Raw genomic sequence first — 144,179 nt, forward strand, 5'->3', positions numbered from 1 at the left:
GGGAGGATAGAAGATTGGGAAGCATTTAAAAGCCAGCAAACAATAACTAAAAGATTAATTAAGAAAGGGAAGATAGATTATGAAAGTAAACTAGCAAAAAATATAAAAGCAGATAGCAAGAGTTTCTACAGCTATATAAAAAGAAAAAGGGTGGCTAAAGTGAACATTGGTCCCTTAGAGGATGGGACTGGGAAACTAGTGGTGGGGAACATGGAGATGGCAAAGACGCTGAACAAATATTTTGTATCAGTCTTTACAGTAGAGGACACTAAAAATATCCCAACACTGGACAAACAGGGGGCAATGGGGGGGGGGAGGAGCTAAACACAATTAAAATCACTAAGGAGATGGTACTCAGTAAAATAATGGGACTTAAGGCGGATAAATCCCCTGGACCTGATGGCCTACATCCTAGGGTCTTGAGAGAAGTGGCGGTAGGGATTGTGGATGCATTGGTGATCATTTTCCAGAACTCCCTGGACTCAGGAAAGGTCCCGGCAGATTGGAAAACTGTTAATGTAACACCCTTATTTAAGAAGGGAAGTAGGCAAAAAGCTGGAAACTGTAGACCAGTTAGCCTAACATCTGTGGTTGGCAAAATGTTGGAGTCCATTATTAAGGAAACAGTAACAGAGCATTTGGATAAACATAATTTAATAGGACAGAGTCAGCATGGTTTTACGAAGGGGAAGTCATGTTTGACAAATTTGCTTGAATTCTTTGAGGATGTAACATACAGGGTGGATAAAGGGGAACCAGTGGATGTAGTGTATTTGGACTTCCAAAAGGCATTTGACAAGGTTCCACACAAAAGATTACCGATCAAGATAAAAAAATCACGGGATTGGGGATAATATACTGGCATGGGTGGAAGAGTGGCTATCTAACAGAATACAAAGAGTTGGGATAAATGGTTCGTTCTCGGGCTGGCAATCAGTAACTAGTGGTGTTCCGCAGGGGTCAGTGCTGGGACCCCAACTCTTTACAATCTATATTAACGATTTGGAGGAAGGGACCGAGTGCAACATATCCAAGTTTGCCGACGATACAAAGATGGGAGGGAAAGTAGTGAGTGAGGAGGACATAAAAAACCTGCAAAAGGACATAGACAGGCTAAGTGAGTGGGCAGAGATTTGGCAGATGCAATATAATGTTGGAAAGTGTGAGGTTATGCACTTTGGCAGAAAAAATCAAAGAGCAAGTTATTATCTAAATGGAGAGAAACTGCAAAGTGCTACAGTACAAAGGGATCTTGGGGTCCTGGTGCATGAAACACAAAAAGTTAGTATGCAGGTGCAGCAGGTGATCAGGAAGGCCAATGGAATCTTGGCTTTTATTGCAAGGGGGATGGAGTATAAAAACAGGGAAGTTTTGCTGCAGTTATACAGAGTATTGGTGAGGCCACACCTGGAATACTGCGTGCAGTTTTGGTTTCCATATTTAAGAAAAGATATACTTGCTCTCGAGGCGGTTCAGAGAAGGTTCACTCGGTTGATTCCAGAGATGAGGGGGTTGACGTATGAGGAAAGGTTGAGTAGGTTGGGACTCTACTCATTGGAGTTCAGAAGAATGAGAGGCGATCTTATCGAAACATATAAGATTGTGAGGGGGCTTGATCGGGTGGATGCGGTGAGGATGTTTCCACTGATGGGTGAGATTAGAACTAGGGGGCATAATCTTAGAATAAGGGGCTGTCCTTTCAAAACTGAGAGGAGGAGAAACTTCTTCACTCAGAGGGTAGTAAATCTATGGAATTTGCTACCCCAGAGAGCTGTAGAAGCTGCAACATTAAATAAATTTAAAATGGAGATCGACATTTTCCTAGCAGATAAGGGAATTAGGGGTTACAGGGAGAGGGCAGGGAAGTGGGCGTGAGTCTAGATTCAGATCAGCCATGATCCTATTGAATGGCGGAGCAGGTCCGAGGGGCCGTATGGCCTACTCCTGCTCCTATTTCTTATATTCTTATGTTCTTATGTCTCTACGAAGTAGGATCTTGGAGTATCAGCTTTTCCAATGACCTTGGCTGGATTCCAGGTTTTCAACACCGGGTCTTGCACATGCACTGATTCCCCATTCAGCAATTCTGGTAGCATCTTTGCATGTTTGTCGTAATGTTTGCTCCCTACGACTTGTGCTTCTGCCAGCTTCTGTCTGAAGTCCTCCTGGTCCTGGGGAGGATGTATTTTTGCTGGTAGGGTAGTCTTAAACTTCCTCCCATTCAGCAATTCCGCAGGTGATTTCAAGTCTGCTTTCAGTGGTGTTGATCTGAGTGATAGGAGGGCAAGGTTTTGGTCTTCCCCCATCTCACTGCTTTTGATGAGAGTTCTCTTGACAGTCTGGATCTGTCTTTCGATGAACCCGTGTCCCCTTGGGAAATGTGGGGATGAGGTTACTATTTTGAACCCATACTTTTCTGCCAGAGCTCTGAATTCACTCGATGTGAACTGGGTTCCATTGTCACAGATTATCTTTTCCGGGATTCCTTGTTCAGTAAACAAACTCTTGGCAATTCTGGTGGTAGTTGTGGCTCTCAGATCTTTCATCCTTCTCACAAAAGGGAACTTGGAATAGTAATCTGTCACACTGAGATACCATTCTTGATTGCACATGAAGAGATCTGCCCCAACAGTGTGCCATGGTCTTGACGGTATTTCACTAGGCATCATCTCCTCTTTCTGTTGTGCATTTCTGTATTTCTGGCATATACCACATGCAGAAACCATCTGTTCGATATTTTTGTACATGCCTATCCAGTATACAGCTGATCTGGCTCTCAGCTTGCATTTCTCCATTCCCATGTGGCCTTCGTGTATTAGATGGAGAAGTTCTGTCTGCATCGTCTTTGGCACGATGATCCTCGATCCAGCAAGGAGAATACCATCTTCTATTGCGATGTCGTCTCTAATCATCCAGTATTGACGAATTGTCACCTGTACCTGCTGGATTCTCTCCGGCCACCCCTGTATCACTTGTTGTGTGAATAGTTGCAATTCCTCATCTTTGCTAGACTCATCTCTGATTTGACTGAGCTTTGTAGGGGTAACACTCACTAGGTGGTGGATTTTTACTGTTAGACCCTCCACCTCGTGTTTCTCATATGGTGACAATCGAGACAACGCATCTGCTAGCACCATTTCCTTTTTGGCTTATATTTAAGTGTGAAGTCGTAGCTTTGGAGCCTTAGAAGTAGTCTTTGCAGTCTTGTAGGTGCTTTGCACAGATTCTTGTAGATCTGTTCTAGTGGACGATGGTCACTCTCTATTGTAAACTGCCTTCCATACAGGTATGTATAGAATTTCTCGCATCCATACACTACTTCTAATAGTTCTCTTTCTATGTTGGCGTATCTCGTCTCGGCTGACGTCAAGGCCTTTGATGCGAAAGCTATTGGCTTTCCTTCCTGCACAAGAGCTGCCCCTAGTCCTATGGTAGAAGTGTCTACTTATAGAGTGACTGGTTTTCTTCTGTCATAATATGACAGACTTGTTTCTTTGTACAACAATTCTTTAAGTTGTTTGAAATTCCTTTCATGTGATTCAGACCACTGGTATTCGGCGTCTTCTTTCATTAGCTCTCTGAGATTTGTTGTATGTTCCGACATGTTTGGGATGAAAGAACTCATGTATTGGACCAAGCCGAGGTAACTCCTCAGCTCTTTCTTATCTTTGGGTGGTTTCATTTCAGCAATCGCCGCAATCTTCTCAGGACTTGGCTTGACTCCCTCTGGTGTGTAAATCATACCGAAGAATTGGCATTCCTTGACTTTAACTATGCACTTATCGGCATTTAACTTGATGCCAGCCTTCCTGGTACACTCCATGGCCTCATGTAGGTGCATATCATGGTCTCTTTCATCTGCTCCATAGATCTGAATATCATCAGCTATTCCTATAGCTCCTCCACAGCCTCTGTATGTCTCATCTACTTTCTGTTGAAAGATATCTTGACTGACCTTTAACCCGAATGGTAACTGCAGGAATTTGTAACGCCCAAATGGTGTGTTGAATGTTGTCAGTGTTGTTGATTCCTCATCCAACTTCACGTTCCAATATCCATTTCTGGCATCTAGTTTTGAGAAAACCTTGGCTCCTGCCAGTGATGGCGTAATCTCCTCTAGTGTTGGGGTGGGATAGTGGTCCCTCTTTATCGCCTGGTTTAGATCTTTGGGGTCCAAACATATTCTGAGACGCCCGTTTAGCTTTTCTTGTACCACAATTGAGTTTACCCAGTCTGTGGGTTCAGTGACCTTTACAATCACTCCCTTTTCTTCCATCTCCTTTAGCTCTCTTTCAAGCTTTGTCTTCAGCTCGATGGGTACTTTTCATGGAGCATGGATAACGGGCTTTACCTCTGGATCGATGGTGATGTGGTATTGGAAATCTCCGAAACATCCCACTGTATCATCGAAACATTCCGGATACATGTCTATCAAGTCTTTTTTACTCTTGATTTGTGGGCGATTCTCCAGCGGGGTGTTGCTGTCTATCCTCAGTGATGTTTCCGTCAGCTCGTGATTCACTGAGATCAATCTCAACTTCTCGCAGCTGTTTAATCCCAGGATCGCTGGCCCCTCAGTGTCGGTGACATAGAACATGCAGTTGATGTTCTTTCTTATGTGTCCCTTTGACAAAGGTTATTCCGAGTTGTTTAATCTCACTCCCCCCGTATGCTGTCAGCGTGACATTACTTGCCTTTAAACAACCCTTTTTCGGGTAGCCATCTTCTCTCAAGTTTTCGGGAAAGATCTGCTGGTACAGTCTCAATGGGAGAATGTTGCTCTGAGCCCCTGTGTCCAGCTTCAACTTTAAGTTGATGGTTGTGGGCTGACCTTTGACCCTCTTTTCGATTTGGATGATGGTGTGCAATTCTCTCTTCGGAGTATTTTCCGCTCTGGACATCTCGTGAAGCTGTACCTTTATGGTTTCGATGTTTAGTGTATTGTCATGACCATAATCATCATCATCCTGTTCATCCATGGCATGGATATTGTGTTTCTTTCTCTGGTTCTGCTGTCCGCCTTTGTTTTTGATGTATGTTCCTTCTTTCTTCGTTCTACACCTCTTTTCCCAGTGGTTTAGTTTGCCACATGCATTGCAGCTTGTTCCATATGCTGGACATTTCCTCATGTCTGTATAATCGTGCGGTCTTCCACAGTTTCTGCATATGTTTCTCCCGTTGTCATGTGCATGTCTTTGTGTGTTGTACTTTTCTCTCACTGTATCCACTCTGTTGTCCATCTCAGAAGCCGTCCGTATGTCAGCCGTTTGAGAAATCAGCGTTCTCATTTGCTGCTTCATGGCTTCATGAACTCTCGCAGTATCTATAGCCTCTGTTATTTCGAGCATTTCTTTCCCTATCAGGGCTTTTTGTACCTCTGCATGCGCTGATCCCCATATCAGCTGGTCCACAAATATTGCCTCCATTTCCTTAAATGCACACTTGCTGGCTTCATTTCTCAGCCTTGTCAGGAAATTGTCAGCTGTTTCACTGGATTCCTGTCTTAGACTCTGAAATTTGTATCTGTGTATACGGTGATTGGATTTAGGCTCTAGATGGTTGCTGAATTTCTCAAAGATTGTCGCAGGGTTTTCCTTTTCCTCTTCAGTCAAACTCCAGCTATTATACAAATCTAGACCTTTTTCTCCTGTCCACAACAGAATGTAACTAACCTTTTCTTCGTTGGCAGTACCCTTCAGGAAGCTTTTGAATGTAAGGTCACATTTCTGTTTGAACTTGCGGAATGCCTCTACTATATCGTCGGCTTCCCAGTTCATGAGGGGTTGCATTTGCGCAGTCAGTGTAGCGGCAGCCGCCATCTTAGTTGCCCATACGATTCACGTTCAATCACCACAGACACTGGCACTCACGATCAGCTCATATATTCACTTTTCGTCTTATTCGTAGTTCGTATGGCACAAGTTGTACTCACTTATACCGCTGCCACCATGTTGTGTCTCCTTGTGTTCTTATTACTATGTAATACAGACACTTTTAACTCACTTAGTTTACGACTCTCACTCAGTTGTATTCTTGCTTTTATGATGTTGCTGCCGCATGGTGCGGAGTGATACAAGATGTCCGACCTTGCACCGCGCACTGCCTTTCAGTGTGCCACATAGCAATATAAATACACTAACCAAAGTAGTTCCATATAACGATGTAACAAGTAGCATACAAAGTTCATTAATATGTGAAGTTCAGTAATATGCAAAATACAGTATACATAGTTCATTCATATGTGAAGTTCAGTAATATACCTATATTTAAGAAGGGGGATAGAACATGTCCAGTGAATTATAGACCAGTGAGCTTAACATCGGTGGTAGGAAAAATAATGGAATCCCTATTAAAGGAGAAAATAAAAGAACATCTAGAAACCAAAAACATAGTTATGAATAGTCAGCATGGATTCCAAAAGGGAAAGTCTTGCTTGACCAACCTTATTGAATTTTTGAAGAGGTAACAGAGAGAGTAGACAAGGGTAATGCAGTAGATGTAATTTATCTGGATTTTCAAAAGGCCTTTGATAAGGTGCCCATAATAGACTGATGAACAAGGTCAGAGAATGCGGAGTCAAGGGACAAGTAGCAGAATGGATTGCTGGCTGGCTTCAAGACAGAAAGCAGAGAGTGGGAGTAAAGGGTAGCTATTCACAGTGGCAGAAAGTGGGTAGTGGTGTTCCACAAGGATCAGTGCTGGGACCACTGTTGTTCACAATTTATATTAACGATTTAGACTTAGGAATCAAAATCACAATTTCTAAATTTGTGGATGACACCAAATTGGGGGGGGGGGGTAGTCAATACTGAGGAGGACTGCAACAAATTACAGGAGGATATTAATAAACTTGCAGAATGGGCATATAATTGGCAAATGAAGTTCAACAGAGATAAATATGAGGTATTACATTTTGGTAGGAAGAATAGGGAGGTCACTTATTACTTGGAGGGTGCGAGTCTGGGTCGGGTAGAGGAGCAAAGGGATATCGGAGTACAAATACACAAATCACTAAAAGTTGCGACACAAGTTAACAAGGCCATTAAAAAAAAGCAAACCAAGCACTAGGGTTTATTTCTAGAAGTATAGAATTGAAAAGTAGGGAAGTTATGCTAAACCTGTATCGAACCTTGGTTAGACCACACTTAGAGCACTGCGTACAATTCTGGTCGCCATTTTATAAAAAGGATATAGAGGATATTTACAAGGATGATACCAGAAATGCGAGGGTATACATATCGGGAAAGGATGAACAGGCTGGGCCTCTTTTCTCTTGAATAAAGGCTGAGGGGTGACCTAATAGAGGTCTTTAAAATTATGAAAGATTTTGATAGTGGATACAGAGAGAATGTTTCCACTTGTGGGGAAGAGCAAAACTAGAGGCCGTCAATATAAGATAGTCACCAAGAAATCCAATAGGGAATTCAGAAGAAACTTCTTTACCCAGAGAATGGTAAGAATGTGGAACTCGCAGAGGTCTTTAAAATTATGAAAGATTTTGATAGTGGATACAGAGAGAATGTTTCCACTTGTGGGGAAGAGCATAACTAGAGGCCGTCAATATAAGATAGTCACCAAGAAATCCAATAGGGAATTCAGAAGAAACTTCTTTACCCAGGGAATGGTAAGAATGTGGAACTTGCTACCACAGGGAGTAGTTGAAGCGAATAGTATAGATGCATTTAAGGGGAGGTTAGACAAGCATATGAGGGAGAAGGGAATAGAGGGTTATGCTGATAGATTTAGATGAGGAAAGACAGGAGAAGGCTTGAGTGGAGCATAAACACTGGCATGGACTGGTTGGGCCGAATGGCTTGTTTCTGTGCCGTATATCCTATGTAATCCTATACATAGTTCATTAATATGTGAAGTTCAGTAATATACATCGTTCATTAATATGCAAAATTCTTAATATGCAACGATCAGTAGTATACAAAGTTAATTAATACGCAAAGTTCATTAATATGCAAAATGCAGTATCTTCTTCTTAGGCAGTCCCTCGGAACCGAGGATGACTTGCTTCCACATTAAAAATGAGTTTGCAGGTGACTGATGAGTCCAATGCGGGACCTACAGTCTCTGTCACAGGTCGGGCAGACGGTGGTTGAACGGGCGGGTGGGTGGGGTGCTTGGGTTGACGTGCGCTCCTTGCGCTTGCTCCCGGCGAAGAGACTCGAGGTGTTCGGCGCCTTCCCGGATGCTTCTCGTCCACTTTGTGTGGTCTTGGGCCAGGGATTCCCAGGTGTCTGTGGGGATGTTACACTTTTTCAAGGAGGCTTTGGGGGTGTCCTTGAAGCGTTTCCTCTGCCCACCTGGGGCTCTCTTGCCGTGCCGGAGCTCCAAGTAGAGCATTTGTTTTGGGAGTCTCGTATTGGGTATGCGGACGATGTGGCCCATCCATCGGAGCTGATCGAGCGTGGTCAAAGCTTCGATGCTGGCCTGAGCAAGAACATGGCCGTTGGTGCGCCTATCCTGCCAATGGATTTGCAGGACCTTGTGGAGGCAACGTTGGTGGTACCTCTCCAGTGCTTTGAGGTGCCTGCTGTACATGGTCCATGTCTCTGAGACATACAGCAGGGCGGGTATCACTGCTGCCCTGTAGACCATGAGCTTAGTGCCGGGTTTGAGGTCCTGGTCTTCATACACTCTCTTCCTCAGGCGACCGAAGGCTGCACTGGCACACTGAAGGCGGTGTTGGACTTCGTCGTCGACGTCTGCCCTTGTTGACAGCAGGCTCCCGAGGTATGGAAAGTTTTCCACGTTGTCCAAGGCCTTGTCGTGGATTTTGATAATCGGGGGGCTGTACGGTGTGGCGGGGGCAGGTTGGTAGAGGACCTTTGTCTTACAGATGTTTAGTGTAAGGCCTATGCTCTCATATGCTTCGGTGAAGGTGTTGACGATGGTTTAGAGTTCAACCTCCGAGTGAGCGCAGACGCAAGCGTCGTCTGCATACTGTAATTCGATGACAGAGGATGGGACGACCTTGGATCTGGACTGGAGGCGACAGAGGTTGAACAGTTTCCCATTTGTTCTGTAAATTAGCTCCACATAGTTCATTAATATGCAAATTTCAGTAATATACATAGTTCATTAATATTCAGTTCATTAATTTGCAAAATGCAGTAGTATATAGTTCATTAATATGCAAGGTCCAGTAGCATCCATAGTTCATTAATATGTGAAGTCCATTAATATGCAAACTTCAGTAGTATACATAGTTAATTAATATGCAAAGTTCAGTAGTATAGTCCATTAATATGCAAAGTTCATTAATATACAAAGTTCAGTAGTATACATAGTTCATTAAATGCAAATCCAGTAGTATACATAGATCATTAATATGTGAAGTTCATTAATATGCAACATTCAGTAGCGTGCATAGTTCATTAATATGCAAAGTCCATTAATATACATAGTTCATTAATATGTGAAGTTCATTAATATGCAAAGTTCAGTAATATACATAATTCATTAGTATACATAGTTCATTGTCGAGGTGCTTCAAATTGTCTATTTATTGTTTAAAGATTTTTTGGAAACAATTTGATTTCCAACAAAATTGTGAATTGCTCTCCCTGCCCTGGAAGCTTTTTGATGAAACCGCACCTGTCAACAGCACTTACTTACAGTCTGTTATTTTGACTTATAAGTTTAATATTTTTCTTAATCACAATGTGTATTTTTAACTGAGCATCGATTTGCTTATGGTAAAATCCCACTTCCTGATGTGTCACATATAGTTATAGAACATTACTGGTCGAATTAAGGAATGTTATTCAGGTAGTGAGGATTCCTTGACCATCCAGCAAGCCACAGTCGTCGCACACAGGCTATTGCAGTTTAGTCTTTTCCCAAATGCTTGTGCGTTGGGTTCCTGTTCTTGGCAAAAAGGCAGTCTGAGTCTCCTGTGAATCTTATGCGTGTTTTTTTATGGGTTAATGTGCCCAAATTTAACAGTCCCTAATCACAAAATATTGTTCAGTAGCCATTGTTTGTGATGGCTTATCACATTTCACTTACTCTTAAATATAGTGGAAAATACCACATCAACAGACCAATGCTAAAACTACTTGGTCAGATTTATCTACAAGTTTAAAAAAAACACAGAAGCCAAACGATACAGCAAAATACTAAATCGGCACAATACTTAAAAACAAAATAAAGACTAGAGTCAGTCCACAAGGGGTTAATACACCCTTTTAAATTCTTTAAAAAAGATTCTCAGGATGTGGGCTGAAGTAATTAAAATTTATAATTAATATCATTAAGTGTTAGACATAGGACCTTGTTAAGGAAGAATATGTATTCAAAGTAACTTGAGCTTGTTACGAAAACAGGAACTGTTATCTTAAGAAAACACGTTACTGAACAAATCATCTGGCCAGAGACAAAGGGCAGTTGTTGCAGCAATAAGACTAAGCCAAGGCTGCAGTCACAGGTCCTGGAACCGACTGATAACAGAAATGTGATTAATCAGGAATGTAAATGTTATGCTTTATATTTGCCATTCAGACGTTGATAGCTTTGCATCCGCCCCTAGGGCAGGGTATGATTTTTGTGCATAATTGTGAACGTCGCTAGGGTATCGGTGGCGTCGAATCTGAGAAGGGTCTCAGAAGGTTCTCCCCAGGCCTGTGAAAATTAAAGGATCATTTTGAACCATCACTCGAAGTCTGTCATCTGTACCCAACTAAGCGTCAACCTTGTATATTACTTGGTCCACTTTTGCTTACATCTACAGGAAACTTTCGATTAACCGGCCCCTAAATAACCGGAAATGTCGGTTAACCGGCAAAATTCAGGAGTCGGTTTCAGCTAACTTTTATTACTTGCACAGCAACAAATTGAAGAAGGCAAGGGTTTGGCTGCAGCTGTTGCTAAGCTACAGAGACACTTGCAACTTGTGGACGTTGTTCTGAAGCTGTTGCTAAGCAACAGGGTTTGTTGCTTCATACAGAGCTCTAAGGTCCGTATCTTTCACTATAGCGTTCGGTTATCCGGAATTGTTGCTGAACCGGCACCACGTCGGTCCCGTCCGTGCCGGATACCAGAAAGTTTCCTGTATTACACTTAATGATATTAATTATACATTTTAATTACTTCATGGGCAATGCTGGCAAGGTCATAATTATTGCCCACAACTGTTTGCCCTGAGAAGGCAGTGGTAGGCCATCTTCTCGAACCGCGGCAGTCCTTGTGATGATGGTGCATCCACAATGGTGTTAATTAGGGAATTCCAGGATATTGACCCAGTGGCGATGAAGGGACGACACATAGCAGGAAAGAACTTGCATTTCTAGTGCCTTTCACTATCCCAGGATGTCCCAAATTGCTTTACAGCCAATGAAGTACTTTGGAAGTGCAGTCACTGTTGTAATGTAGGAAACACGGCAACCAATTTGCGCACAGCAAGCTCCCACAAACAGTAATGTGATCATGGCCAGATAATCTGTTTTAGTGAAGTTGGTTGAGGGATAAATATTAGCCAGGACACCGAGGATAACTCCCGTCCTTCTTCAAAGAATGGCATGAGATCTTTTACATCCACCTGAGGGGGCAGATGTCTCATCCAAAAGACAGCCGTGTTCAAGTCAAGATGGTGTGTCAGGACTGGTGGCAAGGGGAAGCAACTGCATGGAATTGGGGTTACTTTCTTTCCTCACTCCTTCAGGTTGTCTCAGCCAGCTCCAAGGGATGATTGTCTCTTCCCAAAATTAATGGTTGACTGGAGAATCTTTGTTGACATGGTCACTGTGTATTGCCAAAGCAGGATGCATTGCTTTTCCTGCAAGTGACAAAAAATATGCTACCCTACATGCACAGTGGACCTTATTATACCCCTCTCTCCAAATGTAAGAAGTCACAACACCAGGTTATAGTCCAACAGTTTTATTTGAAATCACAAGCTTTCGGAGCGCTGCTCCTTCGTCAGGTGAAGTGCTCCGAAAGCTTGTGATTTTAAATAAAACTGTTGGACTATAACCTGGTGTTGCGTGACTTCTTACATTTGTCCACCCCAGTCCAACACCGGCATCTCCACACCCTCTCTCCAATTCCTGGAGAGGAGGCTGATTAGACATTGGGTTGGCTCCTTGGACTACAAGGTCTAATGTAACCTTCAGGATATCTATCCAGAAGGGCTGAAGGTCTACCCCCAGCCCAGGCCAAGCACACAGCCCTTGCAACATTAATCTATAAGAGGGAGAAGTGGTGAAGCTCAATATGGCAAAATTCAGTATGTAAACCATCAGGTAAATGACTCAAAATGTATACGCACATCCAAAAACCTGATAGGAGTCACAATCTATTCAGGGGTTTATTTTGAACAGGCTGACCTATATTTTGTATGCCAAGGTTGCATGAACATCTCCCTATCTGCTTCCATTCCTTTCCTCTAAGCTACACGCCCAGCAGCCGTGTTCACTGAGGAGAATTTTGTGCAGAAAGTGGGGCTGTATCTGTAGCTCCTGTTGAGGTTGGGAAGTGTTCTGTTAGAGTTTATGTTCAGCTTCCAGAGAGAGTAGTGGATTTGGAGGTAGTTGAATGTGTGTGATTGGCTGAGCTGGTATTCGTCGACTCCTGAAAGATTATAGGCTGTTGTGTGTGTAATAGCTGATCAACTTCTATGAATTCTCTCAGCCAAGTTTTGAACTCGTTGAGGCTAGTGGTAACAATTCATCAGAGTTAGATGGGATTAGGATGGGTATACCCTGGGGCATTTAACCAATTGCAGGTGCCCCTCCAGCATGCAAGGGTAACTGCCACTCAGGGGTGCTTTGGACTTACTTCTGGATGTCATTGAAGGCCAAGTTGTGCAAGAGTCTCCCCCTGCCCCTCATGAAAGTTATATTTTCACAGCAGATAGGGAGAAGGGACAGCGAGCAAAAGGTCAAATAGATTTATGTGCTAGATGTAATTAACAGCTGGTTACCTTTTGATGCAAAATAACTCATTTATTCCTTTGTATATTTAACAGTTTGGGCAATTCTCCATTGTATAATCTCTGACTTAAATACATTAATATGCACATGAATTAATTGTGAGTATTTATTGAGCATTGTCACCATTGTCTATACTTCAAAATAATTATACAGAAGGTTGGAATGTTTGCTAGAATGCAGTGGGGTGGAGAGCCTCATCAACATCTATTAACAGGTACTAGTGGATTTCTCATTGTTTGTTCACAGGTAGTCTGTGACCCGGAACACAGTTTCAGATGATTACCATGGTAATACATTTTTGTATCACTTAGGTATTCCTTATACAGCAGCCTAAATATAACGAGAGAGCTCTCCATAAAGTCAACGGTAATCACGAAAAAGGACATCCTAAAAACTGAACAATATGAAATGGAGCAATTAGATAACATTGCTTACTAGGATAGTTTAATTATATCAGATGACTGAAGCAACAAAGAAGTTAAACAAAAACTAAGAATTGCAAGAGATATTTAACCGCATCAACGAGTTTCTGTACAACTGTAATTAGAAATTTGAAGTGATCTGCGTTATGAAAACTGGACCTCAAATATTGATACAAGATAAGTGAGGGAGTTTGAGTTATGGGCAGTAAATGAATGTCAAAAATTAATTTGAGTAATGACTAATGAGAGGGTACTTGAACCAGTACCAAAAAACGTGGCGAGGCTGATTAACATGAGAAAAATGATATACTGTGGACATATTATTCTGGAGCCACATGCAAGGTTGTTACTGTGTGGAAAAGTTAATGATGAAATGAGCTAACAGCAGAGGAAAGACTGACCTTGGACCTCCCTAAGGAAAAGGCTTTTTACCGTCATTACATATCCCGTGTTTTAATAAAAACCTAATCTATATGAGAAAGCTGATTTACAGTCTAGGCAGCATTTTCTAGAAATAAAAACGTTCGATACAAGGCAAATATTTACTTCAGTATTGGATTAGTATACTTCACATAACTCTCAACAGCACTGAACATTGCTATATAAACTAGACATGTGGACCATTGGTGAACCAAAGTCAAACAGTTCAATTAGACACACATACAACTACTTTGGATAAGGAAAATCAAATTTTAGCATATTTGAAGAAAATCATTAAGTGTAAATATTTTTCAATTATATAAAAAGTAGTTATTGCTTTATAATTTGTACAATAAAATCATTCACTATCACTTTATACTTGGATTCAAATTATGATGAATAGTAGTTTCCAATACAGATTTTGTTTGTATTCGTGGGGAAAAAATTCTACCCGCTTGCTTTTGCTGTGATTCACGTGATATTTCAAGCTTTTAAAATGCTAACTTTTATTTATATTATCGTGTCTTTGTATGACAAATTATGATTGAATGTCAGATTATGTTGTCTTTCTCAGCCGTCGCAGGCACATACATGCCTTTATCATTTGGCATTTGCGCCATTTCTAGGGACCCAATAATCTAAGAAATTCAGGAACAAGGTAGTTGTGTTTCACTGATGCTTTCACAGCAAAATGGGTTTGTGCTTATTTCAGATTAGCAGCAGAACATAGATGAAATTCTCAGAATACCATACTCATTACCAGCAGAACATGAATTTTTTTTAAATTTTTTTTTTAAAAAACTGCCCAGACAACTGAAAACCAATGGTAAGAACTTGCATTTATAGAACACCTATCAAATCCTCAAGATGTCCCGAAGGGCTTCACAGCCCATGAATTATTTGACTGCTGTGTTGTAGAAAAGAATGGCAATTCGCACAGCAAGATCTCACAAACAGCAATGAGAAGAATGACCAATTAACCTTTTTTGGTGGTGTTGGCTGAACGAGGAATGTTGGCGAGCGCACTGGCTGAACTCTCAGCTCTTCTTCAAAGAAATGCCATGGGATCTTTCATATCCATCTGAACAGATAGCCCGAACCTCTGCTTAACGTTGCATCCAAAGGGCACCACTTCCAACAATGCAGCACTACCTCAGTACTGCACTGAAATGTCAGCCGAGATTGGTGTGTTCAAGCCTTGGAGTGGTGCTTGAACCCACAACCTTCTGACTCAGAGATAAGTAATATAATGGCAAACACAGATTACTGGGGTGTTGTAAAGGTTGCCAAATATTACATGGGAATAATTTGTACTCTTATGTCCCCCAAATTAATTTCACAGCTAATTTTCAACCCTGTCCAACTTAAAAAAATGAAACTGAAGTTTCAAAATATTCTATGAAAGCAAACATATACCACAAACCTAATTTTAGCATAATATTGGAGGCTAAAATTATAATATGATGTAATGTTTACATGACTCGGGAGCCAAAAACTAAATGTTATGAACAGAAACGGAAACATTTATACAATAGCACTTTGGTGAAAATGGTAGAGAACAACGTATTTTTAAAACTCCACTATTTGGAAGAAGGCAGAGGGTAATAAAGTTAAATTCCAGTGCAATTTATTTCAACAGTCATCAGACACAAGGGCACCATTAATGTTTTGCAGATTACATTGTTATTTATATTGAAGTCGCAGTCAAATACATTCTGAATGTCAGCAACATAAATATTTGTATCATATAGCAAGAAAACCCTCCAAAATATAACTGATTTCTCATGATAAAATTAGTGTCTTTCCTTTCTATGAAATTTCACACCATTCTCTTTTCCTTCTATTCTCCCATTTCTGCCCATCTTTCTTCCTTAGTTTCATTGTATTACAGTATGTTGTTCACAAGTCTGTGCATCGTGTCTGGTTTGGCACATTCTCCTTTCTTACTTTCAGTTCCGTTTTGATTCTGTGTTCCTGAATATGACCATGTCAGACAGCATCAGAAGACTTCTCACAACCTATGGTTCTTATGTGGACACTCGAAGTTGAAGAATACACTGTACATAATTAGAATTAAATCAACACGTCGAATAAAATCCTGATTTAAACGGAGTTAAAGGGGATATCCGGCTGTGACAATGGACTGGAAACCCCTTGAAGATCTTAAGGCTGAACAATTTTGGATCTACATAATGGCTATATGAGCAGCATATTATCTCTTTAGCATAATGGCTGCATAAGGGGTAACGTTATTCCATCTTTGTAAAATTAGAGTAATTGGAAATCACAGTGCTTTAAAATGCAGGGCACTATTAATCATGTTATTACATATCATGGTGACCAAACATGAAAATGTAATTTTAGAAGAGTAACTAGTGACATTATTTGTGAAATGTAGCAGGAAATCAGAAACTAGAATAAAGCTAGTTTGCTACTTAAATCAAGTGTTGCCCATTTTAAGCAACATTCAAATACACTGGATGATAAATAAGTGTTGCAATGAATGTGGCATTTGCTTCAGCCTCGACATGCAATTCTCGGCTAGGAGTAGAAGGTCAGCACATTCTTTTGATTTCCTCTAATCATTATGACAGGAGGTAGGTTTCTAGAAAGAATCTCCAACCAAGCCATATACAGGTAACTTGATACAGCTTCCTTCCTTGCGATTGGCAAACTCCTAGTTTGTGAAAGAAAATGAAATATTAATATCAAGTTTAAAAAATAGTTGGATAATATGAGCTACTGTATTGCTGGAGTGCAGGAGTAGGATTTACAACAATCACTTTCCCAATGTATGGACTTAACTGAAAACACTTTACAGATTCGGGACTTTATTTTCTTCCATTCACTACTTTAGCGAAAGAGTAGACTTGAGTATAAAGCAACGTTTACAATCATATCTACTTTCTCCACTAAAAATAGCAGAGGAAAATATAGTTTTGGATCTGTCATGTTACATTATCTAAAACACCACCGTACTACTTCCCGTCATATTCAGTGCCTAATTAGTTGATTTATGTGAAATATCCATAAGGTTTACGTACACGACAATGATATTGGCAGCTCGGGAGTTCTCCTGCAGAAGTTCATTGAGTCTGACTTGCCGGTAAGTCTTTAATTAAAAAAAAGTCACTGTAACGTGTACATTTATGTTGACCTTGTGAAAACAAAATAATTCAGACATAATTTACATTTTGAGTGTATTTTCTGCTCACCTTGTCTTTAAATCTCTCCAGCTCAGCATCAGTAATTTTCCATGGATACTCTTCCTGCAGTACCTCTGCAGTTGCAGTGTCCTTGGAACTCTCGTGCAGTTGGTATGGTTCAATCAATTCCTCAAATGTTTTCCAGCTGAAATTAGTTATTACAATTAGCAATCAAGGAAGGTGAAAAATTATTCCATAACTAATGATAGTCTTCCATGTTTGTTCAGTAAAATGTTGCACTTATGTAAAGAACAATTTGATCATATCCAATAGTCTTCCAATTGTCTAAGTGCTGTACTTTCAACTTTGAAGATATCTTAAACACTGGAGGGTACCTTCAAGACAATTTACATTTCACACTGTAGATACTAATCTTAGTAATAGAGTCAAATCTTTAGTCTTCTCAGCTATAGATGGTTCCCTCAAAATGCTTGTGTATGTACTTGAATAAGAGTTTAATCTTATTCTTAGCGGTACTTTCTCAGAACAGAATCCAAGTACTGTAATTTTTAAAAATTGTAAGATTCTGCAAGCTAGACATCAGAGTTTATAGTTTCCATTCTCCTCCCATCCTTCACACCTGTGCACTATTCCTGAAAGGGAGTGGGCGGGGGGTCAGGTATCCTCTTTCTAAGCCTCTGACATTACCATTCGAGGCAGCCATTTGGTACTGCTTCTCGATAGTTTGGTTGAGCTTGGGAATTGCTGCAAGTTAATACACAGGTGCAAATCCACACTCTACCATTCTGTACTTGCACAACCAGGCTGCAGAACATTTACTAAAAGCATTTATTTCACATTATGAACATGTTGAGCTGACCACAAAATCTGTTGCTGAGGTGGAGCTGTATTTAAGTTACCCTGTTCCTTTCAGGCCACAGTTTAATTGCTTAATTAAGCATAAGCCCAAGGTCAATTACAGTTTCATTACCAGTGATGAGGGAAGTTTACAGATTAAGTTCTTGTAATTTGTTTGGTTCCAGTTTGCAAGAACCTAGCATGCAATGACTGACTTTCTTCCTGTTTTGCATCTGCAACAAAATATGACATCTGGAGTGAGATGAATGTGCAGTGGACACAAGACATTACACTCAGCAATAATGGGAATGCCTTTTTTCCCTCAGACAACACTTTCCTTCTTCCCCAGCTTTGTTCTCCTTTTGTAGCATCAATCACCGCGAACAGAGCATAACCTATTCTAGATTCCACAAAGAACACTCTTGGAACACGCCACTAGTTGGCTGAGTTTAACAGTAACAACTTGTATTTATATAGCACCTTTAACGTAGTAAAACATCCCAAGGCGCTTCACAAGAGCAGTAAAGAAAATTTGACACCAAGCCACATAAGGAGATATTAGGGCAGATGACCAAAAGCTCAATCAGAGGTAGGTTTTAAGGAGCATCTTAAAAGGAGGAAAGAGAGTTGGAGAGGCGGAGGATTTAGGGAGGGAATTCCAGAGCTTAGGGCCTTGGCAGCTGAAGGCATAGCCACCAATAGTGGAGCGACTGAAGTCGGGATGCTCGAGGCATTAGAGGAGTGCAGATATTTTGGAATTACAGAGATAGGGAGAAGCAAGACCATGGAGGGATTTGAAAACATGGCTAAGAATTGTAAAATCGAGGCGTTGTTTAACCTGGATCCAATGTAGGTCAGTGAGCACAGGGGTGATAGATGAACAGGACTTGGTGCAAGTTAGCACACGGGCAGCAGAGTTTTGGATGACCTCAAGTTTACAGAGGTGATATCAGCAGTGGCAGTACTTAAAACAGCAGGAGATCAGGCAGCGCAGACCTAACTGGAGGTGGTATCAGCAGCAGCGGAACCTTCAACAGTTTCCAAAAAACAAGGAATGACATCACAGGACAGCAGGTAGGTGATTGATTGTTTGGTGAGTATTAAGCTTTTTTCCCCTCTCTTTTCTCTCTAACCTAGGACAGTGGTTTAAACTAGGTGCAGGAAACTACAAAGTACTGTACAGGCAGAACGTCCCGAATCCGGCAACCTCGGGACCGAGGCTGAGCCGGTTTTCTTCGGACTTCGGAACGTGTTTCTGTTGTCTGAAGTCCGGAAACGCCCGAGCCCAGGTTGCGATATTTCCGGACTTTGAACATCAGAAACACGTGCAGAGTCCAGAAATGCCTGGGCCCAGGTTCCGGTTTTTGGTAAGCCTCCCTCGGTGTCTGGATTCTGGAAAATTTTACGGATTCTGGGCCCCTGCCACCAATCGTCCCAGATTCCGGAACTCCGGATTTGGGACACTCAACCTGTATTAAATTTATAGCTTAACCAGTTAAACTAATTAATATAACTATAAATAATCATTGAATAAAGACTTTAAATAAATAAATAAAATAAGGCTAGACTAAGATATGGCAGGGCAGGTTAGGTTGTGTGTCTGGACTGCAGTGTGTGGGAGTTTGTGAACAGCGAGACTGTCCTGAGCGAACATGTCTGCAGGAGATGTTTCCATCTCAAATCTCTCTGGCTCAGAGTCATTGAGCTGGAGTGCGAGTTGGAGGCACTCCAACACATAAGGGAGGGGGGAGGAATTTCTGGATGGTTTTATCCAGAATGCAGTCACACCCCAGAGGAAAGCACAGGGTCAGGAAGGGGAAAGTGTGACTGTTAGGGAGCCGGGTAGCAGGGATTTAGGAGAGGTTGAGAAGGAGGTCCCGCAGACACTGTCCAACAGGTACAAAGTACTCAATATCTGTGAGGACAAGGAGAAAAGACTGCAGGGAGGACAGCCACATTGCAGACCAGGGCACCCTGGCTCAGAAGGCTGTCCTGGGGGTGAGAGGAGGCGAGGTGAGGGTGAGGGGAGAGCAGAATAGGAATGTGGTAGTGATAGGGGACTGTATAATTAGGGGGATAGATAGTGTCCTCTGCAGCCAAGAATGACAATCCCAAAAGGTGTGTTGCCAGGGTAAGGGATATCTCACGGCAGCTGGAGAGGAACTTGGAAAGGGAGGTGGTAAATCCAGTTGGCGTGGTCCATGTTGGAACAAATTACATAAGCAGGAACAGGGAGGAGGTCCTGCTGAAAGAGTATCAGGAGTTAGGCTCTAAATTAAAAAGCAGGAGCTCGAGGGTAATAATCTCTGGATTATTGCCCGAGCCACGTGCAAATCGGTATAAAAGCAGACAGATCAGGAGAATTAACACTTGGCTAAAGGGCTGGTGTGGGAAAGAGGGGTTCCTTTTCATGGGACACTGGCACCAGTTCTGGGACAGGAAGGAGCTGTACCGATGGGATGGGCTCCACTTGAACCGGGATGGGACCCGTACCCTAGCAGAAAGGGTAAACAGGGAGGTGGCAAAGGCTTTAAACTAGTAAGATTTGCAGGCGGGCGGGGGATCTACAAGAAACGTAACCAGCCTAAACAAAACGGGAAAAGAGAGCACAGGAAAGAATAAAGTAAGGGATGACATTGATGGCCAGGGAATAAAGAGTGTTATAGCACAGGAGTCTAAAAAGTTGGTTAAACATAAAGTGAGAGGAAATCCTATTAAAAATGAGTTAAACTGTCTGTACAGCAATGCACAATGTCCGTAATAAAACAGGGGAGCTGGAGGCAATCATGCGTTACAAGGAACCAAGACATAGTAGGGATTACTGAGACATGGCTACAGAAAAATCAGGACTGGTAATTAAACATTGCAGGGCATAACATATTTAGAAAAGATAGAGAGGGAAAAAGGGGAGGTGGAGTAGCTGTACTTATTAGGGATAACAATAGCAGTAGAAAAAAGTGACACAGCTACCAGCAAGACAGAAACAGAATCCATATGGATAGAGATAAAAGATAATAAAGGATCAATCACACCAATAGGTGTAGTCTACAGACCACCTAATAGTGGAAGGGAGGTGGAGGAAGAAATATGCAGACAAATTAGGGAAATGAGTAAAAAACAAATAATAATCATGGGGGATTTCAACTACCACGATATTAATTGGACAGAAGAGGTAGGTAAAAGGGATAACGGAATGGAGTTCCTACAATGTGTAGAGGACTCCTTTCTAATCAAATATGTAAAAATCCCAAGGGAGGATTCGCTATTGGATCTAGTAATGGGGAATGAACCAGAGCAGATGAGAAGTAAAAGTAGGGGACCATCTAGGCAATAGTGACCATAATATAATACGCTTTAAGATGATAATTGAGAAGGTTGTAAGTATGATGCAAACCAGGGTAATAGATTGGAGAAAAGCTGATTTTGAGGGGCTGAGAATAGAACTTAGGAAAATAAAATGAACAACAGTATTGGCAAACAACGATTTAGAGTGGTAATGGAAAACAATTAAAATGGTGTACAGCGTGCAGGAACAATATATTCTGCTAAAAGGAAAGAACTAAACACTAACGAGACTCCATGGATGAATAAAGCCATAAGGAAACAATTGAGCATAAGGAAGTACATAGACAGCAGGGCAGTGCATGATGAGGCAGAATTCGAAGAAATTAGGAGAGAAGTCAAAAAAAACAATTAGAAAGGCAAAGAACTATGAAATTAAATTATCATCAAGGAACATAAAAAATAGTAAAATATTTTACAGGCACATCAATAAAAAAGATTGGGATGGGAATAGGGCCATTAAGGGATAGATAATACCACAGGCAGTGATAGAGATGGCAGAAATATAAAATAATTATTTTGCTTCAGTATTTACCAGGGAGATAGAACAGGTGGACATGACACTGCCCACTCACTTAGCCTGTCTATAACCTGCAAAAGGACATAGACAGGCTAAGTGAGTGGGCAGAGATTTGGCAGATGCAATATAATGTTGGAAAGTGTGAGGTTATGCACTTTGGCAGAAAAAAAATCAAAGAGCAAGTTATTATCTAAAATGGAGAGAAACTGCAAAGTGCTACAGTACAAAGGGATCTGGGGGGTCCTGGTGCATGAAACACAAAGTTAGTATGCAGGTGATCAGGAAGGCCAATGGAATCTTGGCTTTTATTGCAAGGGGGATGGAGTATGAAAACAGGGAAGTCTTGCTGCAGTTATACAGGGTATTGGTGAGGCCACACCTGGAATACTGCGTGCAGTTTTGGTTTCCATATTTAAGAAAAGATATACTTGCTCTCGAGGCAGTTCAGAGAAGGTTCACTCGGTTGATTCCAGAGATGAGGGGGTTGACGTATGAGGAAAGGTTGAGTAGGTTGGGACTCTACTCATTGGAGTTCAGAAGAATGAGAGGCGATCTTATCGAAACATAAAAGATTGTGAGGGGGCTTGATCGGGTGGATGCGGTGAGGATGTTTCCACTGATGGGTGAGACTAGAACTAGGGGGCATAATCTTAGAATAACGGGCTGCCCTTTCAAAACTGAGATGAGGAGAAACTTCTTCACTCAGAGGGTAGTAAGTCTATGGAATTTGCTACCCCAGAGAGCTGTGGCAGCTGCAACATTAAATACATTTAAAATGGAGAGACATTTTCCTAGCAGATAAGGGAATTAGGGGTTACGGGGAGAGGGCAGGGAAGTGGACGTGAGTCTAGATTCAGATCAGCCATGATCCTATTGAATGGCGGAGCAGGCCCGAGGGGCCGTATGGCCTACTCCTGCTCCTATTTCTTATGTTCTTGTGATGAGATTAGTAATGGGATAAGTGCATTTAAAATAAAAAAGGGGATATATTAAATAAACTAATCAAACTCAGGATAAAACCCCTGGTCTGGATGGATTGCATCCACACATTTTAAAAGAATCTAGGGAAGAGATAGCAGAGGCATTGCTACACATATTTAATAATTAATTAGTTAGAAATAAGTGTAGTGCCAGAGGACCTGGCGGATAGCTAACGTAAAACCTATATTTAAGGAGGATAGAACATGTCCAGGGAATTATAGACTAGTCAGCTTAACATCGATGTTGGGAAAAATAATGGAATCCCTACTAAAGGAGAAAGTAGAAGAACATCTCGAAACCAAAAACATAGTAATGAATAGTCAGCATGGATTTCAAAAGGGAACGTCTTGCCTGATCAACCTCATTGAATTTTTGAAGAGGTAACAGAGAGAGTAGACAATGGTAATGCAGTAGATGTAATTTATCTAGATTTTCAAAAGGCCTTCAATAAGGTGCCCATAATACTGATGAACAAGGTCAGAGAATGCGGAGTCAGGGGACAAGTAGCAGAATGGATTGCTGGCTGGCTTCAAGACAGAAAGCAGAGAGTAGGGTAAAAGGTAGCTATTCACAGTGGCAGGTGGTGGGTAGTGGTGTTCTACAAGGATCAGTGCTGGGACCCCTGTTGTTCACAATATATATTAACAATTTAGACTTTGGGATCACAAACAATTTCTAAATTTTCAGATGACACCAAATTGTGTGTGTGTGGGGGGGGGGGGGGGTAGTCAATACTGAGGAGGACTGCAACAAATTACAGGAGGACATTAATAAACTTGCATAATGGGCATATAATTAGCAAATGAAGTTCAGAGATAAATGTGAGGTATTACATTTTGGTAGGAAGAATAGGGAGGTCACTTATTACTTGGAGGGTGCGAGTCTGGGTGGGGTAGAGGAACAAAGGGATCTCGGAGTACAAATACACAAATCACTAAAAGTTGCGACACAAGTTGGCAAGGCCATTAAAAAAAAGCAAACCAAGCACTAGGGTTTATTTCTAGAGGTATAGAATTGAAAAGTAGGGAAGTTATGCTAAACCTGTATCGAACCTTGGTTAGACCACACTTAGGGAGTACTGCGTACAATTCTGTTTGCCATTTTATAAAAAGGATATAGAAGCACTGGAGAGTGTACAGAGAAGATTTACAAGGATGATATCAGAAATGCGAGGATATGCATATCTGGAAAGGATGAACAGTCTGGGTCTCTTCTCTCTTGAAAAAAGGCTGAGGGGTGACCTACTAGAGGCCTTTAAAATTATGAAAGGTTTTGATAGAGTGGATACAAACAGAATGTTTCTATTTGTGGGAAGAGCATAACTAGAGGCCATCAACATAAGATAGTCACCAAGAAATCCCATAGGGAATTCAGAAGAAACTTCTTTACCCAAAAAGTGGTAAGAATGTGGAACTCGCTACCACAGGGAGTGGTTGAAGCGAAAAGTATTGATGCATTTAAGTGTAGGCTAGACAAGCATATGAGGGAGGAGGGAGTAGAGGGTTATGCTGATCAGAGTTAAATGAGGAAAGACGGGAGGAGGCTTGAATGGAGCATAAATGCCGACATGGGCTGTTTGGGCCGAATGGCCTGTTTTTGTGCCGTATATCCTATGTACGGAGTCGGTGTCTGGGGGATTTCTGACAAGAAACCACATACCACCCATCCATGATTTGCATACATCGACACTCGAATATGCTGTGCTGCTGCAGGCTGTCTGCAACACAGAAATATCCATTTTATAGTTACAGGTTATTAAGAAACCACTCAGACTCTGTATACCTCTCTTTGCTTGGTTTCATGTTAATGTCTCCGATGACCTTGATATCAGCGCACTGAATCCTGAATTTACCTAGAAGTGCAGCCATTCTGTACAGAAGTAAGAGGAATGAAACATGATTAAATGGTTACTGCTTTTAAACATCGCCACATTTATCTTACATAGAAATTACAACAGAGACTGTCCAACCCAACCACTCAATTTTGGTGTTTATCCTCCACATGAGCAGTAATCCTAATCCCATGTACCCACTAGTGAATCTGTGCTATACGTTCGCTATTGGCTCAACAATTTCCTAGTGTGGGGCTCAAAATTGCATTGTACCCCAACTGTGGTCTTATTATGGGTTTACATAGATTTGCCATTTTATCTCTGTGGTAAACCACTGTTTGTATTCCTGTTTGTATTCCACTGTGTACATGCCTGGACATGCCTCGGCTGACTCCTCCCACAGGTCCTAGTATAAAGGTGACTGCTCCCCAGCCCTTGTATCCTGGACCGGTCGACCACTCGAGGCAGACCTCCATTCTGTTGTTAATAAAAGCCTTTAGTTACTCTTCTAACTCTCAGTCTTTTATGAGTAATTGATAGCGCATCAATCTCCACTTTTATGTTCTATATCCATAAAAGGAAGTATTCCATTAACTTTTCTTATGGCGCTGTTTTTAATATCTTGTGAACCTGAACCCCCAAATCCCTTTGCACTTCCACATCACCCAAAGTATAATTACTGTATTACTTTTTTTTAAAAAACAAAATGTGCCACCTCAAATTTACTAACATTGAATTCCATCTCTGACTTTGTAGCCAATTCCACCATCTTACCAATCTCCCTTTGGTCCTCAGAATTATTTACTATGTCTGCTGTTTTAGTATCATATGCAAAAGTTGACATCACCCCCTCCGGCCCTATATCCAAATCATTGACGTACACAGTGAACAGAAGAGGCCCCCGAACTGAAGCCTGTGGGACACTGCTACCCACTTCCAACTACACTTGAGAAACTTTCCTTGACCAACTACACAAAAAACTTTTCTTGACTTCTACTCTATTTCCTCCCTTCGACCCAGTTTTTAAACCAGATTTGCTACCTTCTCCCTAATTTCATACCCCTCCACTCTCAATACAACCCTGAAATATCATTTCTAGGGCCTCTTGATATCTCTTCCCTCATTTCCGTCAGAATCCTTAGACCTATCCCATCAGGTGCCTCCTGTGAAAATTCCCCACAACCCCACTGCCAATCCCTCATTTATCTGACGATATGAATTGACTGTAAACTTTAATGCAAAGAAGATTAAAAAGAACCAGTGAGTAAAGACAAGCATGTGGGAGTTGCTGGCAAAGTGACAGGAAACCTTGTATACATTATAGTATCTGGTAAAGAGGGCAACAGTCAAACAATTTACTAAAATTTTGCTGATCCATAAAATGTTGTTTACAACAGATCACTGCACATTTTTAATCAAAACATCTGGAGATTTCCCTGAGGTAGCTTATTTTGTGAACTGAGGAATTATGGAAATGGGATCAACGTGCACAGATAAGAAAGATACCATCAATGAGCATTAACACGAAAGTTCGGATTTGTAAATTAGCACAGGAGTGCTCATTTATAGAAGATTAAACCACATGAATTTTGTTGTACTTACAAGTGGTGAAAATAAAGCCGTTTTCTCACTTTGTTGATGTAAAGATTATTTACTGATTACCAACCCTGTAAACTGGCAAATACACGAGAGCATGCATCACCAGAGTTCCCGGATTACACATCTAGGTCCCAAGCTGATATTGGTCAATCTGCCAAGAATCCCTCATCCACTAAGGAACTGATGGATGAAAAGCAATATCCACATATATATGCCTAACCTAGTGCTCCGTTTCATAAGGCACATATTTTAAGGAGTGGTCAAGCATGTGTTGTTTGGCAGCACAATTATCCATCTTTGAACAGTAACAAATTGACTCTTCCAAGTCCCATTCCCTCACTTATTCCACCCTCACCGCCAAAACGTAAGAGTTCATAAAGATTGACATCATCCACACAGCTGCCTCCAGTGCTTCTATCCAAGCACTATCTCTCAGCGTTTCAAAACCACAATCAAAAAGCTCATCTTTAACCTATCCATCGCCTCTACTGCTGCCCAATGTCTAAACTCCTCTTGCCTGTCTTGCAGGTCATTGCCTCCTAGATGCGTGCTCACCTATTGACACCCTGTTTGAATCCCTTGGCTGCGATTTTATGCTTTGAGGCGGTTTGGGAGTGGGTCAGCTGCCTTCCGAGTTCCAGTCCCGCCCCTAACTACATCCGGCCCACAGACGCAATTTTACGTCAATTGGCCTCGTTAAGCCCGCCCTGCCGACCAGTTAAGAGGAAGCTGGTATCAGATGATGTCATTTGATGACGCGTCATCTGCCGGTTTTCTTTATATAAAAAAAAAATTGTGCTTGGTCCCTTTTGTGGTAAGCCACTGTTGTTAGTATTGTTGTTCACCACTGTTGTTAGTACTGTTGTTCACTGTTAGTACTGTTGTTCACTCTTGCATATTGTTGTACTTGTCTGTGCATGCCTCAACTGACTCCGCCCCTGGCTCCACCCTCATGGCTGGGTATAAAGGTCGCTGCTCGGCAGCCCCCGGCCCTTTTGGATACCAGGCAACCACAAGAGGCATGCTCTGTTCTTTGGTAATAAAAGCCTGTTTATTACTTTCTTAACTTCCAGTCTTTTGTAGCAATTGATAGTGCATCACCTTTAACAGTTGATTTTTCTGTGTTTGACAGCATGGAGGTGCTGCAAACACAATCACTTCACAGGTGAGCTCTTGCACCCAGGCTCTCCAGTGACTCCCTCCTTAGGCTAGAACAGATGGCAGCTGAGGTTACAGAAGTGTTCTGTCACTGGTGAGAGAGGTTCTCCCAATGAGGTGGGACGACACATACAATTCAAAACTTGTTAAAAGTCTAAATGCATTAAAAATGAATTTCCCAACATTTTCTTACCTCTGAAACTCACCAGTGCACCACTGGATCCTTCACACCACTTCTGCAGCTGTCATCAATGCAGAAACATTACAGCAGACTCACAACATGCCACACTTACCCTGGCGGGGTGTCTGGACGTCAGGAAGCCCGCAGGAGAAGTGTCAAAATTGGTAAAAGCCTGTTAACAAGCAGTTAAGTGGCTATAATCCTCTTCCCGCCGCTATGCGTCGGATCCATGCGCAGATCAGGGACTCGACACTTGGGAAGATTGATTTGAGGCGGGTTGACAGCGGGTTTCCGACCTGCCGTCAATCTCTGCGATTGTGCTGGGTGTCCCGCCTCCAAACCCACCCCGAGCACCAGCCAAATTCCAGCCCTTCTGTCTGCCCAGAGTACTGAAACCACATTGTTTTAAGTCACTAATGATATCTGCAGTCACTGCAACCCTGATACTTCATCCCTCCTTGACCTCTCTGCAGAGCCCGACATGGTCAATCAGAGCCATCCTTCCCAATGATCCATCTCAGTGGGACTGCCCTTACATGGGTCCACTCCTACAATGCAGTAAGCACATTTCCAGCAATGGCTTCTCTTCCAGCTCTTACCGCTGCAGTTCCCAGGGACCCATTCTTGGCTCCCTTCAATTCATTTTTAAACACGTTAACTTCCATATGGTTTCTCTACTTTTCCACCGCACTTCCCTTGACCTCAGAACTATCTCCATGCAACCAGACTGCCTGATATTAAGTTATGGATAAGCCAGAATTTTCTACAACTGAACATCAGGAAGACCAAAGCCATTGTTTTTGATTCCTGCTAAAAATTCTATCCTTGCTTTCTACTGCACCCACCCTTTAGCCGCTTACTCAGGATGAACAAGACTGCATGTAACCTCAGCTTTCTGCTTAACCCAGAGTGGAGCTTCAAACCCCATATTCTATCTACTATCTGGAATACTTACTTCAAACTGTGCAATGTTGCACACTTCGGTCCCTACCTTAACCCCACCACCGTCGGACCCCATTATCCATACTTTCGTCACTTCCAGACTTGAATTCTCCGATAGTGCTCTTGTTGCCTCCAATCTCCTAACTTTACCTCAGACAAAACTATTGTCACCTGCATCCTATCCTACACTGAGCCCCACTTGCCCATTCAGCCCAATCATCATTGACCTACAGTGGATCAAATTTAAAATCCTTCAGGGCATTGCCCCCTCTTTCATCTACAACCTTCTCCAGCCTGAAGTCCCCTCATGTCCTCGGACTCTAGCCTCCCATGCATTTTCCCCTCGCTCTGCTCCACCTTTGCTGGTAGAGCCTTTGATGCCTCAGCCCTACTCTTTGGAGCTCCTTCCTGAAACCTTTCCATCTCTCTAACTTGCTCCCCTCCTTTAAACAAGCTTTCTCAAGCTACATCTCTGATCAAGCATTTGTTCACCTAGAGTAACCCTCCCATAAAGGTTCCTTTTCTCCTATGTAAAGTGCTTTGAAGCAGTCTTCCAAATTGAAGGTGCTATGAGTACTAGTTGTTAAAGTTTCATGTGTTTGACCATAGGTTTTCAAACTAGGATCTGCAAGGAGATCCCAGTGGTCAGATTTCTGTATATCTCAGCTTAGGGCTACCTTATGTCGCAAGAATCCTGTATTCTATATTTTTGTGATTTTTCTGCATTTGTTGATTTACCAATATACTACTTCCATTCTGTACTTTTAGCAACAAAGACATTCTCTGCCTTGACAGTAGTAGTTTCCTTCAGGCAACTGAAATTTGTCTTTCAGAAGTTAGGATAGGGGTTCTCAATCGTGTCTCATTTGTTTGCAGGTTGGTCCTTAAGAGTGTAAGCAATGCGTTCTCTATGCTGAAAAGCTTGAAAACCAACGGGTTAAGCAAAACACACTAACAAATAATGCCAGAGTGATAAAACAATTGAAATGTTGATTATTCTGTGGACATCATACTTTAACACAGCAGAGTTTGTTGGTAAATGCCACATGCCTTGACAAGCTAGCCTTAGAGACATTATTAGTATCTAAGGTCAGCTACATCTAGGCCTAACCTATTCAAGAAAGTTGTAGCTAATTTGAAGCTTGACCTTCAAATCTCTATTTTACAGTTGAAACAAAAGTAACATGGCTCTCTTTCTCCTAAAACATTGTTTTGAAGATCTATGCATCATCCAAACAAAACAAAGTCAAATTGCAAAGTCTCAAATAACACCTGATGCTGCCTTGCTGGCATTCTGCAGCTCACCTGTGTTAAGCAAAATGCCCAAGGGAATGCCACATCATAAGGGTAATTATCATTTGCCTATGTGAATGGATAAATACTGGTGTATGTGTAGACATCATACACCAGTAGTTTTTTTCTCATTAACTTTCTTCTCTCCTCAGAGCTTTGACTTCATGCTGGGCGCCCTCCAGTACCACACTCATGCTTATTATTCACATGTGACCCTTGACAGTGAGTATTAATTAGGAGGCTTATTGATTCTGGCACATATCACAACCAAGTTGGTTCCCATCCTTAACTAATATCTGCACTTCCAACAGGTGTAACTGGAGACTGGAGGCAGAAACCCTGGCAGATTTTCTCCTCGATAACCCAAGGCTAATTATATTAGTCTTACTGCTGAGATCAGCTAACATGGGACAGATCAGGGATCATTCATGGAACCGTCCCGATTTCTTAGTTAAGTTACCAACTCGCTGAGTCACTAGGGCACTCATTCTCGAACGGAGTTTCTTGAAATTCCATAGAAAGTTGGCCAAAAAAGTGCGACAAGTATGCTAAATCTCTTGTAACCAGGCACTTCTCTCTTAGCCAATGCCTTTGTAAGTGCGTCAGATATGCTGGATTATATCCCTGGCAACAAGAAGCCGGAGAGGGGTGGAGGCCAGTGACAGGGTCGCAAAGAAAAATGCCATGTGGAGGCTTACTGCAGGCATAGAGGTGGAGCAGCAAAACCACTCATCGGGGTTTGTTTGGGCTGCAGGCAATAAAGAGGGGAGAGGCCGAGACATAGGGGCCTAGAAATTGCTTTTTTGCAAGATGGCGCAAACTAGGCGCAAAGATTGATCCCTGCGCCGAATGGGTAGGCCTGAGGCCCACCTAATATTGGGCCTCATTTACATCAAACTGGAACTGTGGACACCGGCTGGACGTCCGTCCCTAGGCAGCTCACTGGCGAATAACATTTAAATTTGGGGCCGCGAGGTACTTCTGCACCTTCTGGCTCCACTTTCAGGTGAGCATTAAAAAAAAAATGCACTTTTCTGCTGGCGGCATCCAGCGGTCCCTTAAGGATGGCTGGTTAGGCTGCATGTAGGCCTGGTTTTTCTGAACATCAGCTGCATTCAGAGAAAACCAGTTTGGTTTGGCCTAATGCCCGTTTCAGGCATGGGCCCTGGACGCCTCAATACCTATACCAAAATGGAGGAAGGTGTACTTCCGGCTCAGAATGCCACCTGCCATATTGGACACTTTGGCACCCGTTTTATGCCTGTAAAATGGGCAGTGTCATCAAATTTCTAGGCTGGGAAATTTCAGTACTCCACAAGGTGGACCTCTGGGAGCAGTGGGTTGTGCGGAGGTCGAAGAGTATTCAGGGGCATTACCCAGGGAGATGTGGGAACACTAAAGGAGGCACAATATGGGGTTTGGGTGCACTGGTGGGGTCTAGCAGAATCGGAACATGTGGCATCGGTAGTACTTGGTGGGGGACGGGATATGAGGTTGGAAATGATGGAGCTGGGGTAGGTCTGGTCAGAATGTCACAGGGGAGAAAGTTGCTGCAGTTTTGCTGCAAATTCAGTAGAGCTGCATTACAAAACACTATAAATTTCACCAGCACTGAAAGCTGATTTACTATTTCACTGATCAAAATCCCATAATTGCATGCAAGTTACAAGAAGCAATTCTGGACAACTATTTCAAAAGCAACCAACTAAAACAATGGGGGTAATTTGAACCTAATCTACCCAGCGAGTAACCCACAGGATCAGATCTTCCACCTGTTTTACACCCCGCCCGATTTTACTTTGCATTGAAGTCTATCGGGCTGATCTGATCCCGTCAGTTTCCTGCTGGGTTAAAATGACCCCTAATGCAAGGCAGAGAGTACAAAAGAAAGGAAGTTATGTTAAATCTTTATAAATCACTGGTTAGGCCTCAGCTGGAGTAGTGTGTCCAATTCTGGGCACCACACTTTAGGAACAATGTCAAAATCTTGGAGGGTGTAGAGCAGATTTACTAGAATGGTACCACGAATGAGCGACTTAACAACAACTTGCATTTATATAGTGCCTTTAACGTAGTAAAACATCCCAAGGTGCTTCGCAGAAGCGTTAACAGAATTTGAATACAAGCCACATAAGGAGATTTTACTAAAAGCTTGGTCAAAGAGGTAGGTTTTAAAGAGCATCTTAAAGGAGGAGATAGAGGTGGAGGTAGAGGTGTTTAGGGAGGGAATTCCAGGGCTTGGGGCCTAGGCAACTGAAGGCACAGCCACCAATGGTGGAGCGATTAAAATTGGGGATGCGCAAGAGGCCAGAATTGGAGGAGCACAGATATCTTGGAGGAGGTTAGAGATTGAGGCGTTGCCAGACTGGGGGCCAATGTATGTCAGCGAGCACAGGGGTGATGAATGAACGGGACTTACTGAGAGTTAAGATACGGCCAGCAGAGTTTTGGACAAGCTCAAATTTATGTATGGTGGAAGATAGGTGGTCGGCCAGGAAAGCATTGGAAATATGGTCAAGTCTAGAGTGAACAAAGGCATGGATGAGGGTTTCAGCAGCAGCTAAGCGGAGGCTCATCTTGATGGAGCAGATATGTGGTCGGCAGCTCATCTCGGGGTTGTAAACGGTCTGGTTCAGCCTCAGACAGTTGCAGTCGGTCGCTAGGAAACAGAGTATGTCGGGGGGATCGAAGACCACTGCTTCGATCTTCCCAATATTTAGTTGGAGGAAATTTCTGCTCATCCAGTGCTGCAAGTCAGACAAGCAGTGTGACAAATCAGAGACAGTGGAGGGTCAAGAGAGGTGGTGTTTAGTTATGTGGAGAGACTAGAGAAGCTGGGATTGTTCTCCTTAGAGCAGAGAAGGTTAAGGGGAGATTTAATAGAAGTGTTCCAAATTATGAAGGGTTTTGATAGAGTAAATAAAGATAAATTGTTTCCACTGGCAGGAGGGTCAGTAACCAGAGGACACAGATTTAAGGTAAAAGAACCAGAGAGATGAGATGAGAATTTTTTTATATATATATATATATATATATATATATATATATATATATATATATTTTTTTTTTTTTTTTTTTTAAAACGCAGCGAATTATGGTGATCTGGAACACACTGCCTGAAAGGGTGGAAGCAGATTCAATAGTAACTTTCAAAAAGGAATTGGATACATACTTGAAAAGGAAAAGAATGTCCAGGGCTATGGGGATAAGAGCAGAGTGGGACTAACTGGATAGCTCGTTCAAAAGGCCGAAAGGCTTTCTTCTGTGTTACTTCAAATTTGATACGACAGAGAGAAACTCTAAAAGCGTCCCTTTAGTGCCAATGTGCGCACCCAAATGCATCTATGCAAATATACACATACGTACGTATACAAGATGTACACTACCATAAAGGACTCTGGTGCACTTGTTGCTGGGGAGTTCAGTGGTTTTAGTGATGAATCTCTGCCTCATCCTTTCCAGTTCCAAAAACAACTTTCAAACAGTTCCGATAAAGTTTTGTGATTAGCACTTTACCAGTATTCATGAACATTCACCACAAGAATTTAGTTTGCAAGTTTGCTGAAAAGGAGTGAAAGTGCAAATGTCCCATCATTGACAGTGTTAATATCCAAAGGATTTAAATGTGCAAAAGATCATCGTTTTAAACAAAACTTACGCTCGTTTCTCCTCATCAATACTGTCCAACTTCCCTCCAATAAAGATCCGCAATTTACAGCCACACCATTTTTTTCGTGTAGTTAACAGATAGGGAATGAGAATAGTCAAACCTATTAAAAAATATGATATTGGGATTAATACCTATTAAAAGTGATAATAAATTGAGATTATTTACATCACTATTCACTTAACACTACAAGTTTTCTTTTTGTAAATGGAGATTGAAATTGTTTTAGATTTCTATAGGTAATATTAAAATTACACGTGGGACCCAACAGCCACTGCTGATACCCAAAAGGCTATCAGGATTTCTTTCAACCTTTATATACCCAAATATCCCTGACTATTTATGATCTTCTTCAAACTTCTAGAAATCGCAACTTGGAAATATTTAGATACTGAACATGATTCACAAAATAAGTACTTTTTGAGCTTTGGTTCAGAGTAAGCATTCTCGCCTCAGTCAGAAGGTCATGGGTTTAAGCCCCACTCCAGAGGCCCGAGCACATGAACTAGGTTAGTACTCGGAGTGTTGCACTGTCAAAGTTGCCGTCTTTCAGATGAGACATTAAAATCGAGGTCCCGTCTGCCCTCTCGGGCGAACATAAAAGATCCCGTGGCACTATTCAAAGAAAAGCAGGGGAATTCAGTGTATCCTGGTCAATATTTCTCCCCTAACCAACATCTAAAACAAATGATATGGTCATTTATTTCATTCCTGTATGTGGGAGCTTGCCGTGTGTAAATTGGCTGCCGCGTTTCCTACATTACAACAGTGACTATAACCAATAAAATAGTTTAAGTGTAAAGTGCTTTGGGACATCCTGAGGCCATGAAAGGTGCTATATTAATGCAAGTTTTTATTTTACAATCAATATACAATATCAATTTTTCAAACAATGAATACCTTATAAAATGTTACAAATTAGATTCACATGTATTAAAATTACTTTTTTGGAAAATAATATGCTTCATACCTCCATCATCAAACAGCCACCACACATCTATTGTGCCTTTCCCCTGGCTCTTTTGGAACTGAGTACTAGCATCCAGTAGGCGTTGATTGAAATCTGCAGCATAACCAGTACTGATTTTATAGCCTGAATATTAAAAAAAGTTGTTATTGTATTTGTGCAGCCAAAATAATTAGTTCCCAAGGAACAGTGTAAAAATTCAATGACCTAAACTACTGACAACTGCAACAAAGTCTGTATGATGCTTCTCGAGCATGAAGTGCCACCAGAAATATACTAGGGCAGAACTTCCGTCCACCCATTAGTTCTCACCATAACACTGTCTGAAATCTCAAGACACGGGGTCATTTAAATATTAGGGCTGTCATTGTATCAAAGCTTGTGGTGCTTGTACATGTCCTACTTGTTTAACTTCAGTAAATAAATCTAATGAGTTCATTCAGGACTTGAGTCCATCTCAAACATGCTCTGTTGATAACATTGCTGCCAAAGTGATTTGGAGAGAAATAAAGTGCAATTGCACACTGATGACCTAGGATTATACGAGTCCTACAGGCTACAGTGTCTCTGCAGGGGCAGAAAAATGCTGGGCTACAGATTCTGGCTTATAGGAGACGTCCACTTATGGGAAATGTGACAAGACGGTTGCATGAGGGAAACTGTTCACTAAAATAAAAAAATTACATCACATTAGTGGCAGAAAGCTAAAAGATACCTATACCATCACAAGCCTAAAAAAGGACAAGGGGGACTTAGTGGTGAACAAGACTCCAACTAGCAGGATGGATGTGCAGACTTGCACAGCGTTCACTCTCCCAACCCAAGACAATAGTGTTAAATGATGGACAGCCAAGAAGTAGTCATAAAATGAATCAAACGACACCACCCCCCCATGTTGGAAATGCTGGCTTTTCTCTAGAGATTTTTGGAGTCCTTTTCACAGGATCAAATGCCACTTGATCTCATCCTGAATGAATGCCTGTAGTCAAGATAAATACAGAAGAGAAAGGCCACTTGGCCAATCGCGGCTCATCTGTCCTGAAAGAAAAACCTACCATTCTCCTCAGCATCTGACCAGCTCGCTTACTATTCCCAGACGTATATTCCAAGTGTTGATTACTCTGTGAAGACATTCTTCCCAACATCAAATTTGCACTTTTGGGGGGGAAAAATTTGGTTGGTTAGCGCCTCCGGGGGACACTAGGAACTTAGCGCCCGAGCGCGGTGATTTTAGCGCCGCTCACGAAATTGACCAGTCATTTTGCGGCGGCGCTAAACACTACCGCCACGATCTCCTGCGCCCGCAGATCGTGACGTCAGTTAAGCGTACAATGCCCTGGACCGGATACGGAGTCGCGCCCCCTGCCTTAGCACCTGCTGCTAGGAACGACAGGTAGAGGGGGAACGTTTTCAAGTCAGGAAGAGGCAGGGGGAGCGCTATTTTAAAAGGCGGGCGCTTCCTGCCTTTTCTTGTCGGCAAAATTTTTGGTTTTAATGCTGTCCTAAGGAGTTTTGGCCCTCAGCACTACTTTTGTGGTTCCCAAGCGCCGAGCTCTTTCCCTGGGCCTATCCATTAGTACTTTCAACACAATTGCTTTTGAGGTCTCTCCAGGCCGAGATTCAAGGCTGCAATGAGCAGGGTGTGGCTGGTCAGCAAGATGGCCCCTCCCCTTTAAGAACTGGACAGCACCAGTCTGTCTGGCTTCCATGGGCAACGGACATCGCCCGAGCTTCGGTAGCGTTCTGAGGTAGCGCCTCGCTCCCTGACGTTTGCGCCTTGAGATGTGTAGCGACTGATTTAGCGTTCAAATCACTTCCAGGGGCAATACAGGTGAATGTTGCAGTCGGAGGTGTAATTAGTGCCGGGTGCTAAACTTTGCGCCTGGCTGATATTAGCACCCCAAAATGGGCGATACCCAATTTTTCCCCCTCAATCTCTTGTACTACTGTCACTGTTTACCTTGTACCGATACCCATTTAAGTTTCCTATATCATGTTATTTTATATATTTTTTACAAGATCCTCTACATTCACCTTCCTTCAGGCTAAATATTTCTAGCTTCCCTAGTTGTGATGCTGGGGATCTTTCTGGGTCCAAGCCAAAAAGCTGAAACAGAGCTGACATACACTGGTGTCATGCTTCAACAGAACACATCGCATACATCAATTGTTTGCACTCAAAATCACAGTCACACTTCAGGCACTGCCTGAATCCTGATTTTGAAGGCAACCTCGGTAGATTTATAATAAAATCAAAATAGGAAACCAAATAAGCACTACTAAAAAAAAAACAAGTACTGTATGTTGATTTTAAGTTTTGGTCTGTTGCCACCTGGCCACAAAGAGGCCGCCACGATTTTGAAACCCCGACTTCTTTGAATTTCATAGAATCATAGAAAGTTACAGCACGGAAGGAGGCCATTTCTGCCCATCGTGTCCGCGCCGGCCAACAAAGAGCTCTCCAGCCTAATCCCACTTCCCAGTTCTTGGTCCGTAGCCCTGCAGGTTTCAGCATCCCAAGTGCACATCCAAGTACTTTTTAAAATGAGGTTAGAGTTTCTGCCTCTACCACCCTTTCAAGCAGTGAGTTCCAGACCCCCCCCCCCCCCCACACAACCCTCTGGGTGAAGACATTTCCCCTCAAATCCTCCCACCAATTACTTTAAATCTGTGCCCCCTGGTTTTTGACCCCTCTGCTAAGGGAGATAGGTCCTTTCTATCCACTTTATCTATGCCCCTCAATTATATACACCTCAATACGGTCTCCCCTCAGCCGCCTCTATTCCAAGGAAAACAGACACAGCCTATCCAGTCTTTCCTCATAGCTAAGCTTCTCTACTTCTGGCAACCTCCCTGTAAATCTCCTCTGTACCCTCTCTAGTGCAAGCACATCTTTCCTGTAATGTGGTGACCAGAACTGCACGCAGCACTCTAGCTGAGGCTTAACTAGTGTTTTATACAGTTGAAGCATAACACCCCCCCACCCCTGTATTATGCGCCACGGCTAATAAAGGCAAGCATTCCGTATGCCTTCTTAACCACCTTATCTACTTGGCCTGCTACCTTCAGGGATCTGTGGACATGCACTCCAAGGTCCCTTTGTTTCTCTACACTACTCAGTGTCCTACCATTTAATGTGTATTCCCTTTCCTTGTTAGCCCTCTCCAAATGCATTACCTCACACTTCTCCGGATTGAATTCCATTTGCCACTGTTCTACCCACTTGACCAATTTATTGATATCTTCCTGCAGTCTACAGCTTCCTTCTTCAGCATCAACCACACAGTCGATTTTAGTATCATCTGCGAACTTCTTAATCATAGCCCCTATATTCAAGTTGATAATATACCACAAAAAGTAAGGAACCTAGTAATGAGCCCTGAGGAACCCCACTGGAAATAGCCTTCCTGTCACAAAAACACCCATCAACCATTACCCTCTGCTTCCTGTCTCCGAGCCAGTTTTGAATCCAACTTGATACTTTGCCCTGGATCCCATGGGCTTTTAACTTCGTGACCAGTCTGCCATGTGGAACTTTAGCAAAAGCCTTGCTAAAGTCCATATACACTGCATGATTAATATTCCTTACGTGATTTATGGGTTTACTGATCCCAAATGTTCTTAGATGGTCTTCACTCTCCTTCAACCCTCACCTGTTCTCACAAACCACTCATTCCAAGTGCCCATACATTACACTCTTGTAGCACTTCAAGTCATTCATTGTACGTGAAGTGTTTTGGGATGTCCTGAGGGTATGATAAGGCGTTACATAAATGCAAGTTCTTTCTACCCTTTCTCAAAAGCTGCCATTTATGGCACTAATGGCCGAGGTAAGGGGTCATAGGATAAGTTAGCATAGCAGTGGATTGATGCTAATTGGCTTAAAACAAGAAACATCGATTCTTCTTTTAAGCCTATTATCTATACAGTGCCATACTGGATAGATAATGGGCTCCAGGAATATCCTCATCCTCAATGATGGCGGAGTTCAGCACGCGAGTGCAAAAGACAATGCTGAAGCGTTTGCACCCATCTTCAGTCAGAAGTGTCGAGTGGATGATCCATGTCGGCCTCCTCTTGAGGTCCCCACCATCACAGAAGCTGGTCTTCAGCCAATTCTATTCACTCCACGTGATATCAAGAAATGGCTGAGCGCACAGGATACAGCAAAGGCTATGGGGCCCCTACAACATCCCGGCTATTGTGTTGAAAACTTGTGCTCCAGAACTAGCCGTGCCTCTAGCTAAGCTGTACCAGTATAGCTACAACACTGACATCTACCCGACAATGTGGAAAACTGCCCAGGTATGTCCTGTCCACAAAAAGCAGGTCAAATCCAATCCAGCCAATTACCGCCCCATCAGTCTACTCTCAATCATCAGCAAAGTGATGGAAGGTGTCGTCAACAGTGCTATCAAGTGGCACTTACTCACCAATAACCTGCTCACCGATGCTCAGTTTGGGTTCCGCAAGGACTACTTGGCTCCAGACCTCATTACAGCCTTGGTCCAAACATGGACAAAAGAGCTGAATTCCAGAGGGGAGAGTGACTGCCCTTGATATCAAGGCAGCATTTGACAAGAGTGTGGCATCAAGGGGCAATAGTAAAATTAAAGTCAATGGGAATCGGGGGAAAACTCTCCACTGGCTGGAGTCATACCTAGCACAAAGGAAGATGGTTGTGCTTGTTAGAGGTCAATCATCTCAGCCCCAGGACATCACTGAAGAAATTCCTCAGGGCAGTGTCGTAGGTCCAGCTACTTCATCAATGACCTTCCCTCCATCATAAGGTCAGAAGTGGGGAGGTTCGCTGATGACTGCAGTGTTCAGTTCCATTTGCAACTTCCCAGATAATGAAGCAATCCATGCCCACATGCAACAAGACATGGACAACATTCAGGCTTGGACTGATAAGTGGCAAGTAACATTAGAGCCACACAAGTGCCAGGCAATGACTATCTCCAACAAGAGTCTAACCACTGCTCCTTGACATTCAATGGCATTATCATCGGCGATTAATTAATAGCGCAGATAGAAATGAACAGGTTTGATCTAATAGCCATAACGGAGACGTGGTTGCAAAGTGGCCAAGGTTGGGAACTAAATATTCCAGGATACATAACTTTTAGAAGGGATAGCCCTGATAATAAAGGATGGGATAAAGACAGTAGAGAGAAAGGATCTTAGCTCTGAAAATCAAGAAGTAGAATCAGTTTGGGTAGAGCTAAGAAACAGCAAGGGGCAGAAAACATCGGTGGGAGTTGTTTATAGGCTCCCCAAACAGTAGTTGTAATGTAGGGCAGAGTATAAATCAGGAAATTAGAGGCGCATGTAACAAGGGTAATACATTAATCATGGAGGACTTTAATCTACATATAGACTGGGGAAACCAAATTTGCAGTAATAGTGTGGAGGACAAATTCATGGAATGTATGCAAAATAGTTTTCTAGATCAGTATGTTGAGGAACCAACTAGGGAACAGGCTATTTTAGATCTAGTATTGTGCAACGAGAAAGGGTTCATTAATAATCTTGTAGTAAAGGGCCTTTGGGGAAGAGTGACCATAATATGATAGTTTTATATTGAGTTTGAAAGTGACTTCGTTAAATCCGAAACTAGGGTCTTAAATCTAAACAAAGCAAACTTCGTAGGTATGAGGGGCGAGTTGGCCAAGGTAGATTGGGAAACTACATTAAAAGTTATGACAGTGGACGAGCAATGGCTAGCATTTAAAGAATTAATACATCATTTACAACAAATATACATTCCTTTAAGGCACAAAAACCCCATTGGAAAAGTGTTCTAACCGTGGCTAACAAGAGAAGTTAGAGATAGTATTAGATCAAAGGAAGAGGCTTATAATGCTCCCAAAAAGACTAGCAAGCTTGAGGATTGGGAGGATTTTAGAATTCAGCAAAGGAGAACCCAGAAATTGATAAAGAAAGGGAAAATAGGAGAGTAAACTGGCGAGAGACAAAAACAGACTGTAAAAGCTTCTATAGGTATGTAAAAAAGAAAAGATTAGCGAAAGTAAATGTAGGTCCCTTACAGGCCGAGACAGGATAAATTATAATGGGGAATAAGGATATGGCAGAGAGATCAAACACATACTTTGTGTCTGTCTTCACGGAAAAAGATGCAAAAAACTTGCCGGAAATAGTGGAGAATCAAGGGTCTAGCAAGAATGAGGAACTGAAAGAAATTATTAGTAAAAAAGTACTGGAGAAATAATGGGACTGAAAGCCGATAAATCCCCTGGACCTGATGGCCTACATCCTAGGGTTTTGAAAGAGTTGGCTATAGAGATAGTGGATGCATTGTTGTCATTTTCCAAAATTCCATAGATTCTAGGACGGTTCCTGCGGATTGGAAGATAGCAAATGTAACCCCATTATTTAAGAGAGGGAGAGAGAAAATGGGGAACTACAGACCAGTTAGCCTGACAGCAGTAGTAGGGAAAATGCTAGAATCTATTAAGGATTGGTAACAGGGCACTTAGAAAATAATAATAGGATTGGGCAGAGTCAAGATAGATTTATGAAAGGGAAAGTGTGTTTGACAAATCTATTAGAGTTTTTTGAGGTTGTAACTAGCAGAATAGATAAGGGGGTACCAGTGGATGTGGTGTATTTGGATTTTCAAAAGGCATTCGATAAGTTGCCACACAAGAGGTTATTAAACAAAATTAGGGCTCATGGGATTGAGGGTAATGTATTAGCATGGATTGAGGATTGGTTAACAGACAGAAAACACAGTAGGAATAAACGGGTCATTTTCGGGTTGGCAGGCTGTAACTAGTGGTGTACCGCAAGGATCAGTGCTTGGGCCTCTGCTAGTCACAATCTACATCAATGATTTGGATGAGGGGACCAAATGTAATATATCCAAGTTTGCTGATGATACAAAGCTGGGTGGGAATGTAAGTTGTGAGGAGGATGCAAGGAGGCTTCAAGGGGATAAAGACAGGCTAAGTGAGTGGGCAAGAACATGGCAAATGGAATATAATGTGGAGAAGTGTGAAGTTATCCATTTTGGTAGGAAAAAACAGAAAATCAGAGTATTTTTTTTTTTAAATGGTGAGAGATTGGGAAATGTTAGTGTGCAGAGGGACCTGGGTGGCCTTGTACACAAATCCCTGAAAGTTAACATGCAGGTACAGCAAGCAATTAAGAAAGCAAATGGTATGTTGGCCTTTATTACAAGAGGATTTGAGTATAAGAGTAAAGATGTCTTACTGCAATTATATAGGGCCCTGGTGAGACCACACCTGGAGTATGGTGTACAGTTTTGGTCTCCTTACCTAAGGAAGGATATACTTGCCATAGAGGGAGTGCAACGAAGGTTCACTAGATTGGTTCCTGGGATGGGGGGGATTGTCCTATGAAGACAGACTAGGCCTATATTCTCTAGAGTTTAGAAGAATGAGAGGTGATCTCATTGAAACATACAAAATTCTTACAGGGCTTGACAGGGTAGATAGAGAGAGGATGTTTCCCCTGGGTGGGGAGTCTAGAACCAGGGATCACAGTCTCAGAATAAGGGGTCAGCCATTTAGGACTGAGATGAGGAGAAATTTCTTCACTGAGAGGGTGGTGAATCTTTGGAATTCTCTACTCCCAGAGGGCTGTGGAGGCTCCATTGTTGAGTATATTCAAGACAGAGATCGATTGATTGCCTTAATATTCAAAAATCTAAGGATACGGGGATAGTGCAGGAAAGTGGAGATGAGGTAAAGATCATCCATGATCTTACTGAATGGCGGAACAGGCTCGAAGGGCCAAATGGCCTACTTCTGCTCCTATTGATTATGTTCTTATGAATCCCCACTGTCAACATCCTGGGGGTCACCATTGACCAGAAACTTAAACTGGACCAGCCACATAAATACTGTGGCTCCAAGGGCAGATCAGAGGCTGGGTATTCTGCAGTGAGTGTCTCACCTCCTGACTCCCCAAAGCCTTTCCACCATCGACAAGGCACATCAGGAGTGTGATGGAATACTCTCCACTTGCCTGGATGAGTGCAGCGCCAACAACACAAGAAGCTCAACACCATCCAGGACAAAGAAGCCCGCTAGATTGGCATGAAATCCACCACCTTAAAAACATTCACTCCCTTCACCATCGGTGCACCGTGGCTGCAGTGTGTACCATCTACAAGATGCAATGCAGCACCTCGCAAACCCGCACCCTCTACCACTTAGAAGGACAGGGGCATCAGGCGCATGGGAACGCCATCACCTGCAAGTTCCCTTCCAAGTCACACACCATCCTGACTTGGAAATATATCGCCGTTCCTTCATAGTCACTGGGTCAAAATCCTGGAACTCATTCCCTAACAGCACTGTGGGAGTACCTTCACAAGGACTGCAGCGGTTCAAGAAGGAGGTTCACCACCACCTTCGAGAGGGCAATTAGAGATGGGCAATAAATGCTGGAGTTGCCAGCAATGCCCACATCCCAGGAACAAATTTTTAAAAAACTATGACTCCTTTACTTAGCCATAAGTGCCTTCTGTGGAACCTTGTCACGATCTTTCTGAAAACCCAATTACAATATATAATATTCAACCAAGTTTATCTGGCAAAGTAATTTGTTATGATGCAGTACACATTTAGGTTCTCCCTGGATCAGTAAGCTGATGTATATTTCTACAGATTCATTGAGCACATAAACTAAAACATTTCTGATTGCATTTACTGAATGGCCAGCTCAGTCTGAATATCTGACTGGTGACAAAAGTAGAAAGTTTACCATTCTTGCAGCATTGCTATCCCTCGCTATCGTATGCACAAACATTCATAAATATACAAAAATGAACCAGTTTTAAACTCCCCTGCAATAGAACATCACAATTGGATCTCTTTCTTCCAATTACTACTGTCTTATATTTAAATAAGACAGGCTGGTAGTACTACATTCATTGCTTATTGTAGATCTGGTGGAAAGAATGGGGTTTCTTTGCACGTAGCAGCTAAAAACAGATTTCATAACATAATCCATTATCTAATCTTTTAAGGAGCCTTGCAGCTAGTAAATATAGTAGCTCCATTACCATTACCACTTTTGAAAGGCGTAATATTTGGTGCCAAAACGGTCCTCGAAATATACCTTTTCCATTTCTACTTAACAGATTTGAGAGATGGAGAGTCAGTCAAATCCAAAGAGGAGAGACCATTTATTTATATGTAATGCAAAGATTTAAAACCGGTTTCTACTTGTAAAAGTCATTTAAAGTTATATATTGTGAATAGGGTTGCGAAGGGGTGGAAAGTTTCCGGTAAATTTCCGGAAATTTTCCACGGGAAGTTTAGAGTGGGAATTTTGCCCAAAAAAGCATATGCTAGCAAAATATTTTTTTTTGTATTTCTTTCATTTTTTCCCCCCACAGATCCTCTCAAAATTACTAACAGATGGAATCTTAATTATTAAAGAATTTCTTAATCAATATATGTTTATCTTCTTACTTGGCTTGTTTTAATAATTACAAGTTTTGTGTGTGACTGAGTGGATGAGCGATTAGCCAATGTGTACTGTAAGAGATTTTTCAATGTTATTCACCCTGCATACTGTCCTCCCACCAGACATGCTTTGTCTACTTATTTGCTGGAGGTTGAGTATAACAGAGTCCAAGGAAAGCTCAAAGAAACGATAGAGATGGCAGACTGTGTTGCAGTTATCTCAGATGGGTGGTCAAATGTACGAGGGGAAGGCATCATAAACTACATCGTCTCCACTCCTCTCCCAGTGTTCTTCAAGAGCACAGACACAAAGGACAACAGACACAAAGGCACATACATTGCTGATGAGCTGAAAGCAGTCATCAACGATTTTGGATCACAAAAGGTCTTTGCAGTAGTTACTTACAATGCTGTGAATATGAAGGCTGCTTGGGCTCAAGTGGAGGAGGCCTACCCTCATATTACATCTATTGGGTGCGCAGCTCATGGGCTCAACCTGCTCCTCAAGGACATCATGGGTTTGAGAACCATAGAAACACTGTACAAGAGAGCCAAGCAAGTTGTTAAGTATGTCAGGGGAGAACAGGTAGTTGCAGCAACCTATAACTCCAAGCAAATGACAAAGAACAAGAACACCACACTGAAGCTGCCCAACAACACTAGATGGGGTGGTGTTATCATAATGTACAACAGCCTTCTGGAGGGTAAGGAGTCACTGCAAGAAATGGCAATATCCCAGTCTGGGGATATGGAAACCACCATCAAGAAAATACTGCTGGATGATGTGTTTTGGGAGTGGTTAGCAGCCTTAAACTACTCTCACCAGTAGCATCTGCAATTGCTCAGATTGAAGGAGATGACGCTGTCTTGTCATATGTTCTCAGGCTTTTTGCCGATTTAAAAGAACAAATCAGCATTGCCCTACCCACATCCCTGCTGCTCAAAGCAGAGGAGAAGGCAATTGTTCAATTCATACAGACGCATCAAGAATTTTGTGTCAAGCCGATTCATGCTGCAGCATACATGCTGGACCCAAAGCATGTTGGGAGACCAATACTTTCTGGAGAACAGATCAACAGCGCTTAGTGTGATTTCTACCCTCTCACACCATCTCAATCTGGACGTGGGCAAAGTTCTGGGAAGTCTGGCAAAGTTCTCTACCAAGCAAGGTCTTTGGAATGGGGACGGGTTATGGGGATCATGCAAGCATATCAGTGCACATACCTGGTGGAAGGGACTTTGTGCATCTGAGGCCGTCACCCATTGCATCGGTGATACTCCAAATCCCACTTTCATCAGCGGCTTCTGAACGAAACTGGTCACTTTTTGGGAATGCGCATACAAAGGTGCGCAACAGGCTGACTAACAAGAGAGTGGAGAAACTGGTGGCTATCCGGGCGAACCTACAACTTATTGAGCCAGATACAGAAGTGTCCACCACACAGCTAGACAGTGACACAGAGGAGGAAATGGACACGTCAGAGCCAGAGAATCAGGAGGAGGAATGATGAGTAGAAGACTCAAAGGGACAAAATAAGAACAAATTATGGGCTAAATAAGCTGACGCTCTTTTTATTTTATTTTAAATGGGTCTTTTTTGTGGGGATTCAATAATGTTCAAAATTATAACCTAAATAAAGTTTTGAAAGCCTGTTTTTATTTGTATGGAACAGTATGTCTATTTTGATGACAAAGATAATATAAGGGTCAGAGACAAAAACCATCAGTGTGCAAAAAAACTCAAAATTCCCATGGAAAGTTTCCTTTTTTAAAAAAAATTATCGGAATTTTGCAACCCTAATTTTGAATGAGGCATCATAACAGCTGCTGTAGAACTGAACAGCACAATTGAAAACAATGAAATATTCAGATAATTCTACTCACAATGAGGAATTGCAGTATTACTTAGTTACTCATGAATTGTTAGACCTATTCACTCAACATTTATTATTAAAAGGCATGGACAGCAAACAATATACTGAACTGCAGCAGAATTTTGGGGCCAAGGACTCAAGTCAGTAGGGTCGGTTGCAGGGGATCTGCACTTGGGGGTGAAACCCAGATCGTTCGGTGAAAAGATTTCCCCCCCTACATCAAAACACTGCTTTTGGGGGGGGGGGGGGGGGGAAAGAAAAGGAGGAGCTTCTGAACTACCATTGTAATTCTCGCTAGTAAGTCGCCAATAGGCCAAGCAGGACTTATGCCGAGAACTAATTTAGGCCCCATACTAGACCTTACTAATGCCCCCCCAAAAAGTTTGCCAGCAATGGTAATCGATTCCCCCATAAAATCAATGGCCATGTTATGAAGAAAACATTTTGGTCATTTTCCTTGGCGCTAAAGGGTCTTACACTCTGCCATTAGTGGCATACCAATTTTATGCCTGGCAGTTGGACTAAGCGTCTCTTTTGCCCTCCCAACAAAGACAAATAAATGTGCATCAAAATGCAGACAAAGGTACATTAAAAGACGATTCACCTCCCAAGAAAGTGTTTAAAAAAAAAAATATACCTTCTCTCTTTAGGACATCTGCTTGAGCAAGTGAACTCTCATACACCTAAGTGCACCCAGTTTTTAAAAAAAAAAAATCAGTGGAGCCTCACCTAAAGTTGTAAAATTAAAGCCCAGGCAATTCAGAGGTGTAGATATTTTGACAAGGCTACCCATGCCTCATTTTTTGGCTACAAATCAGCAAGTGCCATTGTTGCAAGGCCCCGCCGGCAGCACGGAGCCTCAAAATTTACCCCGTTTTCCCTAATCTGCATTTTTTGCTTGTTTATATATTCCTACTAATTTATCTTTCCAATGTCAGACATATATAGCTAGGGACGCTTTACTTTTGAGATCACTCGCCCATGGCTGATTGCCAATAGCAGTTTTACTGCTGCTCATCCTGATGTAAAGTTAACCATTTTTCTTCAAAAATGTCGGGGTGTGGAAAAACGTATCTGGCATAATGTACACCAACAGTCACACGTGTTTGGCACGCCTTGCTGGTTTGGGGTTTGTTTTGCATTCATATACGTACCGTCAAATGCATACCCATCAAAACAGACGTGGGACTGCATGCCTGATTTATTCTAAACTCTTATCTATAGTGTATTAAAAATCTTACACCTGCATGCATTTCCATTATAATTTCTTATGCCCACATTTAGAATTAAAACTGCCGATGTAAACTTGTCACACTATAATTACACCTCATGTCAGTGGTGGCACTGCAGTCCTTTAATTTTGCATCTCCCAGCTCCTCAGACTATACTGCAGAGAAATATTAATGCATCAACCCTGTAGGAATACAGGAACGGGAGTAGGCCATTTAACCCCTCGAGCCTGTTCTGCCATTCAATGAGATCATGGCTGATCTGTACCTCAACCCCATTTACATTCCTTTACCCATATCCCTTGATACCTTTACCCAACCAAAAAAAAATCTATCGTTCTCAATCTTGAAAGCATCAATTGACCCAGCATCCAAAGCCTTTTAGGGAGAAGTAGATGTGTATATAAGTTTATTTTTTCTACTACCGTGTGTGAAGAAGTGCTTCCTAATTTCACCCCAGAATGGCCAGGTTCTAAAATGTTATTATGTCCTCTTGTTCTGGATTCCCCCACCAGAAGAAATAGATCATCTTTATCTACCCTACTGAATCCTTTCATCAGTTTACTTCTACTTCTTAAATTGCTGTTCTATTTAACTATCAATAATATAAAATCAAGCAGTGGAGAATGAATTAAATCTGCACACCTTAGTTGAATTATATCTCACCTGACGACTCACTGTGCACCAGCACAAAAGATCAACTCGTTCATCATTAGTTTAAAAAAAATAAAGCTTCTGAAATTCAGCGGGGATTCTCCAGCCTTTCACAGTAACTCCAGCAAGTGACTGATGGAACACTCAGAGAAACGGCGTAAATACCCGTTTTCAGCCATTTATTTGGGGATTCCACTGGTCTCCTGCTGGAGTTATGGCGGGAGATCAGGCAATCCCCAGTGAAATTTCATGGCCTAGATGTTAGTGTGTACAGGTAGACTATCCTTTATCCGCACTTCCGAAAACCGAAAACCTCTAAAAACTGAACGTTTTCTCGTGGAGCGTAAGTCGTGCGCACGACATGACCCGAGTGGCGCCAAACATGACAGGAGTGGTCCGGGAGCTCTGCCTTTCCCTGTGAGCAGGGCAGAGGGTCACAGAGTTCCCTCCTGGGTAGGAGATTGCAGGCCGAGCCAGGCAGTGTGAAGGAGGTACCGGGAGAGTGAACACAACAATACAGCGGCCCATCCGATAGCTGCAGCGGCCTGTCCAATGGTCTTTTCCCCCCCCCCCCCCCCCCCCAGGACCTGATTTGCGGGCCAGCTTAGTGTAGGAGTCAGCCGATATCCAGCTTTCCCACAAATGGCAGCGGCAGTCGAGCCCCAGACCCCCACTAAGTCAAGGAATTCAGATACGGAGCAGGGGGAGCCAGAAACCTCGATCTAACGGCAGAAATCAGCCGCCATTTTGTTAGGTTTTTCTTCCCCTAGCAGGTTTTTCTTCCCCTAGCATTTTTTTAAACAGTCAGGCTGTGGAAAGAGTCTCTGTAGCTTAGCAACAGCTTCAGAGACGCTTCCAAGGCAGGGCCCGAGTGTTTACAAGCTGTTGCTAAGCAACAGTGTTTGTTGTCAAAACCTTCTGAAATCCGTAAAATTCCAAAAACCGAAACACAGCTGGTCCCAAGGTTTTCGGATAAAGGACAGTCTACCTGTATTAGCTACTTTTAGTGTACATGGATATGTTTTACCTTTCTGTGCATTCACTGCTAGTGCACTATTAGTACTATATTTGACAGCTTTGTTCAAGAATTTCAGTGAACGGATTCCTTGTTTTCCATCCTCTTGTTCATCTCTCTTAGCAGCTTCCAATGCTAGTTCTTCTTGCTCCTTCCTCTGCAATTCTTCTATGAAACAAATGAAAATGACTACTTTCACCACCTGCACACTCAAAAATTATGAACAAACATTTAAGTTTAGAAGCAGTGCATTTATGTTCAGCCAAAACATTGAACACTTCATACCAGGCATTTAAACTGTTGCAAACATGTTCTCTACTGTTAAACATTCAAGCAACAAGTAATAAATATAAAGTTTCACAAGACTTCTGAAGTTTAATTTTTCCCAGCACAGGAAGGTCTTCGCATGGCAGACAGAAAATGATGTAAAGTTACTCAGAGATTTTATTAATGTTCTGGCAACCTAGTTGTGTCACTCTCTGTTTTTGCCAGGAGGTGCAGAAGAGCAGTTTTGAGCAACTTCAGTGCTTTGCCCTTCCCCTCTCCCCAAGGGGTAGCAGCTGGCCTCCATATGGACATTTCTCAATAATGACCTGGAACTTTGCCTCACTGAGAATCACAAGTCCAACTCCACATCCTACATTTATCATACTGGACAGCCAGTACACTGCAGCACTGTGCTAGAATTCTCCTTACCAGTTTATGCACTGCACTTTTTTTGTAATGCTTTACATGTTGAGCAAAATATTTGCCAATGTACTTATGGTACACAAGGCTGTATTTTATGACTCGCAGGGGAAGTCTGGAACGGTGAAGAAATGGCAACATTAGAAGCCATGTAATACCTATGTTGGAGCCAGTTGTCTGACTGTATTGACATACAATTTTTTTTTGGCTGGCAAGCTTGTCTTATAATGATGGACAGAGAGCCTGTACTGCGAGTAAAAGCAACTAAATTACACCACAAGTTTTAGTTTTTTCCTACAGCTTCCTTCTTGATGAATTACCTGTTCTCCTTACAGTAATCGCAGGAACTCACTGTGCCAAACCTTAGTGATTCAAACAAGGGGAAAATACCTCACTAAGTTACGTGAGGCCAGAGGCTGGCCTGAAATTGGGCCCTGGACCTCATTATTATTATTATTTGGGCAATTTGCCAGTGCCTTTCGGACCTCCAGAGGCAGCTTGCCAAATTTTAAAAAGATGAATGTCTGGTTGCTTGCCTCACCGGCAGCAATCCAAGAGCATCTCTCAGGAGAGGGGGTGGACTGGCAATAGGGGAGGTTCACATACACCTTTCTTTTGGCAACAATGATAGTCACTGAAATGCAGCCTATGTAATGACTCTGCCAAAGCAACCTGTATAAAAGTTCTCCCTAGTCTCAGGGGTGGGAGAGGTTGGTGCATTGCTGCATCTTCATCATTCCTATGAATGGAATGTGGTTATATCAGATATAGGTTTCTAAAATGTTCTTGTGGATTCCTTTCAAAAAAGGCTGAATGACAAAAAAAAACAAATTAAGTGACACCATATATGCCTGCCCTGCAGTGGTAGAATTTAAATTGCCTCAGAATGGAGCAGAGACTGTACAGACTTTACCAAAGTATTACTAACATCTAATTAAAAGGCAAGTAGGAAAGGAAGATTACCTACATGTAGGCTCCATTCAAATCAAAGTATCCCCCATACAATACTAGAATAGGCCAGTATTAATATAGTTTTACCTGGACAGCATCACAATAGGGCAACTTTCCCACTCGCACACTGTTTAGAAGAATAGTGCCTGCAAGACATCAGTTTACTTTTGAACCAAAAGGATCCTGTGTGTGGGCTTGAGTGGTTGGATGGATAGGAATATGGATGCTACCTTTCTTCTTCTTAGGCAGTCCCTCGGAACCGAGGATGACTTGCTTCCACATGTTCGCAGGTGACTGATGAGTCCAATGCGAGACCTACAGTCTCTGTCACAGGTGGGGCAGACGGTGGTTGAAGGGGCGGGTGGGTGGGGTGCTTGGGTTGACGCGCGCTCCTTGCGCTTGGCTTCCACTTGCTCCCGGCGAAGAGACTCGAGGTGTTCGGCGCCTTCCCGGATGCTTCTCCTCCACTTTGTGCAGTCTTGGGCCAGGGATTCCCAGGTGGGAATGTTACACTTTTTCCAAGGAGGCTTTGAGGGTGTCCTTGAAGCATTTCCTCTGCCCACCTGGGGCTCTCTTGCCGTGCCGGAGCTCCGAATAGAGCGCTTGTTTTGGGAGTCTCATATCGGGCATGCAGACAATGTGACCCGTCCATCGGAGCTGATTGAGCGTGGTCAGAGCTTCGATGCTGGGGATGTTGGCCTGAGCAAGAACACAGACGTTGGTGCGCCTATCCTGCCAATGGATTTGCAGGATCTTGCGGAGGCAGCGTTGGTGGTACCTCTCCAGTGCTTTGAGGTGCCTGCTGTACATGGTCCATGTTTCTGAGGCATACAGCAGGGCAGGTATCACTGCTGCCCTGTAGACCATGAGCTTAGTGCCGGGTTTGAGGTCCTGGTCTTCAAACACACTCTTCCTCAGGCGACCGAAGGCGGCACTGGCACACTGAAGGTGGTGTTGGACTTCATCGTCGACGTCTGCCCTTGTTGACAGTAGGCTCCCGAGGTACGGAAAGTGGTCCACGTTGTCCAAGGCCTTGTCGTGGATTTTGATAATCGGGGGGCAGCACTGTGTGGCGGGGCAGGTTGGTAGAGGACCTTTGTCTTACGGATGTTTAGTGTAAGGCCTATGCTCTCGTATGCTTCGGCTGCCCTCAAAAGTTTGTCACTATCCTCCGCCTGCTTCACGACGACATGCAAGCCGTGATCCTGACCAACGGTTCCACCACAGACCCAATTCACGTACAAACCGGGGTCAAGCAAGGCTGTGTCATCGCACCAACGTTCTTCTCAATCTTCCTTGCTGCAATGCTCCATCTCACCCTCAGTAAGCTCCCCACTGGAGTGGAGCTAATTTACAGAACGGGAAATTGTTCAACCTCCGTCGCTTCCAGTCGATCCAAGGTCGTCCCATCCTTTGTCATCGAATTACAGTATGCAGATGATGCTTGCGTCTGCGCTCACTCGGAAGTCGAACTCCAAACCATTGTAAACACCTTCACCGAAGCATGCTATCTTTAATGCTAAGAATGCAGTTGACCCTAGGTAATCTATCTTTCTTCATTCATATTCTCCATGCACCACTAGAGACTGACCAAGCAGTGACATTAAGAAAAGACCACCTGACCAAGCAGTGACATTAAGAAAAGACCGCCTTGTGGGGGAGCAGAAACTCCAGCATGCAGGACAGATCTACGGAAGCATACATTTTTCTAGATTGCAGATTTATAGATAACTAGCTGAAGTGCCCGGCGGTGCCGAGGCTTTTGAGAGGGCATGTTGTTGTTGGGAGAGAGAGAGAGAGAGAGAGAGAGAGAGAGAGAGAGAGAGAGAGAGCGACTGGGGGGGAAGAGAGAGCGCGCGACTGGGGGGAAGAGAGGGAGGGGAGGGGTGGGGGGAGGGAGGGGAGGGGAAGGGAGGGCAGGGGGGAGGGGAGGGGGAGGGAGGGCGGGGGGGAGGAAGGGAGGGCGGGGGGGGGGGGAAGGGCGGGGGAGGGGAGGGGGGGATGGAGGGCGGAGGGCGCCCCCCCCCCCCCCCCGAGGTGAAGACCGCCGATTGCGCCCGTTGCCAGGGTAACGCTGGACGCTCAGCAAGCCCCGGCAGAGAGAGACGTCTCAGCTCCTGCTGCGCGCGCACCCTAGCGGCGCTGGGCTGAGGCTCGGCCCGAGAGGTGCCTAGCTCGGGCGTGGGTGCGGAGGAGACGCCGAGGCTTCTAGGCCTACCTGGAAAAACGGGGAAAGGTAGGAAAATTAATGAGATTAGATAAGTTAATTACTTTCTAAATCATTTTTTTTTAAAACAATATGTGTTTTAAAAGCAACATTATTTTTTAAGACGCAGAAAGCGGGAAAAAGAAAGGAAAAGTTTGGAATCAAGATGGCGGCGACTCACCTCGGTTCAGAACGATAAAGCCCGGCCACACGCGCACCGATTGGCCCGGCGGCACACGCCAGCAACCCGGCGTACGATTGGTCGAGCTCGAGGTCACTCTGTCGCTAATGAGCGGATAATGAGATGCTAATGAGCAGAATGTTGAAGGTTTTTGGGATACCGCGGGCGCAATTTTAGCCCGGCCGAAACGTAAATACGCTTAAAACCGTCTCGGAAGCGTAAGCTTTCTTTGGAGGTAACGCGCGCGTAGGTACGCCCTGTAACTTTCGAGTGCATACCCGCAACGCACACGCGATGACAGACAGATAGACAGAATGACAGAAGTACCGATTTATATTATAGATAATTTGAATGTGCACTTGTTTCAAGGGTGCCTATATAAAAAAAAACTGTGGATTGACTTGAATGATCCTTAAGTAAGCCAGTTTTTCCTATTGGTGACGTGATAGCAGTGGAGAATGTTTTACCTGTGATACCAAAGTCTGTGTACAAACAGTTGGGAAGAGATTTTGTGTAATCTGCATAGAAGGCTAAGGTTCTACAGCTATCCACATAGTGGAATTGATATTTCAGTTCTGACTAGCAAGGAGGTAGGTAGAACAAAGGAAGTGGAAAATTGATCATACTGTTCATCACATATTGATCATCATGGGCTTTATTTTCCTTAATCCACCCCTACAGGGTCAGAGAAGGACTTCAGCCACGACCCTACCACAGTTTCCTGGGTCGTGGGGTATTATGCAATCATAGTGGGCTCTTGGAGGGATCCACGCCAGCAAGTGGATCAGGCAGGACCACCAGAAGAGAGGGAAGGAAATATTAAACAAGCACAGGGCCCCAAAGACTGGAACCTCTTCCTAAGAGCGGAGAAGATTTGATAGAGGTGTTCAAAACCATGAGGGGTCTAGACAGAATAGATAAACGGTTCCCATTGGCGAAGGATCGAGAACCATAGGACACAGATTTAAGGTGATTGGCAGAAGCTCCAAAAGCGACATGAGGAAAAACTTTTTTACACAGCGAGTGGTTATGATCTGCAATGCACTACCTGAAAGGGTGGTGGAGGCAGATTCAATAGCGGTTTTCAAAAGGGAATCGGCTATGTACCTGAAGGAAAAAAATTGCAGGGCTACGAGGAAAGGGCAGGCGAGTGGAACTAGTTGAATTGCTCTTGCAAGAGAGCCAGCACGGGCTCGACGGGCCAAATGGCCTCCTACTGTGTTGTAACAATGCTATGATAGCTTTGGTTAAGACCCAGGCCTTCAGCAGGTAAAGGATCAGAGGAAGAGGAGGCTTCTACTTGGCCACCTCCCTCCATTTACATTTGGGACCAGTACTGCTACTATCTGGGGCCTAATGCCACCTTTCACCAGGCAATCCTTGGTAACTATGGTAATAGGGGAGGGCAGAAGAGAAATAAACAGAAGCTGGGCCCCAGACCTGTCGGCATTTGCATGCAGCAGGCTAGAAGCGGCAGCCAGCGGTGGTCCTGGCTGGGGCTGAAAACCAAGGTCTGTTTGGGCAGTAGGCCTTGCCACCTGATTTTTTCCTGGTCTCTTGCCCAATTTGGGGTTGGATAGTGCAGTAAAATCCAGGCCTATTTTTCCCCATTGTGTCTGTGTTGGTGCTAGATCCATTTCAGCTGTCTAATCCTATTTCCCTGTATTCATCAATACATTTTTCATTCAAATGTTTAACTAAATCTCTGTAAATGTCATGATTAACTCAGCTTTATTATTTGCCTAGGCTAATGCTTTCCATACTCAAACACCTCTGTGAAAGAAATCTTCTAACCTTTTCCCTAATGTTTCTAATACTCATTTTAAATTTATGCACTAGTTATTAATTCATTGACCAGCGTAATTATTTTTCCACTAATTATGCTCTCAAAGTCAGATTTTAAAAAATCTATTAGACACCCCCCTCCCCCCTAACCTATTTTGCTCCAATGAATACAGCCCTGGTTTTAAAGTCTCTCATTACTATATTTATCTTGGTGAATCTACACTGCATCTTTTTGCTAGCCCCAACACATTTATTTATAATAAATGTCCTCAAAGCTGCACACAGTAGTGCTCTATACAGAATCATAAAAGCTAGAATCTTACTTTTTTTCCCCACCTGGATTTCAGCTTTTAAAAACTTGCAGGAACAATATTCCTTCCTCTTATCCACCCAAGCAGAAGTGATACATATTGCACTCAAAATGTGCCCCAATCAAACAGACCTGAACTCACCTACATTTCCAGGTTATTAACACACAGTGGGTGTTCAATTGGGCACATCCATTAGGGAAGGAACTCCACGTGCTGCATGCCTTATAGGCCCCCAGCAACTCAAAAGGTGGAGTGAATGGTCAGTGTGGCTGGATGCATTTGATTTGAGTTATTTTCCATTTTAGCCTCCTATATTTGGCAAGTGTTTTTCTATATTTTGGCAGGCTGTACTTTGACGGACGTATTACCACTTTAGCTACTGATATTTCCAAGTGTTTATTTCCTGGGAAAGTTGCCAGTCATATCTGGCAGCACTGCTGGAGGAAGCAGGGGGAGGTCTTGCTGCAGGAAGTGAAGTAGAGAATAGAAGTCTTACTCCCCTGCCATGGCTTTAAGGTTCTGAAAAGTGTTGACTGGCAGTAGACATGGTAAATGCCAGCAACAATGTGACTGAATTGTAGAAAAAAAATTCAACAACCCTGGAAGGGAAAGGTAGGTAGATGTCACATTGCCTCTTATTTGTGTAGTGGACCAGATAGTACTAGCATGTCTCACCTCCTACTCAGCCATTCCTTCAATTTCTTTCCACCTTCCTATTAGTGCCCATGACACTCTACTGTGTGCACTTTCCACCACCTCCCTTTACCAGCACCACTTCCCTCTGCAAGAGGATGCCCAGGACTACCTAGTGACAAACTCTTATATTTTGTATGAATGAGTGGGGTAGATTTTGACTTTGTGCAATAATGTAAAATGGGCGATAGTGAATTGGCAGCCAATCTTACATCTCCCAATTGACTTCAATGGGAATTTTTTTTAAAAATCAGGAGAGGTATAAAACGGTCTGCCGGTTTTACACCACCACACACGTCAAAATCTACCCCAGTATTTTATTTACGTTAATTGCGAGAATCTCTTGGGAAAGGGAAGCTTTATTTAGTTTCTGCTCCTACAGTTTGGTGGTTTGTTCTAATGAAGAGTTACACCTGAAACATTAACTTATCTGTTCCCTCCACAGATGCTGATCGACCCGCTGAGTGTTTCCAAGCAGTTTCTAATTATGTTTCAGATTTCTAGCATTTGCAGTTTATTGCTTTTTATTTTGATGGTTGGTGTAGCAGCTGCATTATCCTACCTTGAATCTGAAGTATGAGAGAGACGTCAAGCCCTTGGCTAAGCCGGACAATTATCAAGCCATATTCAAAATCAAAGGCATCACTGCAAACAAAAACAATACCAGATTTCAAAATTGCAAATGGATATGCTTGAATTTCACACCTGAAATTCATTGTGCTGCCATAATTAGTTTTTTTCCTGAAACTAAAGTTATATGGGTAGATTTTATAAACACACACTCCATGCATGTAACTTCACATGCTAGGTGTTCACATCAACAATTTGAGCACAAGGAGTCAGATTTCTCCATCCATCCATCCAAATGAATGGATGGAAAATCCTGCAGGGTCTACTGACCAGTGTATGCGCACTCCTGGCGTGCAAAGCTCCATGCTGGAAATACAAACTTGTAAAATTTCAAATACAGTATTTAGGTTTCACATTTAATTTAACTCAACAAAACCGTTAGAACGAACATTGACAATGTGATTTGGTCCCAATAAATAAAATATACTTTTACCACCCACCATGAAAAAGTACATCAAGACAAACATTATCCCCAAATGTTTAATTTACTGTTAACAGAATTTTCTGTCCTAAGTACTCCACATCATAGCCATGGTCTATTAAAGGTATTTAGAAATGAAGATTGCCCATGGACCAGACAAAGCACATGCTGGAAATTCCTACTTGGTGAAATGTAGCAAATAAAAACAAAAGCACAGACTTCAACTAGTGTGGAGTGTTTATCCCTACTGAATAAATATTTAAAAATTGTATCCATTAGGTGATGTGCAGAACCTGCACTACTCACTTCATTTATCTAAAGATTAGATTGTAGCCTTGACTTGATGATTTTATAGCAGGAAAAGTTTGGTTTATTCCACGTATGTTGGATGAAAACACGTAAATGATTCACATCTCCTATTAGATATTCACCATTGTATCGGTGACATCTTGGGGGCCTATTTTCCTCACGTTAATGCCCTGTAACACCTGGATCTAGTTCATAACTCAGGAAGAATGGGGCAGAGAACCATAACACTATATTTCTGCTCCAGTGGCACAAGACCCTTTTTTTCTGGGCAAATCCTGGGATGAGTCTGGGACTGTTGCATCGAAGTTCAACAGGCCTGTTTAAATAAAAAAGACTTGCATTTATATAGCACCTTTCACGACCACCATGATGACCCAAAGCGCTTTACAGCCAATGAAGTACTTTTTGAAGTGCAGTCACTTGTTGTAAGGGAAGAAACGCAGCAGCCAATTTGCGCACAGCAAGCTCCACGAACAGCAATGTGATAATGACCAGATAATCTGTTTTAATGATGTTGATTGAGGGATAAACATTGGCTAGGACACTGGGGATAACACCCTTGCTCTTCTTCGAAATAGTGCCGTGGGAACTTTATGTCCAGAGAGCGCAGATGGGGCCTCAGTTTAACATCTCATCCGAAAGACAGCACCTCCTACAGCGCAGCACTCCTCCAGTATTGTACTGGACTGTCAGCCTAGAATTTTGTACTCAAGTCTCTGGAGTGGGACGTGAACCCACAACCTTCTGACTCAGAGGCAAGAGTGTTATCCACTGAGCCACGACTGACACTCGTACACTGATGATGCAGAAGAGATGTTAAGATTCATATAAATTTCCTCAGTTAACGCCAGGATGGGGGGTCAAGTCTAAGAAGTACTCAGACAAAGAGGGAATTAAAGCTTAGCTGGCAGTGCCTGAAAACAAAAAGTTTAAAAGGAGTAGCTATCAATTGCCAGTTTTATTTTCTTCCAATGAGTAAGAAAGGGAGAATGAATTTCCAACTTTGTTGCTGAAGTAACCCTTCACTATGTAATGAACAGTGATTAATAGGACTACCTTGGGAGGGGACGGGGGATATTCTTTGCCAGGCACCACAACTGGAGTCCCCTTATATGCTACTGAAGGAAGAGGAGGATGAGCAAGAAATGCAAGATTCCAGGAAAATTAGACAATATTGGAGGAGAGTGCCTACCCACAAGTACCCAGCCAACGGAATATAACCAGGCTCAAATTCACAAGGAAAATCGTCACGGAGTTGTCGAACTTGCTGCAGAAGGACCTGCAGCCAAACAACAGATCAGGCACAGCACTACCAAAGGCAGTGATAGTCCCAAACTCTCGGATTTTTTGGTCTCAGGCTATTTCCAGGGGACAGTGGAGATATCAGAAGGGTAAGTCAATCTGCAGTGTATTGCTACCTAAACCAGGTGACCGATGCATTGTTTATACAAGCTAACAATTTTATAATTTTCCCAAAGGGCTGTAAATGTGAGGGAGCTGGAGTTTTTTTTCTTCCAGAAGGCAGGTTTATCTAAAGTCAAGTGTTTCAGTGATGGCAGCATACAGCTCTGCGTGCTCCATGGTGAACCGCCTTAAAATGAAATGTGCCACGACTGCTGGCAGGGAGACGGGCATGGTTCTACACTGATGTTCAAACACAAGTTGAACATTGATTGGATTCCATTTTAATGGCATATTCAATTTAAGACAGTCCACCATGCTACTTTGTATAACCAGCAATTTGAGGATTGGCTGCTGGATGACCACAGTTATCCAATGAAGTCATAGCTCATGGTGCCTTTGAAGTGTAAGCAGGAGCCCTTTAATGAACCTCGTTATGTCTGCTGCATCCTCAGACTCCAAGTACCTTTGGCATCTACAACAGCCATTCGGCAGACCGAGCAAGAGGAGACCTTCTCCTAAATATCCCCCTTAAAAGCTTCACATTTTAAGACCTCCCTACATTGAAGGACAAAGGAAACAATAAATATTTCCTACAGTTCCAGGTCACCCTCTCAATCTGGAAAGCAGGCCACTCGTCCGCAACATAATGTTGGGGTAAATTTCAATGGGATGAAATCTGGATGGATTCTAAAGTGGGTGGGTGATCTGCTCTGCTAGATTGCCATCCAGGCGGTGAAGATGAAAATGCACCCCATTATTTCCTAGGCAACATAAATGAAACTGAATGTGAAGGCTGCAAATGCAAATGGAAATATTTATTTTCTTACATTTACTCTTCATGCCACTCACGGCAACCACAGTGTGTGCGTGCCTGCAAGTCAAATGTACTCTAGTGCTTCTACAAAGTCTACCCCTAAAGCCTGCAAGAAGTTGACTTTCTGCAAGGGATTTCTGGGAAACTGGTGGTTCAGGACCTTCATCGGCACATGTATCAGATGGCCCGGTCTCAGGCTGCTGCAGGTGCAATCCTGCATGGAATCCTGGTCTTGGCTGCTTCCTGCCATGTGGGAAGTCAATGCAGTTGTATCGATGTTGTGCCATCGAGAGGGAACACCATCATCTCATCCTGTCACTTCAATTCTAATCCAACTTGTAGGATCAATGTCACTGTACCCGTTGATTAGCAGATCTCAAAGCAAGTGAAGACATTGATAAATCCTCTACCAATGGCTGTCTCCATTTGTCCATCTGATCAATCAACCTGTCCACGGAAGAGTTCAGATTATGGCCATGGCCTGAATGGCAGGAGTGAAAGCATTCATGAGGGATGCAAAGACTAGTATTATAGCCTGTTCCACATTCGCTACAAGTTGATAGGCAAATCTTCCAATTGCATCCAGTTCACCACACTTTAGGATGTGAAACCTCTCGAGAGGGTGCAGAGATTTACCAGAATGGTTCCGGGGATGGGGGAATCTTAGCTACAAGGACAGGTTGGAGAAGCTGGATTGGTTTTCATTAGAGCAAAGGAGGTTGAGGGTTGATTTGATAGAGGTGTACAAGATTATGACGGGTTTGGATAGGCTAGACAGGGAAAGGCCGTTCCCACTAGTTGATTGTACAAGGACTAGGGGACACAGATTTAAGGTTTTGGGCAAGATATACAGGGGGGGAACGTGAGGAAAAACTTTTTTTTACGCAGCGAGTGGTGATGACGACCTGGAATTCGCTGCCGACGGAAGTGACAATGATTTCAAGGGGAGACTGGATTGCTCTACGGAACCGGCACGGACTCGATGTGCCAATGGCCTCCTTTTGTGGCATTATGACTATGACTTAAGCAATCTTTCATGCTCCACCCAGTTTACCCTCAAACTGATGAGCTATAACCCGTGAGGGGCGTTTATGGGCTGCTGCTTAGCAGGGTGAGATCCAGTGATGGAATGCAGTGTGAGGTGCTAGGTGCCTCCAGCGAAATAATCCCCTTCCCCACCTCCAGTGAATCAGAGTTGTTAACTTCTACTTGTTCGCAAAGAGCCTTTGCTTCAGCGCCAACATAATACTGCTGCTTCATGCTAAAGGGGTTAAATTCAGAAGCGCCCACTTTTGGGCACACCCAGCACAGTGGCCCACAGGTAGGTACTCCAGTTTGGGATCGGGGGCTTCGAAATCGGGGTGGGCATCAGGGACTGGGCTAAATGGTTGGGGGGCCTGGAGGTTGGGGATCTTGGGACCGGGAATGGCGACGATCGGGATGGTGAAGGTAAGTACTTACCTTTTTTTTTTTTTAAACTTGTGATGCCTAGGGTTGTTTTTTCCTGAGGCAGCCAGCGCTTAAAAATTTTAAAATACAGAAACCCAAACCTAAACCGCCAACTTCCGGTTTTAATGGAGGTGGGTTGATTACCAATCCGCTCTCGGGAAGCGGTAGGTCAATAAAGGAGGTTGCATGCCTCCATTTTAACTGCATTTTTATTTTTAACCCAGAGGCCAAGTTTCCCTGGGCTCAGGGTTCCCAAAGGAGAGTGAGAAGGGGCAAATCCATAAGGTAAATACATTTACAACACTGCTTGTGGGCCAGGAGGAGCCCCCAAGCCAATCTCTTTACAGACCCCGCGATGTTCCCCACCACCACCCCACCGTCGCAATTTCCGACTTACCCCAACCCCCTGCGATCTCCTACTTACCTGGCATCTGCTTTCCCATCTGACAGGCAGCCAACCTGTCAATCTGGCTGGTTGTTGGGCAAGAAACTGGTTAAGAAAATTTAAAAAACGTCCTGCATTTAATTTCTGCAGAACGTCCGGGAAACCCATACTTCTGGAATCATTCCTCCGGCTGTATTCACGGCACTGAGTAAAGATCAGGGCCAGTGTCTCCAGTTGGTAAAATTGAAAAAAAAAATGCTCATTCACCAATAGTTATCTTTTTTTATTAAATGTATTTATTCACAGGATGTGGGCATTGCTGGCAATGCCAACATTTATTGCCCCTCTCGAATTGCCCTCGAGAAGGTGATGAGCTGTTGCTTTGATAAGTACAAATTTAATAGAAGGGGGTGGGATTTCTCCCAATCTCCGGCGATAGCTTCAGTGGAAACCCCGAAGAAAAAGCATGAACGCAGTTTCTGCCGAAGTTACAGCAAGAGCCCTGTGAAAATTCTACCCCAAAATGTTCAAGGGCCTTTAACGTCAGTTTTTATTGCTAAGTTAACAAAATTCCACCCCCCCCCCCCCACGTTTTACTTTTAATGTAGTCTAAAAATACGAAAAAAAAATCAGTGGGGGGAAAATGCACTCACCCCCAAAAAAAAACCTAGATAAATGCAGGGGGAAAGTAAGTAAAAAAAAAATTAACTTTGAACTTTACTCATTGCTTGTTTTCTCAAGTTTTAGTGATGTGAAGCTAAAGGACAATCCATTATTATTTTGAGTTCACGGACACCACTTTTCTGGGTCTCAACAGCAAACTTTTACTTAATCTCACACAGATTTACTTTTAATTTAAAAGTAAAGTTAAGAAACCTATGTTTATTGTTCTAGCTCCAGCCACGTACATGCCACTATGACTGGGATATTAAAAATTGTTGTGGATTATGCACATAGGAACAGTTATGATCTTGTTTTTAGTTAGCAATACCATGATGTGTGGTCAGCCTTTGACTGATAGTTACCGCATTGATAACCTCAGTTTTCAGGGGCTATGTCAGTACACTGTAGTCTTTACATCATAATATAAGTAGGAGCAAAAAAAAGAGATTTGCTGTAGTATAAAGAGTATATGCCCAACAGTGACACCCAAGGACGATCCAGGGCCCCTTAAAAAAATCCAAACTCTGCCGAAAATTGGGTGCAGAGATGCATGGGCATTGCATCAGTGACCTCAGCATGGCAAATACAGCACGCAAAATGCATGCTGATGTCACGATTGTGATGTGTCTTCAGACTTTACTTTTTGATAGAAAACAATGGGAACTTTTCATGGGGAGGAGGGGGCGGGGTTCTCATTCAATTTTCACCAGTACACCATCCAAAAATGTATCAGTGGAAATTGGTGAAAACTGAATTTAACAGATCCCTAAAGATATTTTGCTTTTAGAGAAGGAATGTTTTTTGGCTCACATATAAATGTGCAGACATTACTCTGCAGCATTTGCTGAAATTGCTCAATAAAAAAAGTCACTACTTCTAAAAGCCACACTAACTTTAAATCAAACATAGCAAGAACTACCTACTGCAAAATGCCAACGTAATTCTCAACATCCTGAGAATGAGTAGTACGCCAGTCTCTTTTGTATCCAATCACAAGTGTATTCGGCTTCATTCGACCCAATCCAGAGGCCTAGTGGAATACAAGTTAAATCGTATCCAATTAAACATTTATGGTAAAGTTTGTGAAAATTTTGCAGATTTCACCCAGAACATTTTCTTCAGATTGTCCGAACATGAGATTTTCCTATTACATTTGACAAGAAAACCAGCATCCTCATTAAAAAGTTAGATAAAATTAACATTCTGTTAATAATGACACTATCTTAATAATCTCATACCGTGGGAAGAGTTTAAACAGTTCTTCAAGTGTAGTATGTGTTTTTTCATTTTAAATCATTGTTAATAGTCAAGCATATTTTATCACAATTAATAATTATTTGAGGGTGAAGTTCTTTTTGGTGCAGAGACAGTGTTAAATGGGTGTTCACTTATTTGCACTTTTTTATGCAATATTAAGAAAATTTACTCTCTGCTTTCAAGAAGTGATTGTGTATGTTACCTTTAGCACACCTTAATGTACGGCTGAGTAACCAAACCAAAAGCACCTACAATAATGCAGATTAACTAGCTAAACCATCACTTAACTGGATTAAATGATGCACTGTAAACCAATCAAACTCTGTCCCCGAGGAAAATAGAGCGACCATACAAAGAGCACAAATTCTAGTTTATAGAGGAAGATTCAAACAGAATATTGTAGATGGTGTGAAAATATGGTACTCTATGATGCATAGAGAGAATTGACCAATAACCTTAGGATCATGATTACACGGGGAGTAATTTTCCTAGCCGTGAATGAAGGATCCTGTATCCAGAAGAGCTGAAGAAATATGCAAATAAATTAGGGAAATGAGCAAAAAACAGAATAACCATCATGGGGGATTTCAACTACCCCAAATGGCCAGAAGAGGTAGGTAAAGGGGATAAGGGAATGGCATTCCTACAATGTGTACAGGACTCCTTTCTAACCCAGTATGAAAGAAGTCCAACAAGGGAGGTTTTGCTACTGGATCTGGTAATAGGGAATGAACTAGAAAGAAAAAAAAAAAGAGGACTTGCATTTATATAGCGCCTTTCACAGCAGCCAATTTGCGCTCAGCAAGCTCCCACAAACAGCAATGTGATAATGGCCCAGATATTCCGATCGCAGGCCTCCTGCGGGCAGAGGACTGCGATCTGGAAAAATCTGTGGCCTTACCCAAGGGCTCCCGGGAGGCGTACAATTCCGGTGCTGGGCCTCTCCAAACTGCCGGTGTGCAGGCCCACGTATCCCAGAGGCGCAGGTAGTTCGCAGCGTCCCTGGAATCATGTGGGCCATGGGGAGCCAATCAAAGAAGGGAATCTCCCTTCATACGTTTGACAGGAAGACCTGTCAAATATATGAATGGAAATCACCCCCAAAACATAGTAAAACTTGAAATAAATTTTTTATTTTTTATTTTTTAAAATCACATTTTTTAAAGTGTCTTGAGTACAATAAATTACAGGAAACTTTTGATTTACCGGCACCTAAATAACCGGAAATCTCGGTTAACTGGCAAAATTCAGGAGTAGGTTCAGGTAAGTTTTATTACTTGCCTTCCTCGATCTGTTGCTGTGCAAGGGTGTGGCTGCAGCTGTTGCTAAGCTACAGAGACGCTTGGAGCTTGTGGCCATTGTTCTGAACCTGTTGCTAAGCAACAGGGTTTGTTGCTTTATACGGAGCTCTCAGCTCCGTATCTTTTACTATAGCTTTTGGTTATCCGGAATTGTTGATGAACCAGCACCACGTTGGTCCCGTCGGTGCCGGATAAAAAAAAGTTTCCTGTAACTACTTTAAACAAAACTTTAAATTTTTCAAAAAAAGAATTAAAGTTTTTTTTTTTTACAGGGCTAAAAATAAACTTACCTTTTTTTTTAAAAAAAAAGTATTTTTAAATGATAAACCAGTGGAATTTTTTTTTCCCAACTCTTATCCTGGTAAAAGTAGGCCTTACGCCTGCTTTTACCAGGCGCAAGAATTGTAAGGGTTTTCTGCAGGCGGAGGGTCTCCAAAAAGCAGAACTATCCGCCCGCAGAGGCCCTCCTCTCGGGCAGCCGGAGCTTTCTTGACAGATCGGAAATGCCAGTTTCCAGCGCATGCCTGAAACCGGCATTTCCGATGTCCCTACGGGTGGGTACACAGCGCGTACCCACCCGTAGGGATCAGAATATCCGGCCCAAATAACCAGATAATGTTTTTCATATGTTCATTGAGGGATAAATATTGGCCAGGATAACTCCCCTGCTCTTCTTCGAAATAGTGCCATGGGATCTTTTACGCCCACTTGAGAGAGCAGACGGGGCCTCAGTTTAACTACTCATCCGAAAGACGGCACCTCCAACGGTGCAGCGCTCCCTCAGTACTGCACTGGAGTGTCAGCCTAGATTTGTGCTCAAGTCCCTGGAGTAGGACTTGAACCCACAACCTTCTAACTCGGAGGAGTGTGCTACCCACTGAGCCACAGCTGACACCGAGCAGATAAGAGAAGTAAAGTAGGGGAACATCTAGGCAATAGTGACCATAATATAACATGGTTTAGGATAATAATTGAGGAGGATACGAGCATGACAAAGGCTAGGATAATAGATTGGAGAAAAGCTGATTGAGGGTCTGAGACTAGAACGAGAAAATAAAAATGGACAACAATATTAGCAAACAATGTAGAACAGCAATGGGAAACATTTTAAAACAGTGTTCAACAGAGCCCATGAAAAATATATTTGGCTAAAAAACAAACTAAACACTAATGAGACACCATGAATGATGACATAAGGGAAAAATTGAGGGCAAGGAAAGGGATATGGACAGCAATGGAGAGCATGACAAGAGAGAATACAAAGAGCTGGGGGAAAGAAGTCAAAAAAAATTAGGAAGGCAAAGAGGAGCTATGAAATTAAATTATCAAGGAACATAAAACAAAAATAGTAAAATATTCTACAGGCATAAATAAAAAAAGTAAAGCCGGGATAGGAATAGGGCCACTATTCTATCCACTAACTCCGGATAAAATGCCTGGTCCGGATGGATTGCATCCGTGCATTTTAAAAGAATCTGGGGGAAGAGATTGCAGAGGCACTATTACAAATATTTAATAATTCATTAGCAAAAGGTGTAGTGCCAGAGGACTGGTGGATAGCCAACATTATACCTATATTTAAGAAGGGAGATAAAACATGTCCAAGGAACTATAGACCAGTCAGCTTAACAGTAGGAAAAATAATGGAATCCCTATTAAAAGGAGAAAATAGAAAAACCATCTAGAAACCAAAAATATGATGATTGGTCAACATGGATTTCAAAAGGGAAAGTCTTGCTTGACTAATTGCTTCAATTTTTTGAAGAGGTAACAGAGCAGACGAGGGTAATGCAGATGTAATATATCTAGATTTCCAAAAGGCCTTCGATAAGGTACCACATAATAGACTGACAAATAAGGTCAGTGCATGCGGAGTCAGGGGACAAGTAGCAGAATGGATAGCTAGCTGGCTTCAAGACAGAAAGCAGAGTGTAGAGGTAAAGGGTAGCTATTCAGAGTGTCGGAAGGTGGGAAGTGGGGTCCCACAAGGATCAGTGTTGGGACCACTGTTCACAATTTATATTAACGATTTAGACTTTGGAATCAAGAACCCAATTTCTAAATTTGCAAACGACACCAAATTTGGGGGAAGGAGGGAAGAGAGTCAATACTGAGGAGGACTGCAACAAATTACAAGACAACATTAATAAACTTGCAGAATGAGCATAGAATTGGCAAATGAATTTCAACATAGAGAAGTGTGAGGTATTACATTTTGGAAAGAAAAATAAGGAGGTCACATATTACTTGAAAAATACAAATCTAAATGGGGTAGAGGAGCAAAGGGGAGTACAAATACACACATTACTAAAAAGAGGTGATGCAGATCAATAAGGGGCCATAAAAAAAACAAACCAAGCACTATGGTTTATTTCTAGAGGATAGAATTGAAAAGTAGAGAAGTTATGCTAAACTTGTATCAAATCTTGGTTAGACTACACTTGGAGTACTGCATACAGTTCTGGTCACCATATAAAAAAAGGACAGAGGCAATGGAGAGAGTGCAGAGAAAATTTACAATCTCAGAACTGTCAGGAAAGGATGAACAGGCTGGGTCTCTTTTCTCTTTTGAAAAAAGGTTGAGGGGTGACCTAATAGAGGTCTTTAAAATTATGAAAGGTTTTGATAGAGTAGACACAGAAGAGCAAAACTAGAGACCATCAATATAAGATAGTCACCAATAAATCCAATAGGGAATTCAGAAGAAACATCTTTACCCAGAGAGTAGTGAGAATGTGGAACTCACTAGCACAGAAGTTGAGGCAAATAGTGTAGATGCATTTAAGGGGAAGCTAGATAAGCATATGAGGGAGAAGGGAATAGAGGGTAATGCTGATAGAGTTAGATGAGGAAGCTCAAGTGGAGCATAAACTCCAGCATGGACTGGTTGGGCCAAATGGCCTGTTTCTGTGCTGTATATTCGATGTAATTGTATGTTAGGACTAGGTTTTGAGAACTGTGTCCAGTCCTGGTCAGAGACATTCAACCATTGGAGGAAGTGCACAGTAAAAAGATGTATTTATATAGGGAGATGAAGGAAGGTGGGAGGCAGCTGATGTGGACTATAAACACCGGTTTAGACCTACTGAGCAGAATGGCATGTTTCTGCGCTGTAAAATTCAAAGTAATTCCTGATTCTGAATTCAACAACAGAGAACTATTTTGAGTCCCATCCCATTAACACCAACAACATAGCACACTCGACTAACCAATTAAGCCAGTTTCGCTAATATCATCAACCTACTTTGAAGTAATATAAATGCAGTCACCCGTTTGGAAGAATACTGCTAGTAAACAGCATACATTCTACAAACTGTAATGCATTAAAAAAATATTGGTGCCTGCTAATTGGCGCACAGCTACTTAATTTAATTTAAACAGTGTATATACATCTACCAGATCAGATGTAATTAGACTCAGTACTTTCAGTGGATAACCTTTGGTGCCTTAAGAACTTGATTAATTTAGAGCAACAACCTGAAGTAAGCACTTTACTCCATCACGCAGATTGTCTCCAGCCACTGCTGCATAGAAGGCTTTTTTTTTGGTCTTCGCAAGCCACTGCTGGTATTTATCCATGTGCACGTTCATGTCACTTACAGTTTGCTTTCGTGGGCCCTAACAGAAAACAGTAATACAATAATCAGATGGAAAAGTTTAACTATTATTTTGATTATGCTTTTCTTAAACTCATTTTAAATTCCCAATTCCTAAACTTTTCTTCTACTTCAACACGAGATATTCTGGAACTCTCAAATGTTGACAACATGTAAACTCTTTTCAGGTGAAGCTCTAACTTGCTATTTTTCCTTTTTCTTCTCTTATTCTGAGACGGTGACCCCTGGTTCTCAACTCCCTGCATCTACCCTGTCAAGCCCTGTAAGAATTTTGTATGTTTCAATGAGATCACCTCTCATCTAAACTCGAGAATATAGGCCTAGTCTACTCAATCTCTCCTCAAAGGACAATCCCCCCATCCCAGGAATCAGTCTGGTGAACCTTCGTTGCACTCCCTCTATGGCAAGTATATCCTTCCTTAGGTAAGGAGACCAAAACTGTACACAATACTCCAGGTGTGGTCTTACCAGGGCCCTATACAACTGCACGTTGGTTTGGAGTTCGACCTCCAAGTGAGCGCAGACGCAAGCGTCATCTGCATATTGTAATTTGACGACAGAGAATGGGACGACCTTGGATCTGGACTGGAGGTGACGGAGGTTGAACAGTTTCCTGTTTGTTCTGTAAATTAGCTCCACTCCAGCGGGGAGCTTACGGAGGGTGAGATGGAGTATTGCATCAAGGAGATCGAGAAGAGTATTGGTACGATGACACAGCCTTGTCTGACCCCGGTCCGTACATGAATTGGGTCTGTGGTGGAACCATTGGTCAGGATCACGGCTTGCATGTCGTGAAGCAGGCGGAGGATGGTGACAAACTTTGAGGGCAGCCGAATTTGAGGAGGCACTCCATAATCCCTCACGGTTGACCGTGTCGAAGGCCTTTGTGAGATCAAAGGCGGCCATATACAGTGGTTGGTGCTGTTCCCTGCATTTCTCTTGTAATTGACATGTGGTGAAGATCATGTCCATTGTGCCCCTTAGTGGCCGGAATCCACATTGTAACTCTGGGAGGAGCTCATCGTCCACTGGGAGAAGGCGACCGAGGAGGATTCTTGCGATGAATTTCCTGATGGAAGACAGCAGGGAAACTCCTCTAATTACCGCAATCGGACTGCATTTCTTGAAGATGGTCACAATTACGGCATCGGAGATCCCCTGGGCCTTACACTAAACATCCGTAAGACAAAAGGTCCTCTACCAACCTGCCCCCACCACACAGTACTGCCCCCCCGATTATCAAAATCCACAACAAGGCCTTGGACAACGTGGACCACTTTCCATACCTCGGGAGCCTACTGTCAACAAGGGCAGACGTCGATGACTAAGTCCAACACCACCTTCAGTGTGCCAGTGCAGCCTTTGGTTGCCTGAGGAAGAGTGTTTGAAGACCAATACCTCAGACCCAGCACTAAGCTCATGGTCTACAGAGCAGCAGTGATACCCGCCCTGCTGTATGCCTCAGAGACATGGGCCATGTACAGCAGGCACCTCAAAGCATTGGAGAGGTACCATCAACGCTGCCTCCGCAAGATCCTGCAAATCCATTGGCAGGATAGGCACACCAACGTCAGTGTTCTCGTTCAGGCCAACATCCCCAGCATCGAAGCTTTGACCATGCTCGATCAGCTCCGATGGACATGTCACATCGTCCGCATGCCCGATATGAGACTCCCAAAACAAGCGCTCTACTCGGAGCTCCAACACGGCAAGAGAGCCCCAGGTGGGCAGAGGAAATGCTTCAAGGACACACTCAAAGCCTCCTTGAAAAAGTGCAACATCCCCACCGACACCTGGGAATCCCTGGCCCCAAGACCGCACGAAGTGGAGGAGAAGCATCCGGGAAGGCGCCAAACACTGAGTCGCTTCGCCGGGAGCAAGCGCAAGTCAACCCAAGCACCCCACCCACCCGCCCCTTCAACCATCGTCTGCCCCACCTGTGACAGAGACTGTAGGTCCCGCATTGGACTCAGTCACCTGAGGACTCATTTTTAATGTGGAAGTAAGTCATCCTCGGTTCCGAGGGACTGCCTAAGAAAATATAATTGCAGCAAGGCGTCTTTACTCTTATACTCAAATCCTCTTGTAATAAAGGCCAACATACCATTTGCTTTCCTAATTGCTTGCTGTACCTGCATATTAACTTTCAGGGATTCATGTACAAGGACACCCAGGTCCCTCTGAACACCAACATTTCCCAATCTCTCACCATTTAAAAAATACTTTGCTTTTCTATTTTTCCTACCAAAGTGGATAACTTCACATTTCTCCAGATTATATTCCATTTGCCATGTTCTTGCCCACTCACTTAGCCTGTCTATAGCCCCTTGAAGCCACCTTGCATCCTCCTCACAACTTACAAAGCTAGGTGGGAATGTATCAGCAGCAAACTTGGATATATTACATTTGGTCCCCTCATCCAAATCATTGATGTAGATTGTGAATAGCTGAGGCCCAAGCACTGATCCTTGTGGTACCCCACTAGTTACAGCCTGCCAATCTGAAAATGACCCGTTTATTCCTACTGTTTTCTGTCAGTCAGTTAGCCAATCCTCAATCTATAATCCATGCTAGTGTGGCGTTGCCACATTGGGGAAACACTATGTAGATAAACCTGTATAATCCCCTTTTAACTGCTGTATTCCCCTCCCCCCGCAAGACAGTTGCAAGCTGAGAGGAATAAGGCACGTTCAGACTTGCCTGCTGCTGAGAGAAGGAAAACCAATCAGGTTCCAGCAGGCGACCAATCCGTGAGTCATCACAGGTTCGCGGGCTTTACGAATTCAGTACTGTATTGTGAGAGTTGGAGTAAAGACCTATTTCTTGTAGCTCGCTGTGTTGCCTATTTCTTTACGCGGGAGACCGTAGTCCCCCACATTGGTGACCCCGAATGTCGGCGGCCAAAGCCCCCGACTCACGCAGCCCTACAGAGGCCAGCAACGACCCGATGGCAACCAGCAGCAGCCTGATGTCGGCCGGCGCCGCGTCCTTGAAGCTCCCCACCTTTGGGGAACACCAAGCACCAGCTTGGTTCGCGCACTCGGAGGCCCAATTCACCCTTCGCAGGGTTCAAGACGATGAAGAAAGGTACCTCCACGTAGTCTCAGCACTAGCAAGCTCTACCGCCGCCGAAATTCTCGACCTGCTGGGGAACCCACCACAGACCGGCAAGTACTCAACCATTAAGGGCCGCTTGCTGCAGCCTTACGGCCTGTCCAGGGAGGAGAGGGCCCACAGGCTTCTCACTACCAGGCCTCGGCGATTCTACCCCGACCCAGTTGATGAGCCGGATGCTTGCGCTCCTGGGCTCTGAACCGCAGTGCTTTTTGTTTCGGGCCCTTATCCTCAGCCTGCTTCCTCAGCAGGTACAGACTGTCCTCACGGGGTCCCCGATCACGGACTGCATACAACTGGCAGCCGCCGCGGACAAAGTCTTCGCCGTCGCCCAACTCGGCTGTGCAGCCGCGAGGCTCCCCGACACCACCGAGTGCGCGCCGCTTCTTCGGCAGTCCCTCGGAACCGAGGATGACTTGCTTCCATATTAAAAATGAGTTCGCAGGTGACTGATGAGTCCAATGCGGGACCTACAGTCTCTGTCACAAGTGGGGTGCTTGGGTTGATGTGCGTTATTTGCGCTTGGCTTCCGTTTGCTCCCGAAGAGACTAGGTATTCGGCGCCTTCCCGGATGCTTCTCCTCCACTTTGCACGGTCTTGGGCCAGGGATTCCCAGGTGTCGGTGGGGATGTTACACTTTTTCAAGGAGGCTGTGTGTCCTTGAAGCGTTTCCTCTGCCCACCTGGGGCTCACTTGCCGTGTCGGAGCTCCGAGTAGAGCGCTTGTTTTGGGAGTCGCATATTGGGCATGCAGACGATGTGGCCCATCCATCGGAGCTGATCGAGTGTGGTCAAAGCTTCGATGCTGGGGATGTTGGCCTGAGCAAGAACACTCACGGTGTGCCTATCCTGCCAATGGATTTGCAGGATCTTGCGGAGGCAGTGTTGGTGGTACCTCTCCAGTGCTTTGAGGTGCCTGCTGTACATGGTCCATGTCTCTGAGGTATACAGGAGGGTGGGTATCACTACTGCTCTGTAGACCATGAGCTTAGTGCCAGGTTTGAGGTCCTGGTCTTCACTCTCTTCCTCAGGCGACCGAAGGTTGCACTGGCACACAGAAGGCGGTGTTGGACTTACTCATCGACGTCTGCCTTTGTTGACAGTAGGCTCCAGAGGTATGGAAAATGGTCCACGTTGTCCAAGGCTTTGTCATGGATTTTGATAATCGGGAGGCAGTACTGTGTGGCAGGGGCAGGTTGGTAGAGGACCTGTGTCTTACAGATGTTTAGTGTAAGGCCTATGCTCTCGTACGCTTCGGTGAAGGTGTTGACGATGGTTTGGAGTTCAACCTCCGAGTGAGCGCAGACGCAAGCGTTGTCTGCATACTGTAATTCGACGACACAGGATGGGACGACCTTGGATCTGGACTGGAGGCGACGGAGGTTGAACAGTTTCCCGTTTGTTCTGTAAATTAGCTCCACTCCAACAGGGAGCTTAGAAGGCGAGATGGAGCTTTGCGCAAGGAAGATCGAGAAGAGCATTGGTGCAATGACAGCCTTGCTTGACCCCGGTTCATACATGAATTGGGTCTGTGGTGGAATCGTTGGTCATGATCACGGCTTGCATGTCTTCGTGAAACAGGTGGAGGTGACAAACTTTTGAGGGCAGCCGAATTTGAAGAGGACACTCCATAATCCCGCACGGTTGACGGTGTCAAAGGCCTTTGTGAGGTCAAAGGCGGCCATGTACAGCGGTTGGTGCTGTTCCCTGCATTTCTCTTGTAATTGGCGCGCGGTGAAGATCATGTCCATTGTGCCTCTTAGTGGGCAGAATCCGCATTGCGACTCTTGGTTGCAATGCGATAATCCTCTTGGGAATGACTAGCACTATAAAAAGAAAGATTTACAGGAATCCCCTCTGTCAGAATAGTGTTAAGAAATCCAATGAGTGTGTCCTGGGCTCTTTGAACATGGAGTAGAATACTGGGAGCTGCTGGAAAGTTGGCATGGGGTACACTCGCAGAAGACCCATCTTTGGAAAATGACCTGGACTGCCTCCTGTTGGAAGGTCTATTTATGTGGCTGCACCCGAGCCCTGCTGAGGGAGTTCAACATCTAGTCTGCACTCGTCAGAGGCCATACTGGCAGGTCAGCTGACCCTTTACATTCTCAAGCACCAGATCTGAAGGTTGTTTGGACAAGCATCTGCATTTGAAATGACTTGGGGTCAGCCATAATTTGAGCGAAGGGTGTAAACCTCACTTCTGTCCAAGCCCCTCTGATCGGGACATCCCATCCTGAACTAGAAGCACTGGTGACCAGTGCCAGCATTAGGATAGCTGTAGCCACAGTCCCGAGGGATTTGTACCATGGGACGATGCAATAATTCAATTAGGATGTAGAGGGTGACAAACAATGATGAATAATGGTTTACAAGGGGAGCATATATCCAGCTTTCCCCCCAAAAAAATCATATAGGCAGCCACTATGATCTATGAACATTTAGCATTGTGCTGCATTTTAAAAAGTGATCAAAATTGCCACACAGAAATCTGTAATATAGTAATTACCATAAATACTTGACTACAGATGCACAGACTAAAATTCTTGGTGAAAGAAAGTGTTAAATCCAACAAGGCTGGCCTGGACATAGGTGATCCTGTCAATACGATACACTGTGGCCTACGGGGAGAAAAGAAACAGTAAACTATTTTTTGGGAAAAGCTTCATGAAATCATACATAGGACTGCTAAAAATGTTTCCATTTGAAAAAAAGAGTACATTCACTGTATTACATTATGCCCTCCTCAATTATATCACATTTTGAAGTAGCTTAATTTTTACTTTAAAAAGTATGACACTTTCATTTGATTTTTCAGTGCTTCTCAGGGGAGACGAGTTCCAGGAATAAGCAGTCTGAAAATAAAAATGCTGACTGCTGGGTTAGAAATCGGGTGGAAACATACTTTCAATGCATAGACTATATTTCCAGACAGAGTACTGTAGTAGGGGCAAGAACCCTGGAATCATTTAAGAAATAACTGGATGCTACAATGGGAGGGAGACGTCAGGATCCCTGGATGGGTGAACAAAGAGTGCCAAATGGCCTTCCTCAACCATAATTACCTTGATCATTTACAGTAGCAAATGGGAGCTGATGCAAGAAAAAAGACTGCAATTAGTAATTTGGGAGTCAGTCCAGCTTACACATCAAGTGCACTGCTCCTGTTCATCACCGGGGCATGTGGCTAAGAAAATCAGCTCCATTCGACTTCAGGGATAGAGCGGGGGAATGGGACTGACTGGATTGCTCTACAGAGAGCCGGCATGGACTCGATGGGCCAAATGGTCTCCTTCTGTGCCGTTATGACATTCACACACGAGTTAGGAACAACTAGTTCAAGTTCACAGCCAGCATCATGCCATGATTTTATTGGCCTCAAAAATGCAGCCCTGACTGATACTGTACTGACTTTAGCAATTGGTTTTATTTTGTTCCACTGAGACAATTTACAGTGTCTCCCATATCACCAATGTATTTTTCTGATTAGAGGGAATGGACTGTCCTGTCAACTTATTAAAAAAAAAATTAACTTCCATACATTTTCTTCAGCTGGGCAAAGTTGTTTAATGTCTCGTATCAAAATACTCCAGTCACAATACAGATGAAACTGGTTTATATCAGCAATGTGATGCATCACACAGTGCATTCGAAATCTTAACTTTGCAAGACCCAGAGATGGCCATTAGCCACCCTACGAAGAACTGGATGTTATTATTGATAGATGCTCAACATAATCAGTGGGAAAGTCATAAGCTTCAATGATTGGGTTTTCGCAACTGAAATCTGTATTGATAAGTTTTTATGCAGATCTTATGCCAAAGTTATGATGGGTGATTGGGAGAACTCCTCGTTGCTTGCAAAAATCCAACCCCGTTGGTTTTAGTGACCAACCTATCTTGAGTTAATGTCTCAAGGTTGACATCTGTGACATGAAAGGATTCTTTTGGCATAAAGGCAATACCATACCAACTTATATTTAGCTCACCATCCAACACGTATTGTCCAGTTTCCAGCTCAATTTCAGTTTCTGGAATTGACACCAGGGGCTCGGTTTTCTTCACATTTACCACGTGCTTGGGCGGTCTCAGGGTAGAGAAGACAGGAAAATAGACAAGGAGGTCTCCTGCTGAATCTCCTCCCCCTGCCCCAAACTGGTTCCGCTGGTATTCCTCCTCTGCTTCCCCACCCGGGGTGGATCATCCTACCCACCATATTCCCATCCCACTGTATATTAAATGACAAATGAGCAGGGTTTACATCTATGGGGGATTTCCCTTAAATTTGGTCTGTTCTGTTCATCAGAAAGAACGTCTGCAGGGAAAAGCATTTGGATGTCTGTAGCAGCTAGAGGAATGCAGATGACGACTACAAAATAGCCTATAGAAGTGCTTAGATCATCCTACACTGCCGCTTTTTCCACCCTTCCAGCTACCCATTAATATTGAGCCAGGTTCATTCAGAACCAGTTCCAAATTATTTCTCTGCTAAATATCTAGGCTACTGTTCCCACTTAAATTTTATCTTGCTGACTTACGCTGTGGCATTGAGTGATGCATTTTAGCAACACATGATTGCCCCTCCCCCACACTAGTGGGCTCACAAGGAACAATGGTTGCAGCGTGGGAGCCCATCCTGAACATACATTAATCCTGCCCAGGAAAATGGGCTGAGTCAGAGTAGTTGGAAGTCTTGCCTGAACCCACTTCTGGAATTAATCCAGGCATTGAGGGAAATTTGACCATTGGATTTTGTCTGGGGAACAGGAATATTGCCCGACTCATACAAACATTAAACTGCGAAGTTTATAAAAGACAGTTTGCTCCAAAAAAAATCTTGCAAATTATTAGGCTAAGAAATGCACTCCAAAAAAGTTGTGTGGACTGATACAACTTTTGCTTTCCAAGAATGAGTTTTCTGTTTGTGTATTATCTTACCTGTAAATAAATCTGTCTTTTAGTTTTAGCTTGTATGTAATGGCTTGATAGTGGGGTATTTATCACCTTTCAAAGTAGGCATGGTGGGAATATGATGTGCTCTCGTGTGTCAGACCACAATTAAGGGTAATGGTTAGTCCTGCAGCTACTACCCTACTTATGGCATGCGTGAGGGTGCAGATTTCAATTTGATGCAGACTATGGCTGCTAATTGAAGATGCCATTTTTTGCTGTGAACACAAATTAAGAGTGTTGGGCGAAATCCGGAGCTGTAACCTGGAACCCTTCCTTTATTTAGTAAGACTCTCTTCAGAGGCAGCAACATTAAAAGATCCCAGCAATGTTTGGATATCTAGGACATTACACTACAAGATGATGCTGCTTATTGCAGTATTGGTTCTGCTGCAGGGTGTTCTAGTGCTTCAAATGCTATGATGTTCCTCAGAGGCAAGGCAACAGCTGATTTTAATTGAAAAGCAGTAATACTTGAACTGTCCAACACCTTGATCGATTTATCAATGCGTACAATGGACTTTGCAAGACCTCTTATTTTTTCCCCCAAGTTGTAGGTTCACATTTTCATCAGTGATAATTCTACTACATTTCCCAACATTTAGAAAGGCCAATCTACCAACTTAAATGCATTTTTCCATCTGAAGTAGGTTGAGTTTTAGCAGACTTTCAATGCCAAACTAAGTCACTTCTCTGCATTCTCCTTTGCCCTCAAATCAATTCTGTTCAACATAACTTCATTCTCTCACATTACAAGATTTCCAGTTTCATCTAACGGCATCTACAAGCAAGAGGATCTTCTGGCAGCAAACAGTTCCAGAACCACCTTTGAGGCATCAATTACCTATTGAGTTCTGATGGGGGAATTCATTCTAGAAATGTTAACTCGTCTATTTCACCACTGATGCTGCCTGACCTATTGAGTGTTTCTAGCATTTTGTTAACTCATTCAGTTCTTACCCTTATAACCTACAAATCTCTTTCTCAACCACATTTATGCAACTTAAAAAAAAAAAAATTTATGAAGTGGCTTATTTGACAATTGAATATCATTATCTGCATATTGTTATTTATCCAATAGCTGTGGTCATAGTCACGTCACCAAGAAACTGCTGGAGTAATGTTTTTCAGCATTTCTTAGGATTACTTTGTTAATTTGATTTTTTTTAAACTAGCAAAGACAGCTTATTCAAGTTAGTCCTCACTAATTCCTTCCAATTCTTATACTGCTTTTCAAATTTGATCAAAGGCTATTAATTACATTTCCCAATCAGTATCAAAATTCATCAAATAAAAACACAATCGCAAGAGTATCTAATAAGTTTATCAAAAGGTACTGACACTGAGGAACTGGTGAGGAAAATACTTTCCACCAGCGTTATCCAGTAAAAGTTAGAGTATTAACTTTTGTACAAACTTTAAGCTTCCTCACTGGATGTGCCAGAGAGCACTGACTTGTAAAATGGAAAATAAGCTTGATAGATTCCAGCCTTGAAATTCTACAGGAGTTTTCCCAATCTCCTGTCATAAGCTTTCAGCTATTTTTCTAGAAGCTCTACCAGGCTCCAGCTGAAGTTAGAGGAAATAGGGAGAACCTCCACAGGATTTAAGGGTCTCATAAAAGTCAACTTTAGTTATCCTCTTCCTATCGTACCTGAAGTTCTTAATATGATCGTTCACCCCAGTCAGTGAAAGGGCATCTTGAAGGGCAGTGACATAAGACATGGCCTGTGCTGAAGAACCCCAATTCACCTCTGTTAAAAACAGTATTTTAAAGAGTCAGTATCACAAATTGATACAAAATTATTTTCTTGATTTATCATACTGAAATTGGTCTTTTCATCGGTGGTTAAACAGCGTGGCCTTGAATTTCCACGGAATGAGTTGTACCACATTTGCACCAATATGAGAATTGCGCCTACCAATAGACTGGAGAGCTGTTTGCACCAGACTTGTGGATCAGCTCATTGCCGGATCAATTGGAGGAGTTACTGGCATAAATCTCAAGTAAAACAGATAAATGTGCTGGACTGCAGCCTTTGAAAGGTCAGTTCTGACTGAAGATGCAGCAGCAGGCTGGGGGAGAAGCAGGTATGGACCAAAGTGCTTGGCTCACCTCGGTTCAAGTCAAGTAGCTTGACTAGATGTTTCACGAGCATTATTAGGTCACTTTTCAATAAAACTACCACAGGAGCAGCTGAAGTAGGGGCAGGGGCATGGCCCAGAGGTATTAAAAAAAGACCACAACTTCAATGACATGGTCCTGCAAACCCTCCTTGATGAAAGACAGCAAGACTGCGTGCTGGGTGGCCATAGGAGAAGTCTCCAAAAAATGTCTCGTGCAATGTGGAGGGAGGTGACACTTGCACAGAGTGTCAACTCGCTCCCCAGGACTACAGATCAATACCGCAAGAAGTTCAATGACCTAGCCAGTGCCTCGATGTGGCACCATTTTGCTGATGTTTGGGTCATTGAATGGGGTCATTATCTACAGCAGCAGGAGATAGTCCTCGTCGCACACAAACCATCCGTTAACCTGATTTTCTTCCTTGAAGTGGTCTGGGAGGGCCAAATTTCAATGGATGAATGGATTGTGACAACTTCCAGCATATCTTGCTTTAACATGTAGGATCCTTTGCATCTTGTTCCACACAAACTTTGCAGTCAGAGAATGGTAGTTCTTCTTATTTAGAAAGTTGAGGGCTTTTTTTTTTATATATAAAGTGTCACTGATTGTACCCTTGGAAAGCCAGCAACCCCACAACACCGGATGGCTCTATCTCTCTACCTTGCTGTGGTGCAAAAGTCGATGCATTCACTAGCTCTCCTGTAAAGTGCAGTCATCACCATACTTCAGCCTGGTTGATATTAGAGATCTCCCATGGCTGCCTGAAATTACCCTATGCCATAAAGGTTGTAGCGTTGGTCATCATTACAGCCACACAGAGTGGCATTTTGGACAGAGCATGGCTGCAGGTTCTCATGCAATAGCTAGCAGCACTCCCTTATTTCTTCTCTGGTGAAGTGCAATCTTCTAATACACACCTCCTCACTAAGGCCCTCACAGGACCTGTATATTGATTGGGAGAGGGTAAAATCTGGACTGATGCTCTGCTGCTCCACCTCCATTATAAAATGGCACACAATGGTATGCCCATAGAGAATGGCATACCTTCTCCTGGGAAGCCCTTACTTGGGGGGCTCAAAATGTTCTTGTGGTTTCAGACTCAAACAAAACCAAGGTTGTGTAGGCAGAATGCTCCAAGAAGTTATTCCCAGCTGCAGTAATCACCGCTCAAACCCTACACACTCTTCAGGCACAGAAACTCCTCACTTTCACTTATCTCGGCAGATCCTGGCAAATCGGCACTGTAATCTCAATCTAAAATTACCCCTTGTGCATTTTGAGCGCACCAGGAAATTTGAGGCCTATTTTGCTGCCCAAAAAAACCCAGCATTTTTTCTGAGCAAAATATGGGTAACGAAGTTGAAATTCAGGACTTGATATTCTCTCAGGTGTTTTTAATTTTCTCGAGATGGGAGGTGGGGCAGTAATTTTGTGATTCTGCTCATTGACTGGGTGTTAACCTTTGCCCGTGCTCTTTATTTTGCTCCTGGGGTTATTTTTTTGTTTATTAAGCAGCAATTAGTATGGAACATGCAAAATTATTTAGCAATGACTTTATTCCACACTGCATTAACTTCTCCATTTAAAGCTGCCGTGAAAGCACCAGAGGAAGCCGGTAGAGTTCCAGTGAACCACTTTCCGGCCCCGGAGTTTCATTGCCAACTGGAGCGAGGGAGTCCTCGGAGCTGTCTGAAGAACTTTAAAAAAAAATATTCTCCTGCTGTTCCCGGGGCTTTGCATGGCTGCACTCGGAATACGACTGCATTAGCTCCTTCACGATTAAACCCGAGGGCCCCTCCGTTAGCCAGTGCACGCTGAACACCAAGGTCTAATGGGTGGCCCTTGCATCCACGGTTCTCACTGGGTAAACGGCAGGAAGGCGGAGCCCTTGTTTCTCCCAATGTCACGTCATTGGCATGCACCTGTCCACACTTCCAGCTGCATCCAGCCCAGATTTGCTGGAAAATCAGCAGAGTGGAAACAGAAAAGCTCGGGCCAAAATACTTTAAGCGTGTTTGAAAAGGTACACTCAATTCATCATTTTGTTCATATTCACTGACGGTAACTAAAGGCTCTCACCTGGTTTGTTGTAAATCACATAAATATTAAGGAATAATACAATTGCAACGGTGATTACAGCTGCCCACCAGTTGATGACAAACATGACAGCACAGCACAAAATAGTTCCAAGCAGCGACATCCACATGTTGTAAAATCTAAATGCAGGGCGCCATCCTGTTAAGTCAAATGGGATTACATCAATAATGGATTCACATTCTGTTCATTTTAAATTACAAGAGAAAATCTTTAAAAATGGCAATGTAAAAATTGTGTTCAAGATGCCAACTTATGCTGAACTGCAAAATTAATAATTCACAGAACTCTATAGCGTTTGAATGCTAAAACAATGCTAGATGGTAATCACTGACATGAGGACTTGAAATTTTGTAAATTTATATTCAGTTGCAGTCCATGCTTAAATACTAACCTGGAGTTTTTGAATATGAAGCATGAAAACATGAAAAGTTGATAAGTGCATATGAGGCCAAGAAGAAGTTCGAGATAACAGGAGCAATAGTATTCAGTTCAGCTGAAAAAAAATGAAAGTCGTCAATGTTTACATTTCAGATTTCATCAAAATTCAATATGGGCAAGTTCTTTACCAAGAAAGAATTTCTAAATTTGCCGATGAGGCAAACAGTGAGGATGATACCAGTCGACTGCAACAGGTCAGAGGCAGGCTAGCAGAATGGGCAGATGGAATTTAATACAGAGAAGTGTGAGGTGATGCATTTTGGAAGAAGGAACAGGAAGAGGCGATATACACTTAATGGCACAGTTTTAAAGAGTGTGCAGGGACAGAGGGACCTGGGAGTTAATGTACATAGGTCCCTGAAGGTGGCAGGACATATTGAGAGTGATTAGCAAAGCATATGGGATCTTGGGCTTCATAAATAGAGGTATTGAGTATAAAAGTAGAGAGGTTATGCTGAACCTTTATAAAGCATTGGCTAGGCCACAACTGGAGTATTACATCCAGTTCTGGTCAGCACATTTTAGGAAGGATGTGAAGGCCCTTGAGAAGGTGCATAGGAGATTTACCAGAATGGTTCTGGGGATGGAGGATCTTAGCTACAAGGACAGGTTGGAGAAGCTGGATTTGTTTTCATTAGAGCAAAGGAGGTTGAGGGGTGATTTGACAAAGGTGTACAAGATTAGGACGAGTTTGGATAGGCTAGACAGGGAAAGGCTGTTCCCACTAGTTGATGGTACAAGGACTAGGACACAGATTTAAGGTTTTGGGCAAGAGATACAGGGGGATGTGAGGAAAAGCTTTTTTACAGTGAGTGGTAATGACCTGGAACTCACTGCCGACGGAAGTGGTGGAAACGGAGACACTCAATGTTTTCAAGGGGAGACTGGATAGGCACTTGAGGGAAATAAACTTGCAGGGCTACGGGGATAGAGCGGGGGAATGGGACTGACTGGATTGCTCTCCAGAGAGCCGGCATGGACTTGATGGGCCAAATGGTCTCCTTTGTGCCATTATGACTAAGAACACAAATATTTATTTATAGGAATGTTATCTTAAAACCCAAATCTTTTTTCTCACCATATCCCTTCATTTATCTCAAAATCCCACCAATAGTGACAGTGTGTTTTCTGGGCAGTGTTGCTGTGTCCAGCATGTACTATTTTCAAAACTGAACGGTCAAATTAATATGCAAATCAGGAGCATGTTTTCAAATTTTGATAAGTGCAATTAGAGATTGTCCCCATTTTACACTTCAGTTTGTACTACATTTAAGTAAAACAAAACATAGATTCACAGTTCCATTTTGTACATAGGATTCAAGCACTCTAAATTATTTCTGTAATAAAACCATTCACACCCCTTTTCTCATTAATTTACAGGAAACTTTGTTATATCTGGCACCGACGGGACCGAGCTGTTGCCGATCTATCAAAACTGCCGGACATACCAGCGTTAATGTTGAAGCATAGAGGTTTTTATCTCCGTATCTGACAACAAACACTGTTGCTTAGCAACAGCTTCTAAACAGTCGGCCCGTACCTTGGAAGTGTCTCTGTAGCTTAGCAACAGCTTCAGAGAGACTTTCCAGAGCCTGACTATTGAAAAAAAAGCCACGAGAAGAAATAAACCTAACAAAACGGCTCCTGATTTCTGCCGGTAGATCGAGGTTTCCGGACATACAACCTCCGGATAAACCAAAGTCTCCTGTAATTTGATTGCCCTTTTCTTATTCCATACATATGTTTGTATGTGCCCTGTGCAGCCTAACATTTTCAGCAGTGGGGTACACAAGCACACACAAGAATATCTATATGGAATGAGAAAAAGTCAATTCATCCACCAAGGCTGCACCTTCACAGGTACAATCCACCTCATCATAAACTCTAGTGTAACTATTTAATCTCCCGAGGAAAAGCTGTGTATAAACAGCCCCAAAGGTAATCAAACAATACTCAATATCATCTATCCCACATTTTGGGTATTTAACTGTGGCTAAATTCTCTCCACAGACATTTCCTTAAACAAAGAAGCCCAGAAACCATCATGTTCCATAGAATATTTGATTATCTGGCTACTTATAACAGTCAATCATATTCCCTACCAGATATTTATCCAGTTCAATTTTGCAGGAGTTAATCAACATTAACAGTTTTTTGCTGGGAGCTTGTTCCACTATTCTGTGGGTTGGGGGAATCTCTCCAGTGGGATACAGGAACATTTCTTCTCACCTCTAGTCTTGGCTGAAGCTAATTTTACAATTATTTCGCTCCAGTCTATGTACATCACTGTGAAGTAGCCTGTTTTCATTTAGATTAGCCATAGCTCTTCTCTTTTGAAAAAAAGATTGCATATATCCTCAGTCTTTTTTTCCAAACAAATTCAGCTAGATGAATTCATAATCTAGACCCTTGCTGTTCTCCTAGAATGGAGAATCATAGAATGGTTACAACACGGAAGGCAGCTATTCAGCCTGTGCTGGCTCTCTGCAAGAGCACTTCAGCTAGTCCAACTCCCCCGCTGAACTTTCTCCAACTCATCAGTGCCATTTTGAAAATGCTGTACGCAATCACTAGTTATCGCGACAAGGTTACAGTAACTTGCTTTCATATGTAACAAATGATTAGCAGCTCAGAATCATTCATGTCAATGCACATTACTAAAAGTACACACAATTTGTTCATATTGAGGAGTCCAATGTGACCAAATTGTTTCTAGGGGTAGCTTGCATGGATAGCTGGCTTCAGAGACGGGTTTCCCTCAGACTGTAGCAATATATACCCTTGGTTTTCCTACATCAGTGCCCAGAGGTTCCTGTGATTGAGTGTCCGAGCTTTCATGTTGGTACAGAGCTCATGCTGACACCTTGGTTTGTGCCCAAAGGCTTTTACTAGAAGGTGTCCTCTCAGGATATATGCTCATGTGTGCTTTGGGAGCCCTCCACCTGACTTACACGTAGCTGGAGAGGGAAGAAAATTGATCGGGATGAGTTTTATTTAATTGTTTTCAAGAATCCGGAGCAGGATCTATAAAAAGCTTCAAGACAGTAACACCGCCTCATCATTTAGGTGACCTATCCAGGGGACTAGCTTGCCAAAATTGAGCTGCTTCCACATTGCCATTCACCCTCGTCTCTACAAATATCTCTGGTTCAAATTTTCAGTTACAGTACAGGTGCTCTCTTTGGTCATCCCTTCGCTCCCAAGGTGCTCACAAATGTCTAACCATCATTGTAACTGAACCCAGACTGTTGAGCTTATGCATCTATCCAAACTAGACACTTGGCTTACAAGATATCCCTGGCCAGAGATTGCTCAGACAACTGACCAGCATGTACTTGCCACATTCCTGGACTTGGATTCATTGTCAAACTGTTTAGAGTCAAAGCAGAACATGACATTTGTAAGTGCCTTGTTTGGAACATTCCTGGGAGGTCGTCCTGCAATCAGATGGTTTTGAAGTCCTTCAGAGGCTGGTGTTCCCCACTTTGTGAGGGGGGAACAAAATTCAGCAAGCATAGGTGGTCAATTATTTAATTTTTACATAAAATTGTATTCACATTTTAGTTTAATGCTAAAATTGCAGTAACAGCAATTTGAATTTCTTTATTACTGTAATACTTTTCAGTATCACGGAAAAGCTGAAAAACAGTTGGCCCAGGGAGTCGAGAGTTTTCCTGAGCCTGTGAACAGTTTAAAAGGTTAAAATGTTTTACTGAACAGAGGTAGAAGTGTCAACCAGTTTTTCAAACATAATTTTTAAAGCAAATAATTTTTTTTGACTAAACCTCACTTACCAATCAGAATGAATGCAACGGCAATAAAGAAGGTTAAAATGTAGCTTCTAATTGGTTCACTATTCTTCCCATATCCCTTGCCAAAGAAATACAGCCCCTTGTAAATATTATCCTTGCAGAGTGCCTGTAGGATCAATAAATTCAGTTACTCATAACATATATCAAACCTAATTACAGAAAGAAAAAAATCAGCTTAGCAGGAGAATACAATAAGTTTTAGCTATATGAAAAGGCTATTAGGCCCAATGAGATGGATCAACTCAGCCTGCAAGCTTTCTCACCGTATCACTCATTCCATTCTCTTTCCAGAAATCCATTTATACTAGTCGCTTCATTGGACATTCCTGGTAACATATTCCACAACTTGATTACCTTTTAGATGAAAAAGTTTCAGCTGACATCTGTTCTTGCTTCTAACTTCCTAATTTTCAATTTGCTCCTTTGCTATTCGAACCCTTCATTATAGTGAGCAATTTGCCTGTCAATCCCCTCCATATGCCTCAAAATTTCAACTAAGTCACTAAAATCTTGTTTTCCAAAAAAAATCAAGCCAATCAAGAACTGTCAGTATTTTTAAGGCAAGGTAACAAATCTCCTCTTAGCCATCTTTGCTCCAAGGAGAACAACCCCAGCTTCTCCAGTCTAGCCACATAACTGTAACCCTTCATAATTGTAACCCTTTATCCCTGGACCGTGGCTGCAGTGTGCACCATCTACAAGATGCACTGCAGCAACTCGCCAAGGCTTCTGTCCCAAACTCGCGACCTCTTCCACCTAGAAGGACAAGGGCAGCAGACGCATGGGAACACCACCACCTCCAAGTTCCCCTCCAAGTCACGCACCATCCTGACTTAGAAGTATATTTCCAATCCTTCATCGTCACTGGGTCAAAATCCTGGAACTCCCTCCCTAACAGCACTGTGGGAGTACCTTCACCACACGGACTACAGCGGTTCAAGGCGGCGGCTCACCACCACCTTCGAGGGCAATTAGGAATGGGCAATAAATGCTGGCCTTGCCACCGACGCCCAGATCCCATAAGCGAATATCCCTTCTGGACCGGGTGACTTATCCACTTTAAGTACTGCCAGCTTGTCTAGCACCTCCTCTATCTATTTTTATCTCATCCAGTATCCTGACAACTTCTTCGTTTACCGTAGATTTGGCAAAGTCCTCTTCCTTGGTAAACACCGATGCAAAGTACTTATTTAGTACCTCAGCCATGCCTTCTGCTGCCACCAATAGATCTCTATTTTGGTCCCTAATTGGCCCCACCTCCAACAACCCTTTTACTGTTAATATGCCTATAGAAACTTTTGGATTCCCTTTTATATTAGTACGAGAATAGATTGGTGGCTGTCTCTGCCCCTCTTATTTCCTTTTTCACTTCTCCTATGTACTTTTTATATTCAGCCGGATTCTCCCTTTTATTATCAAGCTGACGTCTGTCATATGCCCCCTTTTTCTGCTTTATCCTACTCTCCAACTGCCTAGTCATCCAGGGAGCTGTGACTTTAGTTGCCCTCCCTTTTCCCTTGTGGGAATGTACCTAGACTGTACCCAAACCTACTCCTGTTTCTATGAAGAGTGTAGACAATGTCACAGGTTAGCTCAAAAAGTTAGCCTCATTGATGGAATAAATAGAAGACAAACATTGCACATTTGTTTCATCCATGGCATAATCATATGCAAGAGATTCGTGAGCAACAAGTCTTCTTCAGTCTCGGAACAAATAATGTATTCAACTTCCTATGCAGTAGTCTACCTATACAATGCACCTGTGTAACTTGTGACATGATTAAATATGGAAGAGAAACTTGTTTGTTGAGAGAGGAGTTTTGGTCCAGTATGGAGCATGCACTTGCACTCAAGGTTACTTGCAAGATACAGAGGACATCAATAATTTGCATTTGGTTTAAGAGGAAGCATGGTATGTGTGTTCTAGTTATTAAAATATCACAGATACAAGGGTGATGTTTGCACCCGCACAACTATTTTTGGGTTATGAAAAGAGAACCTCCATGAATACAGCTGAAACTCACCGATTGCAGGTGTGCTCACAATTGTTTAATTTTTAAATTGGCAGTGGTTTTCTTGTATTCTACAAATGCGAAATAACAAGTGCGTCTCACGTTATATTTTGGACCACAAAGTATGCAAAATGTTATTCCAGTTACCTAGTGAGTAACTTAACATGTTTTTATTACAAATAAAAATCTTGTATTTGTTCGAACAGCTGTTTGCTATAAATAAAGAGATAGTTTCAGGTTTCAATTTATTAGTACGAACAACTTTCATGTTCAGGAAAATATGTTATACACAACAAGTAAAGAAAAACTGGTTTCTGTATTATACTTTATCACTGAATAATTAACTTCTTTCTTACCTGGAAAATTTTGGGTGCACTGACTAATGAGGCCAGGGCAGAGGAAAGAGTGGCTGAAAAGATTCCTGCAGTGATGAGGGGGCCAAAACCAGACACCATGCTCATGACCTACAAAGCAAGAAGAAAATAATGTCTAACTGCTCTTCTCTTCTATAACCTGGTATCGTACACATTCCCAAGTCAACCCTTTCATGGAAACATTTCTTTGTTTCAGTTCTTTAGGAAAAGATTTTGTTTTTTTATGTCCATGCATCTTTTACATTAGTGTTTGGTTCCTTTACAGGCACATTTGATTGAAATGTGGTAAAATGGTTAAAATTCTTGCAGTACACAGTATCAAGTACCAATTGTAAACTTATCACTTCTGTAACCTAAGGCACTACAGTAGTTTGAGAGGTGATAAATGGGTTGAAATAATGGGCCGGATTTTCCCATTGGAGGCTTCCTACGGGTGGATGCCTCTGATCTGGAAAAATCTACGCTCTTACCTGCTGGCTCCGTAGGTCCCGAGACTTCCGATCCTGGGCCTCTGCTCTATGAAATGCAAGAAGCCCAGGTATCCCAGGGGCGCATGTGGTTCACAAGCGTCCCTGGGATCACGTGGGCCATGGGGAACCAAAGAAGGGAATCCCCCTGCACACTTTTGACAGGTCTTTCCGCACAGATCTGTCAAAAGTATGAATGGGAATCACTTAAAAAAGTTAAACACGAAATAAATTTTTCTTTAAATCACGTATTTAAAATTAGTTAAAATTACATTAAATTAAATGTTTTAAACAAAAATTTATTTTTTTGACCTTTTCTTAGAAGTATTTTTAAATTATAAATGAGTGAACATTTAAACAATTATTCTGGTAAAAGCAGGCCTTGTGCCTGCTTTTATCAGGCGTAAGATTTTTCAAGGTTTTCAGCAGGTGGAGGTTGTGCAGAAAGCGGAACACTCTGCCCGCAGAGGCCCTTTTCCTGGGCAGGCAGATGATCTGTCAAGAGGATTCTTAACAGATCGGAAGTGCCGGATTTTAGCGCATGCGCTTCGCATGCCTGAAACCGGCACGTGCGAGGCCGCTACGGGGTGCGTACAAACCTCGTACGCACCCATGGGGGTCGGAATATCCGGCCCACTAAATCGTTACAGAAAATGAGAAGCAGCACATCTTCCTGCTGTGAGATGCATTCATATTTCAAGAAAATAAAAGAAACACTGAATTTGAAAGAAAAATTGAACTGAGTCTATCTTATTCCTCAGTCTAAGTTCACAACATTAATGCTATATATAACCATAAAACTAGTATTCAAAATTTTGATTTTTTTTATATTAAAATGCTAGAACAATCTAGGCTTTGGTTGAATATGCAGCCATAAATCTGTAAATTCTGGATAAATGCTGCCAGACACTACGCCGTCAGAAGGGCCTTGCATACAGCCAGCACATATTGGAAATGATGTGTGTGCTGCCCACGCTTCTCCATCTATTTTCTAATGTACACTCGCCAATGGTACGGGCCTTAAGTTCGCAGGCAGCGGGAAATGGGCTCGGTTTTAACTGCCCTAACACCCTGTTTTCACCAGGTGGATGGGGTTAAAATTGACCCCAATGATGGAAAGCAGCTGGGATGAGAATTCCAGGAATGATAATCAGTTGAAATACAAACACAAATGGGAAGAAGAAAACTCTAATAATGGCATGTGGAACATTTGTGTCAGGAACATCCTAAAGAAACAGAAATACATGCATCTTATTAACACCCGTCATTGAAATGTCACACACAATTCATTACACCTTCGTATGCAGTTCTACATAGGCACACATGGCAGTCATTCTGCATCTAACATCCCATAAAGCAGTTAAATGAATGCCCAGTTAATCTGTTTTTGTTTGGTTGTATTGATAGATGGAGGAATACTAGCCTTGACACCAGGAGAATTCTTTGCTCTTCTTCAGATGATACCATGGAACCTTTAACGCCCACATCAACACACAGGGAAAAGCTAGCTTTTCATCCACAGAGGCGTGAAGTAATCAAACGCACTGAGCCACAGGTCTGTATAGAAGAATCAATGTATAGAACAAGCCCAGGAAAAGAGGGGTGTTTTATACTTAGCTTGGAGAACTCCAGTGACTATTCCCACACTGACAGAGGCCACACTTAGTCTTTCCAAAATCGGCTATTATTAAGGCTACTAACACAAATCTACATCCTTACAACAGAAAAATCCCAAAATAGTGGGTGCCAACCTGAAATTTAGATGGCCCACCTATAATTGATTCCGCTGGAAAGGGGGGAAAAAAAAACATCGGGCAGTTTCTGTAATGTGCACCCAACCTGCAACGCCAGTTTTACACTCCAGCGATACTGAAAATTACCCCCATTATCTCCTGTATTCAGTGTAAAGGTTCTCACCCAACAAAAAGAGAGATTAAATTAGGCTTCAATTGACCACAATTACCTGGAAGTTATTCATTAAACCAAAATGACATGGGTGTGTGTTACAGGCAGAGAAATCATATCCCAGCATACAGGCTGCTGAACCATTACAGCTTGTCGAAGAACTGACGGTGTCATTGACACTTCCAGTGGCATCACGTACAACAGTAGCACCTGAAAGGAAAGACAGCAAAAAAGATTTCACTGTTTATAAACAGTGCAGATTAAGTCTCAAGTAAATACAGAGTTAAACTACCTATTCGAGGTTATAGCTTAAGAGGCTTTCTGCTTATATAAACTTGCTTTTATATAGTGCTTTCATGTCCTCAGGGTATTAATGAGCCCTTCACAGCCAATTAAGTACTTTTGAAGTGTAGACACTATTCAAATCAAATCAAAAATCAAATCAACTTTTATTGACATTGTTAGTGCACAAGTGCAGTACAACGAAATGTAGGCTTGCGGCTCCCGAGAGTGTACATTTAGATTAAGACATTTAAACATTCAACATACATTTGGCTTGTAATACATTAACATAAACATAATAAAGTGCATTGGCAGATGTGCAGGCTTTAGAGTTTATTTGTGGAGTTCAGTAGGATGACAGCCCTGGGAAAGAAGCTGTTCCTAAATCTGGTCGTTCGGGTGCGAATGCATCTGTAGCGTCTCCCAGATGGCAGGAGGGCGAACAGACTGTGGCTGGGGTGGGTAGGGTCTTTGATGATGGACCGTGACCTCCGTAAACAGCGTTTCTAGTATATGTGCTCTATGGTCGGTAGCCGGGTGCCGGTAATGCGTTGGGCAGTTTTGACTACCCGCTGCAGGGCTTTCTGGTCATTGTGATATAGGCGAATGCGGCAATTAATTTGCACACAGCCAGGTGCCACAATAAGCAATTGTACGAAGTCACACAACACCAGGTTATAGTCCAACAGTTTTATTTGAAATCACAAGCTTTCGGAGCGCTGCTCCTTCGTCAGGTGAAGTGGAGATGTGTGGTAAACCACGTTCACTATCGTATCACTGTTAGTAGTTAGCACTGTTCACCACTGTTCGTTATAACTGTATCACTGACCACTATTGTATCACGGTACGAGGTCGCCTCTTGCCACACTGCTATACCTGGGATGACCACTGCCGACTCCGCCTTGGCTCCACCCACCAGGCCAGGTATAAAGGTGAGCGACTGGCTGGTATTCCTCCTGCTTGGATCGGATCACCCACGAGAGTGGGCTCTGTTATTTAGTCAATAAAAACCTTTAGTCACCTTCGTAACTCTTCGCCTTTTATTGGAGGAATTGATAGGTATATCAATTTTATTGACTAAATTTAATGATGTCCGACAACGAGTCACAACCGGCGGAGGAGCCACCAGCGCAGCTCCCAGGAGCACAGCCACACCAGCCAGCTTGGCTGCGAGCCCTCAGACCGTCGTACCTGGACCTGAACCCACGAGCAGCAAACTCAGCCGCAGACTTTAAACACTGGCTGGTCTGCTTCGAATCATACCGGAGAGAATCCAGCGTCCCTCAGGCATCCAAACTAAGTGTCCTGCAGGCACAACTGAGCCCGAGAGTATACACTCTCATCGAGGACATGACTACCTACGAGACCGCCATCAACCTGCTGAAACAGAAGTACCGGACCCCGGTAAACTACATGTACGCTAGGCACCTCCTAAGATCACGGCCGCAACAGCCAGGAGAATCAGTAGCCGAATTCTCACAGGCGCTATATGCACTCGCCAGGAACTGTGACTTTAAATCGGTGTCGGCAGCCGAAAATACTGAAGATAATATCCGCGACGCATTCCTGAAAGGCCTACGGTCCGAGTACTCACGGCAAAGACTGCTGGAAGCTAAAGACCTCAGCATGGAAAAAGCTGAAGCCCTCGCTATCTCCCTGGAAGTGGCCCACCAAGATCAGGAAGCATTCACCAGGTACTGCTCGCGACCCTGGGACTCGGGCCCGACCCCTACCACAGCACCCTTCCCAGCGCCGCCCCCGGGACCTACCTCTGCGTCGGCGTCCCGGACCCGACCGGCCCCGCCACCGGCCCCGACATCCGCGATCGGGCCGCCGGCTGTTTTTTTTGTGGCCAGGAGAAGCACCCGAGGTCGCGCTGCCCAGCCAAGAACTCCATATGCAAAACCTGCCTGAAGAAAGGCCACTTCTCCAAGGCCTGCAGGAGCGGATCCTCAGAGGCCAGCAGTGCCGCATGCGAACTATGGGGGCGGCCATCTTCGTTTAGGGCAACTGAGGCCAGCATCCCCACACATGAGTCATGGGGGCGGCCATCTTTGTTTAGGGCAACTGAGGCCAGCATCCCCACACATGAGTCATGGGGGCGGCCATCTTTGATTAAGGCAACTGACCCCAATAGTGCCTCATGTGAGCTACGGGGGCAGCCATCTTCTCCGTCATTTTGCCCTACCTCGTGGGAGACGCCATTTTACTCACCACGCCCGACCGCCTCGCCCGCAGATGACAACGACTCGCTCAGCTACACACTAGCTTCCGTCACCCTGGACCAAGCCCGCCCGCACCATCTGTCCAAGTCAATGATGGACATCAAAGTGAACGGCCACGCCACGACCTGCCTGTTCGACAGCGGAAGCACGGAGAGCTTCATCCACCCAGACACGGTGAGCCACTACTCCCTCTCTGTCCGACCAACGCGCAGCCGAATCTCGATGGCATCGAGGTCCCACGCCACGGACATCAGCGGCTACTGTGTCGTGACCCTGTCGGTTAAGGGCACGGAGTATAAAAACTTTAAACTCCTCGTCCTCCCCCATCTCTGCGCTGCCGTCCTACTAGGGCTGGACTTCCAATCCCACCTCCAAAGCGTAACCCTAGCATACGGTGGACCCCTCCCCCCACTCACAGTCAACAACCAGCAAACGTTAAATCGCCCACCGCGTAACACCTGCAGCCTCTCCACCCTCAAGGTCCCGCCACCCTCTCTGTTTGCTAACCTTACCCCTGACTGCAAACCCGTCGCTACCAAGAGCAGGCGGTATAGCGCCGGGGACAGAGCCTTCATTAGCTCTGAGGTGCGGCGCCTCCTGAAAGAGGGCATTATCGAGGGGAGCAGCAGCCCCTGGCGTGCCCAGGTCGTAGTCGTAAAGACCGGCGATAAAAACCGCCTGGTCATCGACTACAGCCAGACCATAAACAGATATACCCAGCTGGACGCATACCCCCTCCCCCGCATATCTGATATGGTCAATCAGATTGCACAGTATAAAGTATTCTCGACCATCGACCTGAAGTCGGCCTACCACCAACTCCCTATCCACCCTGAGGACCGCCAGTATACCGCCTTCGAGGCGAATGGGCGCCTATACCACTTCCTTAGGGTCCCCTTCGGTGTCACTAATGGGGTCTCGGTCTTCCAAAGGGAGATGGACCAGATGGTTGACCAGAACGAACTGCAGGCTACATTCCCCTACCTAGATAACGTCACTATCTGCGGCCGCGACCGGCAGGAACATGACGCGAATCTGGAGAAATTCCTCCGTACGGCCCAACGGCTGAACCTCACCTACAATAAGGAGAAATGCGTGTTTAACACCACGCGCCTTGCCATCCTCGGCTGCGTAGTGGAGAACGGAATCATCGGCCCCGACCCAGAAAGAATGCGCCCCCTCATGGAGCTACCCCTCCCCCACTGCCCTAAAGCACTTAGGAGAACCCTGGGGCTTTTCGCCTACTATGCCCAATGGGTACCCAATTACGCGGACAAAGCCAGACCCCTCCTAAAAGCCACTTCCTTCCCCCTCACGGAGGAGGCGTGCGCGGCCTTCTCCCTCATTAAGGGAGACATAGCCAAGGCCACGATGCACGCAGTGGACGAGTCCATCCCCTTCCAGGTGGAGAGCGACGCATCCGACTTCGCCTTAGCCGCCACCCTAAACCAGGAGGGGAGGCCAGTGGCCTTCTTCTCAAGGACCCTACAGGGCCCCGAGATCCGACATTCGTCGGTCGAGAAAGAGGCCCAGGCGATCGTGGAGGCAGTACGGCGCTGGAGGCACTACCTGGCAGGCAAACGATTTACCCTCCTCACCGACCAGCGTTCGGTGGCTTTCATGTTTAATAACAAGCTGAAGGGCAAAATCAAGAATGACAAGATTTTGAGATGGAGAATCGAGCTCTCCACCTACGATTATGAGATCTTGTACCGGCCAGGCAAGCTGAACGAATCCCCTGATGCCCTTTCACGAATGACATGCGCCAGCGCGCATATCGATAGGCTTCAGACCCTCCACGACCAGCTCTGCCACCCCGGAGTCACCAGACTCTACCATTTCATTAAGGCCCGCAACCTGACCTACTCCATCGAGGAGGTCAGGACCATGACCAGGAACTGCCAGACCTGTGCGGAGTGCAAACCGCACTTCTATAGGCCGGACCGAGCAAGCCTGATCAAGGCCACCCGCCCCTTCGAGCGCCTGAGCATCGACTTTAAGGGGCCCCTCCCGTCCTCTGACCGTAATGTGTACTTCCTCAACATCGTTGATGAGTACTCCCGTTTCCCCTTTGCCTTCCCCTGCCCCGACATGACCAGTAGCACGGTCATTAAGTGCCTGAATGCCCTCTTCGCCTTGTTCGGGTTCCCGAACTATATACACAGCGACCGGGGCTCCTCCTTCATGAGCGACGAACTCCGGCAATACCTCCTTGAGAGAGGTATTGCAGCAAGCAGGACCACCAGCTACAACCCCAGAGGTAACGGTCAGGTGGAAAGAGAGAACGCGACGGTATGGAAGGCCGTCCTCTTAGCCTTAAAGTCTAAGGGCCTCCCAACCTCCCGCTGGCTAGAAGTCCTCCCGACAGCGCTGCACTCCATCCGGTCATTACTTTGCACGGCCACTAACACCACCCCCCATGAACGAATGTTCGTTTTCCCCAGGAAGTCGACTACGGGAACCACTCTACCAACCTGGCTGACCGCCCCGGGGCCGGTCTGGCTGCGGAAACACGCGAGGGCCTATAAAACGGACCCCCTGGTCGAGAGGGTGAACCTCCTGCACGCCAACCCCCAGTACGCCTACGTGGCGTACCCAGACGGGCGGGAGGACACTGTCTCCCTACGAGACCTCGCACCCTCAGCCGATCCGGAAACACCGCCACCACCACCCCCAACCCCAGCCCAGGTAGACGGCATGCCGGAACCCCACGAGCCCTCGCCGACCACGCAAACACCAGCATCAACACCGGATAAGGCACCAGCACCGGATAAGGCAACACCACCGCTGCGGCGATCGGAGAGGCTTACGAAGCCTCCGGACAGACTGACCTACCAGAATTGGTAGTACACTTCACCCCGCCGGACTTAATTCTAAACAAGGGGTGAATGTGGTAAACCACGTTCACTATCGTATCACTGTTAGTAGTTAGCACTGTTCACCACTGTTCGTTATAACTGTATCACTGACCACTATTGTATCACGGTACGAGGTCGCCTCTTGCCACACTGCTATACCTGGGATGACCACTGCCGACTCTGCCTTGGCTCCACCCACCAGGCCAGGTATAAAGGTGAGCGACTGGCTGGTATTCCTCCTGCTTGGATCGGATCACCCACGAGAGTGGGCTCTGTTATTTAGTCAATAAAAACCTTTAGTCACCTTCGTAACTCTTCGCCTTTTATTGGAGGGTAATACATTAACATAAACATAATAAAGTGCATTGGCAGATGTGCAGGCTTTAGAGTTTATTTGTGGAGTTCAGTAGGATGACAGCCCTGGGAAAGAAGCTGTTCCTAAATCTGGTCGTACAGGTGCGAATGCATCTGTAGCGTCTCCCAGATGGCAGGAGGGCGAACAGACTGTGGCTGGGGTGGGTAGGGTCTTTGATGATGGACCGTGACCTCCGTAAACAGCGTTTCTAGTATATGTGCTTTATGGTCGGTAGCCGGGTGCCGGTAATGCGTTGGGCAGTTTTGACTACCCGCTGCAGGGCTTTCCGGTCATTGTGATATAGGCGAATGCGGCAATTAATTTGCACACAGCCAGGTGCCACAATAAGCAATTGTACGAAGTCACACAACACCAGGTTATAGTCCAACAGTTTTATTTGAAATCACAAGCTTTCGGAGCGCTGCTCCTTCGTCAGGTGAAGTGGAGATGCATAAAGACACAGCTTATATAGTCAGAGAATAATGCCAGATGATTGCAGGTAACCTTTCTAACTGCCATTTATCACACCTCGACAGAGATAATCACAGCAATCAAAGGTGTGAATGGTGTTCAAACAGGTCAGTCAGGAAAATATTACATCAAAGAACAATGAGGTGGGGTCACAAGGGGTCAAATGTTGCAGATGCTGGGGTCTGTATGGAAAAACAAAAAACAGACAAAAAAACATTTTGTTTTGCTGGAAATCACAGCAGGTCCAGCCGCATCTGTGTAGAGAGAATAAGCCAACGACGACTCGAGTCTGGATGACCTTACGTCAGGTGGGGTTACATGTAGCGTGACATGAACCCAAGATCCCGGTTGAGGCCGTCCTCATGAGTGCGGAACTTGGCTATCAGTTTCTGCTCTATGATTTTGCGTTGTCATGTGTCTCGAAGGCCACCTTGGAGAATGCTTACCTGAAGATCAGAGGCTGAATGTCCTTGACTGCTGAAGTGTTCCCCGGCAGTCAAGCATTCTCCAAGGCGGCCTTCGAGACACACAACGCAAAATCGTAGAGCAGAAACTGATAGCCAAGTTCCGCACTCATGACAGCCTCAACCGGGATCTTGGGTTCATGTCACGCTACATGTAACCCCACCTGACGTAGGGTCATCCAGACTCAAGTCGTCGTTGGCTTGTTCTCTCTACACAGATGCGACCGGACCTACTGTGATTTCCAGCAAAAAAAATGTTTGTCGTTTTTTGTTTTTCCATACAGACCCCAGCATCTGCAACATTTGACCCCTTGTGACCCCACCTCATTGTTCTTTGATGTAATGTTTTCCTGACTGACCTGTTTGGACACCATTCACACCTTTTATTGCTGTGATGATCTCTGTCGAGGTGTGATAAATGGCAGTTAGAAAGATTACCTGTAATCATCTGGCATTATTCTCTGACTATATAAGCTGTGTCTATATGCATCTCTCCACTTCACCCGACAAAGGAGCAGCGCTCCGAAAGCTTGTGATTTCAAATAAAACTGTTGGACTATAACCTGGTGTTGTGTGACTTCGTACATTTGTCCACCCCAGTCCAACACCGGCGTCTCCACACCACAATAAACAATGAGATAAATGAACAGATGATGTTTTTTGGTGGTGTTGGATGAAGGATAAATGTTGGACACAACACCAGAAAAGCACTCTTGTACTTCAATTAAAACTATGGGATCTATGTCCACCTGAGAGCAGACAAGGCCTCGGTTTAAACGTTTAACATATGGCACATGACAGGGCAGAACTCCCCTCGTACTGCAGTTGGAAGTGTCAGCCTAGATTGTGCGCTCAGTGGGCTTGAACCCACAACCTTCTGATTCAGAGGCAAGATTGGTACCACTGAGCCAAGGCTGACAGTGATAACAGTCACACAATAATTAATAAAACAATAATCACACATGTCCATACAGCACTATGTTTATAATTAAGGCATACTCAAACAGCTAGCCTATTACCAAAATATTTCACACTGCACCCTGAAAACTAAGGTAAACGTCAGCCTATGTTAACAAGTTGCAATCACATTTAAATTTTTTTTAGCCATGATCACAGAAATGGCAATATTCACAGGAGATACTGTACACAACTAATTTAACTCTGCCTTAAGTCTAATCTAAAATATTTTTGCTGTTGAATCAATAGTTTAATAAAGGAAATAGAATGTTAGAGTGCAGTATCAAAATCATGGGGTATAGTTGTTATATATAGTTGTAACTTTCTGTTCCTGGGTATTTTTTCTGCATAAATGAAGGTCATGGAGGATATTTTTCATTATATATAACGAAGATAGTGGTTCAGATGACCGGTATAAATTATTCATGCTTCATAGTTGTTTGACTTTGTCTTGATTTATTGATTGCATTACTCCCAGATATCTATTGTTCTTTATTACTGGGATTCTACAACATATGATACTGATCACAACAATCCATTGATGAATCTGACTGCAAGATCCAAAAGTCATGAGCACCATGTGCAATTTTCTGTTTATTCCATGGTCACATTTACACAGGAGCCAAAACGTGTAGACTGCAAATTATGTGATAATTAAATACAGTTACACATAATTCACCACTAGAATCCCAGTAATAGAGAACAAAGAAATTAAAGCAACAATTAAAATTTAAACACTGTAGTCAGTTCTAGTGCAGTACAAACACATATTTGGCTGCATTGACCTACATACCAGAGCAGTATAATTTAAGTATTTGACAGATGAGCTAAGAGAACAGCAAATTTTAAGCAGTAATTCTAGTTTAGTACCGTAAATTACTATTTGTGCTATGTAGTATATGTCTATACCCTTACTTCTGTAAATCAGTTAATTGTAAATAAATGAAATCAGTATGGATCTTCATTCGGTATTTTCCTCCTTTCTGACTGATGCAATGGGCATGCTCCAGAAATTCCAGTGTGCGGCATTACTGCTTAGCAGGGTATAAGCCAAAGACAACCAGATCCCAAGAGGTGAGGAAGTCTGTGGGGAGTCTGATTACAATCAAGTGCTATGGAAAAAGCCTGATCTCTAACAAAAGCAGCATTAGTGCAGTGTAATTTTGTTCTTGATAAACTCCATGAAAATAGGGAGCCATTGTGCATTTGATGGTCTAGTTATAATCTTATTATACCTACTATACTTGTTTTGCATTATACTAAGTTCCACAAACAACATTCCATGTGGCTATATTGATATGGGACTCTCAAATGGATATATATTATATATATATACCTACACATTAGTTATTGTTTAGAACATGAATAATCCAAGTAAAGCAAATTATTTATACTGGTAAAGTGATGATATGTCAAAAACAATAGAATGTTCTGCAGTTATTAATTTTGTAATCATGGATCTGAAGAGACCATTCTAATTAGTTAGCTTACATCTCGTGTTGTTTGGTGGCAACTTTAGTGCTACAAAAAAATAAGCTGCCTAGAAAATTGGCCTTTAAAGCCAGTGTCTGAACTTTCAGAATGAAAAAAAGAAAAATAATACAGTAAATCAAAAAAGGTTAAACGTAATACTTTAGAGAAAAATATTAGATTAGATAGGGAATATGTACAATTATAAAATATGCCAGATTGAGAATGAAAAACCAGAGGGCAATAGGACAGGAAATAAAAACAACAAGGTGACCAGAATTAAAGTTTTACATTTATTTACAGTTAAAGTTTGTTCATTTAGTTTTGTATTTTATATAATCACAGGACATGAAACTATAAGCAAACAAAACTAGTCGTCCCAGAGACAGATGGGAGAATTTTAACCCCACAATGGGCGGGAGGATCGTGGGTTTAAACATCAGTAAATATGTGAAACCTGACCTGCTGCAAAAGCGCCTACTTCTGGTTTAACCGTGGAGTTTGGGGCGTCCGATTAACCTACTCGAGAGGCGGGCTTGTGATTATAATCAATCAGCTAAAGGGTGCTGGGAGCAGCCGCTTCCAGCAGGCAAGTGCTTTTTAGAGCGCTGCTTGTGTGCCAGCAGGCGAGGGAGTGCTTTCCCTCGGTTGCTCAAGCAAATCTTCTACTGTGATAAGTCGAACCCCCCTGCAATTTTTGCCTCCCTCCCCATGATCTGCTGACCCCCCTCCACTATGCCACCATCATTCCCTCCCTCCCTCCGAGCCACCTAACCATACCCCGATCTTTTCCGACTGCCGGGGACCACCCCCAGTTGTGGCCTTCTGCCGAGCGGAAAACAGTTTAAGAAAATGATAGTGAGGTTCTGCCATTAAATTCGGCAGTGCCTTCGCGTTCCCAGGTTCCCTCCTGCAAACAGGGGATCCTGGGTTCCTGCCCCACAAATTCGGGGCCAAAAGCTTTCCTGGACCCGGCAGCAGTCTGAAGGTTAAGGTATCTATCTCATTAATGCATTTATGACAAAAGTATTGTTCAATTTTTGAAAATAAAAGCCTGTTATATCATTTTAGTATTTTTACACTGTATGCACAAAGATCTGGGCAAGACTTTCCACTTCTGTACATACCAGCCGATTTCCGCCCATTCCTAATATGGGCTGAAAATCTCAACTGCCGATGTAGAAATGGAAAATCCAGGCCATGAAGTACTTATTTACAGGAAACTTTCTGGTATCCAGCACGGACAGGACCGACGTGGTGCCGGTTCATCAACAATTCCGGATAACCGAACGCTATAGTAAAAGATACGGAGCCGAGAGCTCCGTATAAAGCAACAAACCCAGCTTCAAAACAATCAGCACAAGTTGCAAGCGTCTCTGTAGCTTAGCAACAGCTTCAGCTACACCCTTGCACAGCAACAAATCAATTAAAAAAAAGTAACTAAAAGTAAAAAAAAGTTATCTGAACCGACTCCTGAATTTTGCTGGTGGATAGAGCGTTCCGGTTATTATGGGGCCGGTTAATCGAAAGTTTCCTGTATGTTCATTTGTCTACAATCTCTTGTGCTCATGTTTCAGTTTCTAAACAATCATTATTCAAGAACGAGTAATTTACCTTACCTATACAGATGGCAACAATTATATAAGTCAAAGCTGTTATGAAGATAGCCAACATCGTTCCTTTAGGGATGGCTACTTGTGGATCCTAAAATGCAAAGTTGTGAGTCACAAAGCTTTGCTTTATAAATTAAATAATCTTAAAATATCAAAAGTAATCAATTTATTTCCCATTAATCATTTGGAACATACCTTTAGATCACCAGAGATGTTGGCACCAGCAAGAATACCAGTAGCAGCTGGGAAAAAGATGGCGAAGACGGAGAAGAAACCTTCCCCATCACTAAAAGATGGCCCAAAATTCTCGGCAAATACGTTAGCTGTATAGGTTCAAAATAAATGGTAGGAAACTGCTAAATTTAGCACTCAAAATTAACTGGACTGAAGTTTTAATCCCTCCCACCAAACTTGTTATTTATAACAGAACACAGAACTTGCCATGGTAGTTAAAGAAACCTTTGCCTTTTTTTTCAGTAGTACTTGGAATGACAGTCCCAATAAAGAAGTTAACAATACCGATAAGAAGAATTATCAGAAGAATAACTTGAGCCTGTTGAGACAAAAGTAGCTGCTTAATTCTGCATCAACACCACACTTGCTATCAGAGTAAATAACTGACAAAATATAATTTGGGTTTTACCTAAACACGACATAAGACACTTTATAAAAGTAACTTCTACTTTAAGCTGAACAGTTATACATTTTAAAAATGCAGCTAAAAACATACCTTTGTTTCCCACTCCATGCCAGCTACAGTTATACCAAGAAGTGCTACTACTGTAATGCAACCTACTATTCGGATATCACTGACTGGATCCACCATGAGTGCATTATTTTCCTACAAAAGGACAAATTATTGCCAAAAATAGTAATGAAGTTCAGACAGGATTCTTATGAAAAGTGAATTAATTTATGCTACATTCTTATTTATAATGAAATAAGTTTGTAAAGATAACAGCTATACATTTAGTAACAAACTTAAATGATGTATTACCTTCAGGATATCCACTACAGTTTCTGCAAACCCAACGACATACATGGCCACAGCTACAGCATTAGCAAAGGAAAAGATTAAGCCAATAGAGCCACCAAATTCTGGTCCTAAACTTCTGGATATGAGATAGTAGGCACCACCTGTTTAGATTAAACGATAGTTAATACTAAAACTAGAAGTCACATGTCAATAAAGATTGCGCCCAAATTATAGAAACATAGAAGATAGGAGGAGTAGGCCATTCGGCCCCTCGAGCCTGCTCCATTCGATGAGATCATGGCTGATCATCCAAACTCAGTACCCCGTACCTGCCTTCTCCCCATATCCCTTGATACCTTTAGCTCTAAGAAATATATCTAACTCCTTCTTGAATATATTTAAAGACTTGGCCTCAACCGCCTTCTGTGGTAGAGAATTCCACAGGTTCACCACTCTCTGGGTGAAGAAATTCTTCCTCATCTCTGTCCTAAATGGCTTACCCTTTATCCTTAGACTATGACCCCTGGTTCTGGACTCTCCGACCATCAGGAACATTCTACCTGCATCTAGTTTGTCCAGACCGGTCAGAATTTTATACGTTTCGATGAGATCCCCTCTCATTCTTCTAAACTCCAGCGAGTATAAGCCCAATCGACCCAATCTCTCCTCATACGTCATTCCTGCCATCCCAGGGATCAGCCTTGTGAATCTTCGCTGAACTCCTTCCATGGCAAGAACATCCTTCCTCAGATAATTATGGATATAGGAAATGGCTCCTTTCAGTTGTGGTAATTACATGTTTAACTCCACTAAGGTTGCTGCCCTCAGCTGGAGGTAACTTGACTTGAGGAGATGGCCATTTAACCTTTCTAAAGAACTGGACTTTGAAATTGCTTTGCATCTATTTCTGCTTTGGGAATAATGAAAAATCTTTGAACCTTATTTTTCTCATGTACAATTATTATACAAATAAAATTCACCAAAAAAATCTAAAATTTAAACAAAAATGTAGCTGCAACAGAATTTTCAAATACACAAACCAATTCCAGCACAAGCTCTTAGTACAATTTTGGGGAAAAGGAGGTGAGCTTCTTGATGCATTTGGGCATCTGGAGTATCGGGACGATTCAAATAGCATTTTTGCTGAGTTAAACAAATAAAACAACAACTTGTATTTATATAGTGCCTTTAATGTAGTAAAACGTCCCAAGGCACTTCACAGGAGTATTACAAGAAAAAAAATGACACCGAGCCACATAAGGAGAAATTAGGGCAGGTGACCAAATGGACTACAGTATACAGAAGGGATGGTACTTCCCCTCTGCCAGTCAGCAAAGTACAGCACATCAATGTTACTTCTGGCCGAATCACATGGTTAAACAAGCACAAGCCTACTGTCAGTAGCTCTTTCATTATCCTCTCACCAAAAAAGAACTAAAATGGAGAAGTGGTAAACCCCAACACAGAAAAATAAATTGCTATATATTATACACAACAGGAGTAACAGATCAAAGATAATGTTGATAAACACTTGGAACTTACTTAAATACTTGAACATGTTGATGTGTTTCTACAGTGTCAGTTATCAGGCTGATCAAAAGATCGAAGTCCTGAATTTAAATTCATTGGGATAAAAGAAAATGGGCCGACAGTGGCTTGTACTTTACACAGAAATAATGGATCCCAGTTTTGAGTTTGTAGATACAATAGGATTACATAGGATATACAGCACAGAAACAGGCAGTTAACTAAAATGGCACTTATTAACATATTTACAATTTACTACGTTTTGTTTTGTGGGAAAGTTTGGTACAATTATTCTATATTAATGTCTGTTTTCAGGTACCCAAGATTTATTTGTCAATTAATTTAATTAAGGGAGAAGTGTAACCATGTTTTGCCTTCTTTTTATGCAACACAATTACAATTATCAGGTTGAAAAGCACATTTATAATGTCTTTTTAAAACTAAATAAATTGCAATTTCTATTAATTTTTAAATCGGTGATGAAGAAGGCAGCTTTCACACACACATTAGCTATTATGGGTGCTATTATATAAGAGAACAAAAACAGACGTGAAATAGGATCCACTAATTATTTTCCCTGTACACCGATTTCATTTAACAAACTTTCTGAATAGTACAAGAAAAGTTTTACATTACCTCCTCGAACAACTCCATTGGTACAAATGGCTGACATAGAGATACCTGTTAAGACAGTTACCACCGTACTCAGGCAAATGATGACGACTCCAAGACCTGTAAAGAATCCCAGATATATCTTAGGCATGTTTCTTATACCTAGTTATCTATGCAGCAATTCAACCCTCTGGTTGGTACTGGTAGCTGGAACCTGAAATGCACTAAAAACTAAAAGGAATCCGTGCTGCCCTCATCCACGAACAGAATACCCGAAATGTACCAAAAATTGAAAGGAATCCGTGCTGCTCTCATCCATGAACAGAATACCTGAAATGTACCAAAAATTGAAAGGAATCCGTGCTGCTCTCATCCATGAACAGAATACCTGAAATGTACCAAAAATTGAAAGGAATCCGTGCTGCTCTCATCCATGAACAGAATACCTGAAATGTACCAAAAATTGAAAGGAATCCGTGCTGCTCTCATCCATGAACAGAATACCTGAAATGTACCAAAAATTGAAAGGAATCCATGCTGCTCTCATCCATGAACAGAATACCTGAAATGTACCAAAAATTGAAAGGAATCCGTGCTGCTCTCATCCATGAACAGAATACCTGAAATGTACCAAAAATTGAAAGGAATCCCTGCTGCTCTCATCCATGAACAGAATACCTGAAATGTACCAAAAATTGAAAGGAATCCATGCTGCTCTCATCCATGAACAGAATACCTGAAATGTACCAAAAATTGAAAGGAATCCGTGCTGCCCTCATCCATGAACAGAATACCTGAAATGTACCAAAAATTGAAAGGAATCCCTGCTGCCCTCATCCATGAACAGAATACCTGAAATGTACCAAAAATTGAAAGGAATCCCTGCTGCTCTCATCCATGAATAGAGTACATTAAAAATACCAATTACCATTACCTTACTCAGACTGGAAATTGAAGACTTTTTACCCAATTGTCATCTTGGCATCATAGTTAAGACCCGTCAAAGTGTTGAACTCAAGTGCACATAGATAGGTCAGACACAGTAACATGCTGCCAAGAAGCTGTACACCTACCACAATCAGTTCCGTGTTTTGGTGACCCAAGTATAGCTAAAATCATTACCTCCACGAACACATCCATTTGTTGATATAGCAGAGGTAGACAACCCAGTAATTGATGTTACTATAGTAGCCAGAAGGACAATAACAACGCCAAGACCTGTCGGCAATGAATTTAAAAACAGTTATACTGAACTGAGACATCAACTTGTGTGTTCTATTCTCTTTGAACAGTCTTAACTGCAAAACAGCTAGTAAACCCGTTGTGCATTTGCTACATCTAGACATTTCAGATGTGGAAAATCTGTAAGCTGCTCCTACAAATAAACAAAAAATTAAAGCTGGGGTTTGAATTCAAAAAGATTTAAGGTTTTGCAACAGCTTTTATGACAGGTGAAGAATCCATATTCAGCCATCTAGACAAATATTCTACCGAAAAGGTTGATGCACGCAGCCATATAAATCCATATACTGTTTGTACAATCTTTAAAAAAAACAAACGTTCAGCACCTGTATCACAGAGTTTACCTTCAAGGTTGCAAGTTCCTTCCCAGATGGTGATAAGTGAAATGACAGGTCAATAGAGAATATACACATCTTTTGAGAAGTTCTCTCTTCACATAAATTCATTTGTGGCAATAAACAAAACAATTATTGTTGTCAACTAAGGAGATAAAATAAAGGTCTCAAGGATCAAAGGCCTAGAAAGTTAGCGCCTAAAGAGGGCACTCAGTGGCTTTAGCGCCACTGGCCACGCCTCCCGCGATATTTAGCGGGGCGCTAATGGCGGCGTTAGCCTGTTGCACTGTGCCGCCACCGATGAAGTCATCGGTGTGCGCAGCGCCCGATTGAGATATTTGTTAGCGCCCGCCTCTAACGCCAGTCGCAAATCGCGCCCGGTTCACGGGGCCTACCTGTGGCGGCAAATTAAGGTGGAGGTGCAGGGCGGCCATTTTTTCCGGTGGCCGCCTGCCGAGAACCCGGCACTTCTCGGTGCCGGGCTCTTTTGCCAGCACTCGTGATCGCTCATCGCGCTGGTGCAGGCCCCTCCCCCTTAAGGGCAGGAAGGCCTGCAGTACCATAGCGCGCCGTGCCGCGTGTGGCGCTGCGGCACTTTGCGCTGCGATATTCAGTTTCAGCGCCCTAAGAGGGACGCGGGGCACCTCGAGCAGCGCCCCAAGTCCCTCTTGGGGCATTCAAGATGAATTTCCGGCGGGCGCAACTGCTCCGATCACAGCGGTAATTCCGGCGCCCAGGCGAGCTGGGCGCCCCGTTTGCGGCTCCACCGAATTTCTCCCCCAAAGTGTTTTATAAAAATGCTTTCCCATCTTCTTTATTAGTTACTCCCCGCCCAGACCATTATCAGGCAACCTGTCCCCAGCCGTCTGCTACTGCCACTGTGCAACTTTCCACTAAAAGATGTGTAATCGTAGGATTGATTTTCCTCCTTCGAGAAACACTTCCCTAAATTGCTTGGAAGAGTGCAAGAACTCACCAGGTGCAAAACTGTAGAGATGAACGTGTTTTACCATGTCACAATGAAGTCCATTAGGATACCCAATACAGTGCCACCAGATCACCTTCCAGGGAGGTCATTTTATATTCATATTTTTGTTTGTAGCAGAAGTTGACCCTATTCCAAATCAGGAAATAGTTGGGGCGAGTGGTCCATGCCTGTTGAGGTGCAACAGTGATGTCTGATCCATCTGCCGAGCAGGAAAATTGGAGACAACCCTGCCACTCTGATGGGGAAGTTAGTGGACCTTAACAACCAAAGAGCCAATGTTAATAATAAATGTTTCCCCATGAAATCATGCCTTTACTGTAAGGCAATCGATTTCTTCTGGGATCAATTAAAATGTTTTCCTCCTTAATACGTCTAGGATCAGGAGAACATTGGAATTGTTGAGTCTGTGATGAGAAAGGCATGGATGAGTATTTCAGTGGCAGATGGGCTGAGGCAGGGGTGGAGGTGCACAATGTTACGAAGGTGGAAGTAGGCGGACTTTATAATGGAGAGTCTATGGAGTTGAAGCTCAGCTCAGGGTAGTTTTTATAAATTAATTTTTTCAGGAGGTGGACATTGCGAGCAAGGCCAGCATTTATTGCCCATCCCTAATTGCCCTTGCGAAGGTGATGAGCCTTCTTCTTGAACCACTGCAGTACATGTGATGAAGATATTCCCACAGTGTAAGAGTAAACCATTCCATACTGAAGAAATGGAAAGCACTTTCCATGGCAGCATGCTTCCTGTCCACTTTCCATTGATGAGTGTACTGGAGGAAGCCACGGTGAAATCTGCAATCTAGACTATCTTGTCCCATCTTTCTAGCTGAATGGAGTAGTGAGAACTTTCATGGAATTAAATGAGGAAAACTGAAGAGGTAAGCCGATGACAGTGATGGAAAACAGAACGTTGGAAGCATTAATAAATTGGTCTCTGGAGGAATTTTTCATAACCACTGTACTCAGACTTCAAAGTTTGCAATTAAATCCTTTTACTAAAACAAACCTACAATTTGATTTGAAAAACCACCAGGTTTGCTTGCATTGCTGCACATTCTTTGTTTAACATTTTTACAACCGTTCATTTGTTAAACAAGAATGGAATAAAATGGCAATTCAATGAAAGTTTAGCAAAGTTTAAAAGTTCTCACTATCAGCAGTCAAAACAAAATTCAGAATTAATTTCAGCGCCATTATGGTAGTAAATGTGAAAGATAAGATCTGGCCAGTAAGAAGATTAATTGTTTATTTTCCTACAGGATCATTTAATGTCCATGTCTACTTTTTTGTTAATTATAAAATCTAAAAGAAAATAGACCAACTGTACCATAGTTTATTACATAAATTTTTGATCACATAAAAGAAAATATAAGTAACTCCCCTTAACATAGTTTGTTTATGCCTGAAGCTATAATAGACTTTAACAGGAAGGTGAGCGAAATAACCCAGAAGACAGTTATATCTGAAGTTAATGAGGCATGGAAGCCAAATGACAAAGACGAAGCGTGCAACAAAATCTGAACATTCAAAACGGTTCACAGCCAGTAAAGAACAAACTAGTAGTTAGACATGCTCCACAGAAATCACTAATGGCATTTTGGCAGAAATAGGGCAAATCTAATTAAATAGGTATAATGCTTCCATTGCCTACATTCTTCCTGCAATACCTGTATGCATTTTACTCCATTATACAGAAGGGTAGCTACAGTGTGGTTTGACTTAAAAAGCAGTACTTCCTAGTTTGTACTTCAAACTAACATTTTAATTAGCACATTCAATAATGCAAGGCAAATAAAAAAGATAATAAAGACACAATTGAAGAATGTACTGCTAAAAGTATTGATATTTTAAAAGGAGCATGGAAGTTTATCAGAAAAAAAACAAAAATATTAGAAGCAAAGTTCAATAAGTTATTTTAGCAAGAGATCATTTGTCTTGACCTACTAACAGACTTTAATATGCCTATCACAAGTATCCTTTAATCAGCTTAAATAGTTTTTAATAAGGGAGTTAAATATTATTTTTCACAGCAACTGTGCAGCCTAATTTTAACTTTTTGATATGGTGGTAATAACTGCTGGCAATAACATCTTTCCACTCAATGGGGAGGGGTAGGTGTGTAGAAGTAACAGTTGATATTCCAATTTCTGCAAATGGCAATCAGGCCACATATAACTTTTTAAAAAGGCCATGAATGGACACAACTGGATTCCTGCTTCACTCAGGACAGAGCTCCAGCAGTGTCTTCAAAAGACAGTACCTTGCACTTTAACATGCCTCACTCTTTGCAATAAAATTCCATATACTAACTGGGCCTGAAGGTCTGCTAGGTTTACTCCCAGCAGTGAGTTTCTGGTGTAAATACAGAGGGCTCATTTGATTTAGTTTTCCAGTACTATGAAACACAAAGCAGTGGCAGATATCACCCTTTCTGAAAACTTGTTATCTGCTACCATATGAATATCTAACTCAATTACACTACAGAAAGCCCCATTTTTGTGACTTAAAATTTCATAGCACCAGTTAATTATTAATATTACAAAAGATGCAAACATACCTATTCCAGCTTGACCAACTATCCATGATAGTCGAATAAAAAGCATCACACCCCATATATTCAACATACATCGCACCTATAATACAAGATATAGAATTAACTTCAAAGCGGAATTATGGTTTCAATACACGTTGTTGAAGGAGGCAGTACTTTTGGTACATAGAACTTTCCTGCCCGCCATCTGCATTAAAAAAAACAATTCATCTTAATTTTTTGTAAACCATATCCTTTCCCATAGAAATTGGCCATTTTGGGCCTCCGCTTGCATTTAGAGCTGCGCCAATAATGTACTATTTATTTAAGACACAAATGGAGATTTTTTTTTAATGTATTCTCTCCAGACATTCCTGCTTCTTTAATATTCAAATCAAGTTTCAAATATGGCACATGAAAGAATATATCAGTGGAATATGACCACTGAAACATAGAACTATACAGTGCCAACACTGATAAGTAACTGGTCATTAAGCTGGGCAATGTGGGTATTTGATCTGATCACCAAGGGTAAAGTCACACTACATACAAAGTGATTTCAGTTTTGCAACAATACTAAACTGGCAAATCCAGGCTCAGGGATGAACCTTACTTCAGAGAGTTTCACTCTGCTTTTCTCTGAAGGGAATAGGCTCACACTGCTTTCATTTCTACATGGAATGTAAATGCATGTTGTGAAACAATTATGGGTTTCAGTATAACAACAGAAAATGCTGGAAACACTCAGCAGGCCAGGCAGCATCCGTGGAGAGAGAAACAGAGTTAACGCTTCCGGTCTGGACCCTTCATCAGAACTGGAAAAAGCTGGAGATGTAACAGATATTAAGCAGGTGTAGAGACAAGGGGGGGGGGGGGGGGGGGTTAGGAGGGGGAGGAAGGAATTGAAGGAATATACTGTGCTTATGCAAGAGGCAGGAAAGACAAAATGTTGCAAATGGGAATGGCAAAATCATACAGCATGAAAAATGGGGGCAGAGGTTATAGTTTGAAATTGTTGAACTCAATGTTGAGTCCAGAAGGCTGTGAAGTGCCTAATCGAAAGGAGGTGCTGTTCCTCGAGCTTATGTTGAGCTTCATTGGAACAATGTAATAGGCCGAGGACGGTGAGATCAGAGTGGGAGTGAAGCGGAGAATTAAAGTGACAGGCGACCGGAAGCTCGAGGTCACCCTTACGGACTGAACGGAGGTGTTCCGCAAAGCAGTCACCCAATCTGCGTTTGGTCTCCCCAATGTAGAGGAGACCGCATCGTGAGCAGCGAATACAGTATATTAAATTGCAAGAAGTACAAGTAAATCGCTGTTTCACCTGGAAGGGGTGTTAGTATGTTGCATTTAGCAATGAACTGAACTCATTCAGCTTCATGTTAACATATTGCTACACAACACAGAAAGATACCTTTATCCTGGAAACTACCATTATATGAATACACAGAACTCTCATTTCAAATGAGCATGCTACAGATCCAGCAGTATTTCCTTACCAGCACACCTTTGATCCATCCAAACCGTACTAATTCATCCTTATTTTCTGGAGGCTTTCTTCCTACTTCATCACTTAGTGCACCATCGCCATTAGCAACACCATCCACAGTGCCAGGAACTGATAAGATATCCTAAAATAAAATTCATTTAATAAACACACTATTTTATTCTATTAGAAGGAAGGTAGGAAAGGTAACTATGATCCACTATTAATGGGGAGTACTTATCCATGGGACGGTCTTGTTCCATTATTTTAAAAAGCTTACTTTAAGAAGTTTGGAGTTACAATATTACTCCACAGAACCCTGTATATCATCCATTTAATTCAAAGACTTGAAGCATCAATGAGCAAGTGATGCTTTGTGATACTAAGCCATAACTTTTGTGACACTAAGCAAAAGCATACAGAATAAAGTCTCCAGTTCAATCTAGCTACGGAGGAGGGGGGAAATATCATTACCTCCAACTCCTAGAAAGGACATACATTATATATATATATAAATAGACAATGACTAGGGGATTGTCTTCAGTCCCCGCCACAAACTCTGTGCCCTAGCACTGACTCCATCCCTCTCCATGTCTAAGGCTGAATCAGACTGTTCGCAACCTTGGTGTCGTATTTGACCCCAAGATGAGCTTCCGACCACATATCCACTCCATCACTAAGACCGCCTATTTCCATCTCCGTAACAACACCCGACTCCATCCCTACCTCAACTCATCTGCTACTGAAACCCTCACCCATGCCTTTGTTACCTTGAGACGTGACTATTCTAACACACTCCAGGCTGGTCTCCCATCTTCCACCCTCCATAAACTTAAGGTCATCCAAAACTCGACTCCCACATCCTAACTCACAGCAAGTATTGTTCACCCATCACCCCTGTGCTCGCTGACCTACATTCCTTCCCGGTTAAGCAACACCTCAATTTAAAAATTCGCATCCTTGATTTCAAATCCCTTCATGGCCTCACCCTATCTCTCTAACCTTCTCCAGCCCAACAACCCTCAGATATCTGCGCTCCTCCAATTCTGGCCTCTTGTGCATCCCCAATTTTAAAATCGCTCCACTGGAGGCCGTGCTGTCTGCTGCCTAGGCCCTAAGCTCTGGAATTCCTCTCTTTCCTCCTTTAAGACCCGCCTTAAAACCTACCTCTCTGGCCAAGCTTTTGGTATTTTCTGCCCAATCTCTCATTATGTGGCTAGGTGGCAAATTTTGTTTGATAATGCTCTTGTGAAGCACCTTGGGATGTTTTACTATATTAAAAGGCACTATATAAATGCAAGTTGTTTTTGTTGTCATCCTCAGCTACGATTCCATGATCAAAAAATCAGCCAACACTTGGGCCTAGAAATTCACTATAGCCCCGTTTGGGGCAACAGCCTCACCAGGGCGCTAAAAGTAGCGCCCCGGAAGCAGTCGCAGCCGCCCGCCCGCCGGAAATTCAGTCGGAGCGCCCCAGAGGGATGCGCGGCACTACTGGAGGCGCCCCGCATCACTCTTGGGGCGCTGCAACTGAATATCGCTGCGCAACGTGCCGCAGCGCCACACGCTGCAGCACGTCGCGCTGCGGTACTGCAGGCCTTCCTCCCCTTCTTAAAGGGGAGGGGCCTTGTGCAGCGCGATCTGGGGCCCAGCTGGGCCCCCAAGGATCGCGAGTGCCGGCAAAAGAGCCCAGCAACGAGGAGAAATGCCGGGCTCTTGGAACGCAGTCGGCACTCCGCGGGGGGGGGGGGGGCCTCAGGAGGCCAGGGACGGCAGCGCGGAGAGGTGCTGGCAGGCGGCCAGCAACAAAAATGGCCGCCCCGCACCTCCTTTAATTAGCGCCTCTACCGCCACAGGTAGGCCCCCCTGAACCAGTTGCACATAGCGTCTGGCGTTAAAGCAGGGGGCGCATCTAAATATCGCGATCGGGGCATCAGCGGGGCGCTGCGCGCACCGATGACATCATCAGTAGCGGCGCAGCGCTAACGGCTAGCGCCGCCATTAGCGTCCCGCTAAATTTAGCAGGAGGCGGGGCCAGTGGCTTCCGACCCACTTAGCGCCCTCTTAAGACGCTAACGGGTGGCGCAGCCCACTGAATTTCTAGGCCTTGGTGTTTTATAATTTGAAAATGATTGATTTAAAAGCCTGTTTTCCAAATTAAAACAATCAACCACTGCACAATATTATTTAATGCAGAAACTGGATTCAAATCCAAGACGAAGGGACAAGACTAAAGACTCCTCCCTCTGCCTAACGCAAGGGCCTTTTGTAAAGAGGATTCAGGCAGCCTCAGTTTCCAAAGGATGCAAATCACCAAGAAGGGCAAGAGAGATAAACTAGGAAATTATAGGCCTATTAGTACTTGCTACCTGTGAGGACAAGGAGAAAGACTGCAGAGGACAGCCACAATGCAGAACAAGGCACTGTGGCACAGAAGGCTGTCCCAGGTGTGTGTTGCGTGTGTGGAGGGGGCAGGAGAGAAAGAGCAGAATTAACATGTGGCTAAAGGGCTGGTGTGGAAAAGAGGGGTTCCTTTTCATGGGACACTTGCACCAGCACTGGGTCATGAAGGAGCTGTACCGATGGGACAGGCTCCACCTGAACCAGAACGGGACCCTTGTCCTAGCAGAAATGGTAAATAGGGAGGTGGCAAAGGCTTTCAACTAGTCAGACCCGGGAGGGGGAGGGATCTACAAGAAATGAAACCAGCCTAAATATAAACACAACATGAAAGGAGGAAAGAATAAAGTAACGGGGGACATTGATGGCCAGGGAATAAAGAGAGTTATAGGTGTTTAAAAAGACGATTAAAAATAAAAAGTGAGGAACTGCTATTAAAAATGAGTTAAACTGTCTGTATAGCAATGCACAGTGTCCGTAATAAAACAGGGGAGCTGGAGGCAATCATGTGTTGCAAGGAAGCAGGCATAGTAGGGATTACCGAGACATGGCTACAGAAAAATCAGGACTGGGAATTAAACATTGCTGGGTATAACATATTTAGAAAAGATAGAGGGGGGAAAAGGAGGTGAAGTAGCTGTACTTTAGGGATAACAATGGCAGCAGAAAAAAGTGACGCAAGACAGAAACAGAATCTATGTGGATAGAGATAAAAGACAATAAAGGACCAAACACACCAATAGGACTAGTCTACAGACCACCCAATAGTGGAAGGGAGATGGAGTAAGAAATATGCAAACCAATGTAATATATCCAAGTTTGCTGATGATACAAAGCCGGGTGGGAATGTAAGTTGTGAGGCGGATGCAAAGAGGCTTCAAGAGGATATAGACAGGCTAAGTGAGTGGGCAAGAACATGGCAAATGGAATATAATGTGGAGAAATGTGAAGTTATACACTTTGGAAGGAAAAATAGAAAAGCAGAGTATTCTTTAAAGAGTGAGAGATTGGGAAATGTTGGTGTTCAGAGGGACCTGGGTGTCCTTGTACATGAATCACTGAAAGGTAACATGCAGGTACAGCAAGCAATTAGGAAAGCAAATGGTATGTTGGCCTTTATTACAAGAGGATTTGAGTATAAGAGTAAATACGTCTTACTGCAATTATACAGGGCCCTGGTGAGACCACATCTCGAGTATTGTGTAGTTTTGGTCTCCTTACCCAAGGAAGGATATACTTGCCATAGAGGGTGAACATAAGACCATAAGAAATAGGAGCAGGATAGGCCACTTGGCCCCTCGAGCATGCTCCACAATTCACATCATGGCTGATCTTTGGCTCAAAGCCACTTCCCTGCCTGCTCCCCATAACCCTTCACTCCCTTATCTTGCAAAAATCTGTCTATCTCCACCTTAAATGTATTTAATGACCCAGCCGCCACGGTTCTCTGGGGCAGAGAATTCCACAGATTTACGACGCTCTGAGAAAAGAAATTCCTCCTCATCTCAGTTCTAAAAGGGCGAGCCTTTGCAATGAAGGTTCACCAGACTGATTCCTGGGATGGGGGGGGGGGTTGTCCTATGAGGAGAGACTGAGTAGACTAGGTCTATATTCTCTAGAGTTTAGAAGAGCGAGAGGTGATCTCATTGAAACATACAAAATTCTTACAGGGCTCGACAGGGTAGATGCAGAGAGGCTGTTTTCCCTGGCTGGGGAGTCTAGAACCAGGGGTCACCGTCTCAGAATAAGGGGTCAGCCATTTAGGACTGAGCTGAGGAGAAATTTCTTCACTCAGTGGGTAGTGAATCTTTGGAATTCTCTACCCCAGAGGGCTGTGGCAGCTCAGTCGTTGAGTATATTGAAGACAGAGCTCGATAGATTTTTGGATATTAAGGGAATCAAGGGATATGAGGATAGTGCAGGAAAGTGGAGTTGAGGTTGAAGATCAGCCATGACCTTATTGAATGGCGGAGCAGGCTTGAGAGGCCATATGGCCTACTCCTATATTTTATGTTCTTATGATACAGGTGGGCGTCTGGTCCCTACTAACCTGATTGACTCAGCCACCACACATGCGGGTAAAAATCAGCTTCACTCTTCCAATACCAGCATGGACTCCATAGCCAAATGGTGGAGTTCTTTTCACTAGAATGACGATATTTGTGCGAGGAAGGTTTGAATTACAAAGTCCACACCGGCACAAAGTAAAGGCCGCCAAGTCCCCGCACTTACACTGCAGAATCTAAGGACAGTCACACTTCTGTCAAACCTCCATATACTTTCTTCTTGCAAGTAATGTTTTCATTCTTTCCTCTCTAAATATTTGATAAATTTGACCTTGAAATGAGCATCTTTAATAATGGAGAATGGAATATTTTCTATTCAGTCAGCATCAAGGATTCTAAAGGGATTTATTTTGTTCTGCTTGTTAAAACCAGCGTGTGTTCTGAATATGTATTAAAAGGTAGTCTTTTGCGATTGAATGTTAATTCATCCAACGACAACTTTTGCCCATGCTCCTGAATTTTCTCATAGTAGAAAATTTTTAATATTTTTAACTGATTGTTGAACAGCAGTTGGAAAATGTATATTCAGGATTCCTTTCACTCTAATATGGTGGGAATCTTCCCATTTAAAGCTTTGGTACAACACTGGAGGGTGCCAGCTGCTCCAGTGGTGAGCAGAACAGGGGATGTTAACTGAAATACAAATCTTTCGGTGAACTCTGAAGCACAAGTGTCTCATTAAGTCTGGCAATACCAGCTATTAGAGAGGAGGAGATCATAATCCAGGAGTTCAAAGGCATTGGGGTCAAACTTACAGCCCCAAGTGTCAGCCTAGCTCAGTAGTAGCAGCCTTGCCTCTGAATCAGAAGGTTATGGGTTCAACCTTCACGCGAGGGCTTAAGCACATAATCTAGGCTGACATTTTAGTGCAGTGCTGAGGGAGTACGACATTGTCAGAGATGCCGGCTTTCAGAAGAGATGCTAAACCAAGATCCCATCTGTCTGTTTAAGTGGACGTAAACAATCTCATGAAGAGGAGCTAGGGAATTCCTTCAGTGTTAACAGCATCAAAAGAAACAGATTAACTGGTCATTTTAAATTGTTACTATTTGTGGGACATTGCTGAAAGCAGATTGGCTGTTATGCTTGCCTACATAACACGGTCTATACTTCAAAAGGTAATTAATTGGCTGTGAAGTGCTTTGGGACAATCTGAAAATGTGAAAGGCACTATATAAATTCAATTCTTTATTTACTACTATCCAGTGCCAATGCATCACTCACCCAAAATCAACAAGAAGCAATGGAAAGAGGCTGCATCTCACAGGTACACCCAAGTCCTGTATCAGCTCTGGGAAATAAATTTGAAGCAGCATCAGGATGGCACACTCAGTGGAAATTAAAGTGATCACTGTAGTCAGCTTCTACGCCACTGGGTGCTTACAGGCAACAGCAGAAGACATCACTCAAATCAATTAGTATGCCTCTTTTGGTTAACCCATAATGAGATGTCATCATCTCATAAAATGTAACAAAAGAGCCCCCTTTTTAGAAGGGCACAACTAATAAAACCCAAATCATACAAAAGAAACTTAACAAATTAAATATTATTTCCCGTATGTACTACACACTCCAGTCGCTGTGGTGCCCACCGGTCATGGAAGGCCTCCAGGGCACGGACAAAGCCGCAGAAAAGCAATTTGCCTTTGCGTCACTGTGGCAACTAGCACATTCCTCAAGTACCAGGCTCATTGATTAAACTATGCCATTTATGCAAGCAGTGGCTTTCCTTTAAAAAAGGTACAGAAAAGGTCACTGCTCACTCAACATTGAAATTGTATGCAGTTACCAATAAATAGTCATGAAGTTAATGCTATTTTCTGGAAAGTGCTCACAATCCACACAAGCAAGGATATCACAAATGTTTGATGGGGAAGAAACAATCCAGGTTTGGCTCCTGGGAGACATGGCTAACCCATTTCAAATGTGGCAAATCAGATCTCTATGGAATTCCCCAATTACAAAAGGGGCTATAAAGACACACTTGCGAGGCAGAAATATAATAGATTAGACCTTGGTCTTCCGAAAATAATTCACGGTTTGGATCGTTTGGTGGTGCCAGTCAGCATGTGCCACAGGGTTGACGGAATGACTCTAGTTTCTCCCATTTTACACAGTATTACCATTGAAAGAAATGTGCACAAGACTGCTGAAGAACTGCAGCAAGGCAGGCCCCAGAAAGAGGATTGGGGAGATTGATTATAAAGCACCTGCAGCATTCATATCAGTGCCCCAAATGATATACGTGTAACTAGCACTGATCATTAATTATCCACCCCCTCTCCCAAAGACCTGCACACAGATCTTTCAGTAAAACAAATATAGAACATAGGACTTTTTACTTCTATTGTGACTAAGGTTTTGGGCCGCACAGGACTATTAATTTTTTGCCCACCGCTGTTGTGAATAAACAAATTTTCCACATCAGTTTTACATATTCAACATCTGCTTCTGTTAAAGCAACCGCAAATATGTACAATATGTTCAATGGAATGTGCGGTCATGATGTGTAAACGAGTTCCTTCATAATTTCAAAAACCTCTAATAAATCTCCTCAATCTACTCTGCTCCAGTGGCAATAGTCCCAGTTTCTCAAGTCGCTCCTCATAATTGTAGTTTCTCCCCCTTAGTATTGTGATGTATCTACATTGTATGCACCGCATGGCTTCAATGACCTTTCTTCAATAAGATATCCATATCGGCACACAGTACTGCAGATATGTCCTTTCTGGTATCATTCTCTTCTGCTACTACAGTGATACACTACAGGAAGGACCATAGGTGTCCTAAAGGGGCTCAATATACTACAATGAGGGGCTAAGATTAGTCTGGGAAACAATCCAGTGACCAAACCTCAGAAAAGAAACACCAACAGCTGTGTACTGCTACAACATACGTGGCCCTTCCTGTAGCATTTCACTCGAGTAGCAGTGAAGCAAATGGCATCAGAAAAGGTTCCTCTCCATGAGGCTACTACAATGGAAATTTATAATGATTCAATTTCCAAATTGCCCCAGGTCAGCTTCCAGGACAGTGTGAGGAGCCAATCCTCACTGCACTGATTAGACCTGCTCCAGGACACACATACCCTTCCACATGGTATACTCATTAGAGAAATTGGCAAAGCTGCTGCAAGGGTTATATTTTCTGGTACATGTTTCTTACCCAAGTTACCATTTATTTCATAGAGCTGGGGGGAGTACTTTGAACAGTAGATAGAGTACTTAGACAGCCCTTCCCCTTTAAAGAAAGACTTGCATTTATATATCACCTTTCACAACCTCAGGACATCCCAATGCGCTTTACAGTAATGTAGGAAATGCAGCAGCAAATTTGCACACAAACGACAATGCAATAATGACCAGTTAATCTGTTATAGTGATGTTGGTTGAGGAATAAATATTGGCCGGGACACGGGGAGAAGTCCAACATTCCCTCTAAGCTGCGCGGTCTGCCAGTCCTGCGCAGCCTGGGACCGGCTTTTCCAATGTTAACTAACGTGCATGTGAGAAATATTGGATAAGTCCCCTGCTCTTCTTCATAATAGTGCTTTAGGATCTTTTACATCTGCCCAAGGGGCTTCAGTTTAATGGCTCATCCAAAAGACGGCACCCCCGACAGTGCAGCACTCCCTCAGCACTGCACTGGGAGTGCCAGCCAGCCTAGATTTTTGTGCTCAAGGCTGGAGTGGGACTCTGAACCTTCTGACTCGGAGGAGTGCTACCAACTGAGCCAGGTGGAGCAACCACTCTGGGACGACTAAAACCCAATTTAAAAATTTTTTTTTTTTTTTTTTTTTAAAGTGGCGTGTCACTTATAATGCAAGGCCCCACTACACTTGGTGCAAACACCAACATTATCACCAGTGCAGCAAGTAAACTCGCCCCTCACCCTCTTCAAGTCTTCGTGAAGATCTGCCAGGGAGGGTCGGTTGATCTTGACGCCACTGAAGCTGCTGGTGTTGCGGTAGAAGTCGATCCTGGGCACCCTGTCCACAGTGTTGTGCCCGAAGGTTTTCAGGTAGGAGTTGGTGTCGTAGGAGTGGAAGATGCTGTCGGGGCGGAGGGAGTCGCGGCTCTGGAAGCCGCCGCCGCCGCCGCCTCCTCCTCCGGCCCCCCGGTACTCGAAGTGATGGAGCCGGTTCACCCCGTCCTCGCCGCCGAAGGAAGACACGGCGTACTCGGGCGGCTCGTCGCCGTGCGGGGCGCCGCTGGCGGACCGCTCGTCCACCAGCTTGACGTGGAAACGGCTGCAGGGCAGTATGCCGCCCGCACCGGCCAAGCCCGGGTTGTAGTCTCTCTCCATTGCCCACGCCGCCGGGCTCAAAATGGCGCCGCGCCTCGCCTCCTAGCAACCGCCTTCGCCGCCGGGCTCCCCACACCGCTCTCCACTCACACCGGGATGACTTGTTGTTGTCGTCGCCGCCGGCCGAGTCCCTGGATATTAGCAGTGATTACTACTCTTTAGGATTTTTTGTTTTAACTCCCTCACGCTTCCTTCTACCCGCCGCTTCCAACGGCAATCCGCGCCGCACGCGCTTTCCCGCTCCTTTTATAGCGCCAGCCCCTCGCTTGCGCATGCGCGTCAGCCTGTCCCGATCGGTTGAGGGAGCCCGGGGCCAAAGCAATGGGGTCTCTTCACCTGCCTAGCACTTACAGTCAAATGAATATGTATACATATATAATTATTTAATAATAATATAAATAATAATCTATAATTATATATCTAATATACATAATTATATATATATAACTAAATTATAATAATTATTAAATATATATAAATAATATATAAATATAATTAAATACAATTATTTAATAATATAAATAATAATCTATAATTATATATCTAATATACATAATTATATATAACTAAATTATAATAATTATTAAATATATATAAATAATATATAAATATAATTACATACAATTATTTAATAATATAAATAATAATCTATAATTATATATCTAATATACATAATTATATATAACTAAATTATAATAATTAAATATATATAAATAATATATAAATATAATTACATACAATTATTTAATATAAACAATAATCTATAATTATATATAGAATTATATATATAAATAATTATTAAATATATTATATATATAATTATTTAATAATATAAATAATAATCTATAATTATATAGAATTTATATATACATAATTATATACATATACATACGTTTTATATATATAAATAATAATAATTAAATAATAAATATAAATAATAATATAAATTATATATATATATATAAAGTTCCTAATAAATTTCAGAAATGCATTTATATGCTCATTAGGTCAACTATATTTTGCCAAAGAAGTAAAAAAGTAAGACTAAAATATTGATATTGATGGTATGAAATGTTAATTACCATACGGAAGCTATCTTCAATATATTAGAATCCATTCGGCCCATCGTGTCTCTTTGAAAGAACTATCCCAGTAGTTCCACTCCCCTGCTCTTGCCCCTTTTTTTTACTTTTCAAGTATATTTCCGATTCCCTTTTGAAAGTTACGATTGAATCAGTTTGCACCACCCTTTCAGACCGCGCATTCACGATCAGAACTCGCTGCTGAAATATTATTTTGAGATTGTAGGCTCAACGGTACAAGAGTTGTATTCCTTTTCTAAAGACTTACAGAAATAACACCCCCTTCCCGCCACGGATAATGTACGGTATGTAATCCTAGAAACACGAATCTAAAAGTAGGTTCGTCTTGTCTGTGTGCATATTGCATGTTCATATGTCTTAGGTTTATTTTACTTTCTGAAGAATTTGTGTTAAATTGATTCATAACTTTAGTTGCCTGAACAAATTAACGCTCAAATGATTTGTACTGCAATTTCCCCTATCATTTTGTTAATTAAGATCCATTTCATTTGACAACTTTAATACAGTTTGATTAATATCTTTAGCAGGAACAAATATTATTTGAATTTAAGACTTACAATAAAGTACAGTAATTGTAGTTATGTTTCACTCATTGAAGAATTTGAGCGATCCCCAGTGAACCTTTTTATTCAGGGAGTCTGGACACGGACTGTATGGCCTGTTATAACTTGACCATGGGGAGAAAAACAATTAAATGTGTTAGCGTTTTCTAGCCATTAAGTGTCTTCCCATTGCAAAGTGAAAAGCCCCGCAGATAAAGAACTGAAATGTTTGCTGTTCCAGCAACAGCTTCGGCAAAGGGCGACAGGTATAACAGACACGCCTAATACAGGGTGTCTCAAGACATAAAACTGCGTTGTTCTTGCTGAAGAAATACAGGACGGCTCCGCATACCATTAAGAGTGCTCCCAGGAGCAACAAGCTGGACCATTATGCTATCATTAAGTTATCTCTGACCACTGAGTCTGCTATGAAGAAAATTGAGGACAACAATACTTTGGTTTTCATTGTTGACATCAAGGCCAATAAGCACCAGATCAAACAGGTTGCCAAGAAACTGTATGATATTGATGTAGCTAAAGTCAACACTCTTATCAGGTGAGAAGAGAGCCTCCGTCCGTCTGGCCCCAGAATAAGAATGGCATCATCTAAACTGGTTTCAAGACGAACTGTATAAATATTGCAATAACTTTTTAACCCATGGATACAAATCCTTAGACTATAAATCTGAGTGCATAATCAGTCAAAAAAAACATACAAAGATTGGGGGGGGGGAGGTGGTTTGCTTATGTGTGTCTGATTCGATTCAAATTCAAGTGCAGCAAAACTGGAAACATCTCCAAGGGCCGTCCACTAATTCGACAAACCAAACTTGAGCAACTCGCTTCTTCTAAAATAATACAGGAAATTGGAATGTCAGTGAGTTCGCTGCATTTATGTTGTGAGAAATGTCCTTTTCTAACCGCAATCCATTCGAGGACAAGCACTATTTCTTCGCCGAGTTTTCTCATCATAAAACACCGCCTCATTGTCCATTGGTACACGATCATATCTGCCCCTGATCTATACCGTGCCTTGAGTCCTGTCAGCCGGTTATATACAAAAAACGACACCTGCTTTCCAAGAGGTGATTGTTTTTGTTTCTCATTTTGTGGCAGAATATATTGATCAACAAAAAAAGCCAATCTCTATTTGAATAGCTGGGAGGGAGCCTGTTCTGGATGTTGTCTTTCAGCCGCCTCACCGCACAAATGTTTAGTTTCAGTTGCACATCTAGCATTAATCTTGGTCTGCGAGGTTTAAGGGATCTTCCACTGGTGTTTGACTGTCAATGTTTTTGGAGATCCAAAGAACGGGAAATATCATCAAATTAATCTTATAAACAGCGTGAGGAATGGGACTCAAGGCACAATATCGATCAATGTGTACCAGTGGACAATTAGACGGTGTGTAGAAATGTAACCTAGACGGGAGGAAAGAAGGATTGAAGCCGAGAGAGAGACAGACCGCGCCTCAGTCTTAAACCCCACTTTCACTATTTCCTATTTTGTTGCAAATATTTTTATGGTATTATTTAGATCAATTAACACAATTTATATACTTTTATTTGTACAACCCGTTGTTTTCTAGTAACTATAACAGCAACACTAGCTGTGAGAAATGCAATGCCATCCACATTTTAAAGTGTACTAGTATTGAGGGAGGTAAGTGCTATAAAATGTTAATTAGACAGCTTCCAAACGTTGAGCACTTGGGTCTAAAGTTCCTCTGCCTATTTTAGCGAAGGGTTTAAAAGAAAAGCCTATTGAGCGTTTGTGAGCTAGTGGGATATCAGGGCCAATGTGTCATGATCAAATGATCTATTATTTGCCGACACATGGAGGCAAAGGAGGGTTTTTAAAAAATTCAACACTTTGATTTTTATTTAAAATGTGCAACCCCTCACAGTTACTGTTATTCTAGTTCCCTGCAAAGATTTAACATTGCAATAACTGTATTTTTGCATATCATCAGGAAGTGAATTTCAGCGGGTGAACACGTTTCTTTTCAATTGTGACTGAATTCTTGGCATTTTCCGAGGTAATTTGACGTGGGGAGGGTAAAACAGAAGTCAAGTCACGGCTCAGAGTTCCTCCGGCGTTTCCACTCTGACAATTAGTATGATATTAACTTTACACAGAAGTTAAGTTTCACAATTGCTTTGGAGAGGGTACAGAAGAGCTTTACGAGAATGGTTCCAGGGAGGAGGGATTGCAGTTACATGGAGAGACTGGAGAAGCTGGGGGTTGTTCTCCTCAGAGCAGAGAAGGCTAAGAGGAGATTTGATGGTGGTGTTCAAAATCATGAAGGGTGTGGAGAGAGTAAATAAGGAGAAACTGTTTCCAGTGGCTGAAGGGTCGATAACCAGAGGGCACAGATTTAAGGTGATTGGCAAAAGAACCAGAGGTGACAGGAGGAAAAATATTTTTACGCAACGAGTGTTTAGGATTTGGAATGCACTGCCTGACAGGGGCGGTGGATACAGATTCAATAGTAGCCTTTAAGAGGGAATTGGATAAATACTTGAAGGAGAAAAAATTGCAGGGATATGGGGAAAGAGCGGGGTAGTGGGACTAACTGGATTGCTCTTCGAAAGAGCCGGCGCAGACTCGAAGGGCCGAATGGCCTCCTTCTGTGCTGTACTATTCTGTGATTCGATGATTCTATAAATGCAATCCTCCCAAACCTTACCTCCATGACCCCTACATAGTCTTGCCAGTTTTGGAAATACCAGATTATGATGATTTATGTCCAATCCCAGTCAGTTCAACTCAGTGAGATAAATTTTGAAATAAAACATAAAAAGAAAAACAAAATACATTTTTAAAAAAAGGCCAGAGCCACCTGCTGACTCCAGCATACATGAGTCACTCACTTTTTTGCTCACAAAGATACTTGTTATAGGATCAGGGACTGTGCGGATTTGTCCAGCGACATCAATTCAGTCCTTAATTTCACTTAGAAGAAAGTCAGGTTCAGACGGTTAGATGAGGAAAGGACACAGTCTAAGAAAGGAAGGTCCATTTTCTCAGTCAACTACTTGCCAAGTCAGTTCCATGAAGCATTCAATGGCAACTCTACTCTGTACACGGGTTAATTTGGAAGTGGGTCCCAGACAACATTTTACAATGATGCAGGTATTTACAACAATTGAGTGAGCCGTGGCCCTCCATAGTTGTAACTGTGGTGTATAAAAAGCCAGTCTGCAACCGTAATATGCATTTCAATGTGTTATTCTAGTTGAAATGTTACACCTAACCAGATAATACACTCTGAAACAGTTCCCCGTGGCGGCTGCAGGTCTGAAGGTGATTGCCGCTGTTCTGGTTAAAGCCTTCCCTGGATCAAACTTTACTTCAATGTAGAGTAAAATCCGACAGGGGTAAAACAGGCATCCATCTCGAACCCGCCCCATTCCCGCCGGGCAGGTCAGGTTAAAATCGGGCTTACTTTTGATGCCCAGAAGAAAGCCCCTCACTTAATGGTAGAGCTGTCTCCCAGCAGTTAAACGTAATGTTTAGACAGTGCGGAGGTAGTCCACACAGTCAAAACATCTCAATCAATAACAGACAGAAAGACTTGCATTTCTACGACCTCAGGACATCCCAAAGCGCTTTACAGCCAATTAAGTACTGTAATGTAGGAAACGCGGCAGCCAAGTTGCGCACAGCAAGCTCCCACAAACAGCAAATGAGGTAATGACCAGATAATGTGTTTTAATGATGTTGGTTGAGAGATAAATGTTGTCCAGGACACCGGGGAGCGCTCTCCTTGCCATAGAATCTTTTACGTCCACCTGAGGAGACTCGGTTTAATGTCTCATTCGAAAGAAGGCACCTCTGCCAAGTGCAGCAGTCTCAGTACTGCGTGGAGGTGTCAGCCTAGGTTATGTGCTCAAGTCTCTAGAATGGGGCTTGAACCCATGCCCTTCTGACTCAGAAGGGAGAGCGCTACCACGGAGGCAGGGCTGTCACCTGTAATAAGTATTGAGGAGTCCAAGCTGGATCACCCTCGCTGCAGTTTCTACACTTGATTTGGCACCATACTGGGTTTGCACGCAATGCAGGGTCAAACAGCAGCAATGTGGGACACCATAGAGGAAGAAGTCTCACATTCCCTTTGACGTAAGAAAACTACTAGGCACTTGGTCTAAGCGTTAAACAAAGCTTTAATCAACTGTTTTACAACATGGAGGTCTAGTTGTGTCCTTCACTAGTTCCTGTTAAGAATGTCCTGCGCAAGCTGGGCCCGTGCCCGAGTATTTATACCCTCCCTGGACAGCGCCACCCGCAGGCTGCTCAGTATTATTTCATAAGTCTTTCTTTCATGAATGACTGATTCATGTCACCCTTCTCTTCAGGTGGAGCCCTATTTCTGAATTTACGATACAACTTTAGTATTAGTGCAAGGTGGAAACTGCTTTGCACTGACATTAAAGCTGTAGTACAAATGCACCTCTCAATGCAAGGTAGTGTTACACTGAAGGAGTGTCATGGATGGTAGTCACCTGGCACTCTTTACATCAACGATGTTCTTTAATATACAGCAGGGAACCTCTGCAGCCCCAATGGCATCACAGAGCCACATTTTCATCTGTCCCCCAAAGGGCTATCAGATTTCCACCCGGCCCTAAATGCATAGATTCCTTCATCGTCACTTGGTCAAAATCCTGGAATTCCCTAACTAACAGTACCGTGGGAGTACCTGCACCACACGGAATGCAGTGGTTCAAGAAGGCTCACCACCACCTTTTCAAGAGCAACTAGGGATGGGCAATAAGTGCCGGCCTTGCCAGCGATGCCCACACCCTGAGAATTAATTTTTTTAAATTCGGAGTGTCAGAAAGAAGAATGGTAAACAGGGAGAAATGCTAATGGCGGCTATTGAACTAAGTTTGAGTTCCACTCTCCTATAACTCTATCCTAAATAAGAAACTGCCAATGGTGTTCACTTTTCCATGTTACATAGTGATAACACTTAGTACCGTTTGCGACATGACCTACTTGTTTCTGAGATGGAGCACTTTGTCTAATATATCAATTGTATATCAACTAGCGTACAGTTCAGCACATATCATTACTAGTGGATCATCCCCAGGCACTGCACACACTGAGTTGGGGAATATACAGTGTTATAAGGATGGGAGCATTATACCACAATACACATAATGTATTATTAAGGTGGAGCTGTGTATGACCTAACCCATCTCTTTAAGGTCATATGGCCTGATTGCTGTCACTTGGCTTACCCTGAGATTAATTAGAGACTAGTTCCAATTAGGACTAACATGAGGTTAGAGGATAATTGTTTCTCTGTAGATTGACAGCAGTTTGCAATATCCTTGCTCATCCCCAAGGTCAGAAAAACCACCAGGAAATGACCGGCGGTCATTTTTTTTTGGACCTTCCTAAAGATTGATTTGTACCTGTAACAGAAGGCATTCTATACACTTAAGGCACGTAACTCGCAGGAAAACAGGGAAAAGTATCACATGCAATTAAGGGAGACAAAAACAGCCATAAGATTAGCCAAGAGACCTCAGGAAAAAATGATGGTGTGTAATTGTGGCAGTAATAGCAAATGTATTTTCAGCTATGTCAGGTCAGAAGACCATTAAGGACTGTATAGGGACCCTGAAGGATACTGTAGGGCAGATTCAAATTGATTCTCAGGTTATGGCAGAGCTGCTAAATGACTATTTTGCCCCAGTCTATACTGCTGTAGATGATGCTTATGTTCCAGCTGTGGGGTACTCAGTATTGAATAGCATTACTAATATTAAAATAGATAGTAATGTCATCTTGGATAGATTAGGAAAGCTCAAAATTGTTAGGGCTCCAGGTCTGGATAATATCCATCCAAGGGTGATTAAAGAGATGGGACAAGTGCTCCGAGCCACTTGCCTGTATCTTCAATAGTTCAATAGAGTCAAGGATAGTTCCCTTAGACTGGAAGCTCGCACATGTAGTTCCTATTTTTTTTTAAATGGGACAAATCAGAGCCAGGAAACTACAGGCCTATCAGCCTGACATCCATTATTGGGGAGAAGCTAGAAGCGATCATTAGAGATGCCCTTTATGATCAGTGGGAAATGGAAGGGGCCATTAGAAATTCACCACATGGCTTCTGAAAAAATAGGTCATGCTAAACAAATCTGATAGTTTTTTTGAGGAAGTCACTAGGGTAGTGGATGAATGAAATCTGGTAGACATTGTTTACCTGGACTTTCAGAAAACCTTTATTAAGGTACCTCATACTACTTACTTCACTAAATAGAATATTGTGGTATCAGTAGAAACTTGAAACACTGGTTTAGGAATTGGCTCCAAAGCCGAAGCCAAAATGTTTTAGCTAACAGATGTGGTTCAGCCTGGAGACATGTTACTAGGGGTGTCCCCCAGGGATCGGTCCTAGGCCAGCTACTCTTCACGGTCTTTATCAATGACCTGGACAGTGGTATTGTGAATATGGTAAGTAAGTTTGCAAATGTCACTAAAATCTGTGCAAGGGTTTAGACGGTAGAGGAGTGCAATCAAATCCAAAATGACTTTGATGTGCTATGGGAGTGAGCCACACAAAGGCAAATGGTGTTTAATTTAGAAAAATGTAGTGTCATGCATGTTGGTAGGGCCAACACAGAATATATGTATCATTTGCAGGGAACAATACTGAAGGAGGTTGAGAGGGATGATCTTAGTGTTATTGTATCACTAAAGGGTCATAGAATCATAGAATGGTTACAGCACAGAAGGAGGCCATTTGGCCCGTCGAGCCCGTGCCGGCTCTCTGCAAGACCACTTCAGCTAGTCCCAATCCCCCGCCCTTTCCCCGTAGCCCCGCAATTTTTTTTTTCCTTCAGGTACTTCTCTAATTCCCTTTTGAAAGCAGTGATTGAATCTGCCTCCACCACCCATTCAGGCAGTGCATTCCAGATCCTAACCACTCGCTGCGTAAAAATGTTTTTCCTCTTGTCGCCTTTGGTTCTTCTGTCAATCACCTTTAACCTGTGTCCTCTGGTTCTCGACCCTTCCGCCAATGGGGGCAGTTTCTCTCTATCTACTCTGTCCAAACCCCTCATGATTTTGAACACCTCTATCCGATCTCCTCTGCTCTATGGAGAACAACCCCAGCTTCTCCAATCTATCCACGTAACTGAAGTCCCTCAGCCCTGGAACCATTCTTGTAAATCTTTTCTGCACCCTCTCTAAGGCCTTCACATCCTTCCTAAAGTGCAGTGCCCAGAATTGGACACAATACTCCAGTTGAGGCCGAACCAGTGTTTTATAAAGGTTCATCATAACCTCCTTGCTTTTGTACTCTATGCCTCTATTTATGAAGCCCAGGATCCCGTATGCTTTTTTAACCTGCCCTGCCACCTTCAACGATGTGTACACATATATCCTTAGGTCTCTCTGTTCATGTACCCCCTTTAGAATTGTACCCTTTAGTTTATATTGCCTCTCCTCATTCTTCCTACCAAAATGAATCACTTCACGCTTTTCTGTGTTAAATTTCATCTGCCACGTGTCCACCCATTCCACCAGCCTGTCTATGTCCTCTTGAAGTCTATCACTATCCTCCTCACTGTTCACTATACTAACAAGTTTTGTGTCATCTGCAAATGTTGAAATTGTGCCCTGTACACCCAAGTCCAAGTCATTAATATATATCAAGAAAAGCAGTGGTCCTAGTACCGACCCCTGGGGAATGCCACTGTGTACCTTCCTCCAGCCTTCTTCCGCATATAGAGTACTGTGCCCAATTTGATGGGTGATTCTGTGGCCTTGGAACAGATCCAGAGGAGATCTACAAGAATAATTCCTAGCTTCCTCCAGTCCGAAAAACAATCGTTCACCACTACTCTCTGTTTCTCTGTTCATGACCAATGTAGAGAAACTGTAGCTAAAGCCAACAGGATATTGGATTGTATTAATAGAACCAATCACTATACAGGTCACTGGTCAGACCGCAGATAGAGTACTGTGCCTGGTTTGATGGGAGAATTTGTAGTTCTGGAACAGATCCAGAGGAGAGCTACAAGAATGATTCCTAGCTTAAAGAACCTCAGCTATTCAGATGTGCTCAAGGACCTCGGTCTATGTACTTTAGAGCAGCGTTGACTTAGAGGTGACCTCATAGAATCATAGAAATTTACAGCACAGAAAGAGGCCATTCAGCCCATCTTGTCCGTGCCGGTCGACAAAGAGCTATCCACCCTAATACCACTTCCCAGCACTTGGTCCGTAGCTTTGTAGGTTATGGCACTTCAAGTGCATATCCAAGTACTTTTTAAATGTGACGAGGGTCTCTGCCTCTACCACAATTTCAGGCAGTGAGTTCCAGACCCCCGCCAACCTCTGGGTAAAAAAAAGTTCTCCTCAAATCCCCACTAAATCTCCTACCAATTACTTTAAATCTATGCCCTCTGGTTATTGACCCCTCTGCTAAGGGAAATAGGTCCTTCCTATCCCCTCTATCTAGGCCCCTCATAATTTTATACACCTCAATTAGTTCCCCCCTCAGCCTCCACTGTTCCAAAGAAAACAACCCCAGCCTACCCAATCTTTCCTGATACAAAAATTGGTAGGGTGGTAAATAGCGAGGAGGGTAGCCTCAGTCTGCAGGATGATATAGATGGGTTGGTCAGATGGGCGGAACAGTGGCAAATGGAATTTAACCCGGAAAAGTGCGAGGTGATGCACTTTGGGGGGACTAACAAGGCAAAGGAATACACAATGAATGGAAAGACCCTAGGCAAGACGGAGGGTCAGAGGGATCTGGGTGTGCAAGTACACAGATCCCTGAAGGCGGCGGAACAGGTGGATAAGGTGGTAAAAAAGGCATATGGGATACTTGCCTTCATTAGCCGAGGCATTGAATATAAGAGCAAGGAGGTTATGATGGAGCTGTATAGAACACTGGTTAGGCCACAGCTGGGATACTGTGTGCAGTTCTGGTCGCCACACTACAGGAAGGATGTGATCGCGTTAGAGAGGGTGCAGAGGAGGTTCACCAGGATGTTACCAGGGCTGGAGCGCTTCAGCTATGAAGAGAGACTGGGCAGATTGGGTTTGTTTTCCTTGGAGCAGAGGAGGCTGAGGGGGGACATGATTGAGGTGTACAAAATTATGAGGGGCATAGATAGGATGGATGCTGAGGAGCTTTTTCCCTTAGTAGAGGGGTCAATAACTAGGGGGCATAGATTCAAGGTAAAGGGCCGGAGGTTTAGAGGGGATTTGAGAAAGAACTTTTTCACCCAGAGGGTGGTTGGAGTCTGGAACTCACTGCCTGAAAGGGTTGTGGAGGCAGAAACCCTCACAACATTTAAGAAGCATTTGGATGTGCACTTGAAATGCCATAGCATACAAGGCTACGGGCCAAATGCTGGAATATGGGATTAGATTAGACAGGGCTTGATGGCCGGCGCGGACACGATGGGCCGAAGGGCCTCTATCTGTGCTGTATTACTCTATGACTCTATGACTCTATGACTCCATAACTAAAACTCCCCAGCCCAGGCAACAACCTCGCCATCATGGTATGGGGCAGGCTTGATGGACCAGCTGTTTTTTTCCCTGCCCCTCAATTTCGTATGATTGTAAAGTGTAGTTTGAAGTGTGACGCTTGACGGACGGGCATCATTGGAAAATTGTGAAAAGTGCGCCTGAGATTTCTTGATACTCCCTGCCGACAGAATGTATCCAGAAAATCGTCCCTCTCCCGACTTCTGAAGCGTGGAACAATTTTACTAACCCAGCCTAGATTCGAAGGTCCTGAAAGGAATGTTTTGGCAAAAGTAATTAATTTGGTATCAAGTTACCGGAACCAGCAAAGTCAAATTGATCATGAGATCCAATTAGAGTTGCCAAGCCTCTAGGATTATCCTGGAGTCTCCAGGAATTGAATATTTATCTCCAGGTCACTGCTGCGAGCAACCCAGGAGAAAACATAGAAACATAGAAACTAGGAGCAGGAGTAGGCCATTCGGCCCCTCGAGCCTGCTCCGCCATTCAATGAGATCATGGCTGGTCATCCAAACTCAGTACCCTGTCCCTGCCTTCTCCCCATATCCCTTGATCCCTTTAGCCTTAAGAAATACATCTAACTCCTTCTTGAATATATTTAATGAATTGGCCTCAACTGCCTTCTGTGGTAGAGAATTCCACAGGTTCACCACTCTCTGGGTGAAGAAATTCCTCCTCATCTCTGTCCTAAATGGCTTACCCCTTATCCTTAGACTATGACCCTTGGTTCTGGACTCCCCCGCCATCGGGAACATCCTTCCTGCATCTAGTCTGTCTAGTCCTGTTAGAATTTTATAAGTTTCAATGAGACCCCCTCTCATTCTTCTAAACTCCAGCAAGTATAAGCCCAATTGACCCAATCACTCCTCATACGTCATTCCTGCCATCCCAGGTATCAGTCTGGTGAATCTTTGCTGCACTCCCTCCATGGCAAGAACATCCTTCCTCAGATAAGGCGACCAAAACTGCACAACAAAATCTCGGTCATCATAGGAGCATTTTTTAAAAATTGTGTTTTTTAAAATTGTCTTGGAACACTTTCTTTTATGAGTTAATAAAAATATAGGCATTGGTGAAAAAGAGCTCTTTGACTGTCAAGACTCATCCAATTGAGTCATGACAAATCTTTTCACTTTCCAATTGGCGTGGGAAGATGATGTGCCAGGAGGATAAATGTGTTGGGTAACTAATGGCGGGATTGCGGGGCAGTGGGAGGCGAGACATCATATAATTAAACTGCCAGGAATACATCCAACCAGAGTAGGTAACCCTAGATCCAATGTGAGATTATGTGGCATTAAGCTGGACTCTGAGGATAAACTGAGACACATAGTCTAAAGAGTAGTCAAATTTAGCTTTAGGTTGTGATTATATTACAGGGTACCAGTCTCTGACCTATACCTGTGAAGTGCGATGTGCAGTCAGCAGACCGGAGTTATATTACTAATTGCACGTCACTGCAGGTCTCATTGTGATCAGCCACCATAGCTCTATTCATGCATTGTGGGACGTTTGTGCAGAGCTTCACTACTGGGCAACCGATTCTTAACGTTCGAAAGAGGCCCAATTTCGATCATTTTTTTCAATTGTGGCTTTACACCAGGCCGGAGTTACACTGCAGATGGTGTGAACTTAAAGAAGTGTGAGATGGCCTCCTGATGGGAGTCTAACACTGCTTGGTTTGGTGTGTTTGGGGGGAATTGCATTGGGGCCCAACTCCTAGTTATATTGCCAGTTTTGTGCATACATAACCAAGATCCAAGCGCGGCAACACAACCGCACCTCCAGCTGTGTTGGGGAAATACTCCAGGTGTGAGCTCAGTATATTAATGTTGGGTTATTTTATATTTAGAAATCCAATGCAGTCATTTCGGCAGAATGTTTAACGGCAAGATCAATTTACAACATCATTCCAGTCGGCGTGTAGTTGTCGAGGAATCTTTATCTGAAAAGGGAGCTTTTTGATTCAAGAACTGTCCCCTGCTGCAGGAGGGCAATGCTGGCTCCGCTCCGCTCCCTGTGGCCATTTACAAAGAACAAGAGCCACATTTAAATAACTACGCACGCATGAACTTCCAGACTGCAAAGTGCTTCTGTTGACCCCTTACAAATGGGCACGGCTGCTCATCCCGCCAGTGCCCAGAAACGTGGCCTCAGGTCGAGACGCCACCATCTGGTTATATTGACATTGAAAGTGAAGCTGCGTCTGGAGGCACTGGTCAAAACCGGCTCCCTCGCAGTCCGCAACCCCACCTTGTTTACATTGCTACTTCCTCGTTAAAAAGCAAATCAGCAAAGTAGCAATATAAATGCAGCATGAGTTACAAAACATAGGTTATAAAAACAAAAAAACAGGGCTGGCAGGTACCAGTTGCCTCTGGCAGAATACTTTATTATTAAGCCCCAATGTTTAAATTAGCCAAATAAAATTATGGCTAAGGACAGTTAAGAGCCAGTTTTGTTTGTGATTGACAAGAAAGCACATAGCCTCCATTAACCAGAGATGACACACCGCGGGAGATTTCTTACTCCAGTACAAGCTTGGGAAGAGAACGTTTTAATTAGGAATATACAAATGGCATGTTATCTTAGTGTTTTGTTGTAGTAAAGGTGTTAGAGTGGACGCTCAGATCCATAGTTTAATACAACGGCTTCAAAAATCTGAGGCCCATGATCCAGTGGGGCAGGACTTAAGTGCCCCTGTTGTCAAGGAAGCTGACCCTGTTGGAAATTCCGGCGGGTCAGCTCATTTGGATAATGCTGGGCAGGACATAGTCAGGAGTGCAGGCAGAAGCGTCCATGGAGGGCCTGGAAATTGTAGGTGGGGGGAGGTAGGTAGAGTGTGACATCATTTAAAAGCAGTCTGCACTTAAAGGTGAGTGTCCCCATTCCTGAACCGGACAGGACAGGGCAGAAAGAAGTGAGAGGGAGAGAAGAGCAGCTAGTTTTCCAAACAGCGAGTTGTAGTATCTCTTAAATGTGATAAGGCCGAGGAGGGATGCACTTATTTGGTGTTAAAGGGGCAATCTATGCAAATTATGTTGCAAGAGCAATCTGGAAGGAAGTGGCAACCTCCTTGATCATTAGGACACCCCTGCTATGTAGAAAGAAGTTCAATGACCTGACGAGGGTGGCGAAGGTAGATGCTCTGGTGTCAACACTAATTGGTACCATGGAATCACAGAGACAAGTGTTTATTGCATGTAATAGGTGCTCAAGCATTACCCTCTGGGGTGTGAGTGTGAGAAATAAATAAACAAGTAGATTATCACCTGAATCCCTCCAAATGACTCTCCCACATATGATACACATGCATGTTTTCTCATCTATCACCTCTCATTTCAATGTTCTCATACACTGGCCATCTCAAGAGGTGAAAGATTACATAAGTGGAAAAGGAAGAATGTAATACAGAACTGAAACTGTATCCTCTTCATGCAGCAGACGATAGTCCACAATGCCTGCGAATGAAGGACTATAGCCAGAGGACCAGCGGGCTTCTGTTTGTTAACATGCCATGAGAAAGAAGCTATTGCGATCCTGGGTACCAATTCATCTCAGTGAGTGAGGGGTGTAAAGCTGGAGTGCCTGCAGCCACCGTGAATCCATTCTGAACAGATAGATGCGTTGCACTGAATGTGCACCGTACATCTTGCTGCTCGTGTGTGGAAACCCCAGAAGGGAATGGAGGCAATGACCTTAAAGTGATTCTTGTATCTCCACAGAAGAGACACGCACTCAAGCAGTGAAAGAAGGCCCAAAAGGTACAGCGATCTGAAGCCTCACACTTCACTCACTAACCCAGAGAGACAGACTTGGGTGAATTAGATACTTTCGATGCAGAATTGTCAATCTGGACTGGTCTCGCTGCTGCTCCTGCTACTATTTATATGGTGCTTTTAACATAGTAAAACGTCCCAAGGTGCTTCACAGGAGCGTTATAAAACAAGATTTGTTACCGAGCCACACAAGGAGATATTAGGGCAGGTTGGTCAAAGAGATAAGTTTTAAGGAGTGTCTTAAAGGAGGAGGGAGAGGTAGAGAGGCAGAGATGCTTAGGGAGGGAATTCCAGGGCTTTAGGGCCTTGTCGGCTGAAGGCATGGCCGCCAATGGTGGAGCGATTAAAATCAGGGATGCTCAAGAGGCAAGAATTAGAGGAGCGCAGATATCTCGGAGGGTTATGGGGCTAAGTGGGACTAAGAATGCAGACATAGGTCATAGGAATCCTGACGATCCAAGCCCTGAGACACAGACTGCCAGGGGTCCATCCAGGGACTCAGCAACCTCAGTGGAACATAGAGGGAAGCAGCTGTCTGTATCACAGACCCCAAGCCTTGAGCTGGCACTTAGAAAAAGTATGATAACAGAGCTAAAGAGAGTACATAAACTCCCAAAGAGTAAGCAGGTGGGTGATTCTTACTTTGTGCTTCACCAAATTTTTAATTTTTTTTAATTTTTATTCATTGATGGGATGTGGGCGTCGCTGGCTAGGCCTGCATTTAGTGCCCATCCCTAATTGCCCTTGAGAAGATGGTGGTGAGCCGCCTTCTTGAACCGCTGCAGTCCATATGGTGTAGGTACACCCACAATGCTGTTAGGAAGGGAGTTCCAGGATTTTGGCCCAGCGACAGTGAAGGAACGGCGATACAGGTCCAAGTCAGGATGGTGTGTGGCTTGGAGGGGAACTTGTAGGTGGTGATGTTCCCATGCGTCTGCTGCCCTTGTCCTTCTAAGTGGTAGAGGTCGCGGGTTTGGAAGGTGCTGTTGAAGGAGCTTTGGCGAGTTGCTGCAGTGCATCTTGTAGATGGTACACACTGCAGCCACAGTGCGCCGGTGGTGGAGGGAATGAATGTTGAAGGTGGTGGATGGAGTGCCAATCAAGCGGGCTGCTTTATCCTGAATGGTGTCGAGCTTCTTGAGTGTTGTTGGAGCTGCACTCATCCAGGCAAGTGGCGAGTATTCCATCACACTCCTGACTTGTGCCTTGTAGATGGTGGAAAGGCTTTGGGGAGTCAGGAGGTGAGACACTCGCTGCAGAATTCCCAGCCTCTGGCCTGCTCTTGTAGCCACAGTATTTATATGGCTGGTCCAGTTCAGTTTCTGATCAATGGTAACCCCCAGGATGTTGATAGTGGGGGATTCAGCGATGGTAATGCCATTGAATGTCATGGGGAGATGGTTAGAGTCTTGCTTGTTGGAGATGGTCATTGCCTGGCACTTGTGTGGTGCGAATGTTACTTGCCACTTGTCAGCCCAAGTCTGAATGTTGTCCAGGTCTTGCTGCATATGGACACGGACTGCGTCAGTATCTGACGAGTCTCAAATGGTGCTGAACAGTGTGCAATCATCAGCGAACATCCCCACTTCTGACCTTATGATGGAGGGAAGGTCATTGATGAAACAGCTGAAGATGGTTGGGCCTAGGACACTGCTCTGAGGAACTCCTGCAGTGATGTCATGTGATTGAGATGAATGACCTCCAACAACCACAGCCAACTTCCTTTGTGCTAGGTATGATTCCAACCAATGGAGAGTTTTCCCCTTGATTCCCATTGACTTCAGTTTTGCTAGGGCTCCTTGATGCCACACTCGATCAAATGCTGCCTTGATGTCAAGGGCAGTCACTCTCACCTCACCTCTTGAGTTCAGCTCTTTTGTCCATGTTTGGACCAAGGCTGTAATGAGGTCAGGAGCTGAGTGGCCCTGGCGGAACCCAAACTGGGCGTCAGTTAGCAGGTTATTGCTGAGTAAGTGCCGCTTGATAGCACTGTCGACGACACCTTCCATCACTTTGCTGATGATTGAGAGTAGACTGATGGGACGGTAAATTGTTCCCAAACCATTATGCCGTGTTGGATCTTTTACACTCTGTATTTCATGGTAGTGGTGGGCGTCTATGCAGCAGATGGCATGCTCTTCTTCTGGCCTCTGCTGGCACAGACCCTCAAAGAACATTTCTCATTGGTCACAGCTGATTCCCTGGCAACTTCAGGATTTTCACATGGTTGTCCTCTGGAAACGATGTCCTGCCTGCAACATTGGAAAATGGCAGGCAGGACATCCTGATCCAAAATGCGCCCATCTCTTTGAGACAAATGCATCCTGCGCCGTTTCCCCAGAAATAATGCTACATCATAAAGTGGGCGGAGTTCACCCATCTACTGTCCGCTACCAACCAGCCCAATTTATGCCACTACAAGTTATGCTCTAGAATGCCAATTGCATTAAATTTTCTACAGACCGCTCAGCATCATAATTATTCAGCACTCCAGGTGGTGGGACTGGAAAATTGTGACGGAGGTGAAATTTAAAGGGGGTGCTGACATTTAAATGGAAGTGGCAGACTAGGAAGCCAACAGTGCTTACAATCTTTGGAAAGGCTCAAAAGGCATATTAACCCATTGGCATTAATGTTCGGAGTGTCAATCCTGAGTTCTGACACGATGGGCTAGATTTTGACTTTGTGCGATAGTGTTAAACAGGTGATAGAGTGGGCAGCTCGTTTTACATCTCGCCTGATTTTTATTTCCATGTGATGAAATATTCCATTCATCACTCATCAGTATTTCTCTGCCTGTGACTGTGGTTGGTTTCAGTTTCATTTCCATTGTATTGTACTGTGTGTAGGGCTCCGCCCATACCTGGCTCCTATGTAAGCTGGCCCAGCCTGCAGCACATCCAGTACGGCAGACCTCTGGATGGAAGATACATTCTCCTCTGTGTGTTACCTTCTAAGTCAATAAAAGCCTTGTTTCAGGTCCAATCCCGTTTTTTCCAGCAGTCTCTGCCGGATGTAAGTGGAGCTGAGGCCTGTGATAAAGGCATCGCGAACAAGCTCGTCAGTGTACACTGCGGCTTTTACATCTTGGCACTTGCAGTCTTTGCCAAGCGTTTTCAGGGTGCCTAGGAACTCCTCCACCGATTCCCCAGGTCGCTGTGCGCGAGTAGCGAGCAGATGCCTAGCATACACCTCATTCGTAGGCTGCTGGTAATGCGCCTTTAAGATGTCGCAGGCGGCCGGGTACATGTCGGCATCTTGGATGAGGGGGTAAACCCGGTGGCTTACCCAATTCCGCAGAATTCCGAGTTTCATACTCGCAGCGTCCGTAGCGCCTTTGACGGCTGCGGGATTGTCCAGGAAGAATTCCATACACATAAACCAGTGTCCGAAGCGTGCCAATGGAAATCAGGGAGAAATGGAGGATGAGATGCCAACTCATTATCACCCGGTTTTGTCCAATTGCACGAAGTCAAAATCTACCCCTAGGTTTCCATCAAAAAATTAACCTATCTTTTCTCTTTACGGAACCTAATGAACCTGTTGTGTATTTCCAGTATATTTATCTTAGATTTCAGTTTCTCGCCTTGTTTGACAGTTTGATTGTCTCGCTTTTCATAGTGCGATTAATCCTATGACCTATTTGGTTCCTGTTCATTAAGTCCTCAATGTGTATTTTATTACGCACAGCAGAATATTTCATCTAATTTTCAAAAGTAGTTGTTCTTAAAGCAGCAGTACAACACCCTCACTCAGGGTTGGAATGAAAACACACACAAAAAAATAAAAATCTGGTATACAAAAGTTTCCATGATAAAAGGTAGCATGGTTGCAGTATACACACACTTAATGTACGTGAGTGAAAAATGCATAACTGAGATAAGCTACTGAACTAACTTTGATTCTTTGTAAAGTAATGGAAAAAAACAATCTGGTAATTGCATTTTTGGCTACCAAGTTTGTAAAATATTACAGTGCAATCACAATCTAGGTTGACATGTTAATGCAATAATCGTGGGGTACTTTAATCTTCATATAGACTGGACAAATCAAATTGGCAAAGGTAGTCTGGAGGATGAGTTCCTGGAATGCATTCGGGACAGTTTCCAAGAACAATACGTCATGGAACCAACCAGGGAACAGGCTATTTTAGATCTTGTATTGTGTAATGAGACAGGGTTAATTAGTAATCTGATAGTAAAGGATCCTCTGGGGCAGAGTGATCACAATATTATAGAATTTGAGAGTGACTTGCTAAAGTCCAAAACTAGAGTCTTAAACTTAAATAAAGCGAATTAAATAGGTATGAGGGGCGAGTTGTCCAAGGTAGATTGGAAAAATAGATTTAAAGGTATGGCAGTAGATAAGCAGTGGCTAGCATTTAAAGAAATATTTCATAATTCTCAACAAAAATACATTTCATTGAGAAACAAAAACTCCACGGGAAAAGTGATCCAACCGTGGCTAAAGAAGTTAAGGATAGCATTAGATTGAAAGAAGAAGCTTATAATGTTGCAAAGAATAGTAGTAAGCCTGAGGATTGGGAGAGTTTCAGAAACAAGCAAAGGATGACCAAAAAATAGATAAAAAGGGAAAAAAATAGAATGAGAGGAAACTAGCAAGAAATATAAAAGCAGATTGTAAGAGCTTCTACAAGTATGTAAAAAGGAAAAGAGTAGCAAAAGTAAACCATGGTCCCTTAGAGGCTGAGACAGGAGAAATTATTATTGGGAATAAGGAAATGGCAGAAACGTTAAACAAATATTTTGTATCTGTCTTCACAGTAGAAGACACAAAAAGCATACCAAAAATGGTGGGGAATCAAGGGTGAGGAACTTAACGTAATTAATATAAGTAGAGAAAAAGTACTAGAGAAACTAATGGGACTAAAAGTTGACAAATCCCCTGGACCTGACAGCCTACATCCTAGGGTTCTAAAAGAGGTAGCTGCAGAGATAGTGGATGCATTGGTTTTGATCTTCCAAAATTCCCTAGATTCTATACGGTCACAGTGGATTGGAAGGTCGTAAATGTAACACTGCTATTCAAGAAAGGAGGGAGAGAGAAAACGGAACTACAGACCAGTTAGCTGGACGTCAGTCATCGGGAAACTGCTGGAATCTATTGTTAAGGAAGTGGTATCAGGGCACTTAGAAAATCATAACATGATTAGGCAGAGCCAACATGGTTTTATGAAAGGGAAATCGTGTTTGACAAATTTCTTGAGGATGTAACTAGCAGGGTAGATAAAGAGGAATCAGTGGATGTAGTATATTTGGATTTCCAAAAGGCATTCGATAAGGTGCCACATAAAAGGATATTACACAAGATTAGGGCTCATGGATTGGGAGTAATATAGTAGCATGGATAGAAGATTGGTTAACAGACAGAAAACAGAGAGTAGGGATAAACAGATCTTTTTCAGGTTGGCAGGCTGTAACTAGTGGGGTGCCACAGGATCAGTGTTGGAGCCTCAGTTATTTACAATCTATATTAATGACCTAGATGAAGGGACTGAGTGTAATGTATCCAAGTTTGCTGACGATACCAAGCTAAGCAGTGAGGAGAACACAACGGCCAGAATTTTGCCAGCGCTCAGGGGGCGGGTTTAGAGGCGGGCCATCCGGCAAAATTGCAAAGATTGACTGCGGGTTGTCAAGCCGCCTCCAAGCAATCTTCCCAGGTGTCGGGTCCCTGATTTGCGCAGGGACCCGACACCTAGCGGCAGGAAGACGATTATAGGCACTTAACTGCTTGTTAACAGGCAGTTAAGAGGCTTTTTAAAATTTTGCCAGGTCTACTGCGGGCTTCCAGACGTCCAGACACCACGCCAGGTAAGTGTGGCGTGCTGTGGGTCTACTGTAACGTTTGTGCATTGATGACAGCTGCAAGTGGTGTGAAGGATCCAATGGTACACTGGTGAGTTCAGAGGTAAGAAAATGTTGGGGAAATCATTTTTAATGTATCTAGACTTTTCTGTAGGTGACAAGTTTTGAATTGTTTGTGTAGGACCTCTCTCACCAGTGACAGATCGCTTCTGTAACCTCACCTGCAGCTGCCATCTGTTCTAGCCTAAGTAGGGAGTCACTGGAGAGCCTGGGTGCAAGAGCTCACCATTGTACAGTGATCGTCAGTGTTTGCAGCACCTCAATGCTGTCAACCACTGAAAAATCAGCTGTCAAAAAAAATTGTGCGTGGCCCCTTTAAGAAAACCGGCAGATGACGTGTCATCAACTGACGTCATTTGACACCGGCTTTCTCTTAATTGACCGGCAAGCCCACAGGGCGGGCTTAACAAGGCCAATTGACACAAAATAGCGTCTGTGCGTCGGACGTCGTTGGGAGCGGGATTGAAACCGGGATTGGAACCCGGAATGCAGCTGTCCCGCCCCCCAAGCCGCATCAAGAGGAAATATCGCGGCCAAAGAGTTTGCAAAAGGATATTGGTAGACTAAGCGAGTGGGCAGTAATGTATAATGTAGGGAAATGTGAGGTTATTCACTTTGGTAGGAAGAATAGAAAAACAGAATATTTTTTAAATGGTGGGAAACTTTCAAATGTTGGTGTTTAGAGAGATTTGGATGTCCTCGTGCAAGAAACACAGAAAGCTAGCATGCAGGTACAGCAAGCAATAAGGAAGGCAAATGGCATTTTGGCCTTTATTGCAAGGGGGTTGGAGTATAAGAGTAAGGAAGTCTTACTACAATTGTACAGGACCTTGCTGAGACCACACCTGGAGTACTGTGCACAGTTTTGGTCTCCTTATCTAAGGAAGGATATACTTGCCTTGGAGGTGGTGCAATGAAGGTTCACTAGATTGATTCCTGGGATGAGAGGGCTATCCTATGATGAGAAATTGTGTAGAATGGGCCTATACTCTCTGGAGTTTAGAAGAATGAGAGGTGATCTCATTGAAACATACAAGATTCTGAGGGGATTGACAGAGTAGATGCTGAAAGGTTGTTTCCCCCTGGCTGGAGAGTCTAGAACTAAGGGGCATAGTCTCAGGATAAGGGGCCAGCCATTTAAGACCGAGATGAGGAGGAATTTCTTCACTCAGAGGGTTATGAATCTTTGGAATTCTCTGCCCCAGAGGGCTGTGAATGCCGAGTCTTTGAGTATATGCAAAGCTGAGATAGATCATCATGCAGGTTAAAAATCCCCCACCACCCCCCACCCCCACCCCCGCCCCCCTCCCCCCGAAAGCGCCCTTCAGCGCAGAGAGTGACGTTATTGCTCTACTAATAAACAATGGAAATTCTCAGCATCAGTGATGGAAAGAAGGAAAGAAGGAAAGGACTTGCATTTATATACGCCTTTCACGACCACCGGACGTACCAAAGTGCTTTACAGCCAATGAAGTACTTTTGAATTGGAAGTACTTGCAATAGAGCCAATGAAGTACTAGTGAATTGGAAGGTCCAAGTGTGTGTTTTTCAATTATCCAACATCTAAAAGCTGGTCATACTGAATTAGCAGTGCTGCTTTTCTACAAAGCCTGAGTAAGTGGTTTAGAGCCATGATATGCATCCCCGACTTTACTTTTATTAACATTAGATGCAAGCAGTGCTCAGTCAGGTTACAGTTGTGCCTAGGTTAGCCTAGTGGTCATGGTACTGGTCTAACAACCCAGAGGTTAGGAGTTGAATTCCTACCATGGCAAGTTTCGAAAGTAAATTCAATTAAATCTGGTAAAACTGTGGGTTAGCACCATAAAAATGACCATGAAAGCTGCTAGTCATAAAAACCCAACTGGTTCACTAATGTCCATCAGGAAAGGGAACCTGCTATCCTACGACGACGATAGCAAAATACTGCAGATGTTGGAAATCCAAAATAACAACAGAAAATGCTGGAAAAACTCAGCAGATCAGGCAACATCCGTGGAGAGAAATTTGAGTTGACGTTTCAGGTCGAACCCTTCTTCAAAACCTTGTCTGGCCTACATGGTTGACTCTTAGTGCTGTCAGGACAACTAGGGGTGGATAATAAATACTGGCACGTCAGCATTCTCCACATCTGAAGAATAAAGAAGAAGAAGAATAAAGAAGAAGAAATTGTATCTGTGATATGTAGAATGTTTGGCAATGAAGGGTCCATCTTTTGGCTGAAGCAATTTGACCTTCTGAAGCACAATTTGAGTTCTCATTTGAGGGATTTCGCCAAGCTCACCAGTGAGGTAGTCTTTATCATACTTATCTTGTGACGTTAACACCCACTTCTCCAGAGCTGCATCTACAAGTCAGATAGCGTTTGGTCATGAAACAAGCTTTTCTTGTACATGACGGAGGCATCACAGGGCAGATGTTCCCCTGTCACGACTGGGTGTAAAGAATTGCGTGGGTGGAGCACAAAGAGGCAAATGATGCGGGGTGGATCGCACGTCGCCAACACAGACTGTCCATTCATTTTAAAAAAGGATGTGTTTGCCCTGATCCATTGTCCTACATGAGCTCCACCCAATGCGATGATTTACACCCAAGCACGGAAGAGGAAAATCTGCCCCAACAGTTCCAAAGTCGCACTCTATAAAAAAAAGGTCAAGTTACCATCAGCAGTTGGGATTGGCCAGATTTCCAGTGCTAACACTATGTCGAAGTGGTGAAAAGACTACCAGAAAATGTGCGATTTCATATGGAAGAGAGTGTTAACATCAACAAACATGAGAAATAGCGATAGCACACTCGGGGAACCAAAATTGGAGAAAGATCACTGATTAGGGCATAGTCAGTGATTGAACCCCCCAGCAGAAAACAAATCCATGTTTTTAGCTATTCTACTTTGTCTCACCTAGTTCTCAGTAGAAGGTACATTTATAAGACTTTAAAAAAGAAGCCTATTAATTGCCATCAAATAGGCTTTTGATTTTACCTTCGAGCTGTTTTAATAAAAAATCAATGATGATGTGGTTCTGAATGTGTAATACACAAAATAAATAGAAAAACTGTGAAATCTGCAATAAAAACAGAAACAGCTGGGAATACACAGTAGGTCAATCAATATTTGAAAGCGGCACAAGGGCTAATTCCAGGATCCTGAGCTTCCAGCAGGGAGCGTGGGTTGGCGATAGGGATGCAACTGTAGAGTCCGAGCTATTTGGTCTGAATGCACTGTGAGGGTGCCATAACCCCTGGGTGGTGTGGCCATCTAAATCATGAAGATGGGGGGGGGGGGGGGCAGATTTTGAAAAATAGCACCCCCAGTGGGGAGCCTCACCGGTTGGGAGCACACATCAGGAAAATGAATGACGAGGAAACTGTGGGGAGCATGGTCATTGATGTGCCTCAATAATTCCGAGACTCGAAGGTAGCAGAACAAAACAAGGCTTTTATTAACTTAGAACGAAACACGGAAGCGAGAGAGATGTCGTCCTTCTGGAGATTGGGGCTAGACTGAAGCTAGCTTACAAACGGGGCCAGGTATGGGCGGAGCCCTACACACAGCACATTCCAGTATACAATACAGCACATTCCAGTACACAATACAATGAGGTCTGGGGGAAGGGAAATGACACTGAAACCGATCTCAGTCACAGGCAGTGATGAATGGAAATATTTCATCACATTCACCCCTTCTATAGATTTAGTCTGTTCGGGGGTTTGATAGTCCTCTGCGACCGACGTGGCTGTTGCGGTGTCGGCTGGGTGTTCCCGGTAGCCTCCTGGGTCTCTGCCGGGGGTGCCGCCAGGGTTGTTGAAGGGGTAGTTGGTGGGGGTGCCATTGGTCAGTGTTCTTCCGGGGGTGATGAAAGAGTAGTGGGTGGGTAAGAGTTGCTGTGATCGTCGTTGCCGCTATTGCCGTGGTTGTTGTCGATGCCGGCTGGGGCGACGTCTTTTATGGACACGGTGTCCTCCCTTCCGTCGGCGTGCCGGACATATGCATATTGGGGGTTGGCGTGGAGTAGGTGTACTGGCTCCACGAGAGGGTCCGTCTTGTGGCCCCTCACATGCCTTCGCACGAGTACCGGACCTGGGGTGGAGAGCCATGACGGCATGGATACGCCTGAGGTGGATTTCCGGGGAAAGACAAACATTCGTTCATGAGGCGTGGTATTAGTGGCCGTACACAATAGCGACCGTATCGAATGGAGCACATCCGAGAGGACTTCCTGCCAGCGGGAGATAGGGAGGCCCTTGGTCCTTAGAGCTAGAGTGACTGCTTTCCATACTGTCCCGTTCTCTCGCTCCACTTGGCCGTTACCCCAGGGGTTGTAGCTGGTGGTACGGCTCGTGGCGATCCCCCTGGACAGCATGTACTGGCGTAGCTCTTCACTCATGAAGGACGCCCCCCTATCCGTATGGATGTAGCTCGGCATACCGAACAGGCAGAACAGGCTGTTGAGGCATTTAATGACCATGGCGCTGGTCATGTCTGGGCAGGGGAAGGCGAATGGGAACTGGGAGTATTCGTCCACAATGTTCAGGAAGTAAACATTGCGGTCGACGGACGGGAGGGGGCCCTTGAAATCTAAGCTGAGCCGCTCAAAGGGCCGTGTAGCTTTGATTAAGTGGGCTCTATCTGGGCGGTAGAACCGAGGCTTGCACTCAGCGCAAGTGCGGCAGTTCCTGGTCAGGGACCGAACTTCCTCAATCGAGTAGGGTAAGTTATGGGACTTTATGAAGTGGAACAGCCGCGTGACCCCTGGGTGGCAGAGGTCGTTGTGGAGGGTCTGTAGCCGATCCCCGGTGGCGCTGGCACACATCCCTCGTGAGAGGGCGTCAGGGGATTCGTTAAGGGCCCCTGGCCGGTAAATGATGTCGTACTCGAAGGTGGAGAGCTCGATCCGCCACCTAAGAATCTTATCATTTTTAATCTTCCCCCTCTGTTTATTATTGAACATAAACGCTACCGACCGCTGGTCGGTAAGTAGGGTGAAGCGTTTGCCAGCTAGGTAGTGGCGTCAGTGGCGCACTGCCTCCACGCTGGCTTGGGCCTCCTTTTCCACGGAGGAGTGTCTGATCTCGGGCCCTTGGAGGGTCCTCGAGAAGAAAGCTACGGGCCGCCCCGCCTGGTTGAGGGTGGCTGCCAAGGCGAAGTCAGACGCATCACTTTCCACTTGAAATGGAGTGTTCTCGTCCACTGCCTGTAGCGTGGCCCGCTCAATATCCTGCTTAATGCTTTTGAAGGCGGCGTGGGCCTCAGCAGAGAGCGGGAAAGAGGATGCTTTCAAGAGGGGGCGGGCTTTGTCGGAGTAGTTGGGGACCCATTG

General features: G+C 43.4%; 1 protein-coding gene across 5 annotated transcripts; it reads right to left on the reverse strand.

Annotated features, from left to right (window-relative positions):
* Positions 1-15,393: 15,393 nt before the first annotated feature.
* slc12a1 (solute carrier family 12 member 1) lies at positions 15,394-118,251 on the reverse strand. 5 transcript variants are annotated; one of them, XM_085972123.1, is made up of 26 exons: positions 117,611-118,251; positions 109,267-109,398; positions 107,792-107,867; positions 102,695-102,790; positions 100,553-100,692; positions 100,286-100,396; positions 99,997-100,108; positions 99,751-99,878; positions 99,562-99,646; positions 88,919-89,070; positions 86,471-86,578; positions 84,085-84,208; positions 80,244-80,345; positions 79,835-79,990; positions 77,282-77,381; positions 73,188-73,299; positions 67,426-67,566; positions 62,314-62,420; positions 55,878-55,960; positions 48,514-48,669; positions 34,272-34,394; positions 33,293-33,404; positions 24,413-24,499; positions 16,999-17,134; positions 16,828-16,895; positions 15,394-16,460 (listed from the first exon to the last, which is right to left on the reverse strand). In XM_085972123.1, exons 1-26 carry the CDS (start codon positions 118,022-118,024, stop codon positions 16,325-16,327), a joined length of 3,297 nt encoding a protein of 1,098 aa, XP_085828249.1. In that variant the 5' UTR covers positions 118,025-118,251; the 3' UTR covers positions 15,394-16,324. The 5 variants fall into 5 exon arrangements, with proteins under 5 accessions (XP_085828249.1, XP_085828247.1, XP_085828245.1 ...); XM_085972121.1 differs by having other exon boundaries at positions 48,514-48,666; positions 88,919-89,100; XM_085972119.1 differs by having other exon boundaries at positions 88,919-89,100.
* Positions 118,252-144,179: the final 25,928 nt, after the last annotated feature.

This window comes from Somniosus microcephalus, chromosome 32, assembly GCF_052327205.1.
Source record: "Somniosus microcephalus isolate GS21.2 chromosome 32, FLI_Smic_1.0, whole genome shotgun sequence".
NCBI classification, from domain to species: domain Eukaryota; kingdom Metazoa; phylum Chordata; class Chondrichthyes; order Squaliformes; family Somniosidae; genus Somniosus; species Somniosus microcephalus.

Coding starts and splice junctions, on each gene's coding strand:
- slc12a1 (XM_085972119.1), bottom strand. CDS start 118,024: ATGGAGAGAGACTACAACCCGGGCTTGGCCGGTGCGGGCGGCATACTG. Junction 102,791..107,791: donor AGTTGGTCAAGCTGGAATAG/GTATGTTTGCAT, acceptor GATTCTTTACAG/GTCTTGGAGTCGTCATCATT. Junction 100,109..100,285: donor GCATGGAGTGGGAAACAAAG/GTATGTTTTTAG, acceptor TTGTCTCAACAG/GCTCAAGTTATTCTTCTGAT.